The sequence below is a fragment of the Colossoma macropomum genome, unplaced genomic scaffold (assembly GCF_904425465.1).
Source record: "Colossoma macropomum unplaced genomic scaffold, Colossoma_macropomum, whole genome shotgun sequence".
In the NCBI taxonomy this organism is placed as follows: domain Eukaryota; kingdom Metazoa; phylum Chordata; class Actinopteri; order Characiformes; family Serrasalmidae; genus Colossoma; species Colossoma macropomum.
In genome coordinates, this window is record NW_023494784.1 from 14,725,073 (window position 1) to 14,869,251 (window position 144,179).

Here is a 144,179-nt window from a genome sequence, read left to right on the forward strand (position 1 = left end):
TTGGACTCATACAGCCATACATGTTTGAACCACCAGGACCAGAATACAATTCAGAGCCAGAGAACACTCACCTACCTGAGAATCAATCTCATTCATCTCAGTCTGTAACAGAATGGTCATTTTTTCTCCCATTTATTCATGGCTTAGCTAGCATAAGCTAACAGAGAAGTAGTAACCTGTAGACTTTAGGCTGGTTCCATAAGCAGCTGTTCCAGCTAGCGTATTGCCTGATGACACAAAGTGCTTATCTCGCTTGGTCTTCAAGTCAAATAGGCTTGGCTACTCAAAGTACCATGTAGATGATAGCCCCATTAGCCTAGCTGAAGTCAGTGAAGCAGGCACTGTGTTAGGAGTGCTGGCAAGCCTTAACAGGAATGTAAATGTAGCCACAGGGCACTGACCTAGGTCAAACAGCCTGATGGGGCTAGAGTAGGCCGGCTGGCTGATAGCGCCTTTAGCTTAACTGAAGTTAGCAAGGCTAGCGCTGTTTTTATAATCTTATAATGTTGGGGGAGGGGTCGTGCTAAGTATGGCTCCAGTGCATCATAAAGCCATAATATTAGGTCCACCTAAAAAATCCTGAAAATAAAAATGATGACAGTTTAACAGTCTAACTCCACAATTCAGTATGAGGATCTGAAACCATTTACTGTGAAAATATGCAAAAATAGAGGAAATCAGGGGGGCACTGTATCTATCTAGGTCTAAACAAGTAAAATGATGGAAAAAAAACTGTTGGAGTTAAAATATTATTCATAAGTTGAAAAAAAAAATGAAATTTATTAAAAGTTTTAAATCTTAGATTCCTAATATGATCATGAAAAAAGTAAGGAAACCTCCTTCATATAACTGACAATAAATCATAGATACTTTTTCATTTTTGTCATTACTGTTCCTGTACACATGATTTTTTCCAATAAATACAATATGTATGAGCAATAATATTCCAGAATAATAATGGTGGCATGCTTTACACCACTCCAGCCGACTCTTGGCATTGCACATAGTGATCTTAGCTTGGCCATGAAAACCCATTTCATGAAGCTTCTGAGGCACAGTTCTCATGCTGATGTTGCTTCCACAGGCAGTTTGAGACTCTGTAGTGAGTGATTTTTATGTGCTAGGCACGTGTTGGCCTTGCTCTGTGAGTTTGCGTAATCTGCAGGGCAGAAATTTCACAAACTGATATGTGGCAAAGGTAGCTTCATATGAAGTTGCCATGTCTGAAGTCACTGAGCTCTTCTGTACAACTCATTCTATTGCCAGTGTTGCATGGCTATGTGCTTGATTTTGTATGCCTGTTAGTAGTGGCTGTGGCTGAAACACCTGAACTTATTAATTAGGAAGGACTTTGACACACTTTTGGCCATATAATGCAGATGCTGCTTTGGCTCTTGTTCTCAGTGTGGCAATACATCTGTGTGTTAGCCATATTAGAGTGGTCAAGATCTGTGTGTAAATAAATACACATGGATTGTGAGATTCTCATGTTTAAAAGTTTGTTAAAAGTTTAAGCCGTGCATTTTTATAATTTTGGCATCAGTAGATAGTCTATAGGGGGCTGTCAAAATAAAGTGAGACCTTAAATTTGTAGTTTTATTAGGGAACAGTGTATTGGTTGTTAAGATGCTTGTGCACCCCAGTTAAAGCTGGGCAATATGGCAATATTTATTGTTATCATGATAAATTACATCAAAATATGCTTTTGTGAGCATATTGTAGATATCGTGAGTACTTAAAAAACAATTACCAACATGTTTGATTACCAAGACTGCATAGTTGGTCCTGTTTAATTGGATTTAGTGCAGCACAGTGTGTGAAATGTAACTGATTTCATAATTTATTGCAAATGTGTCTCTGTCGGTTCTAACTGATTAGATGTCAGAAAAAAAACTTTCTGAAGTATTGTGATATTACATTTTGCCAAATAATCCTCCCCTAAAATGATGAACACTGCAAAGAGTCCTGTATGGAATACATTTTAGTTGTTTCCTAACAAGTGACTGAACAAGTGGCTGAAATATTCAGATAGTTATCACCTGTGTAACCAGCTGTGCTGGTTTTTTTTAACAGGATGTGTATGGAGCTGGGGAAGCAGTTGACGTCTTACAAAATATAATGAATATCTACATTACATTATCTACATTATCAAAAGAGGGTGCAGTAGAGGATGACAATAGATTAAATATTTTATGTTTATTTTGGTTTAAACATAGTAAATTTAGTAATTAGTAAAGGATTGAATGGCATATGCATTTTTGCAGCTTGTTAAGTTTTCTCAATCTCAATAAATGTGGCAGATGTGACACCTAAAGTCTGAAAATGTATTTATTTGAGTAGTAAGTAAGTGGGCTTATATTTTAAGAAATTAGAAAACCAAAAAATTAAGGCAATAGTTTGTGTAGATATTTCTATGTTGGTAGAACTTTTGAATTCTTGCTCCTTTATGTAGACTTAATTTAGTTGTTTTTACTACAAAATGTGAGTCAATTCCAACTAAATATTTTGAATTGATGGTAAAAGAAAATTAAGTACACAGTACAACTAAAATCAACTTAATTTTCATAATCAAAAAAATAAAGCAACAGTTGCATGGATCTTTTTGAGCTGATTCAACTTTCTGTTATTTTAAATATAATTAGCCTATTGCCTGTTTTAAAGTAATTTTAACACCTTATTTTTTTACAGTGTAAAACAAAATTGACATTTTTGAAAATCACTGCTGTTGCATCGTGTGCCCCATGAAAAATGCCCCAAGGCCAGTGCATTTTGTCCTACGTACATGTCTTCACTGGATGTGTCTCTGGATCCTCTGAATTTCGAGGTCGTTCAGCAGTCAGATTACAAAGAACGCTACGTAACTTTACATTCTACAAGCAAGTTTAAGGTTCCTGCGCACTGAAGTGAGGCTGCATGAAAGTGGGCCAACCTTTAAATTTAACACCATTATATACCAACATTGGCTACTCAAACTGCAACCTAAAACTGCCAAAGCTTCTGAAATACCACTCTGGACACAGCCTGCTGATTTGTGTCAGCTATATTGATGAGGTTGCCAGTCTTATTATGTCAGTTCACTGAGAGTGCAGTGTTAGCGTGCAGCAATAGTCGTGTTTTAGCTTCTTGACGACACGTCATTCAGAAGATTTTGCGAAGTTTGGAGGAAACATGATCGAACGGCAAAATGTATCGGCTTTGGGGCATTTAGTTTACCACAGGATGCGACAGCTACGATTTTCCAAAATGTCATTGATTTCTGTAGAGACATCTAGCGAAAACCTGGAGTTTCTAACGTAGGCACGATGCTGACTACAGAATGACGACACGATTTTAACGTTCTATGAAGTAAAAATTATCTACAAAAATACAGAATTTTTGTTAGGTCTGGTCTTAAAGGCCTAGAAGGCTCTGAGGGTTTCGCTCCTATGCCCTTGTGCATTAGTGACGAAAGCACATCTTATCCAAAACTATAAATGCGGTGGCGAATAAGTACCACGATAAAAAAGTGTATTGACTGATTGGTTTCCTTAACAATATGAACGCCGGCTGCGCTAGAATAAAAACGAGCTGAACCAACGTTACAGAAGCAAATGTCCTAGTTCTTATGCATAACAGACGATTTATGAAAGCTAAAGCAAACAGAAAAATTATTGAATGCTCAGACCCCCAGATTAAGGTTCTTGTGTAGCAACGATAAGAATACCTGTTTGTGTGACAAGTGTGTGCACTATAAGAGAAAGCAGAGATGATATAAACGAATTAATGATGGCTCTTACCTGTTATGGCAGAACCAGATCATGTTTTCCTTTCAAAATGAAAACTGCTGAACTTCAGATTTATGTTTGAATGCATCACCACTACTTTTTTAGAGGAAGTAGGGTGAATTCACAACACAGTGATGCTAGTACAAAATGAAAGAATTAAAAGGCTCTTTGTGAGGGATGTTACTCAGAGAGAAGATGGATGAGGGAGGGGAATAGTGTAACTCCATGACTGACCATGTAACTCATGACTGACTCATCCAAGAGGAAAACACACACACACACACACACACACACACACACACAGTGTTCACCCTATCGGCTACCTTCTCCTGCACTTAACTCCTTCCCCCATCACACTCAATCAGAGTGAGTCATTGATGCTTCCTATACTAAACACTTCACCCTTTCGGTTCACTCACATTTCGTCTAACAGGGTCCATGTTTTCATGTACACATCATGTTGGTTTTAATAGATCATGGTCATTTGTGCAAGGCCAGTTGCCAACAATTCTTTAAAACAGCATCCGTCAAGTGCCAACTAGAGGCTATGCTGTTATCCTCACCCACATTTTCCACATGGCTCTTATGGAACTGAAGGATCTACAAAATTACAGGTTACATACAGTCTCTGTTTCAGTTGTTATTACTTCCCTGAAGGTTTCTGGATCCCAAGCAATTTCACTATGCAAATAAGTGGACTGAAATCACAGCCCAAGCACTACACATGATCAGTGCAGTGATGGTGTCCAGGTTAAAGGCCATCATGCATGGCAGCTTTCTTGGGCAACTTGACTGCAGCAGTGATGTGGCTGGGTAACCGGGTTGAAGTGCAAAATATGGAAGAAATGACACATAAGTACCAAACACAGGAACCAGAAATATGTGGGTGTGTATATAAAAGACTTACTACTGCAACCCCATTCAAATGGCAGAAAACCTGTTTTAACTCACTGGTAGCAATGTAAAAGGGAACCAGACATCAGAATCATCCAGTGCGTCTAAAAGCAACCTCTCAGAAAGATTTTACATGAAATGGCTATAAATATGCTGCCTGATGCTGGGGACTTTTATTTTACGGTAGTTCTGAGATTTGTAAAGTATAGTAATAAGGCATTGTAAGAGAAAAAAACAAATTTTCTTGTCACTACTATCTCCATCTCCATATCCATCCAGACGTGTAGGTTCACGCTAATCATTTTGGACAGCAAATTAAATGGCAATATATGCACTGTAGACATCGAGACCCCTGGTTCCTATGGCCATCTCTGTAAAGAAATCAGTCAGTCAGTTAAGAAAGACCTGACTAAGACCACAGCACCATATCCTGAAGACAATATTCTACTTGATAGAACTAAAGACTTCCCTACAAAGACCACCTAATGTATCTTTTAACAGGGTGTCTAATCCTTTCAACAATTTGCCCCCTGCAGTGACACCCCTGATGAATCATCGAGCTGTGTTTTTTTTTGTGGAAAACTGTCTCAGTCTTTCAGAACAATTATAGTAGGATACAAAGTTTTAATACTAATATGCTGAAAACATTTTTTTAAAACACAAAACTTGCAAAAGGGGTGACAACTTCATTTTATCCCTGCATTTAAAACTGCAGCTGTGCAGAAAATTGTACCAAATCACAATATATGACTGTCTCATACAGGCCAATTAACAGAGCTCCATTTTCTTACAGGTTTTATCCATTCTGAAAGCAACACACAACATAGACCAGTCTCAATTCCAAAGCCTGCTCTGTACACTCAACCTTCAACTCAGAGATGGATGACATTTTGTTTGAAATTGATGAGACACTGGTTTGGTTCTAGTGTTGAGAGGTAACAGAACAGGCTTGTACCTTGCAAGAAGTGAGAATGTGCACCAGGAAACACTCCACAGCAGTGATACTGGAAATCAGGGCACTTTCCACATAAATATACCGAAAAGCATGGACACCAGAAAGGCATGGTTCCCAATGCTACTGAAAAAGCACTTCCATGTACATTTGAAATAACCTTCTGTTCATCCACTCTTATTCTCAAGGTTAATATTCACAAATAACAAAACTGGCAGATAATTATCAGATTTTGGTCTAGTTCACTCACTAACCACCAAATGATAATTTGCTATCTTGAACACACTGAATCCTGCTAAGCAGTGTAATGTTCAAATCCCACAAAAGAATGAGCGTCATTTTCAAATTTTTATAGAAGCCACCATTATTCTTCTTTCCAGAAACAGACTGACCAAACACACGCACAGGGACACAGCTTCTTAGTCTTAATGTGAAAGGAAGAGTGCTAATTTCAACTTACATGGGCTTATTTTGTGCTTTTTTGGATTCCTGTGGCTTAAGTTAGATTGTGATTTACTGTCTCAGATAAACTTAAATACTAAATAACTTCTGTAATTAGAACCTGAAAGCTCAAGTACAAAAAGTTCATTTAATTGTTAATCCTGTTCATGGCTAAATCTAACTAGACCATTATGAAACCTGCATACTTCCACTTTGTTCCCTTCTATGGTTTGCTTGGCCCCACAGTCCCAGCATGTGTTTCTCTCTGTTCACTTTCGGTACAGCATTTTCTCACGAATTATAATAGTTTAGTTGGTGGCACCAACAAGGGCTATAAACAGGGCAGAGAAATAACCGAAGACAACCATCTTTAAGCTGTGAGCACATGGTTGAAACAGGCTAATCAAGGAATTCCAGGCAAAATCTTGTCCATCTCAGTGAACTGTACTTTGAAATTAACCAGAAACAGTTCAGTGCCAAAGTTGGCCCTATTAGCACATTTTACAGAATGTCTTTCAAACAGTAATACATAATCTGTTTAAGAAGCTTGGGGAAAAAAAAACAAAAAAACAAAAAAACAAAAAAAAACAAGCAGATGATCTTTGATGACATGTTTTGCATATGTCTTTTATGGGCATTAGAACACTGGTGAGTGAATCTGAAATTTATGTCCAACTTCATGCATCTGCAGGAGCTTACGCACGTACACTTCGTGCTAGTTTACAGAACTTCTTGGACATGCTTGGATGTTAAGCAAAGGGAAGCCTTGTTGCTGCTCCATGTTTCTTAAGGATCCGTGGGCTTGCTTCTAGACTCCATGCCCACTGAGGGCTCACTGCTTTGGACAGAGGTGCTGGTGCTATCAGTGTGGACTGGAGTTTCATTGGTCTTGGGACGCTTGGATTCAGGAGGCTTGCACACTGGGTCGTTGGGAGGAGATGGTCTCTCTACATCAAAACAGAAAGATTATGAAAGTATACAACACCATAACCAAAAACATAAGGTTCATTCAATAATGTCTTGCCAAAAGTATACAGTTTGTTAAAGTACACAATAAAAATGAAAATACTGTAAATATCAGACTGACACCGGAGCTAATGTTTAGTGGGTTTAGTAACTATGTCGAGGCAACTATAAGCAGGCTTAAATCACCACTAACCATGTTTGGCTTTCTCAGTGGAGGATGGAGTGATGGGGAGAACTGGCGTCAGAGAAATTCGTCTGTAAGAAAGAAACAGAAAAACCAAACTTTAAAATTTACTGCTATACAAATACCGACATATCTTCCATTCAGCCTCTGCCTGTCTCCCAAAATAAGGTGTTTTTCTCTGTACTGTGAAACATCAAAGGCTAATGGCAGTGATATCCAATTTTATTACCCAAGAAGCATCTGAGGATAATTTTCAAAAGTAAAAATACCTAGACACGTTAGGTCTGGTATCTGGACACATCAAGTATCTGGACAATGTGGATTCCACCTATAGCATCCACCGCCATCCTCGTTGCTAAACAATATGCGACAAACCTTTACTACAATTTCAACTATATTACACACTACTATGAGAATTTTCTACAAATGCTGAGAATCTAATCCTGAAACAGCAGTGAACTGTAAATCACTCAAGAAAGCTGACATTAAATACAGAAACCCAACAACACATAACCTGAATGAAAACACAGTGCCCACTCAAGCAGTACAGAGACTCAAAGGTGAAGTAAAGAAAACCTGGCCATAAAACATGACCACTTTTGATTTTAAAAACAGGAACTGTGTTTAAAGCCTGCCCAAATTACATTAACACCTGCACACAGCAGAGAGAGAAGCTACACGCACAGGATATAACTCGAATAAAATCCAGGACCGTAACATGGATGTTCTACAGTTTCATTGCACTGAACCAGCCAGACACATTTACAAACAGAAAAAACAAGTTTAACATGGGCACTAGAGATGACAACGATATCATCTTAACACACACACAAAAAAAGAACAACTCAAAACAAATGGTGATACTGTTTACAGATGTTCCCTCCAGTGCCAGTTTCCTGCTATCATCACAAGAGTTACATATAAAAGCTTTACACATGGAGGTATTGGGCTGTGAAAATAATTGTCCTTCTAATATTCTTCCATACTCAAGGAACACTTCGGCCAGTGGTGCCACAGTAGTCTTTACAAGGTCTTAAAAACATGGAAGAACCCCTTCTGATGATGCATCTTGATTTAAAAACTACAACTGCATTGAATATATAAAAGAATATCTAAAATTGTGAACTTTGCCAAACTAATGAGGCTGAGAGATAATGCTACGCTACAAAATACTGCATGACAAGAAATAAACTCCAGTTTTAGGCCACAATGCCCTTTTAACTACAACGGCAGCAAACAACTGTCAATAAGCAACTCTTCTGTTGGTTACTTTTTGATCAAACTTGTATGTTAGTAGTAACCTGTATTTGAAAATTACTTTTATTTAGAAGTATTTAATTAAAAACAATATTTGGGCAGCACCCCAGGTATACTGACAGCCACCCAAGTATCCAATTTCACAATTTCCAAATGCTTCTTTATCCAATGTTTCTTTATTTTAATAATTGAGTATTTTTAAGTAGCAAGTATGTATAAACAAGGCCACACCTCATGTAACATTAGCTGCAACGTCAGCTGCTTGCATTTCAACATTTCTGTGGTTCAATGCTGCACACTCAAACTTACAAATTACAAAAATAAAAAATACGTTTGAACATGTGTATATATTAGAATGTGCTATATATTCACTGCAATTTTCTGCCATACACTGTGTGCCAGCTAAGTACATGAGCACTGTATTTTTGTAATGTAAGCTACAGTTAATAAATGAGTCCAACATTGCAAAGCCCAATACTGATAACAATTAGTAAGCAATGAATATCTAGCTAACTTGATGTTAAGCAGTCAAAATTATGTTAATTCTAATAAATTTAACAATGATGGACTTTGAATAGGTGAATAGGAGTATGCCTTTTCTGAAGTATGTTTAATTCAACTGACTGACTCAAGAGATTCCACATTTAAGGTCGCTGAATTCAAAGTGAGGTGCCCTTAACATGCTGCTTCTGGTAAGAGAGCAATCCATCAGGCACATTCTATTCTGTAGTTGTGTAGCAATCAACTAGTGGTTCACCTGACAACCAAAACACATATGAATCCCTGTTTGTAACCCTGGATTTTTGGATCACACCACATGTGGCTGTGATTTGATAGAAAATAATAAACAATGTCTCTCAGAAATGAGAGCAGATTCCTCTGTGAAAAGTTTAAGGATCCATTTAATCATGTCCATTCAAATCAATACATTCAAAACTAAACTGTTTTTGTCATCAACAATTTTGAGGCTGACCAACTGTTGCAGGCTTTATGTTACACTACAGTGTTAATGTACAATTTGCTCTCCTACCTGGGAGTGGGTCCCTTAGGCGTTGTGGTGTTTTTGACATTGACTGGTCCAAGGGGGGTGCTAGGGGCTGTTTTGGGTGTGGTAGGTCCCTGACTGGACAGAGGGGTGGAGGGTGCAGATTTGGGCATACTGGGGCTGCTGGTAGGAGCTGCTGTGGGGACTGCAGGAGATTTTGGAGTGCTGGGTTTGCTCCAGCCCTCCAGAGTATTGAGAGTAATTCGTCTGGGCTGATGTTTGGCCTTGAGGCCTAGCGGAGTACGCTTCTCTTCTGGGACAGGAGCTCCAGGAGTCTTTGATGGGACAGAGGCTGATGAAGCCTCTTTTTCCTTCTCCTGAGTGACAGGCATGGGGGTGGGGCGAGGCACGGGTGAAGAGGTTCGTCCGGTACCTGGGGTTCTCTTGCCCCTCTTCTCACTGGCACTAACCGGGGTGATGATATCCAGTGGAGGCCGCTCCTTTAGAGGGGTACCAAGCTCCAGCTCCTCAAAGGACACAAAAGAGCAGTAGCCGTCCGTGGACGACACAGCCAGGAAAGAGCCATCGCGAGACCTGAGACAGAAACAACACAGAATGAGCAGAGTATTTGGAAAATATAACACGTATAACACATACAGTATAGAAAGGCACCTTTCCCTAATTCTTGTCTGCACAACCTTTGGCTATGACAGTCTTCAAATATTTTTTGTACCCTTGTTTATACATTTTGGAGCTTTCAGTTCTGTCTAAAGACTTTTAAAATCAGATTAAGACCAACATAGTCCAGGTTTTCCTACTGAACGATTATTTTGTGCTTTTGAATGCGTCACTGTCCTGTTGGAGGACGCATGATCTTTGACCCATACTTAGATTTCATGATTCCATCATGTTAAAGGCATCCAGTAGCAGAGGTAGAAAAGTAGCCCCACAACTTTGTGGAATGTCTACCATATTTAGATGTAGGTAGGGTGATCCTTTATTTATAAGTTTCATTTCATTCATTCACCTATATACAGCATTGCCAAATTCTATTTTGGTTAATCCATCCACAGAACTTTGAGCCTCATTCACCAATATCTTCCTAAGTTTTTTCTTAACTTTGCTCTTGAGAAATGTCTACATCAGATACGTGACATAAACTGCAGAACTGCTAGCATCTTTCTGCTCTTTATGTTTGCCTTTCAATGCCCATGAAATCCTTCTTAAGTCAGTTTGTGGCATTTGGTACCGGTTGAAACAACCACTCTGTGTGTATTATATGTGTAGCCTTTCCATCCTCAAAGTTCATAGCAGCCTTCGAACAGAGTTTTCTGGCCAGTTTTTTCTTCCCCACACATTTTTGGAGATTCTTGAAACTTTTTATTAAAACATCGAGAACTGTGGAACCAGGATTGCCAAGATCTCTCTAGATGGTCTTGTGTAAAACTGATTTTTCAAATCACCCCAGATTTCTTGTGTTCACCAGGGTCAAAAAAAGGAACAGGAAAGGAGAATGTCCTTTTTAAAGGCTTAAAGCCATCATTCATTGGTTACTTTATGTCATGTGGCTACTGCTAGTTTTTCAAAAGTGAGTTTAAATTCACAGCAAATAAGAGCAAATGTGTGTGTTCGTACCAGCTGAGGTCACTGAGGGTGTGATAGTGGATATTGGACACATAACCAAACGGCAGTGTCTGCTGGGTGTCGTAGAAAAAGATGGAGTCTTCAGATGCCACAGCAAACACCAGCCGGTAGGGCAGCTGGAACGTGTTGGGCAGTGTCTGCAGTGATCCATCTGAAAGAATGCATCAAAGAGGGAGAGAAGGGTGTTAATGTTTAAAGCATACTGAGAAAACTTGAAAAATAATGAATGACAAGCTCATGTGGTGGTGGGGAGTCTCACCTTCTGCTTTCTTGGTCCTAAGTTCAAAGTAGACAGGGCAGCAACGTACAGCTAGGGTGGCTTTAGCAGGGCAAGGCAAATGAGCTATGGGTCTGACAACAAACACAAAGATAACATTTAAAAAAAAAAAAAAAAAAACAAAAAACAAAAAAAAAGCCTGAATGTACAGCTGCAAAATGAAACCGACCTAATGTTAACAATGAAAATATAAAAACACAGGTCACCTAGGAATTAATATTATTAATATAATTAATATAATAATATTGTTAGTATTATTTTTCCCCACCCACTGGTGCACAATGATGTAAATCAAAACACAGATGTCAAAAGTCATAATACTTCAATAATTAAGGGAAAACATAAAACACTCATTTGTCTCATACATGCTCCCTGTACAATCATGCCTCTGACCATCAAACATTAGTCATTCATGTGTGCAGCTGACTGAATTAGACAGATTCTTAGGTGGTACAAACAGAAGCATGGCAATCGCTCTGGTGTCCGCCTAGGAGTATTTCCAACCCCAAAAGACTGATCGTTCCTTTACGTTCGCTGCCTCAAAAACAAAGCAGACTGCTTCAGATGCAACTAACTAGACATCACGGGCCTGCTGTATTTTCATTTGAAACATGACAAACACCCATGACTCAGGCAGTCAGCTAAAGAGGCTAGCATTAGCATGGTCTGCATCATTTATGCCCCAGCAGAGCCTGAGGTCATCTTACTCACGCTGTAGGCCTTTTTTTGGCATGTGTGCATTATCTGCGCTTATTTGTGGCATATCAGTACAACGTTATGACAAACTCATACCTGACGAAGGATTTGCAACCAGTATACCAGATGAAGCAGTTTACCACCCACTACTACCATTAACTAACAAGGTCAAATGGTTTTGATTTCTGACTGACTTCACAAATGGGCATATATAACATCACTACTATACCTTTTGAAGCTCTTTCTGGAAAAAACATAGGTGGTGTTTGTGACGTTTTCTCCTGCCTCCACACACCCAGCTGAAAATCAAACAAAATAGCATCATAACATGGGAACTTGGCTCTTCAATCTCACCTACAGTCAATGCAGCAAAACAAACAGCTTCCCTTACATCAAGGGAGCAATTCAAAAAGCCTACCAGGTGCAAGAAGGAAGGATCCATCAGGTGTAAAAGTGAGACGCCTGAAGAAGGATCTCATACTGTCATCATGGAACATCCTGTAGTTTTTCACCTGTAACAATGTTAAGGAAAAGAAAAGAAAACAAAAAAATGCACATCAGAATGTAAAAAATTAAAGTTTATTTTATTTCACTAAGCATTTAAATTATAACAATACTAAATGATACGTTCTCTGGTGCAGCTACACAACTACTGCAGTTTTTGTTACACTCCGAGTGCTGACGTTTACACTTCCGCAGCCACTGTTTTATGTTCCAATGACCATGTCAGAGAGATTTTTAGTCATTGTCTTTTTTGACAACCACCCTGCGACTCCCAGGCTGAGAATTATTGCTTTATAACAGTGTAAGCTTTTGAGAATGACTCATTTGTGAATTTAAAATTCAAATGTATTAAAATATCTGAGAAAGGAAAAATCGAATTTATGATCCCAGTTGACAGTCCTAAACACACAACTATAAGTTGCAGATGAAATTAGCATGAAGTCATGAAGCTCCCAATATAACATAGTGGAGAAAGAGAACAATGATTTGTAGAGAAGTCCTTTCCCGTCAGTAAAGTTTTGTAACTTGACAAAAGCACTGAAGCATAGGGAAGATGCGGACAGACTAAAATGATGTTCACATGTGCCCAAAAGTATCTTAGTAGCATTATGAACATCTTAACTGTTAGAGAGAGTATTGAGTATGATGCTCACTTTACCATATAAGAATCATGTATTCCAGGTATTCGTTGAGTCAAGAGCTGACATCAAAGCTTTGGACTTGATTATACACAGTGAAGTCTGCCAGCACTCACATGCACACAGAGAGTGACTTCACTGAATCCCGTCATTTGTAATCAGAACCGAAGCCGACCTTAAAATGTATGGCACCAAACGACCCTAGCTGGCAAACATTTAGCGGTATAAGGACAGTCACACTGACCTCTCCTTCCCCAGCAGAGCCTGAGGTCATCTTACTCACGCTGTAGGCCTTTTTTTTGGCATGTGTGCTGTACACACGCATTACCCTGGGGAAGAAGAGGGAAACGTCCACAATGAAACCGAATACTATGATTAGGTGCTCAGTTTGTGTAAAGTCAAACTTTTACATCACACACGCTTTACCTATCACAGCTTAGCGTACTGATGTATTGGCCAAGTGGGTCCCAGGCCACACCCTGCACATAGCTCTTATGGTCGTTGAAGATGCACATCTTCTGACCTGCACAACAACACCGCAACAAAACATTCAATACACTCAAACCTTGCCAGATGAAAAAACAGATGAGAACACTTGTGATGACATTATGATTCACACCTTTTTGGACGTCCCACATGATGGCAGTGTTGTCCACAGAACCAGAAACAAGAAAATTCCCATCGCTGGTCCATGAGATGTCATAGACATCCTCAATGTGTCCCCTGCAAAACACAAACAAGCATTTCTCAAGGTTTTCTACAATAAATAAACTAAGAACTGTAAATTAAAAGAAAGTTTGTGTAAGAAGATAACCTGAGAGTCTTCACTACATTCCAGCTTTCCTTATTAAGCTGAGCATCCTCATCCTCCTGGAAAGCTGGGGCCTGTTCAGGCTCTTTACTGTCATTCAGCTTCCACAGTAAGATAGCTGCATCTGAATAAAAAAAAACAATGCCAAGTGTTAGTACTAGAAATCTTTACACGTAAAAGCTTAGAAGAACTATAATATATTGATATCAGTGGCCTTTCTGTAAGAAAGTATTCATTAATTAGTTTCATCCTTCATTCTGTTTGCTCTTAGATCAACTAACTGCCTGAACAAGGGGTGCCTAGCTGTTCTTAAGTGAGGTATTGTTCTGCACTGCAGAGTTTAGCAAATACATCTGGCATCGATGTTCAAATGCCCTGCTTTGATCATGTGTTAGGAGCACTACAATGGAATTGTATAAATAAACTCTGCAGGCTGGCAGATCTCCAGAAGCAGGTCTGGTCATTAGAGGACACTCACCATCTCCTCCTGAGGCCAGGAGGTCTGAGGCAGGGGAGAAGCGCACTACGTTCACTGCTTTCGTGTGTCTCGCCAAATTCGACAGGAACTCTACAACAGCTTTTCCATCTGGCCCTCTGTCTACACACCACATCTACATAAACGGACAAGTGAATTGAAGCATGTGATGGTAATACAGATCCAATACAAGGCATACATAAAAAAAAAAAAGTTTGTCAGTGAAGCGTACTTACTCGCACAGTGGTGTCCACTCCAGCAGTGGCCAAGCGGTCAATCTTGCCCTCTGCGTTCTGCTGGAAATCCAGACTGTATACTGGCTCCTTGTTGTGCCAGGCAATCTCACACGTTATCACCTTCATCCTGTTACTAAGAGTCAGAACAGAAGAGGAGAGACAGTGAAGCGAGTTTTATAACATGAAAGGGCAGACGCCTTGCGTGGACTAAAACATTGTAGTGAACCACTCAGATCACTTAAAACTGATTTAGTTTCAGAAGCTTGAAACATCAAATCTGTTATTTAGCAGTGGGAAGAATACATCAGTGCATACGTCACACTTTGATTACGGATGGCTGCATTACTCGCTATTCAGCGATTTCCAAATAAATAAATAAATAAATACTCAGTATGTACCATGCATTGAACTAGCCGGCTAAAGTTACAGAAAATAACACTTTAGGGTCCAGTTTCCCAAAAGCAGTGTTAGCTAAAATAATCGTAACTGGTAGAGGGAGTGTTGTGTGATACTAGCTCTATCTTTTAAGAATCATTTTGTCCTAAAATACTTTTGGGAAACCCAAACGAAATGATTTAAGGTTAACTGTTACTTCTTTTTATGCACACTGAAATGCACACAGCGGTGTCGTTACAACTCACATACACAAGAAATACTGAGGTTAGTCAAAAACTGTAGGTTAAGCAGTTTAAAGTAAGACATGTTTAAAGTAAGATGTTTATATGCTACTTCACATCTGTAAAACATGAATACTGCCACTACAAGTCCTGCTTCGTAGCTAACCATCAACTTCAGGTAAGACTGCGTATGAAAACTCCAGCTTTAGCTTTAGCGGATAGACGGTTACTCGGTTTCTCGGCTGGTTATTGTTACTTACTTACTTCTCTGTAGTTCATATACAGAGCCGCGCTGTAAGGTACTTACTATATTTTTTTTTAAAAAGATGACACAGTAGTTTTATTTAAAGAAATAAACACAACATACCTCACAACAAAAAGATCTCTCAGTGAACGACGCGCTTTCTTTTCACTCTCCCACCAAAACACCGTTTCCCGCGCTGTTTTTGGACTTACCAGTTCCGGCTTCCTAGGTTGCCAGATCAGTAAACTAGGTAGGAGGCGACAGACCAACAAGTGCGTTTTCAATAATGCATTAAAAGACATCTATATCCCTTTAGAATTGAGAAAATATGCTGCTCTAGTGTTAATTCCCAGCAGAATTGTTTGCAATATGCAATTTGCAGCATCTCTCCAAGACTGCTTTCAGATGATCTTATCTTAATGGCGAGAGTTCTTATGCGAAATAAATAACCTCTGAGTCTGATTAAATGAACCCTCACTAATACGCATGATATTTTTAAATAAAAAAGGGCTATTCTCTGACTTTACGTTATGTTTTTTTTTTCCTTTTTAATGTAAGCGTGTATGTCTTTCTTTTCTTTCAATCACTACTGTTGCTCGGCAAGAGAGCCATTCTCAGTAAAGGATCGCTTGAACTAAGGATTTTACAAGCCCTTATTTTACGGATTAATTTTGCCGGGAACTGGCAACCTCCACAAACGTCACAGAATGTGTACCCAGAAGAGTTAAGACACTCTGTATGGCTTCTGATGCGGGGGTGCAAAGTTGTTATTTAGCAGATATAAATGTTGCTAATATGCTGGGAGCAGAATGCGTTAACTTAAGTGTAATAAAAGTGATTATTTAAAAATGTCCGTACACGTGCTGAACAGTGTTACGCGTATTACGCTTATAATTGTATCACCTCTATGACGAAATGGTTTTCCCCAAAAGAAAGCGGCAGAAGGAAAGGAAGGACCAGAGAACTTGTAGAGAGGAGATTTACCACTCTGTAATGTCTTCCAGGTTTCTTAAACGCTAGAGGGCGCTCCCGAGCGAGTCCAAAATGAATGGGATAAGATGGAGCATTTGAACAAAATCATAGCTTATAAATGCTTAAATATTTTAAATGCACAACAATACAACCATTTCCTGAACACAGAACAGCATAAAACATTTTAACACCGCTGTTATATTTTTAAGAGCTTTTAAACATGAGTTATAGGAGTTCAAAACGGCACCTCATGTACATCCATGACGTCTGTGAGCGCGAACAGCCAATGAGCTGCTCCGCTCGCCAGCCAATTAGCACTCAGTAGCAGTAATGCAAGCGTTCTGCTGCCCAAAACCCGTTTGCTGTAGAAAAAATTAAATATATAGATACATTTTCTGTGCTTTTTTTAGTAAAATACATCCTTCTACTTTCTAAAATTAAAGGAAAGTTCTGGGCAAGCGATCAGAAGCTATTTTGACTTTTCGTTTTGAACCATTGAGCTCCATTTCCTCCCATTCATTGAGGACTCACTCGCGGGCGCCCTCTGCTGTTTTGCAGTCATGTTGTGGATACTAAAAATCCACATGCAAAATATTAAGTATCAAAATGTCCAAAATATGTTGCACAAATAACGAAAATTTTTTTTTTTTATTTTCTCTAATTCTGATGGAAATATTTAGCTTATTTTGCCAATTTTATTTTATTTGCTGATTTTGCTGATATATTTTTTCCTTCTAAAATTTTTCTTTTGCTTCTGACTTTTGGTACTTTTTAACAGGGAGCGGGTCTTAGAAGTGGGCGTTCACCTGCACTTTCTAAAGGTCAACTGATTTGGAGTGAGAGGTCTTCTGACCACGTAGTCACGCCCATTTGGTGAGCATGCAACATTAGAAAAGAAACAACCATGAACATGGAGGAGTGCGTCGTACTGAGTGTAGAATTACCAGAAAGGATTGTGCTGGCATGCCCAACATTATGATTAATGTTTGTCATATTTATTAATGTAACACACGCTCAGTGTCCTGTGTTGACCTGTGTAAAATACTTTGGAACTATTTTAGGTTCAACTGTTCAGCTGTTGAACGAAGCTGTAACATCTTTCGTGGTTTGGAACTGGTAGCGTTAACTAGATTAGCTGTGTCCACTAAAGGGTTAACTAGACAAGCTTTGCAGCTGTTTAAATCAGTGTTTGTTAACTCTTGTTCTGGAGACCTGCAGTTTAGAATCTGAAGGCAATCATTTGGCCACTGAACAGGAAAAAAAATCCTAGAACCGCCAGTGCTGCAGCTCCACATGGTTTTAACTGTTCTTTACCTTAAAACACATGATCCAGCACATCAACTGATTACTGAGCTGTTCAAGAGCTGGTCAGGTGTGTTGGTCAGGAAATCACTGAATCTGCATTGCTGTGTGTCTGGGGAAATAATGTAGTTAGCACTTGCTAAACACAGTAATGAGTGGAAAAAAATCACTGATTGCTGCTAGCTATGAGTCGCTGATGCCAACAGACTGATCTTTTGTAATCACTACAAAGGGAATAAACGTCACATGTCATGGTTGGCCATTACATTCTGGGGTTTATAAAGGCTCTTATGTCAGTCTTTTCTTGTTTCTACTCACAATGTGCCTCTGCGTCAGTCACTGAAACCGGCTTCCTGTTTCAGCACGCCAGTTTATAGAATGCCGCTGCTCCAAGTCACTGTTTTCACATTAATACAGTGAACTAACTTTAGACATTGAAGCAGTTTAGGTTCATTACCAGTATGGTTCTCCTAATTAACCCTAGAGGACACTGTTAGGCTTAACCTTGATAGCATCCGAAAACTCGAAAAGGTGGTACAGCTTCATTCATTCATAAACAACTGAGTATATGTTTGTCAGTGCCCAAATGAACAGTTATATCATTTTAGACAGGTCAACACAGGACCCATAAACATGTGCTACATTAATAATTTAAACACAATATGACACACATTGCTCATAACGTCAGATATGCCAGTACAGCGCCACTTTGCCGACGGGGTGGGTCATGCTGAGTAGTTATGTGTTCAGAAGACCTGTCACTCCAAATCAGTTTACGAATAGAGTGGAGGTAAACACCCTCTTCTAAGACCTGCTTCCTGTTAAAAAGTGCCAAAAGTAAAATTTCAGAAGCAAAAATATATCAGCAAAATCTGCAAATAGAAGCAAAGCAAAAATTGGCAAATTAAGTGGTAAATATATATCAGAATGAGAGAAAATTAGTAATCATTTTGAAAAAATAAGTTTGCTTTAACTCATTATTTGTATTTGCAACATATTCTGGACATTCTGATAATCAATATTTTGCTTGTGTATTTTAGTATTTTATTTGAAACGTTTGGCACAATATTAACCCCATAAACCGTTGCATTATTCACTGACACATTTTTTGGCAAGCCTTGAACTATCCTTGCTGATAAAGGACTAGGCCTTCTATGGATGTTCCTTTAATACCCAAGCATGATTGCATCACCTGTTTAAGGTGTTTCTTTTAACACAATGTTCCTAGTCTTAAATTGCCCCTGTCCCAACATGTTGATAAGGTGAAACATTAAATATCAATGCCTTTGTACTGTTTTGGGAGGAACTGACTTAACCGACAAATAAGCCCACTAAAAAATATACTGGCAATTTTAAAGCAGATTGATGACAAGCTTATTAAGCAGAACATTTGAATATTTATTGCAGGGAGCAGTTAGAAAAATGACACAAGCTTGCACTTTAACAATAAAAAAGAATGATCAATTACAATAAACAGCATTTTGTGCAATGATGTTTTCTCACAAATTAAAACATTAATTTAACTAAACAAGAATACTTTCCCCAAATTATATGCACAACAAGAACATACCAAACATGAAAAAAGTATTATACTGTATTAAAATATATTTTTAAGAAGTCTCTGTAAGGATAATATTTATATTACTTAAAAAAAATTTCAACAGCAAAAGCTACAACGATGAAGTTCAATTCATGCAGTACTTTCATGTAGTCAATTTACACAATGTTGTCTTAAAGCTTAATAATGAATAGAACCCCTTTTTATTACCATTGATATGATCTTTCCACACTAATGAATATAAAAATGGAAGACTCAGTTTTAGCGTAGAACATATTTACAGACGGTAAATCAGTACACCACACTGTATAGTCTTAACACTGTAGAAAATGTACAAACTGTACACAGAACACATTCAGTGCAGTAAAGATGCACTCTAAATCAGCGCCTGCCACACATGACTCAACTCATCAGGTACAAGGTCAAACCCATTAGCTAAATCATATATGTTAGAGCACTGAAAACACAAAAATAGGAGTACAGTTGATCCCCAGAATCCTTTAAAATCAAAGACATTTCTGACAATGTCAGATTACAATGATTCAAACTATAATACCAAAAAATAACAACAGCATAAATTTGCATATCAAAACTATTAATGCATATGCACAATTATACACTGTTAATATGTTCCCTAATACAAGAATCCTAAAACTCTGCATTTTAGCATTACTCCACTCTGTTTCAGTCTGCTCAACGCAGTGAGCAGTATCATCCTTTACCAATGCATAAACTTGACTGGAAAAAAAGAATGACAACAAAAATACTGCTGTGGAAGCTTAAAACCTGTATGCCAAAAACAACAGTAAGCAGTAGAGGCCGAACTAAATGTAGCAAACCATCACAAAAAGTTTTAGGATTGTTGTATAGGTACATAAACATACATTCAGTAGTCATTTTTAAACATTCTGGAAAGGGAAAAAAAACAATAAAGCAGGGTAAATGTACTTGAAATAAAGTCAGGTCCCATCTACATATACCTTCCCATAGGGGCATAACACAAGGCTGGATTTGTGGCATGATTATTTTGGGTTCAACTTGAGACAGTGCCGAGTTGAGCTGAACAACATTATCTTAAATTAAACCTTCTAGCTCAGTTGTGTGTTTAAGTGTCAAATTGGCACTAGTTTTCTAAGCTGCAAAAAGCTGACCTGCATGCAAACCAATGAGGTATCTTGTCAAGTATGACAGACATTCAATCACAAGGTAAGAACTTGGCATAATAAGAACCTGTGTTTGCACTTGAATCTCTCAGCATTAACAAACCAAGCCAAGAATGTGCTTTAGGAGATCTGCTTTGCTGGAAATGCGTGTTCTATGAAATGGCTGCCTTGGGGCAGGAGATTTCGTCTATAACTTGACCAAGAATCTCATCAATGACCTCGCAATCGTAGTTCACCTGCTCAAGGTCCAGAGCAGGAACGAAGGTGACCAGAAGACGACCGACCCTTTGTCTGAGTTCCCTTAACCTAAGGGTGAAAAGGAAAAAAGAGTCAGTCTATATCCATTATTCCACTACATATTGAAGTTAATGTACTTAAAAATAAAGTCAGGTCCCATCTATATGTACAGTGCTTGTGTGTTTTGCATCATCACAATACTTTTAATATTAGACAAAGATAAGTCAATGCTGTTCAGCCGGTGGCGCAGTGGGTAGCGCTGTCGCCTCACAGCAAGAAGGGCCTGGGTTCGATTCCCGGCTGGGTGACCAGGGTCGTTTCTGTGTGGAGTTTGCCTGTTCTCCCCGTGTCTGCGTGGGTTTCCTCCGGGTACTCTGGTTTCCTCCCACAGTCCAAAAACATGCAGTCAGGCTAACTGGATGTGCTAAATTGCCCCTAGGTGTGAATGTGTATGTCTGCCCTGCGATGGACTGGCGACCTGTCCAGGGTGTATCCTGCCTTCCGCCCAATGACAGCTGGGATAAGCTCCAGAAGGATGAGTGGTTTAGATGATGGATGGATGGATGTTCAGCCCTACCTGGCCCTATGTGAACAGGTAACTGCCCACTTAACTACTAAATCAACCAGTTAACCAAATTCAATTGACTTTAGGGTTCAATTTCACTAGCCACACCCAGGCATGATTACTGGCTAGACCTGTTGAATCTAAACATCACTTAAATAGAACCTGTCTGCCACTGTGAAGCAGGCTAGAAGTTCTAACAAAGCAGCACATGATGCCACATTCTTAAGAGATTCAATTACAAATGCGAAACAAAGTTAACTGAAATCTATCAGTGAGGAAAGCCATTGTTAAGGCTCTGGGACTCCAGCGAACCACAGTGAGAGCCATTATCCACAAATGGAGCAAACTTGGAACAGTGGTGAATCTTCCCAGGTGTGGTCACCCTACCAAAATTTAACCAAGAGCACATTGACGACTCATCCAGGAGGTCACAAAATAAATCTGAAAAACTACAGGCCTTACTTGCCTCAGTTAAGGTCAGTGTACATGATTCCACAATAAGCAAGACATTGACGAGTCAAACGTGGAACTTTTTGGCAGACACTGGTCCCATTACATCTGGTACAAAGCTAACACCACATTTCACCATAAGAACATCATACCAACATTCAAACATGGTGGTAGTGCGATGGTCAGTGGCTACTTTGCTTCTGCAGGACCTGGACGACTTGTCATAATTGATGGAACTGATTAATTCTGCTCTCTAGCAGAAAATCCTGAAGGAGAAAGTCTGCCCATCAGTTTGTGACCTAAAGATCAAGTGCAGTTGGGTTATGCAGCAGAATAATGATCTGAAGCACACAAGCAAGTCCACCTCTGAATGGCTCAAAAGAAACAAAATTAAGGTTTTGGAGTGGCTGAGTCAAAGTCTGACTTGAATCCCAATGAGATGCTGTGGCAAGACCTTAAATGGGCAGTTCATGCTCAAAACCCTCCAATGTAGTCAAATTAAAACAATTCTGCAAAGAAGAGTGGGCTAAAATTCCTCCACAGCAACGTTAAAGACTCCTCACAAGTTATCACAAACATTTGATTGCAGTTGTTACTGCCAAAGGTAGCACAACCAGTTATTAGGTTTATGAGGGTAATTACTTTTTCACATGGATGATACAGGTTTTGAATAAATGTTTATCTGAACAACATTACTCTTGATTCAGTACAATATTAAGTTAAATTAAGATAATATTGGAAAATATACATTGGTACATGTGCACCATTTGCCATTGCGGTCAGGTACATGTGCACCATTTACTTAGGGAAGTGATGGCACTAGGATGCACTGTTGAAAAGCCAGTGGATGGAATAAGATGCTCTGGGCAATTTTCTGCTGAGAAATCTGGGAATTCATGTGAGCATCAATTTGGCACGTGCCACCAACCTAAACATTATTGCAGACCAGGTACAACCCTTCATGGCAATGGTATTTCCCGATGGCAGCGGCCCTTTCATGAGGATAAGGCACTCTTGCCACATTTCACACATTGTGTTGGAATGGTTTGAGGAACATGACGAAGAGTTCAAAGCATTTCCCTGGCCTTCAAATGCCCCAGATTTCAACAGGGCTCAATGTTAACTTATTTCCCAATTGCCCAGTCGGGCAAGCGACCTGAAAGATCAGTCTTGAACCAAATTTCTACTGTTCCGAACAAATCATTGTATTTTAAAGTGTTATTTAAATATAAATCACTACATATAAGCTAATATATTTAGTTAAGACAATGTATTCTTGAAATAAGAGCACATCCTCACAATATACTTTCACTTATTTTCTTTTTGCAGTAAATAAGCAAAGGTTTCTTAACAGCAGTACTGTGCTACAGCTCCTCTGCAGCCACACGTGTTTATTATTGGGTCTCCATCCTTTAAGAACCTCACTATCACTCCTTTAAGGTCTCTTGTGCTGGCATCAGTAGTGGCATCAGCCAGAGCGCTAATAAAAGCTGAATGACTGGAGCTCTTCCAGATGAGATTCCCATAAAACATTGTATATCACCATGGTAAACCTAATGAGTGACACAATGCTTTTAACAAAACTGCTCAAATTCCTACCTCTGAATTGTGTTTCTATTTTATTATCAATACATAACATAAATCATTGCATGCATAAATTAGTGAATATTACCTTACCCTCTGCAAGCCATGTCAGTGCAATACTGGCTATCAAGTTCCAGTCCACTTTTAATTTGAAGGTCTATCTCATGTGGATAGTCAGGAAAAAGTTTCTCTTTTGACCGTGTGATGTATTGTTGTGACTAACCTGGATTCTGCTTTACTGTTCATCCACTGTATGCACGTCAAGCGGCCCAGGTGCGCTAGCAGCTTTTTTTTTGCTGCTATACATGCATGCGACCGTTTTCTAAAAGTTGTGTACTACCGATAAAAAAGAACCACTTTTATCTGCCTGTTAGGATATTTCCAACAAAGTTTACAGAACATCTCAGAAAAGAGGAGTCAAAATCGATGAAGTTTTCCATGCGGGAATGAAACTGTGGACTTGCTTCCCTTCATATTCACGCTACGCCAACATTTTCCAGCACCCCTCGCTCTGATGTTTTTCGTCAAGAAATAATACAATCAGCTTGTTTTGACTGTATATGCAAAATGGATAAGACCATTTTTTGCATGCCGAGGGGTTATGTATTTTTTGTGCTGCTGTCCCGATGTCATGTTTTACCTGCTCAGGTAATTGTTATTGTTGAACCCTGCTCAATACGATCAAGAATCTGTGGGATGTGCAGGAACAAGAAGTCTGATCCACAGCAGCTCACGCAACTTACAGGACTTAAAGGATCTGATGTCTAATGTTTCGGTGCCAGACACCACAGGGCACCTTGAGAGGTCTTGTAGAGTCTATGTCTAGTTGAACTAGAGCTGTTTTACCAGCATGCAGATGACCAACAGCATATTAGGCAGATGGTCATGATGTTTTGGCTTATCAGTGTGTGTACGTATATATATATTTATTAAACTGCCATGTGAATTATACAAGCAATATCATCATATGGAAATATCACACAGATTGCCATGGCACTTGAACTCTCTGTAACAGATCACAAAGATTACAAGTATTACCTGCATGTCAGTGTGTCCGTGTCTTCTTGGCCCGGCTCTCTCTTTGGTCTTTCCTGTGTCTCATTTTGATTGGTCCCACATGTTGAGACCCTTCTTGGGTTGGAGGATCCTGCTGAGCCTGCTTCACTCTCCTCTGGTGGTGGATTAGGGAATTCTGTCTGTGCCCCTCGCTCTTCCACGCTTACCTCTGCCTCTTCACTTTCTTTTTTTATGTCCTTCCTTAGGTTTTCACAGCAAGTCAACAACGTGTTCTTCTCGTCCTCTAGCCTGTCCAGCTGTGTAAGAGTGAACAAAGAAGGAAGGACAAGATTAGATTTGCAGTACTAGTATATTTGTATACTTGTAAGCTGTATTTTCAAGATGGCAAATTAACAGTAACAGGAAAGAAGTTCTTGTAAATTAATTCAACATACACTGATGTAACAAGATTTTATTCTGGTTTTATTTTGGACCATTTTTAGCGGTCTATTCTTCATGAAATACTCACACAATGTAAACACCAGATCGTGTTTTCAAAACAAAAATAAGTTACTATGATCCAAATTACTATAATGGATATAATCCAGTGGAATTAAGGCCGGGGCCCTATCTTGGTTGAGCAATTGTAAAAGCGGACTGTAACATGATTGCCCTCAGATTGCTCATACCGAAAGGACACAAGGATATATCTGAAAGTCACTTAAAAGTTTCACTTATATAAGCTCAGGAGTATCTATGCACTCTAGGTTCAAAAGCACTGGGTGAAGTAGGATATAAATAAAAAGGTGTGGCTTTTTTCAATTAAGCATATTACAAAGGAATGCACTGGGTGTAGATATGGTCCTTCAGGTGTTTTTTCACAATTACTTAGTCCCAGGGAACATAGTGCAAAATGTTTGTATGGCACTAAAATTGAGTGTTTATACTAAAAACCCAGCGGTTTGAATGAAAAAAGATAGAAATAAAACACGTCTTAAAAACTGCTTATCAGATCTTTCTGAGGACTGTCTGGGTGTGGTCCTACTTTTCTGATAAGCATGCGTTATTGACAGAGAAATTGCTAGGTTAGCTTTTGTTTGGCATCAATAGTGTTTCAGTTAGTCTTTCGGTAAGTTTCTCTGACTCAAACTCAGAGAGGTGTCCTTTGTAAATGTATATTGTGTGCCCACCAGAACAAGATTAATCAACATACAAAGAAAACACAGGCCCCGTTCCACTAATTCTTTAACACGCCTTCACCCCCTTTGACCCACCACTCGGAAGTCCACGCTTGCATTCACTCGATCTCTCGGCCCTTCATCTAACTGCCATCACTAGTGTAGTAAACAGTGTAAACTGTTGGGTTTCAAAGGTTAATTTAAAAAGACTGCTGAGCAAACAGCACAGAGCAAGTTACTTGTTTTCAGTTCCCATGCACATGAAGCTTAGCACTAGGTATTCAGTGCTGCATTTTCGTTTCTGTTTATCCTCAGTGTTTTCAGTCTGAGATACGGTGCCAGCTTCACTTGTAGATGGCCCAGCTTCAGGATCTTTCCTTCTGAAAGAACCTTTTAACCCTAATCCACGATGGATTTCCATCCGAAAAGCGAAACATTTTACATTGACTTGCACAGCATAAACATAAGTAGCTAGCATTTTGCCTGATATACATCTCATGTTTTATTTTTACAAAAACTAACAATATTTGTCACATTTAAAATTATGGTTAAGTGTCTGTTAAATGTCTATATTGTAACATTGTAATGTACACATCATCTGAGGGCAAACTGGCTATGTTTTCATTTAATAAAAACAATGGATGTGTTGTTTGGTTTAAATTCAGTTGACTTTAGGTGGTTGTTCTGTTTACGTTTTAGAGAAGAAAAAGAAGAAGAATACTCTCATCTTCATTTGCTTCCAAAAGTTACAATGCAAAATTGGACTAAGACTATAACAATAACAATGAAATAATTAATAATGTTTTGAAGATATATTATTTAATATTATATTTTACAAAATGTATTATAAAACACAATATTATGCACATATATAATGAATCATCATGAATTTACAATGAACTACAAACAAATTTCAGTTTCTTTTTTTTAATGTTTTTAAAATGTTTATATACTAATACAATTTTAATCTGGTCTCGGCCTTGTCTCTGATTTAATGTGTCCTGGTCTTGGTCTTGACATACACTTGACTACTAAAAGTCTTGAATTTGACTTGGCCATGTTCAAAACTGTGCCTTATTCCACAATGCACCACGATAAGTAGTGTACAATATATGACCTACCCTAGGGAATATGGGATACCCATAATTCACTGCATTTTTTGGAATGAATATTCACGCACAACAAAACCAAATTTGGGTGTGCAAGGTGCACAAGTTGCAAAAAACCAAAATGCACATTACAAGGTCACAAATATTTTAGCTTTATATAATTTCAATTTTAGTCTTATTTAGATAATTTATTTTTAGATTTTTTTTGTTTTGTTCTCTTTCTAATAACATGCATGGCTGGGGACTTAACCTTAAAAACAAGGTTTTAGGCTTGCTACGTGACATCATTCACTCACCTTCTTCTTTAGCTCTTCTCGTTCTTTGTTTCTGTCATCCAGTTCCCTCAGTAGAAGGTCCATCTGACAAGCCAGCTCATCGTCCACATTGTCAAACATGCCCGATCTTGCTACACCTTCTTTGCTTTGCGCTCTGTTCTCCACTCCACTCTGGGCTTCTGCCTTCTTGGCCACTTCCGCCTGGGCCTCATACTCTGCTCTCTCCCTCTTCAGTTGGTCCAGTTCGCGTTGCAGCTGCATCGTCTCCTCCTTGGCCTGCAGATAAAGTGCCTTGTAGTCCTGCTCCTCTTCTGCTACGGACGTTTGCGTGCCCTGCTGGCACTGCTCCTTCTTCAGCGTTTTCTCGGTGATCTCCAGCAGACTGCTCTGGAGCTCTTCCACCTGGGAGGTAAGGAGCTGCGCACGCGTCCGGCTCTCATCCCGTTCCCGGGAGGCAACTTCAAGGAGCTCCAGCAGTTTGTCCTGCTGCTGCTGGGCTTCCAGCACTGAGAGATGATCTCTGTCTAAGGGGATCAGATATGGGTCCTTAAGTGTCGCTGACTTCTCCCCTGCCTCCACTTCTGGCTCTGTGCTTAATTCCCCACCATCTGGCTCACCCTCTGACTTCACCAGCATCTGCTCAGTTGTAACACACTTACTTTCGCTTTTGTTACTTTCACTTGTTACACTCTTTGATTGGGCACTTAATGATACCTGCATAGACTCTATTTCCTCTGGTTCTTGATTGTTTATTCTCTCCAAAGTTGAGAGCCCTTGTTCTATTTCTGACACCTTTTCATCTCTCTCTCCTCTCTTACTCTTCTCTGATTCTTTCTTTCCTCTGGAATCCTCTACTTCCTCTTTCACTGCTCGTATTTGCTCAGTCTGGGTTGTGATATTAACATGTTTGGTATGAGTGGAAGAAGTAGTCGCTGTAGGATTCTCCATGGCCACTGAAGTTTCCATGGCAATGCTGTCATTATGCTCCATGTGTGTTTGCATGTCCAAACTCGACCTGCGCTCTGACTTCACCTTAGAGAGGTCAAACGTTGACGGATTAGGCCTAGGTGTGCTGCAGCTCTCAAGGATGACAATGTCATCATTTTCATCATTCTTTGGTACTTCTTTACCCTCATCATTTATGGTCGGTGATGAACAGGCCTGTGGTGAGGCTGTCCTCGTTGAAGGGCTGTCTGGTGTGTTGCTGCATAGACCGTTCCTCATTCTTGGCTTTTTCACTACATTCTCCCTGCAAGGGCCCAAGCCTCTCTTAATCCTTAGAGAAGAATAAATCAAGAAGCATCTCAAACATAGTACAGCTTATTAACAGAAGAGCTCACAGCAGCTTATCACTGTGAAAGAGCTAAAGACAGTGTAAGTTCAAATAGAAAGGATGTGTAAATTTGAGTTAGACAAATCGAGTGGTCTACCTTGTTGGAGTAGTTGAGAGAGAAATTACATTAGAGATGATAGGCATGTTATCAGAAGGTCTGGAGCCTGCAGAGTTAATATAAAACATGGGACTCTGTCAACACTGGTAATGCTTATAACAATACACACACACACACAAATGTCTGCATGGGTATGAAATTGGGAAATGATTTTTAAGTACTGAGGATATCCACAATATACTCAAAAAAGCATACTGTAACATATTGTGATGTATTTTAACACATTAATGATAAATATAAGTATTTATTATCAGCATATTTTGTGGAATTGCTGATTGTCCTTGGCAGAGAACAGCATAATTCAATCTTTGAGATGTAAACAAAGTCATTCAGAGTGGTTTGATAAGAAATGCTTCCTTCTAATGTTCCCTCCCTTCTATATCTTTACAGTTTTGTAATTTTCTTCACATGGACATTGTGACCCCTTGTTCCTATCATCAACACTGTGATGTCAATGTTAATTTTATGTACTATCCAAAAACACCAGTGAACCTTTAGACTATATACATTTAGTGCGGACCATGGAAATATTGCGTTAAAGCTAAAAAAAGAAATTTATTTGGGTAATGTTTTGCCTTACAAAACCCTGTGTGAGCCTCTCTGTCATGAATGGATTTTAAACATGATGTTTTAGCACATCAGGCAAAGTACATTTTCTGTGAGGGAACTCTTAGAGGCATTAAATTCTTCAGACGTCTGGTTTCTATCACCACCACTGTGAACAATTCTGCTTTGGAAAGTTTCTTTAGAATAGAGAAAGATCTGCTGTGACTTTTCCACAAATTCAACACATCCCTCTCATCTTCAGTGGTTTTATTCATGGGCTTGTTCCCCAACTCTTACAAAATCAGAGCTATTCAGAATGCAGCTAACATTACCAGAGAGAGAAAGAGCGAGAGAAAATGCTTGAGACTGCATGAAATCTACTACGCAAGCCCAATGTTGCATGTGAAAAATCAAATCTGATATTTTGTCAGGCTCCATCAGGCAGCAGACCTTTAACACTGACACATACACACAGACAAAACAGGAACTCACCTGCACGTGTGGAAGGACTGGCATTACGTGAGGAGCTGGGAGTGGCCTGTGCAGGTGATTTGGGTGAAGAAGGGGCCTGATGAGAAGAGAGATGAGAGAACTCGACTTTTTGGCTATACAAGCAGTTCCCAAGATGTGGTGCAGATCTTTTGTTTTTATTGGGGATATATATATGATTATTTGTCGATATGGAAAGCGTTAATTAATACTATGTGTCCAATACTGAAATTCTGGCCAATAATTAAAATTATCATTTTGCATCCTATTTTTTTCCCTTGTGCACACACTGAAGCATGTGTAGTAGAATGTGTAGTCACCAGTGTTGGGAATTTTCCTTCTTCTACAAAATGTGTGTCAGGCTCCAGTCCTCATGGGACAAAACACTGCAGACTTCAGCACACTGCCTCATTAAACACACCTGATTCAGCTCTTTAGCCAATTAGCAAAGCATTCATGAACTAAATTCAGAGCAGTAGATGAGGGCAAATATTAATTTCTATAGCTTCTTGGCCTAGAAGATCCCCAGTTTGACATGCCTGTTCTAAACCTCACAGTGGCCTGCTAGCAGTTTCCATGTAACAGCAGCCGACAGCAATAAAGTGTAATCTACTGATGTGAATTCTAACAGAAAACCTAATTTTAAACTATATTTTGGTTGATTAGATATTTAGTATTTTAGTAGTATTTCTGTAGTATTTTTATTTGCAACAAATAGTGTTAGATAGTTATACATCCCTTTTTATGACCCTTAGTGCTTCAAAAAGGCAGAGACATACAGCATTCAAGAGTGTTTCGATATATATTAATTACAATATATTATATCTTAAACGGAAACAGATGAGTGACAATATTTCTGTTGACCTAGACAGCAACTGTGCTGATGATATCAAGGTACGTTTAATGTGTGAATATTTACATATTTTTACTTTATTAGTGCATTTGCTTGTTTTTTGTAGTTTCATTGTCTAAGCTCTTAATAACAACTATTTGAGATGATCTCAGTTATTTAAGACTACAATAACTGTTCACAGTTGTTAGATTCCTGCAACAAGCAAAATGTGAATTGGTGCACTGGGTTGGGGCAAATAAATTTAAATATAAGAAAATAGTAAATGCATTCATTGAGACATCACAGGGCTTATGAATACAAAAAACTTCTAACTTGTTGCTCTAATATGTTTAGAGGGCAACGTTGGTGTATTTGTTAGCTATGTAGCTAATTCTACCATTTTTAGCATGTATTCTAGCAGAATGAGTGTTTTTTTGCTTGTATTTTCACTCTTGTATAACTTTGCTTGACTACACATGGTTCTGCAGTGTGAGTATTTGGGTGTACACATGCTAGTACAGTGTAACTGTAAGACAGTACAAGGAAAATTAGCTACAAATCAAACACAGCAACATGGCTAATCAGCCAATTTGGCCACCTCATGCTTATACTGTAAAAGCTGCATTCAACAAACAATGGGCTATTCCCTTTTGTCTAAACTCCTTGGAAGTGGCCTGGAAGTAATCTAGTTTGACCCCTGAGGCTGAAATGTTATTTTATCTTTTTAGCCACCATGGTAACTTTAGTTAGGACTGAATTTACAACAATACATATACAATGTATAACTTTAGGACAACTCAACTGGTGTCCTAACTTCTACAAACGCCATTTCTGGAAAAACTGGGACATTTTATTAAATGCAATAAAAACAAGAACATGTGATTTGTTAATTTTCTTAAACCTTAACTTAACTGACAGAAATACAAAGAATGACTTTCAATGTTTCGGTTGACCGACTTCATTGTATTTTGTAAATATGAACACAATTTGAATTTGATGTCCGCAAAACAATCAAAAAAAGTTGAAAAAAAAAGTGTGAAAAGTTCATAGAATATTCTATGATTCTATCAAAAATCCACAATAAGCAACTGGTAACTGTTGAGGGTATCATGACTGGGTATAAAAGGAGCATGCACCAATGGCTTGGTCTTTGCAAGTAAAGACAGTTTGTGGCTCATTACTTTGTGCCACACTTTGCGTTTCAGCTTGTTTTTAGGAAAAACGGACGTTGAATTCTCCATGCCAAAAACAAAAGGGACCATCCTGACTTTTACCGGCAAAAGGTGCAAAAGCCAACATCTGTCATGGCATAGAGCTGCATCAGTGGCCACAGCATGGGTGACTTGCATATGTGCAAAAGTACCACTGACATGGGGGTGCACTCTGGGATTTTAGAGACATATTCTGCCACAGCTTTTTTTAAGTGTGATGCATGCATCAAATTCTATATTTGTTTATATTTACAAAATACAATTAAGTTGCACAGTGAAAACATTGAGAATATTTTCTTTGTATTTTTGTCACAAATTTTTGTTTTTGTTGCATTTTACAAAATGTCCCAACTTTTCCAGAAGTGTAAAATGTATTTTAAACATTTCATTTCTATTGCTTGACATTCTACTGAAAATATAGTGATACGTTTTTTAGGCAGATGTGACAGGCAGTATTTCAAGTTCACTATAACTGACAGAAAGGTTTTTTACTTTCATATTGCAAAATGGTGGTTTCACAAATGGGAGTGATGTTTTTTTCCCTAAATCTGAAGTTATATGAAACTCAGACACTGAAGACATTCTCCACCATTCTTCCATATTACCTGTGTGTGCTAATGAAAATGAATACTTGTCAAATAAAACACTGCAGCGATGGCGGTTAATGAAGAGATTGACTTGAATGTGTGATTATTCAGCGGAATAACGTTAGCACAGCTCACACGCTGGCTAAAGCTTTGGGAAATGGAAACTGACACTGGCGAGTTACAGCGTCCCATTAAACAGAATGGAATGCTATCACAATAATAACCTTTTCTTAACCTTTAGGAACTTCTTCCAATTAACAGTTAATCGCTCTTTACTTTTCTTTATTGACCTTGATCGAGTAGTTTCGTGTTTCATAACTTGAGATAAGATGCTGTCAAATAAGATTTGTTTATATTTGTTATTATATTTTTCAAAATCTTATCTTGACCTTGTCAGATCTTAACTTGGGACAAAAGGTAGGAAGTTTCTGTAATATGGTCCCTGGTCTAAAACGTGTAATTTTCTCATAGCATATAAACTGCCCACAGTCACATCTCCCCTTTCTTAAACATATATTTAATTCTAGGTCTAGACCTTGACAGCTTCGTACAGTAAATGACAGTATGTATTTTCACATACATACTTCCTCAGAAACACTGGCCTATAAATCCTAGACTCACTGCATTGAGAAGATTCTTAAATATTAGCAATGTGAAGTTTTGGATATACAGAAATAGATCATTAGCTTGAAAAGAAATTACTCACTGAGAATCTGAGCTGGTGTTCTAGGGCCTGCTGTTTCCTCATCAATGCGGCATTCTGCTCTTTTAGTGCCAAGATCTTCTTCTCCTCTGTCCTTTTCTTTTCCTCTTCCAACTGAAACACAAAGATACAAACATTCATTTTATTATTAAATAAACAATCACAGCCAATAAACAGAAAATACATCTTGCGCCTTCAACAACCAGAAAAATGGAAAGCAGTGATTTAATGGAAATATGCTATGCTGATAAACCATTAAAAACTTCACAAACTTCACATTAAGAAAGAGCATTACCTGCTGTCTGTTCTTCTCTTGCTGCAACCTCTTATTTCTTTCACTAAGTCAAAACACATACACACACAGACACACAAATACACACATATATATTATTTATATCTGTCAAACAATTAAAATTACTTGTGATTAATACATTCTCTTGTGTAATTAATCACCGTCAATTACATTTGTTCACTTGATCAAGACTTTACCCTTAAGACTGTTCACAGTGCATTTTGTTATAGCTACGTAAGTGGAAAAAATAAGCTTCATGAAAATGTGTTTTCAGTAATTCAATAACATTATTTTATCATAATGCAAATGCAGAGTTCATATGAACCTGAACATGAAAGTCACATGAACACAAGCTGAACGCAATTTTCTACTTTCATCACTGACAACCAGTGAGAGCAACAGCAACTGCATGTTTCAACTCCTCTGTGACTGTAGCCTCTCTGTCTCATACCCTACTTTACATCTTGGGAAAGGGAACTGTTATTGACAAAATAGGGTTAAATCTGAAAAAAAAAGTTTTTTTTGGGAATTATTTTGTCTTTTAACAATTGCCTTACATTTGACTTAAAAAAAAGATACACTGTAGGCCAAAAGCTCCTCAAAACGAATCAGAAATCAGGTAATAACAATTTATAATAACTTTCTAAGAGGTAACTTTAAGAGGCATTAACCTCCTCAAACGCCTGGTTCCTATCACCACCGCTGTATAACAATTAATCTGTATTTTACAATTAGTCTGTAATTTTCTCCAGAATGGCAAATTCCACATCAAACCACTCTGTGTGAGTGATAACATCTTCAACATTTAAAGACGAAAGTTTTGAAAATCTATGGAATTCAGGGGCTTCAGGGGCTGTAGTCCAGGGGGTTTGTTATTTAGTTGATTTGCTGAATGAGGGGCTACTTCCAGCAAGATATTTCACCATGTTGCAAAGCAAAGTTTTCTGAAATCGGTTTCATGAAAATGACAATGAGTTCAGTGCTCTTCAGTGGCCTTCCCACACACCGGATCTGAATCCAATAGAACATGTTTAGGATTTGTTAGACCAGGAGATTCTCAGCAATGAAAGTGCATCTAAAAAATCAGCAGGAACTGCATGATGCAACCATGTCAACATGGACTAGAATATCAAAGGAATTTTTCCAACATCTTGCGGAATCCATGCCACGGTAAATAAACTAAAGCTGTTTAGAGAGCAGAGGGAGGCCCTACCCAGTGCTAGTATAGTGTTCCCAATAAAGTCCTCCTTGGTGGGTGGGTGTGTGTGTGTGTGTGTGTGTGTGTGTGTGTGTGTGTGTGTCTGTGTGTATATATACATTTCTTTACTCACTGCTGTTTGTAGGTCTTTTGATATCTGGGTTGCTCATCATCAGAGTCTTCGCGCTCTTCCTCAGCTGTACAACTCCTAACAAACCCCGGAACACAAATGTGATAATTAAGACATGGTCAGTCACCGAGGTCGGTACACTTTCCACTCAGTGGAACCCCATACTTCATTGTTTTGAGACTTTACAAACCCAATTCCAAAAAATTGGGACAGTATGTGAAATGGTAATAAAAACAAAAAGCAGGGATCAGTAAATTCTTTTTCACCTGTATTAAACTGAAAATGGTAATTTTATGTTGAACCTTATGAATCTCATTGATTTTCATAAATACATGTTCATTTCAAATTTCATCCCTGAAACACAGGCCTGTCTAGGACCTGTACTCTCTGTTTACGCATCCATACTTTAGTTACACATACAGAATGTGGCTTGGCGTTATGTTGAAACAGGTTAAATGTCTAAAATGCATCATATGTTGTTCCAAAATGTGTTCAACATTATTGGTGCTTTCACAGATGTGTAAGTTACCCACTAATATGCACCCCCCCTCATACCATGACAGACCCTAGTTTTGGAAATTTAGACTGGAAACAAGCCGGATGGTACTTTTCTTCTTTGCTCCAGCGAACAAAATGTCAATTTTTTCCATAAATAATCTGAAAGGTTGACTCAGCAGACCACACTACACGCTTTCACTGTGCATCAATACATTTCAGATGAGCTCAAGCCCAGAGAAGTCAGCTGCGTTTCTGGATGCAGTTGACATATGACTTTTGCTGTGCAGTCTTAACTTTTTTGTGGATGTAGCGATAACACTATGTATTGACAACGACTTATCAAGGTATTCTCACCCCATGTGGTGATATCCATCACAGAAACATGTTTGTTTTTAATAAGTGCCATCTGAGGGCTCAAAGATCATGGGTATTCTTTTGTGTTTTTTGTGGTCCCTTATGAACAGAGATTTCTCTGAACTCCCCAAAATCTTTTGATGATATTATGCATTGATGAGGTTGAAATACCTAAAATTCTCGCAATCCCTGGCTGAGGAACATTGCTTTTAGCTGATTGATTTTGCTGATGCATTTTTTTTCCAAAGTGGCAGGCCTGGACCCATCCTTCCACCTTAAAGACTAGGCCTTTCCTGGATGGTCCTTTTATACCCAAGAACAACTGCAACACCAGATGTTTTTTGAACATTTCACAAAATTCCTAGTCTTCAATTGCCCCATCCCAAGTTTTTGTGTTGCAGGCATCAATTTCAGAATGAGCGTTGTTACGACCCCTGGTCATAATATACCTTTTGTGTGCCTTGTGCTGGCATTTTGTGTTTTCCCTGTTGTGCGTCCCCTTATGTGCAGGTGCATGACTGGCCACTCAGGGGCGCCTGGCAGTACAAAAGGTCACCGAACCACCATCTTGGGAGACATTCAGGGCTCTTTCCCCTTTGATATGACCTGGAAAAACACCTGTCCAGACCAGCCTGGCACTCTTTACTTCTTTCTGCTTTGCTTTGCTGCTATCGTTAAAAATGCGACTGTTTGATTACACTTTGAGAGCTTGGGGAAAGTAGGGGACGGGTGCCATGTTGTTTTGATTACCTTTTCTCCTGTTTAAGGTAGGGAGTTAGGGTAGCCTATATGTCTTTTGTTTCTTTTGTTTTTAGTTTAGTTAAGTTTGAAATCATTAGTTGTTTTGTTTGTTATTTTGGCTAATGCTTGTCCCTGAAGCCATCAACCCAGCTTGTTTGAGCTTCTGAAGAAAATAAACCTGTCATTTTCTGGTTTAAATGGTGTTCAGTGTCTGGTCTGGCAACAGGTCTGGGGAGAGAGCCCACTCTCATTCTCTGTTACGGCCTGACCCTAGACCGGGTCATAAAGTTGATCAGGAAAAACATTAAGTATCTCATCTTTGTACAGTTTTTGTTCAAATACAGATCAAAGTAGTTTTATAAATCACTGCTTTCTGTTTTTCATTTGCATTTTACCTACTGTCCCAATGTTTTTGGAATTAGGATTGTAAATTCTTTAAAAATTACACATCTCAACACAGCTAGAAAGTCATTAAAAATAAAATAACTGCCACTTCCAATTTTTTGTTGTACAGCATTTAAAAAAAATGTTTTATACAAATGTATGTATTTGTAGGCTACATACCTGAGCACGAAAGATAGACTGGTTTATTTATAATACTGATTATATTGCAAATGAACTAGTGCAAAAAGGATAAAGATAGAAGTTAAAGCTCAAAAAGCTAAAGCTAAAGATCACAGGCCAAAAGTGAAAAGCCTCATCAAGCAGCAATCCATGAAGATGACATGGAACTAAAAGGGCAGCACTGTTTCTGTACTGCTTGGTAGGTAAACTGTACTATTATAAGCAATTTAAGGAAAGTATTTACTGTGTGTGTCCCATTCTGTTGTTAAATAGTGTTAGCTAATTAGCAAACAGTAATTAGGCCCTCATCATTCTTTATTTCATTATTTCATTATTGTTTTAGCTATATGTGATACTACATTCAACAAGTTAACAATAGGAACAAAAGACTCTATTAGCTAGCTGGACTTGCAAGCTAACATAGCCACATACCTTGTAGCAAATGTGTTTTATTTGGCTTTTAAATTTCACTCGGATATCAGAAGTACTACACACACAATACTGCGGCATGTGCTCATTGTTTCAAATGTCAAATAATCAGATGAGCAAACCATAAAAATTCATTGGAATGAATTCACAGACTTTTTATAGCATTTATAATTTTTCAAAACTTTTTCTAGGCCTTTCTAGGATTTTCACATTAACCCTGAGACTTACAGACAGACGCAGATAGAGTGGCATACACAAGCACACACAAAAGGTACACAAAAACACACCTGAACTGGGGGTCAGGGTTCAAGTGGCAGAACCATTTGTCAGGCAGCTTGTCAGTATCTATGCCATCTGGAAGTTTCCTCCACTTCAGACAGCCGTCACACTGCGCCCAGTTTTGGTCCGGTCGCTTCCTGCAGGGCCATACAAACACATACATTTTCTTATACAGCAAGCAACAAAGACAAAGTAATAATAAAAGGAATCATCACATTCTATCATTTAGGCAGAGCTCAGCAGTGTTCCACCTAGAAAATCTGTATTAAAGGGCAGTACTGGTTGTTGACAAAGAGGATAACTGATTTTATACTGCTTGATAAATGGTGAGAAACTCATTTTAGACCAGACGAGGCAACAGCACTGCTTCTGCACCACACCACACCAGTAGTCCTGGGAGGGTTATGATGCCAGCAACACATTTCAAAAAAGTTGGGACAGGGGCATGTTTACCACTGTGTTCCATAACTACTTTTTTTAAAAACACTCTGTAAGTGTTTGGGAACTGAGGAGACCAACTGCTATAGTTTTGAAAGTGAAATTTTCCCCCATTCTTGCTTGATTTCTCATACATAGGATTTCTGCTGCTCAACAGTTTGGGGTCTCTTGTCACATTTTTTTCATTTCATTATGCGGCAAGTGTTTTCAATGGTGACTGATTCCAAAAGCTGCAGGCAGGGCAGTTTAGCAGTTAGACTCTTTTACAATGGAGCCATGCTGTGGTAATACATGCAGAATGTGGTTTAGCATTGTCTTGCTGAAATAAGCAAGGCCTTCCCTAAAAAAGACATCATCTGGATGGTAGCATATGTTGCTTTAAAACTTGTATGTATTGTTCAGCATTAATGGTGCCTTCACAGATGTGCAAATCATCCATGCCATGTGCACTAATGCACCCCCATACCATCACTCTGCCTGAGGCCCAAAGATCACAGCCATCCAATGTTGGTTTTCAGCACTGTGTCTTGCATACAGAGATTTCTCTGGATTCTCTGAATCTTGACATCTTGAATCTCTTATGATATTTTTAGAGATGGATCTATCAGTGTTTTTGGGGCCGATACCTATCCCCTTTCAGCACAACTGGCTGACAGCCAATAACAATCGAGGATGGGGCTGGACTCCACATTTAAAGGCGCAGTCAGTGCTTCTTCAGAAGCTCTGCACCTCCAGACTCATGGACACACATTACCAAGGAAAATGACACTTTTTTTTAGATCTTCATGGCCATAAAATCCTCCACAAATGTTGTATGGACAAATACAATATTACAATGACAGCAAGTAATATAACTAACGTTAGGCAGGTTGTGGGTTAGCAAACTACTGCTACAATTGCTGCTGTGAAGCTAACCAGTTGGGATTAGCCATCAAAAATATTACTGACCTATGGGATCTGTGAAACAGCAAAAAAATTTAGTGATACCCACTCATCAAACAGAAACAGAGCAACCTCCTCATCCATTTCAGCTCTTGATGAAGTTGAAGTCAGCTTCTTTTTTGCCAACTTTCTGTTTGAATTTTCTCATTCCAACATAAATGGTGCAGCAGTTACATTCTGGTGCCTCAGACTCGCGCAGCAAGTGAAATAACCAGAGGCTATGCACCTGGCACAACAAATCAATAGAACAAAAGAGTCCTCCTGCTTCACGGATGGATTTTTAAATATGCGATCAATCTCAGGATCGCCAAGTTAGAGAAATATCAGCCGATCACATATTTGGGCTGAAAATTGACTGATACTGATACACAGCCAATCAATACTTCCATCTCTAGATATTATGTACTGTAGATGATGAAATCCCCAAGTTATTTGCTATTTTATGTTCAGAAATGTTATCCTTAAATTGTTGCACTATTTGCCCATGCAGTCTTTTTACACCCAATCATGTTACTTGTTGCCAATTAACCACCAGATGTTTCTTGTTATCATCACACAATTTTCCTAGTCGTTTCTTGCCTCGTCCCAACTTTTTTTGAATGTGTTGTTGGCATCAAATTCAAAATGGGTATATATTTTTCAAAAAAATATTTGATATGTTGCCTTTGTACATAGATTGTATATATTTCACTTTTTAAGTCCACCTGACTGTTCAGGACCTATTAAGTGGACACTGCAGATTTACAAAAGATAGTATTATGCTGGAGTCACCAAGTTTCCAAAAAACGAGACCAAAAGGAACGTCTTGGAAACAAACACACCCACAAGGTGGATTTGGCATAAAAAAAGGATGGTTAAACAGAAAACAAAGTCATCCCACTGTTACGTATGGTGGAAGATCAGTGATGTTTTGGGGCTGTTTTTCCTCCAAAAGTTCTGAGAACATTGTTACGACACAAAGCATCATGGGCTCTGTGAAGTAGTAGTAGATTTTAAGTAAAAATCTGGCTGCCTCTGCCACAAAAACTAGAATGTGTTTGGTTCTTCCAGCAGGACAATGATCCAAAACATACATCCACAACAATGGTTTAATGGCCTCAAATCAATCTTTGGACATGGCTATCCCATTCCCCTGTCTTAAACCCCCTTGAAAAACTGTGGAATGACCTAAAGAGGAGAGTCTAAGAGAGGACCTGGAATACGAGAGGATCTGGAGAGATTCTGTATTGAGGAGTGGTCTCAGTTTCCTTACTCTGCATTCTATAATCTTGCCAAAAATTATGGAGCTGACAGTATTTTATAGCAAAAACAAGTGCTTTAAATTCATGTCTTCTATGATTCTACCTCATTATAATAAGCTATAACAATATAATAAGCTAAGACAGTTGTTGGCGAACAAAAACAGAAGCTACTTTGTAAAAAAGAAATAGAAAATTTAGCTTCTTAGTTAAACCTTTTTTAATGATACTGTTTATATTGTTTGTGTGTGTGTGTGTGTCTTTTAGAAAATCTTTAAACTCACACAATATCCTCAACAGGGACAGTGCTTTTGAGTCTATGACGGACCTCTTTCCAGTATTCTTCAAGCTTAACACCGACATTGTACATAGTTTTCCTGCACAGACAGAAAATGACACACATTCATATATATAGAGAGCAAGAGATTACAGCAAATATCAAACCTGTATTTATAGCTAATAGATCACTATAGACTTTTACTGGAAGTATCAAAGCATCCAGCAGCCTCTCTTAAACATACCTGTACTCATCTGTGGAGTCAAAGTCTTGTTTATTGTGAGTTGGCTGGAGAAAGTCACACACTATCACCCCAATGACTCCCACACCAATGCTGTTGGCCTAATATTAAGGTGAGAAGACATAAAAATTACATGGATCACAGTGTAAACATACATATTATATATATATATATATATATATATACACATATGAAGCTGCTTAAAATGATAACAGGTTAAAAGTGCAGGATACAATTTCAATCCAATATACTTTTTGTCAAATTCAGCAAATATCTCCTCTCAGTCCACTAGCTCTCCGTTCTGAAAAAAATCCGGTATTTGTACACAATAAACAAAGTGTCTCAGGCTGAGACATAAAACACAATTCCAGCCAATCAGCAACAGCGGGCATTCAAACTCTTGCACAGGACATGGGGGAGAGGAGGGCCTAATGCAACGCATCGTCGAGAAGGAGAAATGGCAGAGAAACAGGCAAAGAAGCGACAAAAGAGAACAAAGATTGAGCAAGAACTTCTTAGATCAAGCAAGAGAGACTTCCAACAGTTGACAAGGCCGAAGTTGGCTCCAGTTGGCAGCAGTTCCATGTAACTGCTACACCACTTAACTCCTTAAATGGCCAGGGTTTTTTTTTTTTACAAAATTTTATAACACACTTCTATAACCCAAGAACAGCTTAGCTAGTTCACATTGAAATCCCTGTAGTTACTAAACATTAAGCCTCAGTATGTTAAAAGCCTGGGATTTTAAGGGATTAAGGTAGAATGAAAAAATTTGAAAAAGAAGCTGAGGCACTAGAATGTAACTGCTACACCATTTAAGGTGGAACAGGAAAATTAGAACAAGAAGCTGGTGAAAAAGAAGCGACTTCAGCTTCATCGAGAGTTGAAAGGTATGAAAACGGATGAGAAGGCTGTTCCTGCTAGACAAGCGCGTTACATTAACTTCATTTTGCTGCTTCACAGAACCACTAGGTCAGTATTGTTTTGTTCCATTTGCTAATATTTGTGAAAGCAACTAGTTAGCTTCGCAGCAGCAACTGTAGCAACAGTTTGCTAACCCAGAACCTGGCTAACATTAGTTACATTACTTACCGGGTGGTTGTTTGTTCTGAACTCAACAGTAAAACAATTTTTACATTTTATGTTATATCATGGCATTTGTCCATCTAATGTTATATCATGGTATTTGTCCATATAACTTTTGTGAAGAGTTTTATGGCCACAAAGAGTTGCTAGCCCAGTGCGCATCAATAAATGAAAGGGGCGAAGGTTCTGAAGGAGAACTAAAGGGAGGGGTGTGTTTGTTTTTCTGTTGAGTTCAAATGTCAACAATCACTCTCCAGAATTGTGTACTGCTCTTTTAATAGTCACTTCTATTTATTATCTTGAATACTCTTATACAATTATTCCATAAAATCTCTCAAAAGCTCAAGTGCAGTGGGCGCTGTTTGAAAATGTATCTATCCATCAATAAAATCATTTCTGTTGATTTAAATCATTTTTTAATTTTCAACTTTCTTTTTATCCTTCTTACTTAAAGTTGAATAAAAGCACAAAACCCACACCGATCACTACATTAAAAAAATTGAATAAATAAATAAACAATCATTTCTCTCTCAAAAAAAAAAAAAATTCCAGAGATTCTGGTGATTGTGCTTGCTTCTGAAATCTTGGCAATAGAGGCTGCCATTTCAAAGTACCATAGCGTTATGAGAGCCTTGACCAAAGACTCTTTGGTTTAGAAGTGGACCAAAGGCCATTTTGTTTTAAAAAATCAACACTGAAAACAGATAATGGGTCAGTTCTTGTTTTTCGCTTTATTAATCTTACTCTAAAAATGTCAAACTGTATTTGGGCCCACTTATAATAAAATCTAATAAACAAATGAAAGTTGCTATTTTATTCTACCCCTGAAATAATTTTCTGCATGCTGCGTGAATCTACATCACTGCCTGCTAACACAAATCAGGCATTCACGACCAAACTGTATCATCTAGAATCCCCAGTTTCTCATTTGTAAATACGACTTTTTCAACTGTTCAAGTGCAAATTACAAGTATGAAAATTGGTATTTCCCAGTTTCTGACACCACTTAAATGCAGCAAAATGCTACTTCTAGATCAAATTAAAAGGTTTCTGCATTGCACACTGCTGTGTAATGACATGCATGGCTAGCATGTCTGCCGCTCGGTGTAAGCATAACAGAGTTACTAAATTTCTTGAATATTCAGTGCGTTATGTTCAACAGTTTATTTTGGATATTCGACCAAACACTGAAAATGGACTTAACTGAACAATAACACAAGTCATTTAATAAAGTCACTTTTAAAATATTTTAAGAAATCTTTAATGCTGCTTGTAGCCAGTCATTTCATATTTCTGCACATATCATTATATAGCACCTAGGCCAGCTGTAGACTTGTAACAATCAAGCAGTATATTCTTTACTTTTTGTGTTTTACAATGAATCATTTTGTAAAGCCTAACTCTGAATATTGATGGAGAAGTGTTTACTGTCTGCTGACCTGGTCAGCCTCAACTTCATTGAACAAAATCTTTCACTTTTTATATACACAAAGTATTTATTTTACATTATATACATGAAATTTGCAATTACAAACACACATGTATTTATGATGTCCTGCTGGTTTGGATTGTATTGCAGCAATATGAATGAAATTCATCCAACATTATGCCAGGTAATGCTGTCAAAGAAGCAATAATGTCATGACACTCTTCATCCTTGGCCTTACTTACTTCCTCATCTGTGAAACTTTCGCAATCACATGAATATTCAACAGAGAATACCAATTTAAAAAGTGCATTAGAAAGTGCAGTTAGGAGGCATTTACTTTTATACTATAAGTATTTTATATATTTTAGATAAGTCATTTATTATATTTTAGATGAGTATTTGCACATATGAGTTTCAAAATTAGTGTGTGTTCTGTCACCTCTGCTACAGATAGAGTATAACTCTATACTGAGATGCATTTGGAAAAAAGCAAGCTGGGGTACTCAGACATCAAACAAGCAGGTTCAAACTTATGAAACACCAAACAAACACCCACCTTGAGCTGGCAGCCAACGCGCTCGTATGCTTTGATGAGTCGGTTTTTGTGGTACATCATGATGCCGTACTGCTCTTTGCTCTTGGTGTTGTAGCCAAAGGTGATTGAAATGTGCTTACTCTGAGAGAAAACTTAAGGATAAAAAAGTAGTTTAAAATATTTGAACCATGTTTGACAATTAGTTTTTATTCATTAATCACTTTTTATTTATTACATTTTCTTCCTTCTTTCTTTTTGCTCTCTGTCTTTTTCTCACTCTAGTACTTGGTAGAAGGATACAAGGAATTGGGGTTTGTATGAGTCTTTAACTATGTGTGCTAGACTTTTGGAGATGAGCTGAGTCTTGACCTTCTGTCCTCGAATGATAATCTGCATTCTGGGCTTCAGATAGAGGATGCTGCAGTACGCCTGAATCAAGAAAAATAAACACACGCAGACACACACAATTCTTTAATCTTGCACTTACCATTACTGATATCTCAGTGAAATAAGCCACTAAATTTGGCAAAATATGGAATTACAACATTCAATACGAAAAACTCACTCGTAGAGAGCAGGTACTCTCAGGTGCCGACTGTATGCCACATTCCAGCCGTTTGTTTTGCTCCTTCGTGCTTTCATATACTTCAGCTGGAATCCTGATGTCATATCGGTCATGCTCAAAGTCAAATTCTGATGTATTCAACGGTGTTCTGTAATGAAAAACATAACTGTCAGATCTACAGTGTTAATTTTTTCCTTCTTCCTATCACATATCCGTTCCTAAATTCTTTAAATTTCCATACCACACCGTTCAAAAGTTTGTAATCAATGTTTCCAAAAATCTAAAACCAATTTGGTTGCAAATGCAAATTTGTAAGAAGCTATAAAATAAAACAGAATAATGAACATAGTTATATATGATTAGACAATGAGCAAGAAAGCTGTAAAACATCAGCTAGTTATAATGAAATTACAATTAATGGCTCAATTAATGGCTCAAAATATTGCATATTGAATAAATATTTAAAATTGAAAAATACTGAAGAAAACACTTTTTGGTATCATGTTTATAGTATTTAAATATATGCTGCATGTGCTTATTGTATATAAAATAACCAAAATGATTAATATGTGAAGTGATTACAAACTTTTGAATGAAATCTATCTATTGATTCTTTCTTTCTTTCAAATCCTGCTCACTTGCGGAGGCTCCAAATGATGATGCGGGTTCCTGTGGAGCTGGCAGAGCAGTTGTCGATGGCTTTGAGCTCAGAATGAAGCTCATCCTCAGTCTGAAACAGGGAGTGGCGCAAGATATCCTGCAGACTCGCCACATGCTCAGGCTCAGGACAGAGTGAGGAGCAAGGTCAAGGGCCAAGAGGTAAAAGTGACAAACAGCACAGTGAAACTCTTGTATTCTTTAGATTAACTTGCCATTTACATTTGTTTGCTGTTAGCAGCTATGCTTTGTTTTGTATTCCTTAAGCCATATCACTTAGTGATAAACATGGAACTAGTTAAACATCTGTCCACCCATTCACTCAACTGTTTGTCCGCCTGTCTCTAGTTAAGGATATTGGTCTGGCCAACAGACTTGAATCTCACGATAGGCACTATGACGTTCTCTGCTCCTATTTTCTGCAGGTATGTCTGTGACAGCATCCCCACACACATGGTGCCAGCTTTCTTCGAGAACACGATGGCATCCTTCCCCAAGCGCATGGAGCCAGACTTAAAACCGTTACCGTAGAGACCCACAGGAACATGGCCATTTATTGTCTGCTTATCACTGAAGCCAAAACTGAAAGTGACAGTGAAAGAGAGAGACAGAGATTGTTGTACTGTTGTAAATCACACTTAAAAAACTGATTATTAATTGAATTAATTACTTACTAATTAAATACTTAATTTATTAAATTACTGGTTACTGCAATCGTTTTCAGCCACAACAAGGTGTTCATTATCAATATTCTATATTGATGCATCTCTAAAAATGAGAGGTATGAAAAAGGCTTGTAGATGAACTGCATTATTAATTTGGGATGTCTAAACTTCCTCTAACAGCCACCGAAGCCTCCACCAATACTTTCCCTACCTGAGCATTTTGTGCATTTTGTCATACTCCATGCCTGCTCCATTATCCATGAAGATGAGGCAGTCCTCTCCTTTTATTATTGTTTTATCAATCCAGAACTGCCTGGCCTTGACATCTGGGTCATAAGCATTGTCTAAGAAACAGAACAACAAAGAGCATCTGATATCCAGTGTAAAAGACACATGACCTGTTGAATGAGTTTCCTGGAGTGTTTGGAACCCTATGTATCTCTGAAAAAACATGTGAAATGCAAGCAAACCTAGGCCCAAAAGTGTCTTGAAAAGCATGCATCCTGGCCACTGGACAATAGACCCAGACATTCAGAGTAATTAAAATGATTAAGCTTGAATACTGTCAACATAATTTATAAATGAATTATTGTAGATTTGTGTAAGTGATTGTGAGCTGCCCTGCAACAAACACCTAGCTTCTGTGAATGAAATGGTAATAAAGTTTCTGAATCTACTGAATACTTTCTATTTATTGTCTCACTACCTGCACAAATTAGGGCATTTCATATAAACGTTAAGTATATGAGGGCAAACTGGGGAGTGTTATTTGCAAATAATACATAAGTCTATGGAGCCCAAATAGACTACTGTGAAATATAAAATAATAAATATAAATATATAAATATAATAAAATAAAACTTTAAATTATGAACGGCGTATCAAAAATTATACAATTTAGGAAGAGTCATAAGCCAAGAAAAAGAGGTAAGTCCTAAGGCAAGATTTAAATTCATCAATGGTTGACGCAGATCTCATTGAGAGGAAAACTATTTTATAACCTAAGGGCAACAAACAGAAAACGCAAGATCACCCTTAAAATTCAATCGAGGCATATGACAGTGAGCAGTAATTTATTGGTTGATTGGAGGGACCTGGCAGAGGAGTATGGACTAGTCATAGTGCTAATGCACTGTAGGGACAGACCATGTAATGCCTTAAAAACAAACAGTAAAATTTTAAAATCAATTCTGTACTTGACAGGACGCTAATGTAGAGAAGCAGAGTTTGCATCAGGTAAGACACTGTCTCTTTTTCTTGTGCCAGTAAGAAGTCTAGCGGCAGTGGACAAGTTGCAGACAGAACAGTAAGGACTGACTCACTCCAATATAGAGAAAATTACATTAGTTAACCTGAGTTGATAAAAGCACGTAAAACTCTCCACTAATCTCCAGATCATGAAATGAAAGGACAGATTTCAAATAAAGAAATATGCATCAACTGAAAAAATACTCTTTATGACTGAATATGACTGAATTTGTTGTCAAATTTAAAAGATCAGATCTGAGTGACATTAGGGCAAAAAAACGGATGTGCGCTACTTCAACCTGGTAATCTGAATGTAGACTAAGAAAAACAGCACAAGACTTCTGTGCTTTAGAGTACCTTCACATTACAGGTTGAAGTGGCACAAATCCATTTTTTTTGCCCTAAAGTGACTCAGATCTGATGTTTTCAGGGCTGTGTGGACATGCAAATCTGATCTTTTCAAATCTGACCTGAACGCTCAGATCGAAATTCACGTACTTTTTTTTCACTTTGCGTACGCCAGCATTCAGCGTTACCATGGCTGCTGCGCCAAACAGACATTAAAACTTGTAAACGGTGCAAAAGCAACCATCTCACCTCAAGGTTCGACACGGAACGCTTACAAATAAGCTCAGCACGTTTTTTTCACCATGGTTAGCTAACCATGCTTGGGGCCACAGAACCAGAGCCATGTAATTAATTAATGCCTTGGGTTTAAATAGATGATAACATTATTTTTGAAAAACCCAGAATAAGTAATCATTTTCTTAAATACTTGCTGTGGGACTGTAGTTTGAACTAATTCAGTAGAATGGCCCATTAAGAAGATCGAGAATGATTAGAAAGTTCCTAAACAAGGCTCAGAAATCAGTAAATGTAACTAGGCAATGCGCAGGTCAGTAATGTCAAGATAGCTGTGCAACAATAAAAACTAGTGACAAAGGCATGTACGTAGGCCTAGTTAACAAAGTAGTAAAACAAGCAGAAGGCGTGCTGACTCACCAATCAGTTCAGCAACAGCGCTGAAGGGCCATGTGTGGCTGGTGGAGTTTGTGTGCAGGAACTTTGGGCAAAGCTTTAAGAGAGAAACATAACAGAAGAATAAAGTGGTGTTATTTAAACATCCTATAACAGTGTTTCTTAATCCTGCTCCTGGCAACCCACAGCACTGCATTATTTAAAGCATTCCCTGCCTCATCACACCCAAGCCAGCTCATCAACTGATTATGAAGTCCTTCACGAAACTACTAGTGGATGATATACTGGTTAACCTTGGAAGACTGGTTGAAATTCTTTTTAAGGTATTAGATTTGTCATTACTGTTATACTGGTATGCAAATAAATGCAGACAATGTGACGGTCAAACAGTGCAAAACATGCTGATTCCCAGCTTGAGCTAAGTTAGTCTAGTTTATTGTCAAAGTAGCAGACATCAAATTGTAATGAGTTAATGGGGGGACAAAGAGAATGGAAGAAAACGTCTCTCAGGATTAGCCATTTGCTACTAGCCTAGCATGAAGACTAGCCAGCTTCGGCAGCAGTCCTCGCTCAGCCAGGTGCTTCAGGTGATGCCGTGGTTTGTGGCTTGTAGGCCGAGAGGCTCTGCCGCTTCTCAGCTAAAACAAATAGCATGAACAGCCTGTAATATTGACTAAATTCCAGCAGTGTCTGACTGTCATAGATTAAAGCTTGAGTGTAAGAGACACACATGATACAAATGACTTTAAGACATTTAGCAGTGTTTTTACAAGGCTAAGTTGGATTCCTTTTCACCAGCTTCATTTTTTAAGCCGGTTTTTCCCGTTCTACCTTAAATGGTGCAGCGGTTACATTCTGGTGCCTCAGTTTACTATCAAAGGAGCAGACATCAGTTTGTAAAGAGTTAATTAAGCAGCCGATCTTAGTTTCGTATCGTTTTTGCCGCACTCAGAGATGCCGCTGTGGGCCAAAAAGGAAGAAAGAATTATTTTTTAATTTATTTGTCTTTTTATTACACATGTTGTCTATTGTCAGTGTGCTTTTCAGCATTCTGGGGGAAATGACCTTCAGCATCAGACTCTCACACCCATCCCATTCATGCATCAGTATAACCAAAGAATATACACTTGCACTGTAGACATGCTCAGTACTCCGATATGATACCAGTGAGGGCCTAAATGTTCCGTTCTCACTGTTGTCAGCTGAGTCAATGACATGATGTCTTTTATGTGCTGCATTTTTGTGGTGGTGTGACCGGCTAACTACATATGCGTATTAGGAAAACTATTTAAAAAATAACTTTGTTACTTAAAATTCTAAATAAAATAGTTTGGCATGATTTTATGTTTGAAACGTTTAAAGTTATAACGTGTTTTAAAATAGTGCAACTTAAAAGTCACATGGCACAAAGAACAACAAAGACATTTTAGTAATACCATTATATATCATTATAAAAGCTATGAAACAAATATCAACCCATTGAATATATCTTTGCAGATCCAAAAATGCAAATCGTTTGATTACATTTTCAATTCATTCTTAATACTTTTTATTTATAATTGTTTGAAATTGTCATTTTAATATAAAAAAAATATTTATCACTGACTCAGCTACTAAGCTCTTCACCTTAGATCTATTTCTAATAATCTTATTAGGGGAGCACAATATATCGGCAGACAATTTATTATTCACTAATAAATAAGGATGGCGCCCACGTTTTATACGTAGTGACTAGTGCTGCCATTTTTTTCTATTCAACTCACTGAAATGGAGTGGATAAAGTGGATAAAACCACCATCCTACATACAGAAGACTGAAGGTTCAATTCTCAGTTCAGGCCACTGACACACCAGTAAGACACACAGCTACACTAATAAGAGTGCTTGGGCAAGACCCTTAATGCTTAAAGTCACTTGTCATTGTAAGGGACAATGGTCAACATTAGGGCTGCCAAAATAACATTAGAATATTTGTCAAACCCAAAAATGCACATTCAAATGTAGGAAGTGTCCATTTGAATGCTTAAAACCACCTCTGCTGCAGCTCCTAGTATCTTTCAGTGCAGTTAGCTACCAATGATGGCTACTAAAGACAGGGCATTGCTGAGCATAAATAAAACAATCTATTTTGGCTTTAATTATGTAGTATCTATTGATTTAATTAGGAAATAATGGAAACTGATATAAATAATGGAAACTCAGCCACTCTAAATAAGGTGATATGTCTACTTTTAATGGAAATAAGCAGAAATATGATTGCTGCTTCTCTCTATGGCCTGCTTCTACTTCTTCAACGCTCCAAATGCAGGTAGTAAGCTGCTAGTTTAGTTGCTTAGCTAAGAAATGTTGAACACTGCAGCAATGCCTCCTATCTTCACAGGGCCCATTATTTGATCACTGGAAGTTTCAGGATCCCTATGCCCCCAAGTCCTGTGCTCTGTCTTTGTTATTTTGGAAAGCCCTATATTCCCAGGCACTATGTTACCCTACTAAAATCTTCTAGGAAGCAACTGTATGTTCCCATGGCCCATGTCAGCCCCAAGTTGCCCTGATCATGTTTCCATAACATAAAAACAGGACTAACATCCATATAACATCTGGCTAAATAGCGAGCTAAGGTGTACACAACTAGCTATAAGAAAAAAAAAGGGCAGTGCACCACACTTAAACCAGAAAAAGTTCATGTATGCTATATCAGCAAAAAAACAGTCTGCATCATAAAGATTGCTTAGCTAGCTCATTAGTTCAGTGAGGATGACCAAAACACAGGCAAGTGCATTTCTCATCAAAACTGTGTAAAAATAAGCCTATTTGTCTTATTTTCAGCAACCATCTTATGGCTCCAAGCTGGGAACCAATGGTTTATAACACTGTCAGCTATCAGGATGTTTGATATGCTTGATTGCCCACTTATGGATTTTGGGACACACCGTCTTACAAAAATGGCTTTTACTGATAGGACTGAAAGTTCAATTGTTTTTATTTTAATTGCAATTTCATACAGCACAATATTCAAATAACACAAGATGCAATTTTTCATTACAGCCTACAGTTTCAGCACGTTTTAAGAGGGGGAATTTAACCTAGTAACGCAGAACTTGTGAACTGCCTGTAGATGAGTTAGAATCAGAAATAACCAGACGCCCATATACTGTGAACACAACACTGTCTGGACCACTATGTTCACTGTTAAAGCGTCAAGCCAGGAAAGCTGGTCTTCGTAGCCTAAGAAAACAGGACTGAACCTCAGAAAAAAAATGCAATTATATGTCTTCTCCAAATCATTATCTTCTTGACCAAACAATGTATTAAGAATATGGATGTATGCTCCCGAGTGGCGCAACCATCTAAGCGTTGGCCCTATCATCAGGAGATCGCGAGTTCGATCCCTGGTGATGCTACAGCCATCCGTAGCCGGAGTCCAAGAGAGCACAATTGGCCTTGCTCTCTCTGGGTGGGTAGGATGGCCCCTCCTTCTCCCCCCATCACTCAGCGCAGGCGTCTGTTAGCTGACGTAACAGATCTGGCGGTTGGCGCTTTCCTCCGAGCGCGTTCGGCTGTCCAGTGACGTTGCGTGAGCGGCAGTTCGAAAAGAAGCGGTGGCTGGCTTCACAGGTCTCGGAGGAAGCCTGTGTTAGCCTTCACCCTCCTAGCGTTGATAGCATCGTGTGATTGGGGGAGTCCTAACTAGCGGGTGGAATTGGAAACGACTAAATTGGGGAGATAACTGGGTAAAAATCCCCCCCCAAAAAAGAATATGGATGTATTTTAATATTTGACAAACAAACAAAAGGAAAATTCTAATGTGATTGCTGAGCCCTGCTAAAAGCCCTAGTCCACATAGGGCCTGTTTACACTTTGCGTTAACATCTGTTTTGGATTTCACTTGACTGCCTGAAAAACCAGGTGTAAACACCCCAAGGACAAACTGTGATCAGATTATGATCGGATCACTCAAACTACATTTAGAGGTGGTCAGAGACGAATTCTGATCACATTTAACACTGGTGTAAGTGGAATGTGTTTTCCTTATCCGTACACAATTACCTGAGTGGAAATGCAACTGCTGAGTGCTGACTAGCAGGTATGGGAATAAACAGCAAAGAAAAAGAAGGAGGATACACAATGCTGGAGTTACCCTCAAACTAACAGCCTTCTTGCAGATTAAAATGACCAAGACAAGCTTGTCGATGTAATGGGTAAAACAAGTAAACAAAAAAAAAAAAGAAATGCCTTAGGCATTGATGTGCTTTTTTACTCTGATCTCACCTGTTCAGACTAGGAACACATTTTAGTGAAAAGTGTATTGAAATCCAGCCAGTTTCTTCAGATATGATCCAGACACGAAACACATGTTGATTCAAGGTGTAAACAAGCTCATACATTCACACTACAATTAACCTTTTTTAATATAGATTTAAAAAACGTGTTTTAGCCATAAACAAACTAGTGAATTGTCACTCATGAGTAGGTAATTTTGTTGTTTTTTTTTTCTCTTGATGTCACTTGCTGAAATTTAACCAATTTTCTGCAGACCCAACACTCTTAAATCACATTCAGTGCAGTTTTGATTGAAATATACCAGTGAAAGTTCTCCATCCCCTTCCAGGCAGGAATGCCACTACTATACCAATAAAAGCACACGTGCACACTCACACACACAACTATACCAACATACCGAGTGCTTAAGCAACATTTCAGACTCTATATTCACCCATCATTGTAAGTGGCTCCGGATAAGAGCATCTGCTAGCAATGTAAAACACTTACACTGTGAAAGTTTACAATTATTGTTGTGTGTATTTAGCTCAGAGCTATGTAAAATTAATCAGTGATTCATTTCTAGAGTTTTAACCTATCATACATACATGGATTACGTGGATTACAGTGGATCTGGTTTTAAAATGTTATACAAAAGCAAATTATCAGTACTGGTATCGGTCACAACAAAGTGTTAATTATTGCATTTTGGATCATTAAAGAGAGCTTTCAGCATTCTCTTACGAAATACAAAGACGAAATGTAGTTCCTCTTTAAAGACTGAAAATTAGTAAACGTTATAAGCAAGCAAGAAAACCTTGCTTCGTCATATAAGACAAAACGTGGGCGACTTATTTAACATAGCTAGGTTAACTAGCTAGAAAGGTAACCTAGTCACATAGCTAGCGAACTCAACTCGCCAGTCTCAACTCCCACATAGCAGCGAGAGTGAAACGAAACTGAAAGTTAGCAATCGAAATTACACCAAACGAAAGCGGGAAAACCACCCTTTTGAATGCTCGGGCAGACAGTTCCATTCAGAGTTTCTGTCTAAACGTTTGTCATTTAAACACTGCCCTGCTATAAACAGCGCTACCTCTAACACTTACCACGTCTGACAATAACACTAATGTTAGTTTAAATAAGTTGGCACTGTGAAATGCTGCGGAAATGTTTTATATATCAACCTTTCATCACACAACTGTACATAAATACATACTCAATATCATGTTTTTCAAAAAAGTCTGCCTACAAAAACAAAGTTAGATAAGTTAACTGAGCTACGTACCGCACTTAAAGGAATTCCTCTGTCTGTTTGGGCCGCCATCTTTGTAGAGCAGCGGAGGGATGAGCATGCGCAGTAGGCCCACCCACGGTCACCAAAGATGTTTTAAAAGAAACGAGATGGCTTAAATCGCGGAAGATCGTTTTAAAAGGGAAGCTGCTAAAGTCACTGTTTCATTAAAAACAGTGTTAAAGCGCGTATGAAACGAAAGCAATACATATGATAACGTGATTTAATATTAATGTTAGTAACACTATTGTCATCTGATTTATATACTTCTTCTTAATATTGTTTGTGCCAGTCCCGCAGTCGAGATATCTATATCAAACCAACTCCAGAATGTTGAATGTCCAGAACTATTAAGGATCCCAAAGTAACCACCTGATCAACATCCTATCACCAGAGCTGGTTTATGAGGAGCCTGGCCTCTTCCTATTCCTGTATACATATATGAGGCGCTGTTTTAAACCCCTATAACTCGAGTTTAAAAGCTCTTAAAAATATAACAATGGTGTTAAAATGTTTTATGCTATTCAGTGTTTAGAAATAATTGCATTCCTTTACATTAAAAGTGTTTAAGCATTTATAAACTATGATTTTGCTCAAATGCTCAATGTTATACCATTCATTTTGGACTCGCTCGGGGGCGCCATCTAGCGTTTGAGAAACCCGGACGACATTACAGATTGGTAATTCTCCTCTCCAGAAGTTCTCTGCTATCACCTCCGATATCACAGGAACCACATAGCTTTTTCACTCTGCATCTTCATCAGGAAAATAAACTTTTCTAGTTAATAATACACTGTTTGCCCCTTTATTTTTAAAAATAAGTATGCATATGTGACCCTACTGTTTGCATAGAAATGTTTTGGATGCTGGTATGCTGGTTAACCAGTATGATTGTACTGGGTGACAAGCTAAACCAGCACCAGACCAGCACTAGACCAGCACATACCTACATAAACCAACTTACATCAGTATGAAATCCATGTTGGTCTGTGCTGTTTTTTCTGCAGGGATGACACTGATTATGTCACAGCACAATAACATGGTAATCTTATCATCGTGTTAGGCTTGTTATTAATTCAACATTGATCATAACTGATTAAAACTGCTTAGACATTTGGTGAAAGAAAATATGTAAGTTTAATTTGTAGTCTCAGTACATCAGAGACAATGAACTTTTTAAAACTCAACACTCCTGTGTGTGATCCACTCTGTGCAGCACACACACATGCTACCATGTCAGCATTACTGCAGTGTTGAGATCCCCCACCCAAACAATACCTGCTTAGCAGTGGTCCTGCAGGGCCCTCCTGACCATTGACAAACAGGGTAACGGCTAACAAATAATGAAACAGATGGACTACAGTATATAATTGCAGAACTACACAGTGTACCATCATGGCAAGTTATAAAATGGACAACAGGTATAGTACCAAACAAAGAAGCCAGTGAGTGCATTTCTCCAATACCACCACTTTTTACTGTATGAAAGAGTGTCCACCCCTATAAAATGCAAGCATATGAAGAAATGGCAGTCAATCATCACTGTTTCCTGTTAACAAGCTTTACCGTATAATTGTGTTAAAATCTTTGCTAGAAAAAATAAAAAATAAATAAACAGCATGACTGGCCACCAGCAAAACCAGCAAATGTTTTGTTTTGGATACTGATATGCTGGTCAGGAGAAACAGAAAATAATATGCTCACCCAGAGGTGTAGTAATAACTTTTAGAATGGGGTGGTCAGGAAAGATTCAGAGATTTTAATGGGGTGGTAAACTGCTAAAAAAAAAAAAATAAATAAATATATAAAACAGCGTTACTATATTAAGATGACACAAAACTTGTTGCATTGTTTTTTTCTCTGTGCATAACTAACTCATCATCTCTACATGAATAAAATATCACATCAATACAACTATTGCTGAAAGTTAACTGAAAGACAGAACTGTGTTAATGTAACATACTTTAGTCATTCATAAGAAAATTATGTATTTGAATAAATGCATCACTTTTTTCAGTGCACAGTGTTATCTTTAAGAAAAAAACATTTCATATAGACAGGCCATAGAAGTTATCCATTTCGGCTGCCCTCACTACAGATACATGAGTAATTATTAAAATGCGAGCCAGACAGCACTGTATGTATGTATGCATGTATTTAAATGTGAAAGATAAATAGTCACCACGATAAATGATTATAGCTTACTTATTTTTGATCGTTAACTCATCTTACCATCAAACAGGGTAAATGGGACCCAGTGCACATCCACTCACATACTTTGCTAAGTAAATTAGCCTATCACAGCAGGATATGCTAATTATTAAATGCAACCCAAACCAGGATATGTTGTGTTTTAGATGCTGATATGATGGTCAATCAGCATGTTTAGGCTGGGTGACCTGCTAAACCAGCACCCGACCAACTTAAACCATCTTAGATCAGCATGGAATTAATGCTGGTCTGCACTGGTGTTTTCAGGAGGGAAAGCCTGAAGATAGCTAATAGGCTAACAGGTTGCTTGAATAATATTCACAAACTGGTTTCAAATTCACACCTTTACAGAAGGAGGCACAATAAAACAGCAGAGAGATTTAAGAAAATGTTCCTTGTATGTCTTTCACAAGCTTCACATACTCATGTGTAATTTAGAATTGGCATCAAAAGTGAAATAATACTGCTAGATTGGCACCAACAACACCGCAAATTTCCAGAGGCACTAGTGGAAATTGGTATTATGCTACTGGCTAATCAGACAATGTGTTAACTATTGCTACATACATTCACAAGTTGCAGATCTTCTTGTTTTTACAGTTGTATCTGCTTTTCAGCATAAACAAAATTATAATGTTCATGTAATGACTGGATTAGCCATGCTTTACTTTACTTTCACCTGAACTTCGCACTTCGAAAGCTCAAACATTTTTCAAAAATTTATATAATCTTGATATGTGGTAGCCATTTCTCCAGGATTTAGGATATTGCCTTCTTTATGATTTATGAACATTAAAATATTCCTCACCTCAGGCTGAATTGCACAGAACGCACCTTCACATCTGTTTAAAAAAATTTGAATGATGTCATGCATCAATCAGTTTACACTAGAGCTTCTATAAAATGTGAATATTAACGATTAAAGATCTTTTTTCCCACCTCCTGAACGCTGCACAACATCAGGTTAGTTTCAATCTAGCTGTACTGTAGATTTGCAGTGGAAACCATGAGTGAAAGCAAGGCCTCTGAAAGTTCTTGAGAGATCAGGGAAGAATGGCACAACCCGTTAACAAGACTAACAAGTACAATCAGCCCTTGTCAACTGAGCCCCTCCAACAAAATTTTGTTTTCTAAATTATTTGGTACAACCTTTTATATCAAAAAGCCAAACTATGTGTTATTTACATTTTACTGACCCCTTTTTTTTAGACACAGGGCATCAAACAATACCATAACATGCTTATATTATATGTCACATATACTGTTTTTTCTGGAAAAAGCACAATTACAAACTGTTAATGCTGACCTTTGTCTTATTGGTCATCATTTTTAATGTGAAAACTACATTCAGTTGGCATGTATTTTATTACTGGATTTAGTATTATTTTTGTTTCTTTCTAGTCCCAGATGAAATGATGTAGGTAGACCTGTGTGCTGTCTCTTAATATTTTATATGCTATGAGATAAACATGAAAAGTTTGCTTATTATCTATCACACTCCACTATACTATGGAATTTTGATGTCCTCGTGTGAAAAATACTAATATCGTCATTCAAATTTTGACAGTGAGTCCTGCGTTCTGATGTAGTAGAGCAGGAAAATTTCTATTATGATTTGAGAGCCAAAGGCCTAGCATTTATTTTTTAGCCCCTTTATGTTTTGTTTGAAATGGTACTCAAAAGCAATGAGAAACAAGGTAGCTTACATTTTAAATTAGACTTTAATATATGTTGTAGAACTGCCACGTCAGATGGGGTTAGTTTGAAATTAATGACAATGTAAAGATGCCCTTGATTGATTTTTCACATCTGATTTTTTTGTAAAAAAAATTCCCTTATGTGCATTAAAACAAAAGGTATCTTAATTTTCCTTTGCTGTTCCAAGTGCATTTGCTCTGTAGATAGAAGTAAAACATTCAGTATTCAATGTTCATATTAACCACAGTAACTGGGCATTGCAGCTTAGTTTATTACAATGGGACAGAAAAAGTCATAATAAATAATATGGGAGCTATAGGTATGGGGGAAACTAGAGAAAGCAGTACTGTACCATGCATCTGCTACCAGAGATAAGAAATAACCAAATGTTTCCCGGCAAAATAAAACCATGAAGTTGCAAAGCATTATGCAACTACAAATACAAAGATTTTTCAGTTTAGAATATTGTAGCAGAGATATAACTCTGGACTTTATGATTATGGTTTGGATTTCAGTTTTCAACATTTTTTAACCAGAAGTGTATTTTCTTAGAATAACATAGAATAACATTCACTATTTGCTGATCATTGTTTTTTTCAACCCTGTTTCTGCGGTAATATTTACAATGAAATGCAGATAATTATAAAATGCAAAAAAAACAAAAACAAAATAAAACATGGGCATCAAAATGGAACGTACTGTGCTTTCCATTCTGGAATAAGAGCGGATGGTAGGCATACCTGTTCAAATTCAATAAGAAGACATAGTTATAGAATATTAGAAGAGAAAAACAGTGTTCCCATAATGGCACCAAGATTTAAGTTACATTCATGCTTCAAATGGCCAATGTTGCATGCTGTGCAAAATGAAGCCTTGTCACCAAACAGTGACACTGAAATTTGCCTTAAAATTGGTCAATTCTAAATGCTGCTTGACTTTTTTAATTTCTCTGAGACTAAACTTTGAATTTAGGGGCAAATTTGGCTGAAATAAAACTTTTATAGCGCACAATATTAAACCTATATCATTTTTATCTTTATTAAATTAAATAGTATTCACATTAAAAGCAATTACTCAGTCTTTACAACAACAGAATTTTCCTGATTCCCTCAGAGTTCACTATGCCTACAAAAATAAACAGACACCACTGCACGGAATGTGACATACTGTTTACGATCATGCTACAACGTTCTGGACGTTCACCACACTTCACACTCAATCGAGTAATGAAGAATTAAAACATCAAGTGCTAAAACAGAGCACTCGTTTCAGGAGTTTTTAGGGGGAAAGTCCAGGCCGTCAGATTTCTGCCAAGTCCCTATGAGTCTAAACCATCCAGAAACTCTCCCTCAGTAATGAGCTCCAGCTGCTGCAGCACCCTGCTGGAGCTGGGTGGGGGGTAATCAGCGGTGGGCTGAGGGGAGCGGTCTGAGCAACTGAAGGAGCAGCAGAGAGTCTGGAAGAAGGGCACCAGCTGAGTGATGGATGAAAGCGAACGCAGAGTAAGCAGTGGGAACTCCACACACTCTGATATGGATTCCCCCACCGTTCCATTCAGCTCCTGAAACATGGAAACATGGGGGCTTTAAAGTGCACATTTTGAGTAATATAGTGGCAGCCAAATCTCCAACAACATTCAGCACATTACTTTTACAACGGCATGTACAAACTGAATAATGCAGTCATTCATTTCCTAAGATGCAGCGGTGTGAAAATATCTTAGGCTACCTGATAAAACTGTTTGTGCAGTAGTTTTGTTTATAAATAACTGTATAACAATAAATAAATACTAATAAATATGCAATAAAAAAAATTCTTCAATTCTTCAAAACGTTATTGTAAGAGGAACACCTGTTTGGTTCCTCTTCTCCTTGATGCAAGAGGGAACATATTACAACCAATGATATCACACAGCAAAAAATTACACCTTGGCAAATCATCTTCAATCTAGCAGATATCTAATATTCCTCATTATGAAATAGTAATAAGAATATTATCATTTGTTGTATTTGGTTAAAGAAATTTAACTCGAGATACTGTCGTATTCTATTGGCAGACAATTTTGCTTCCTTCAAGTACTGTTTCTAAAAACAAAACAATTAAATCTGCATTATGTCTTGAACGTAGCAAAATTATTTGCCAATAGAATAAAACAATTTCCCTTGATAAAATGTCATGTAAAATGAGTAATGTAAAGAGCATCAGAGTTAAACAAGTAACACAAAATTACGTATATGTTAAACATGGTTCTAAAACTCATCTAACATCTCATAAATTAGAGATATTCTTATAACAGTCTCATAAGTTAATCTACACTGTTAGAAATAAAGGTTCTGTGCAGGTACATTTTCCATTCATGAAGCTACAAACCATGTAAATGTACTTCAAAGGTACAACAGTGGTGTTAAGGTCCAATTGTGTACCTTAAGTACGTTTTTCCCAGGTAAGGTTTGTACCTTTTCATAACCTAATGTTTTAAAACAGAACAATAAAATAAAAAGCCTGGAGATGAGACAGGGTATGTGGAGTCAATACAACTTAGAAAATCATTTCAATGGATTATGGTACAACTATGTTCCCTTACTAAAGGTACTGAGATGTACCCTAGGGTTCCACCCTAGTGACAAGAGGGGTACTGCCCCAGTGACAGTTTACTACCTCTATTTCTGAGAGTGTATAAAGTATAAAGAAGCAGGCAACTGATGGCAAGTGTAAATAGTGTAAATTGCCTCAAGGAGAAGTTTGGAAATGGTTAGCCTAACACTGACATACAAAAATGACTATTTACTGAATTTAAATTTATCAGTATTTATTTTGCATGCTGTTAAATTCATACATTTCTCAGTTGGCCAAATACTTCTGTACAGGACTTTATGTCTGTGGTGACACAGGAAAAGTAAAGGCTGCAATAATTTAATGACAAAAAATGTAATACTCATACACTACCACTTCAAAGTTTGGAAGCCATTTTAAATAAATATTATTTTATATTCAATAATATCTTATAAAATGTAGATTTACTCAAAAGGGAACAATAAGAAATTCCAAATTAATCAAACAATTTAGTGTAATTATCTTTTAAGAATTATTTACGGAAAAATTATTTTCTTTTTTGAGAACTGCTTTTGACACACAAGGCATTCTGGATATTGATTTATAATAATTTCATTCTTAATGTAATTTCAGACAAATCTAACACTGGCTTTCCTCTTTTTTCAGATTTTCAGATTCTTTCAGATTCTTTCCTACTCATTTAAATCCTGTGGATGTGCATAAGACTAGCAAGAATTTTATATATTTATCTGCAACCAAATGGATTTTATTCTAGTGCAACTGAATAAACTTTTGAATGCAAACTATTTTTCTAGGTATTGATCTACAATAAGGCTGACATTAGCAACGTCTGCCTGCTACATTAAAAAGCAGCTGTAGCTGCTGAATAACACCAGACACATTACACGCTTACAAACTTTACCAAGCGATGTACTGGTAAGAGTTAACTAAGCAAATTAAAGAACTGACTGAACTCAGAACTCTGTATTTACAATTAATTATTCACAGTGTTTTCCAGATAGCGACTGGAAAAGACTAAAAACAGCTGTGAGCTTTATAGAGCCAGCGGTGCCAATGCTAGTTTTTGAATTTATCACTATTTTTAGTTTGAGAAGACGTCAAGCAGGCACATTACAGTGTCTCTGTTGGCAGTTTGTTGCCAGCCCTGTCCAGGGGGGACAGAAACTACATTACACTACATTACAGACAATTTTCACAGGCAAAAAGCACTTGCGATAGCCTCACTGACTCCCAGTGAAGCACAGTGTCCAGACGGGTCCCAAAACGACACTGTAAAAGCCTGTTGTCCAATAAGTATTGATCTTCAAACACATTAATGCAGACTGTACTATCAAATGTAGCTCACATTAAAATAAACAGCGCCTGACTGCAGTGATATAAAGTACATATTTCACACTTCTTAATCATCAAAAAATACTGAACAGCAGTGAGTTATGAGCAATACAGACGTGTTGTCAACCATTTCATTACCATGGTATGATGAAATTTTAGGGGAAGCTGTATTCTTAAATCCCCCTCTACTGCTGTATTTACCATTCAGCACTCACCTGCACTTTCAAATGTTTTTAAATAGGTCTGCATGTGTTTACCCCATAACGGTGATGAAGTCCTTCCAGTATTCTGACCACATGAGGTTTACACTCCTGTTCTCCCTCCAAAAGAGTGGTCCCAGGCCCCTCATAACTCTCCACATCTACTTCTGGCACAAATGCCCAGCGATACCTGCAGCACACATAAACATCCATAAACCTACAAACACAGGGCACTAGCCAAGACACAAAACCTAAAACTTCATCAAACGGGCTCACACTTGTGCATACACACACACACACACACACACACAGAGTGGTACAGTTCCGGCTGTGTAGTCACTCACAACTGGAAGAGAGGCATGCGCTCAGGGGGGAAGGACACAGCAGTGTCCAGGAACTTGCAGGCCGAAAGATACATGTCCAGCTCCGCTTGCGGAAACATCAGGAGACCATTCTTCTCTTGACTGCCCCGTTTATTCCTGAGAGAGAGAGAGAGAGAGAGAGGTTTTTTACAGTGTGTAAAGCTTTCAGTCAATCAATCAATCAATCAATCAACCTTTATTTAACCTCGAAGAACATTGAAACACAAAAAAAGAACTTTTTTTCACCAAAAGAATTTTTATGTTTTAAATGTTTTAATGCATCAAATGTTTGCCGACGTAAGCTAAAGAAACAGAAATTTGTGCTAGTTTTTAGGTCCATTCAAATTTAGTGGATCAATTATTTGTCAACACCTGAAATGATGTGAAAACCTACACTGGAAATGACATCATTGTAAAGGATGTAAAGCATGTCAATGGGTGAAAGGGAAACAAGCTGCCAGGCAGCAAAAACTGTTATATTGTTATGCATTTTCCATTTAGCACTTGCAATTTGCACAGAAACTCAGAGCAAATGTAGCTAAGGGTTGTATTCAGTGCTCTGTTGGATGTTCTGTTGGTTTGTTATCAATCCAATCAGCATGGATTATTAACATTTTAAACAATCATTTAAGAGATTCAGAAGACCATTTACTGAAGTTGTCACTCTTGTTAGATTTAGTTTAGTTGGGGAACGTTTTAGTGTCAGGTAAAACTAAAATGTGTACAGTACAGATGTGAGACACTTGTTTTTTATATGCAGAAGTTAAAAACCATTGTTCTATTCACATTTCATTCATGTTTCCATAATTATATCTGTAGATGAATGCAAGCTTACAACATCCTTGTAAATTATTTTCTAACCATATCATGTACTAATTCTAATATATGCTGTGATTGTTTTTATTTCTACAACTAAAACTATTAATCTGATTTAAATAAACGGTACAGTTTTTTCTGGTTGCTTTTATATAGTAATAGTGACATTTTCATGCAGGTTCTATCTGGATGCCATGTAATGTAGATAATCAAAAATCATATATTAGTAATAGGCTCTACAAATCTACAGATACAGGGAAAATGAGCAAATCTGGTCAATGTTAAAGTGACTGATTTCTTCTGGAAAAAGATATTTAGATGTACAGTCCTTTGCAAAAGATTTCACACCCTAGGTTAAGCTGCATTCTGTTGATTTTCTCAGGACTCACTTGGAAGTTTCTTTGTCCTCCAGCAGAGTCTTCTCAAGCCTGGTATAAATACGAATCTACAAGTGGGAAACATAAAAATCATCAGTGACTATTTTTTGCTTAAATAAGACAAAAACAGAACTTGTGAAGTGATCAAATAAACAGAGACTAAAACAAATACAGGAGAGGACATCATAATCTGACATCACAAAGTATAGAGGATGTGGGTGTCTCACCAGTTCAGTGACCATGATTGGCCAAAGGGAGGTGAGGTGCTGTGGAGAAATCCTCAGCAGCAGAACACGGAACATCAGGAACATCTGGGCCACCATTGCTGGAGTCTGCCCCACCCGCAGGTTCTCAGTCAGACGCTCTGGTGTGTGTGTGCGCGTGTGTGTGAGTGTGAAGAAATGGAGAGAAAATGAATCTGATTAAACTTAGCTTAAAATTTGGTGTCCTATAGATATACACAGTGCTGTGCCAATTTCTCAGGCATATGAGAAAATGATATGCAGAAGTAATGAATCTGTGCAGAAAGTGTTTATTTGTTCTAAAAACAAAAACATTAGAATATACACAAATAAAAAAACGTATATAATGTGATTTGATGCATGTGAGTGTGTTTATTTCTAGACCTCTCCTCAAAGAAGTCCAGTAATTACAGTTACCACCCATTAAGTAGTGTATATAATCAATCTCTAATTAAATTAATTAGATGAAGTGCTGATTGATTTTAACAAATACATGCAATGACTAGAGTGCAGCCAGAAATCAGGAAACACAAACCTGTGTTCTTGTAATTGAACACTTCTATCCAATATACACTATATTGCCAAAAGTATTCACTCACCCATCCAAATCATTGAATTCAGGTATTCCAATCACTTCCATGGCCACAGGTGTATAAAACCAAGCACCTAGGCCTGCAGACTGCTTCTACAAACATTTGTGAAAGGATGGGTCGCTCTCAGGAGCTCAGTGAATTCCAGCGTGGTACCGTGATAGGATGCCACCTGTGCAACAAGTCCAGTTGTGAAATGTCCTCGCTACTAAATATTCCACAGTCAACTGTCAGTGGTATTATAACAAAGTGGAAGCGATTAGGAACGACAGCAACTCAGCCACGAAATGGTAGACCACGTAAAATGACAGAGCGGGGTCAGCGGATGCTGAGGCACATAGTGCGCAGAGGTCGCCAACTTTCTGCAGAGTCAATCGCTACATACCTCCAAACTTCATGTGGCCTTCAGATTAGCTCAAGAACAGCGCGCAGAGAGCTTCATGGAATGGGTTTCCATGGCCAAGCAGCTGCATCCAAGCCTTACTTGTCCGACTGCATTGTGCCAAGTGTGGGGTTGTTTTTCAGGAGTTGGGCTCGGACCCTTCGTTCCAGTGAAAGGAACTCGTAATGCTTCAGCATACCAAGAGATTTTGGACAATTTCATGCTCCCAACTTTGTGGGAACAGTTTGGGGATGGCCCCTTCCTGTTCCAACATGACTGCGCACCAGTGCACAAAGCAAGGTCCATAAAGACATGGATGAGCGAGTTTGGTGTGGAAGAACTTGACTGGCCTGCACAGATCCTGACCTCAACCCGACAGAACACCTTTGGGATGAATTAGAGCGGAGACTGCGAGCCAGGCCTTCTCGTCCAACATCATTGTCTGACCTCACAAAAGCACTTCTGGAAGAATGGTCACAAATTCCCATAAACACACTCCTAAACCTTGTGGAAAGCCTTCCCAGAAGAGTTGAAGCTGTTATAGCTGCAAAGGGTGGGCTGACATCATATTAAACCCTACGGATTAAGAATGGGATGTCACTCAAGTTCATATGCGTGTGAAGGCAGACAAGCGAATACTTTTGGCAATATAGTGTATTAATAACTTCATCAGAAACAAGAAGTTCTTTTTTTTTGCTGTGTTTGTTTATCGATTCTAAAATGATAGTTATAATTCTATATATACATACATACACTATAATTATATAGTGTTTTTTCATACAAAAACAAACACTGCCAAGATACATTTTTTAAACCTTTTTCATGGCTGCCTAAAACTTTTTCACAGTACTGTGCTGCCGTCTTCAGGTAATGTACACCATTCCACATTAAACACTGGTATTCACAGTAAAGACTGATACTAGAGATGATGTCACCATGTTCATTTTTTTTTTCTGAAATTTGGTAAGAACAAATAGTGTCATGTTTAAAAATAGGATAAAAAACTCTGAATACAAAGATTTGTATTCAACACTGTGCATACCATGCTGTGCTAAATATAACTGAAGTAAGTACTGATATCTGTGATATGCTCAGAAAAGGATACTGTGAAATATTGTAATATGATTGATCACAATAAGAATATATTTTGCCCACCTTTATATTTCTCACAATAACAATATACATTGCCCATCTTTCTATTTTCATAGAACAGTACCTACCTTTTACCTATAACTTATTATTATAATTTTATTCAGAGCAACTTTGTACTATACCTACTGGTCCATTCATCATGAAATGTTCAACATTTGATAAAGATCCTACTGATTGTGTTTGACAGACATAAGACAACTCTATGCAGAGTCAATGTCAAGACACTTGCAATGTCAGGACAAGTCAACACACTTGCAAAACATACCCACACTAACAGGAACTCTCCTGGAAGCAAATCCTCACAGTAGTACCTTGTATAAGAGGCAGGTAGAGGTGGTACTGGTCTGTCTCTCCACTGAACATGGCGAAGGCCTGGCGCTTAAGCAACATGGGCTTCTGCTCAGCACTGTTAAACAGCTTCAGAGAACTGCTCTGCATGCCTGTAGAAATACAGAATTACCTACGTATACAGGGAGGATGCGAATACGCAAACACAAATAAAATCAGTACGTACAAACATATTGTACTCACTCATCAAATCCTTGAACATGGTCTTCTCATGAGTAAGCAGATGATCTATGATGGACTTCCAGCTAAAAAGGTAAAAATATATATTTATGAGAAAATTGCGATTTCTGTTTGAGTGCATTCTAAAACACATACTGGCATAAAACATGAAAAATCTGATTCCTTAAATTTATGAAATTCATAATCAAGATCTGGATATTTAACCCCTTAAAATTCAGGCTTATCATACAGTTATTAATCTTTAGCCTTATTATACCGTAACTTAATGCAAAATAATGCAACATTCAGCAACTGCTTGAATCTAACAAGTAATATATGGAATGAGTCTTACTGGCAGGTGCAAGATGATTCCATGGTGAAGAACAGAGGGTCCATAAAGAGCTCCAGTACTTCTTTCTTCCAGGCGCGTTTAGTGTACGCATACCCACTGAGACTGCTCAATAACTGTGCCCCCGCACTAAAACTGGGCATGTTATAGGCACTGAGAGTAGGCGGGTGAGGGGGTAGGGGTGGACAGAAACAGACAAACGGACAGACAGATACATTCACACAACGAGGAGAATTTCATTAGCAACACACAAATAAGAAATTCTTCATTATTCAATTATTAGGTACATCTCTGCATTTCTTCATATGACTGCAGAGTTGTCTTCTATCAAGAGTGCTGATAATTAACTGTGCCACACTGTCTAATCACAGCCCTCTGCTGGTTATAATCAGTAAGAGCTGCTTTTCTTTTATTAAATCTCCTATCAAAAAGGCCATTAGGTACAAGTTCATTCTGAGGAAATCAGATATAACAGACAGTCAATTTGTATAAAGAAAGTCAAAATAAAGTAAGTAGAAAAAACAGGAGTTTCCAAAACTGGTGTTCAAAAACTTATAACTACCTCCAACCATGACAGACCACCAAAACTTTCACCATCATATAAATAGTACTTAAATCTTTCATCTTTGAGAGAGAGGAAAAGGTGAAGGTCCACTCTTGCTTTAGATCTGAAAAAGTCCACAGGTGTTTCTTCCACTGTGAGAAGACAACCCAACACTATGGGTCTGAATGGATGTGAAGCTGTCAAGAAGTCATTACTGAGATAGGGAAAAGACAAAAAAAGTAGAGAAGAAGAAGAAAACGGCACTAGAACACTGAAACTCAATGTGGAGTAAGCTTTTGTGGAATGAAGAGTCTAAATTTGTTATTGAGCTTATTGTGAGAAGTCGAAAATGTAACGAACTTCTAAGACTTTGGAAGTGTCCAAAAACATCCCTGTAGATTTCTTTGAGAAACTGAAAGCAATTGTCCCGAAAAGAATGGAAGCTGTAATAAAGACCAAGGCCAGATGCTTTAAATACTGAAAATTTTGATTTAATGTTTAGTGGCTGAGGCTTCTGTCTAATTTTCTGTTAAATATGTTACCTGCCTTTTTCCTGACGCTGAAAAATGAGCTTGTACATAATGGTCGTTTTGACTGGAAATGAAAAAAACGGAGAGTGGTCTCCTCTCCTCTGTGACTTTGCACAGGACTGTACTTAGTAATTAGTTGTACAACGTTAAAAGCACCTCACAGTAAATTTCTTCTGACACAATGCAGTCTTTAATCGAATTCAGTACTAAATGCTCAATGTTGTTCAAAAAAGAGATCAAGTAATATCAAAACAAAGGTTTTGCTCTTCAGTTTCACACATGTTCACACATCACTAATGAAAGTAAGGTCATCTGTGTACTGCATTTCATTTTTTAAGCTCTGACAAGGAATCTTCTCCACGGTTATAGTTACCTGTGGTTTTTCAGGTAAGGAAAGACATAATACATGAGGCGAGAGATGAGAGGAACAGCTTTCTCCTTCTCATCACTGCGATACACCATATCCAGCAGAGGGGCCAGTACCTGGAGCAGGACAAACACATTTGCTGTTACTGGTGTGTTTCTGGTGTTCGTCTGTGCTTGTGTTTCTCGTGTATGTGTGTGTATTGGACTCCCACCTCAGCCAGCAGGGCCAGTGCTTGTACACTAAACACAGATGGAGCTGAGGATGACACCATAGCACTGCCCTGGCCAACTGACTCTGAAAGGAAACGAGGAAGAGGGAGACAGACAACATTCATAGAGTGGGGTGAAACAAGTATTTAGACATGTTTGTTTTTGTAAATAATAAACTTCCAGTGCAAATATTCACTTCAAATTTACACACATAAAGGGCCAGATTCATAAAACTCTGCACTAACAGCACAATAAACGAGAACTACGAGAACTGTAATCACTGTGGCAGTGATTACAACGCCGGTGTCTTTAATGCGGTGGTCTTTTCACTTGTGTCCCAAGCAAGAGCCAATCAAAGTCAAAATGTAAATAAGATCATACATATTAAAGACTCGCCAAGCGAAGCTTTGGTTGGCTGCCAAAAGAAACGAAAACACAGAAACAAAGCACACCGAAATTCTCCGAAACGGATACGAATTTTAAGGGAAGAAATGGAGACAAACAATATGACATTATTTGGTATAGATGCTTGTAACTTTTCATTAAAAAAAATAATAATAAAAAAATAAAAATAAATAAATATTATTTATATATAAATATATATTAAATATTTTATATATATCTCTGTATTCCTACATCAGCAGTTAGAAGTGATAGTCCAAACAGATCATAGCATGTCTTTTTTTATCAGTTAATCAGTGTTTTGTATGTTTGATTTGTGGCATGTGAGACCAAACATGTTTGGAAACATTGTAGAAAATATTATTTAATCCAGCAATTTCTTACTGGAAAAATTACAGTCAGTGCAGTTCAAGTATTATTTTTTGCAGCAGTGTGCTGTGTTATGAATTGTAAACACCATATTTAAATTAAGGAAACGTGCAGCCGCAACTCATGTCATGCAAACGGTAAAACTCGCCGGTAATCTTCGTTTGTGAATTAACAAATGTGTTACGGCCGCGTTATTTGATCTTCATGCCACTTTTATGAACCTGGCTCAAACTCTTTTGACTTACAAATGTGAACAAAAAAACTACGAATTCACAAGCATAAATAAAGATGGGTTTAAATGTTAACCTTCTAGATATTAATGCTGAAGGTTCTACTGCACATTGCACACAGCGTCATTATAAAATACATTTGACCTTGTATTAGTTCAGAGGGACCCTCGTAACCTTGGGGGACTGAAGATGGCTTGCCAAGAGGAACAGGCCAAAATTGAACCCACAACGCTGCAAAAAGCGAGCTGCTTTTCACCACAGATGTCTTAAAGCTATAATGGCCAACAACTGTTTTGTAACAAAGTTCTAATAATAATAATAATAATAATTTTCGGTCTTTGAATAATTTTTCCCCCAATCAGTGTTTTATGTTTATGTTTATGCTAAATTTGGAGTGGATATGATTAGCATACCAGCAGAAAGTGCTACTTTTGCTTTCTATAATGTTCATAATGAGGTCTTTAGGACAAAACATGACTTGTACAGTATGTGTATGTGTGCATTTATACCATAGAAGTCATTGCCTTCAGGCTCCTCTTCATCCTCCTGCAGGCTGACCTGAGGCTGAGCTTTCACTTCCAGGTTACGGCTCAGCCAGCTGGTCTGCTCCAGAGATGAGCCAGCCACACCTCCTACTGCCTCCAGGATACGCTGGGTCACTTCCTGTTTGGGGCAAATTGCCAAAGAAACAACCATGTTGAAGAATAACAGCCCTTGGCAGTTTCTATAATGTCAACAATGCATTTACAGTGATGAAAAATAATTCAAACTGTTAGTAGGAATAAGGTTTTTAATAATAGTCATTCTCAGTATCTCTTTGCATCAGCATTTACCTGCAGGTCTCTACAATCTCTTTTGTTGTCCATGTTAGGGAGCCTATTAACAAAGTCATTCAGGATTCTGTGTGGAAAAAAGACAGAATAGAATTCCATGACTGCATAGACAAAATCTGAGAACGATGACTGAAAACTCTTTAAGCTGTAGTGTAAATCAAGCTACATTCATGGACAATGATGCAAAATTTATGGTTGGACCAGATACCTGCGTGGACCAGCAGACAATACCTATAGAGGACACTACGACTGACACCAAATATAGAGCATTATCATCCATGTAAAAATTAGGGACCCCCCTTTATTTATTTAACTTCCTGACCATGAAGTATAACTTCTACATTTTTCAGCATTAGAAAAAAGCAGCATACGAATATTTTACAGGAAATTACACATCATTTTATATAGTATCAAATATGGTGTCATTTATCAGTATTAAGTGTGTCCACCCTTTACTTCTATTCTGTTCAGGAGACTTAATGAAGAATGGCCAGAAAAGCCTGTGGACTTTTTCAAATCTGAAGCAACAGTTGAGGTTTTATCAGGACTTGCATGGTTGAATCCCATTTTTGATACACCTTTTACTAAATTTTTGTTTTGACTTTCCTCTTCCTTATCGAAGTAAGAACAAAACTGAACAAAATGAACAACCTGCTTTATTAGCATTTTGAATGGAAATTAAAATAGAAGAGTGGTCTTTGACTTCTGGACAGTATTGGATGGTAAACAGGATACGGCTACACAAACAGCTAGCTTTTGACAGGAAGGTAATCTGTCAATATGGAGACTCACCCCAGGAGCAGGAAGTGCCCAGGTGGGGCAAGGTTGAGCTGCACAGACTCTCTGAGCAGAAAGAGGAGAGGCATGATGTTCTCCTGAAGGGCCTGAGCGGGAAGACTATGAACAGAGCACAGAAGACATCAACAGAACATGTATAATACCGGAGAGAACACTCCTAACTGAAACATGAATCATGAGGATTAGGTTAAGTATAGCTAGATAGACCACATGGCAATAGTTATGACAGTTAAGATGGCGAAAGAGGCTGACAGATGGAAGAGGGCTGGGTGGGGGCTACCTCTGAACGTAGGCATAACAGAACTGCAGCATAGGAACATCCACTAAAGTTGGCTTTTGCTGTAGGGAGAGAAAAATGAACAAATGCAGTTTGAAATTGTCCATTCAATGACAGTGATGTTTGTGCATTAGTGCAATGCAAAAGAAAGAACAGCAGAGTAAATGTTCCTCAGGTGAGTGTCAATGCAGGACGTTATCAGGCTGGGTCAGCAAGAATAGTTTGTCCACAAATACATAGAGAGGGATATTATAGTAGGGTTGCAGTGCATCATTACAAAGATGAATTCATATTTGAGAGTTCAGTGGTGTAAAAAACTATAGATACTGGTCTTGTGTAACACAGCGATATGGTTAGACGAAGCATCCTTCACCATATTCTATACAAGTGGGTGAGTGCATGCGTGGCACACCCCAAGAGAACAGTATAGGCCTGAATGATTGGCCTCTATAATGAGAAACCCAGTGTTATGCTGTGGGGGCATTTTTCTGGCACTGCTCGTGCCCACTTGTCCCCTTAGAGGGAAGACTGCAAATCAGTACAAAGTTATCGAACTGCATTCTTCAAGATCCGTTTCAGCCAGGCTCATCTTAGCTTCGCCCCTTCATCCCTCTTTAGCGCCCCTTCTGGTCAAGTACAAGAGCCTGTGGAGATTTCCCCTCAGTAACACAGGCACGGATGCATGCTAGATATTCCGTCAGTAAAGCACACAGCGTGGTTATTTTGAACATTAACCAAACAAATGGCGATTAGGGGCGCTTGCTAAACCAAGTCTTTATTTGATTGTTATCACAAAACACACAAATTTATGCTTCTGTGAAACATGGACTCATGGAAATTTTAAACACAGATGTAATGCTGCAGTTTATGGCTCTTAACACACTCCATGTTAACCAAATTGCTTCCTGGAAAATTGTGGTTTAAAGCTCTGCACAACCACGAAAGCTTGTGTTACTGGCTGCCATCTTAACACTACTTTCGGCTTCTTCTTAAACATGATTACACAGTCTCTATCAATTAGAGTTCTATCAATATGCATTAAATTAAAAGTTAAATACACACTGACCTTGCCCTTTTTCCCCCTTGGGACCCTGTCCCTGAGAATGTATGGCTAAGCCCTTCACAGTCATCAGATCTCAATCTATGAACACCTACGGAAGATTCTAGACACCATGCTTGACAGTGTTCTCCAAGACCATTATCAAAACAACAGTTGAGGGATCTTTTGGAAGAACGCTGTTCCGTTTCTCCAATAGAGTAAGTACAATATGTTTTTTTTCCAGGGCTGATACAGATACAGATACAGATTATTAGTAATCGGGACACCAACAACCAATATTAGGGGCCAATAAACTTCATGTTTGTAGTGTGAAATTTGAAAGAAATTCCTACGCACAGCTTTCATTATATTATTTCATTATAATGAATATTAGAACATTCTAAAAATAAAGTGCCAATTGACAGAAAAGGGTACAAAAAAAGTAATTTGAAAATTCTAAAGTTATCTTTAAACAGATAAAAATTTAACTTAATGACAATGTCATTTACTAGTAAATGACGTTTGTAGAAAAATGGAGGGCTCAAAAACTTTAAATTAAAAAATATATAAGTATATTATATTTACTTTTTTATCTTTAATACATAGTACGAGTCATGAGTGTAAGAATACGAGTGTGTTAAAATGGCACACATCAGGAGCAGAGCTTGCCTTTTCAGTGTATGTATTTTTTTTTATCATGATTGTATCAGATATGTGCATAAACAACAAAAAGCACTTTTATCTTTGGGGAAGCAAGTTCAAATGCCGACTCTGATAATCAGAAAAATGTTGAATATTGGCTCAGATTATCGCTCGACCCCCAGTAAATATGTGTGTTTGTATACCTGGTCTCCTTTGATCTGGTGGGGCTTCTTCACCACTTCCTTGATTAGATGTAAAATAGCGTCAGTGTGGAGTGTATTCAGTGACTTCACCAAGTCCACTATGGTCATCTGGGAATCACTGGCAACTGGCAGGATCTACCCAGAGACACAGAAAAAAGCTTATTTACTCCAGTGTCTGCCACAGAATGTTTGGAACAAACCTCACTCTAAAAAGGTCACCAAACTCATTAATTTTACAGGTATGATCTCAATAGACCACTAAAGTCATGTTGTCATTTTGTGGTCAACGTCATGCCCATATTAAAATCACTGCTATCTTGGAACTAAATGGTTTCAAACCTGTTTTACCTGTTGTACATTTTCCCAGTGAATGTTACCGGATCCTAGAGTTATGAGGTAAAAACACCCCAAACAAACCACCAAGTGTGGTAATTTACGTAGGACAAAAACATATCAGGTTTGGAACCTTTTTGTGCGCCACAGGATGCAATAATGGCAATTACAATTTTAAAAATCACATTCATTTTTGCCATAGAGAAATCCAGCTTAGACCCAGAGCTGCTGATATAGAAATGACCCTGACTACAGAATAACACGACTTCATAGGTCTATAGGCATGTCAATCAGTATAGAGTTTTTTACCTTGTTTTTTGAGCGTTTCTTTCGGCTTCGCCTACTGTTCCACACAGCAGCCACAGATGCCATGACCTGCGGTCCGTACTGCTGAGTCAGTGGAGTCAGAAACGCCAAAACCTTCTGCTTCAGGATCTGCACAGCATACAACACAGTGTGAGCAGGTTACAACAGTTCCAGAAATCTTAATCAAAACTCAAGTACAGGACGTGATTAAATTCAAGAGCAATTTAAAGAAGCAACTTTTTTTTACCAGGTTTTTTATAAAACTATTCAGTAGGACAAACAGTTTAGCACATACTAAAAACTCACTTGGAAAACTGAACTTGCCTTTGTGCTTTTGAAATAGACAGAGGTGGGGGATGATCTGCTGCTGTGGCTGGAGTCTGCACCCTTCACTACACCCCATAGCATAGCCATGGTGCTGATCATATGTGGGAACTCCTCCAGAATGGCACTGCATGCATTTCGCATGTCTGTAGCATCACAGCCTGCAGACTACATAAAGAGAGACCAATCACCTTTTATATAACAGACTTTAGGTGAGCTATGTAGTCCTGTGCTCATGTAAAAGTATTGTTACTTCATCATTCATCATTTATTATTTACATCATCATTCATCATTTATTATTTACAGCCGAATATAAGGTACCATTTTTATGGCATTGTATTTATTGGTAGGCGTACTGTTAATTATATTTATTTAGTTCTGAACATGAAATTACTGTAATTTACATATAGACTGCATGCACAAATGTGTATATGTATACACACACACACACAGACACACACACACTTATATAGGTTTTCTCAAAATAGCGCACCCTAATATTAAAGAAAAAAGGAAAAACAAAAAACAAAGAAATTAAGCACTGCAGCACTGGATGCAGCCAACGCATTTAAAATTGTGAATTACACTGTAATTAGACTTCTTTTAAGCTGCTTAACAACTGCATAACACTGTGCTGGACCCTCACCAGTTTCCTGGCTTTTGATTGGGCCATTGTTTCACACCTATACCTCTGAAAAAAGCCTAATAGATTTTTGTTAAATAACAGCCATAAATGATATAATTCAGAAATTATACACTGAAGTGTGTAGCATGTAGTGTCTTGACCATACGTTCAATGTTTGAAATACATATTATGAGATTGAATTGAATGGAATGGATGAAGCTGGTTTTCTCTGGTGTGTGAGTAAGGAGCAGGAAATAGAAAACCTGGAGCAGTGTCTGAAAGCTGAAAGTCTGAAAATGCCTGCTGCTCCACTCCATTCACATACTCCAGTCAGCAGTAATCATTTTGTAATTTATGTAAAGTGAATAACATTAAATGTTTTAAAATGTACTTCTTTTAGTGCTACTAGACTTTAGTCTGTTAATGGAAACTTGTCCCTGTCATAGTGCTTAATTTGAACACCAGCCTCTATTAATATATGCATGGTTTACCTTCTTATGTTCCAGGAGGCAGTAATGTGTGATAGTGGTCAGCCCCTCCAGTATAGTGAGTGGATAGTCAGGTGCAATATTCTCCCTTTTCAGGTTACTGCTGCACACACAATCGACACACTGTTAAAACAAGTCTTTAAAACTGTAGCTACTAACCCAATTAAGATCAGGTTCAGATTAAGATTCAGTTTTAACATACAAAAACACCAGACCCAGCAAATCGATGTCTCATGAAGAAATTCAATTTCTGAGTCAAACATGTTATATTAGGTTCCTTAGCAGATTATAGCACTGCACTGGATTGACTGCCACAACTCAGTTATGGATAAAAAAACACGTTTAAAATTAAAGATATTGCTGTATCGGGACAGATTTATCCAGAAACACATTTTCAGTAGGGCCCACAGATTTCATTTGGCTGATAAAATCTGACAATATTATGGTTTCATAGATATACTGACAGGCATAAATCTTGCTGTTAATATTGATAATGTGGCTTTAAATGTTATATTAGAAAACCACACTCAGGAATGTGATGCTATTTTGAACAACATGATGTATGGCAAGGGCATTTTTGTTCGAGAGTTCAGCATTGTAAACGTCCATGCTATTTTGACTGTTTTAATGTCAAGTTTGAAGTCATTAAATTATTTATAAATGGCTTGTATTCTATTTATATTAAGACCTGCATGTCTTGTTTAGTTCTCACATTATTAACAACTCCAACATCTGAAAACTGATAATTGATAGTCATGAGTCAATAAAGCATTGTCCAATTAAAACTACTGAAACCTCTAACTGATATCAATTTTAACATAAGGAGATAATCATATTAGATTGTAAAAATTACACTAGTGGAGATTATATTTGTGCCCAAATAAGAGTTTATTGCTTACATAGAAATTAATTAATTCAGTACCTGTGAGTACCCTTGATGCCATCATGCTCATGCTGCTTAACCAGCTCATCCAGGTTCCTGCAAATCTGAGCGATGATAGGGGCCACAATGATGGCCAGCGAGCGGCCCAGGAATGGCAGCACCCCGCAGAGCAGTGCCACCCAGGCTGGATGCATAGCAAAGCCGTACTGCGGGCACAGTGCTCGGGCTGCGGCTGACACAAACATGCCCTGCGCCGTGATGGGCTGGCTGGCCACATAGCGAACGGCCTTGATGGACTGCTGGAACATCATGGCTGTCTGCCACTCTCGGGCCAGGGCTGAGGATGGGGCGTCCCCTCTGGACTGGAGGATGTGGTTGTTGTCCCCTTGGGTTTTGGACAGTGGAAGAGACACACAGTGCTCCAGCACAATAAGAACCTTGAGGAGCTTCAGCAGGGCGATCTGGAGCGGGTGTTCAGCCCAGCTTCCATCTTTTCCAAAATGGACCAGGCTCTCCTCTGATATTTCCCCACCATCATCCCCATGCTCTTCCTCATGGGCTGTGTTTCGGTCAGGTGCCTCCGCACGCTGGCAGGTGTACATCGAGGCAGAGAGTGAGAGGAGGACATACTTCTGCACCTTACATCCCCACAAAAGGTTCCGGATGGTCTCTAGACTGCCCATGCCACCTGTTTCACCAGCCTGGGCCTGCTGAGCCACCGTCACCAGCTGTGTCACCAGTGCAGTCATCACCTCCACACTCTTCACCTTAAGGGTGAGCAAGAAAGTAAAGATACAGCATCATGACATTTGAAGGGCTTTTCATGACAAACAGAATGCGCCAGAAATAGACGAGCCACATTTAAAAGGGCTATGAAAACATGCAAGTACTATGGATGCACTGATATAGGAATTCTAGGCTGATTCTAATATTTAACATTTTTTATGTACATACAGACTGTGCAAAAGTCTTAGGCACATAAGCACATTGTTTTAACCACTTATTCATTAAAATTATTTATATTGTTTTTTTTTATATTTATTGTATCAATATTATTTCTGTTTATTTTAGAACATTATTTAGAACATTTAAAACATTACTGCTTATGTCTGAGTAAATAAATACTAACCAGAAAACCAGCTTTTGTCTAAACACATAAAAGTGTCTAAACACATAAAAATGAAGAAACAGGAACTAAATCTTCCTGGTAAGCATTACACAGAAACATTCACTTGTAGACGGTTACAAATGCAGTAAAAGTAATAAAAGACATTTTATCGGGCTAGCCTAGCATCACCTAAATGTTCTGCTTTTCAAAAATATAAAAAAAAGTGTCATCAGCTTCTTCAGTTACTATGCACTGTTTTTTTTTTGTTTACGAGAGATCTCTATAATTGGTCTATAAAAAAATATATATCACCCCTAATAGAACCTTAGTGTTCTACAAGTACTGCCATTATGCTCAAAAACAGTAAAAAGGGAGATTTATAATAATAACAATAACAACAATAATAATAATAATAATGTCATACTGCCCACTAGGCCTGTTGACCAGGCTAAGAAATTAAAGTAGAATCTTCCCCTTGTTTCTTTGTCAAATATTCTACCAATTGTAGAACTAAGTGACCTGGAACATACTAGGAGCAATGAATGGACATTTTCTATGTCCAACTGTGTGTTTTTCTATTTAAATTTGAGGAAAATTCAAATGTTATTTTGACAGCCTAATGCCCACTCTTACTTTACCTGCACTTCTCGGTTCGCCTGTAGTTGACGGGCATTTATGGTAGCATAAGATGGGAAGTGGGATCGCAAGAAGCGGAGGCAGAGGGATGTGAGTAGCTCAAGGAGGTACATTGTAGAAGAGGAGAAGGGGGTGGAGAAGGGTGAAGAAAGAGGAGAGGTGGGTGGCTGGTCTGGGCCGGTGGTCTTGGGTTCTGGAGGAGTGGAGGTTTGGAGAGGGCCATAGAATCCGCTCCCCTCCTGGGCCTGCCGATGTCTCTGTAGAAGATTCTGGATGAGGTTGAGGTGGGCAGTGGAGCTGCAGTCCAGAGCTGTGCTGGACAGCGCCTCCACAAATGGTGTCGATCCACTACTGACCAGCGTCTCCACCACGGAGAAAGCGTACAGGACTCTGCTGAACTCGTACGGCTGTCGGTAGAGCAGGACGTGGCGGAACAACGAATCAATCGCTTCTTGTTTCTCGCGTTGCCGCTTTAAGAGGCGGGACTTGGCCAGGGCTTCCAGCTGCCCATCATCCTCATCACTGGATAATGAATCAGAGGCCTGGGTGCGGTCTGAGTCCACCCTCAGCAAGCCATTGGCTACACCCACCTCCCCTATGTTGCCATTGACAACGCCCACTTGTAGGTAAGAGGCAGAGCCTGAACTGGAGTTTTCTGTTGAGTTCTGGGCACCACTGGCATCAGCTGACTCTGTGTGCTCGCTTTCTTCTTCCTCTACCACATCTGGCTCCTCGTCCTCTCCTTCAGTCTCCTCACTCTCGCTACGGGACAAGGCAGGGGAGTTTGACGGTGTTTCACGAAGTTCCGGGTCACGCTCCAGGTCGAGCCACAGGGCTTCTCGGTCTACGACAATGAAGTGACTCAGCAGGCTGACCTCCGGCATTGCCATGCTATCTCCACTGCTCTTTGTGCCAGACCGGTCTCTGCAGCTTAATGCACTAAAATTGCCTGTGAAAACATGGACACACATGTTAATAATGCAAAGCACCATTGTCTACAACAAAGCTGAAGTGTTGTTACTCTGATCAATTGCACATTTCCCATATCAATTGACAGTGGTCGTCATACAGCAACTGCAGCTGCATCAAATCTTTCTGAACTTCCAAAAAGAGACAGAACAACCCCCACAGAACTACCCCCAACACCCCCAAACCCCAGACATACTGAGCATTAATCATATTTTCCCCAATCATGGACATCTGGGGCTGATGACACACCACAGTGTATAATACATAATACATATTCAGTCTTGGAGTATTTGACAACATACCAACTGAAAGGTTGTGCTTGACACTCTGAATGGCTGTTCTCTGAGTCTTTGGGTCCAGTAGCAGGAGCAGAACGGGTTCCAGAATGCGAACTACGTCACTGAGAGAGAGAGCCCGCACCAGCCAGCTCTGCCCTGCTGCACTCACACTGCCATCCTGGCTATTTAGACTGTCTAACACCACAAACAGAGACCTGACAGAGAGAGCATGGAGTTAAATAGCAAGTATCACAATTATTACCACAAGCCACTAGTCATTATTATAGTGGAAGCACTCAAACATTCAGCAATTCATAACAACTCATCTAAACCATGACACACAGTCTTTGATACCCACAGCAGAAACAAAATGAAATTTGCTTTACAATATCACAATAACTTATTGATGCTCTGTGACATTCTATCAGATTATCAATCCTTTGTAAGTAAACTAAATGTGGCTAATCTTGTTCTCCATGAATTCCATTAAGGATTACTGCCCATGAGTCTGGCTTTATACGGTGAAACTTACATGCAACTTCAATTTAGGTTTTGGTAAAATATCTAATTAATTGTGAATGTAGTCCATAAATTGAGATACAGGCAATTTGTTTGGGCCAATAACATCAAAATCTCTACTTTTCATGGCTCAACATGGTTGTGGTTGTGATGTCACAGCACATGGGTGTTTGGTTGTTCCATAACGTAAAGGATCCGGCAACTCATTTGAAACTCTCAACCATCTCAACCAGGAACAAGTTTCATATTACAGCCAATCTAAATGCCAATAACGCATCACGTGATCACATTTAACAACAAACATGCAAACCACTGATTTCACAGAATTTGTTATCCTGCTGTTATCTTGATCTATAAAGCATTTTTGACTTTTGTGCTTCTAGGACAGAATTAGTGAGACATCAAGTAGTCTATTACTGCAAAGAACCCTAGATAGATAGATAAAAGACAGATATGTAGATATGGGAAAAAAAAGACTGGCAATGACAGCCAGAAAAAACATCTCAAGATGATAAAAAGACGCCGCAAATATGTAAAGCATACCTTGCGGTTGACTTTATAGAGAATATGTTACAGTATATCAAAAAATATAAGCTGCTAATTTGACTAGTGGAATAATTGAATGTATTGTGTGCAGCTTTGTTTATGAAACTACTTTGTTTAACTGTCAAGTGACTATGGTGCAGGCAATTCACATCATCACCTAGTTGCATGAAGTTTCATTGGGTAAAGCCAGCCTAAAGATCAGCATTGGGTTATTGCTCATGACCAAATACAAGGTGATTCAAAAAGATTCATCCGATTTCAAAATGATTTATTTCACTTGTAAATCATTACAGAACAATGCAGGAAATTGTAAAAGGTTTAAGTGAGCATAAAGATTATTATGTTATTTTACAAGCGCTCAATATGACCTTGTCCAGCTGTACAGAAAACATCAACGTGATAGTCAAATTCACCCCATACTCAATTGAGCTTGTCGAGTGTCACTGTATTCACAGCTCTTTCAATGCGATTTTGGAGATCATCCAATGTTGTGAAACCAATGACGAATGCTCTGAGCTGTTAGAGGTTCACTGCCAACGAAAATCATGTTATGTTATCACAGTTATGATGGATTCACTCTTATTGAAGTGGAGAACACAAAATGCTTTCTGCTCAGGGGTCGCCATCTCCTCGCAGACTGAAGGGAGCCATCCTCCAGTGACAGTCAGAAACTGTATGACCCCCTCTTTTAATTGATATGTGATTTGTTCCTAGGTGCCTCACGGGTGTAAAAATATAGCACTTTGAAATTGGATGAATCTTTTTTGAATCTCCCTGTACACTGGACTATTGGCGAGACCTTGTTAATACAGCATAATGTACTGACTGATCTCTGGTCCAGAGCGCTAGTTTGAAGAAACATGTCTGACCTGTCAAAGGAGCGGTTCAGAGAAGTGCTGCGATTTGTCTGGACTTCTCGTGTCAGGTGCCACAAAACAGAGAATCTGTGGAGAGCTTCCAGACGCACAACCTGTGGGTAAAATGTACGCACACTGTCAGGGTAAAGCAAAAAGAAACTGTGTTCTTTTAATGTGTGAGGGTATGTGTGTGTGTGTGATGTGAGCAGTACTGCACCTTGTCTCTGCTGAGTAAAGCCATGCAGATGATGTCTTCACAGATGGAGGCAGATGGAGCCAGACAGTGCAGTCGATAGAAGAGCTCCACACAGGAGATGTGATGCTCCCTGCGCTCAGTGTCCAACTGAGCCCACAGCACCTGAGCTACACGCTGAGAGACATAAGAATATTGGAAGCCAAAAGAAGGATGAATGTATAATTACTGCATCAACAAATAGAAGGGAGAAATAAAAACAGAAACAGAACATTTTTTTATATTTTAATATTGTTCACATTTGAAAAAATGTAACATTTTTGATTAATTACAATTTACATACAGTCACCTGAGGAATAAAAAACACTTAAAATGTGAATAAATTGTGCAGGTGTTTAAGAGAGATACAAGAGCTTGTTTATGTTTCTGACAAATATGAATGGCATCCTCAGCCACCTCTATGTTGGATACACACAGTTTCCTCAACATTACTATCATCACTATGAAATCTTCTGATTTATTTGGCAAATATTGTTCATTTCAATTCATGTTAGTAAAGACATTTGAGTTTGATCAACAGAGAAGGAGACAAACCTAGACAGAACTTTACAGTGAGTAAGGATTTCTTACTTCAGTCTCCTTTCCAGCATAATGCAGAAAGCTCACCTGATAGAAGTCTGTGCACAGCTCCATGGTTTTCAGCACTGATGGGTAAATGGGGGGCAGAGTGACCATCTGCAGCTGTCCACTCAGAGGGTTGGCCTCAGAGCTCTTATAGCGCTGGTTCTTGTCTTGGATGACTAGCGCTAGAGACTGAGAGTGGTTTATCAGCTCAAGAAGGGAGGAAATCGCCACATGCTGAACCTACAGAAGCACAAAAGCAAAAACATTTTCAAAATGCTAATTAAATGTTAATCACAAGAGCACGGTCATGCCATACACGCACTGTACCATAACTAAATAATTTGTACATAACTATATCATTAAGATTTAAAATTTAGAGTGTTTTGATGTAAACTATTCATAGTGGTGGTGATAGGAACCAGATGTCCAAACCGTTTAATGGCTCTGAAAGGTACCTCACAGAAAGCCATTATATGAAATGGTTACAAATGCACTGTTTGTTGCCTAAAACATTTCGATAGTTCTGGCCTACTGTGTGTGTTTTTTTTTTTTTAAGATTTGGTGGTGAAGGGTTACATGAAGGGCGTTGTAGGACAAAATAATACCCAAAGAAAACCTTTTTTTTTCGTTCTACCACTATCTTCCCATTATTACAAATAAAACTCAGGTTCACTAGTCATTTTTGACACTAAGTAAAATAAAAAATCTATTTGTGCTGTAGACGTTACAACCCCTGGTTCCATACAGCACCACTGTAAAGAAATCCAAGTCTGTAAATTTCTCTATAAAATACCAACTCACATTAAACCACTCTGAATGACAAGATTGAACTACATGGAAAACTTGAAAGATTGGTGCAATTCCCTTTCACATAACAGTATTGAAACTACAGTGTACATGCTAGTATTCAAGCATGCACAAATTCACCTGCAGTTTCACGTAGAGAGAAGTAATTATGATTAAAGTGACAACAATTCTCTTCAGTCATCACTGATATTAACTTAACAATAATTAACAATAATGCTCTCGCCTTTCCTCGTTTAGGTGTACCTGGTAGTCTTTAGAAATGCAACATAACGTCATTAAGGATCTCAGCCACTCAGGAAGGGTGCTTTCTTCACTGCCTGAGAAGAAAACCAGTTTTACAATTCAATAATTTCCATAAATTTTTGTTTTAGTTTTTGTGTTAAATAGCTGAATGCTGTATACTGCTAAAAACACATAATTGTTAAAGTTTGTAACCACCAATAATCAACAAAAAAAAAAAACAAACAATGCACACAAATGTATAAAAACCTCTAATATAATGCTAGTATTGAGCACATTGATAAAAATACTTTAAACAGATTACTACAGTATACTATTTATCATATAATAATTGCCACCCCCCCAAAAAAAACAACTAGTACAAAACATTTAGTAATATCGTTTTGGTGTGTAATGTATAACACACTATATATCCAGAAGTATTCAGACACCCCTTCTATTTAGCATAATTTCCATAGAAAAGCATTGTCAATAGAGTGGGATGCTCTGGAGCAGCCACACGGGTCTAAGGTCACCATGCCCAATGCCAAGTTTTGACCAGAGAGGTAATAAAGCATTTGGCTATGGAGTAGTGGATCTGTGTTCTCTGGAGTGATAGACCTGTAACCAATATCTTCAGGATGAGCTTTAGCATTGTTTGTGATCCAGAACTAATCATCCAACATCAGTACCTGACCTCACTCATGCTCTTGTGGCTGAATAAATGAATGAATCAAATTTTCACAGCAATGATCCAATATCTAGTGAAATGCCTTCCCAGAAGAGCAGAAGCTGTTGCTGCAGCAAAGAGGGACAAACTCCTTATTAGGACCCTTGATTTCAGAAGAAGCGTTGAATGAGCAGGTTCCTACAAACTTTTGGACACGTAGTGTATTTAAATCTACAGAGTATAAGTTATTTTTAGATATACAATAACCAGAAATATTAATATGGCAAGTGATTCTATGGTGTGCAAATACTTGTGGTGCTGTTGAACATGCTGCTGTGGAGCTCTTGGCTCTCCTCCTCTGTGTAGTAGACAGGGAAAGTGGTGCACTCCAGTAGCAAATGGCATGCAGCTGTAAAGGCTTGTCGGCAGGCCTCAGTGATCTCAGCTTTTCCTCGTGACTGAAACCCCGACAGCCACTGTAGCCCTGCAGCCCCAGCACCTCTCTCCACAACCTCCACACAACCCTCCTGGGGCTGCATTCGCAGCTTGCTGGGGGTGAAGAACTCTGCCAGTCTGTCTTTGATCAGGCCCAACTCTCGGCTGCCCTTGCTCCCAGACGGAGAGCGCTTCCTGCCCCGCGGAGACTCAGGCTGAGTGGTCTCCTCCTGGCCTTTCTCCTTCTCTGGATCCATCACCATCAACAGGTGCCTACAGAAGAGGAAGGAGGGTTAAATGTTAAATGTTAAATGTCTATAGGATATACTCTACCAATAGTAGTGGAACATAATATAAAGAACATTTAACTTATACTGCAGTTAAAGCTGCAGTAAGTCACTCTAATTCAGGCCGTTCAGGTTGCAGGTGATGCGCTGGTTACACTGCAAACATTTTTGACACCCTGGTATTTAACACTGAAAATCTCTTTCAATATGACCCATTCCATTTATTTTTAGTCAGCAAATGAAGTATGGTTAAATTAAATACTTCACAACTAATAGCATTCAATGTACACTACATGGCCAAAAGTATGCAGACACCTGACAATCACACCTATATGAGCTTGTTGGAAATCCCATTCCAAAACCAGGGGCATTACTATGGAGTTTGTCCCCTTTGTGGTTATAATACCCTCCACTATTCTTGGATGGCTTTCCATAGGGTTTTGAGGGAGTTTCGAAATACTGCTAATGTTTGTTTATGGAGATTGCATGACTATAGGCTTGATTTTATTCACCCGTTGGCAATGAATTTAATAACTAGGAGGAGTGTCCACATACTTTTATCCCAATAGTGTAGCTTTAAAGTGATTAGTTGGCAACTAGAGATGGTATATTTCAGGATAAATTTGTAACAGGATACAGATATCTGGTATCAGATTGGAAAAAGAATAAATCTGATAAAATCCTTTAACAAATTTATCCTAAAATACAGTTGCATGCAAAAGTCAAACTCCTGGTCAAATTTGTTTTGTTAAAAAATTAACAGTAAAAATAATTTAACATTCTCTACAGGGGAACAAATGCAAATACGGCAATTGTAGGCAAATTTTAGTGCATAATTTCTATTTTTAAGTGAGTTTAACATGTTAAAAGTTTTTTTTTTAATTAATAAATTAATTCAGTTAAACGACTGGATTTTGTTAAATTCCAATCAATCTACATAGAAAACCCACTTCTGCTGATTTTAATGCAAAGGTATTGTTAATCTACAGAATTTAACAAAATCCAGTAGATTAATTGGGATTTTGTTAAATTCCAATTAATCTACTGGATTTTGTTAAATTCCGTAGATTAACAATACCTTTGCATTAAAATGAGCAGAAGTGTGTTCTCTATAGAGAACGTGTATTTATTCTAGAAAATCAACAAAACATGTAATTTGACCAGGGGCTTCCAAATTTGCCTACGACTGTATGTGAAAGGGTAGTGTTGCACCTTGTGATGAGAGATGCCAGTATGTCCTGTACGCATTTGGACATATTTTCCACGTTCCCTGCTTTCCTCCAGATGTTCTCTGCATCTGTACACACGCCTGAATTTGATGAATTATGGCCAGGAAGGAGCTGCTGTTCAGAGGGTGAGGCACTAAGGCCCAATCCACTGTCTTCAGAGCGCAGGGGCGGAAACACGGCCGGTTCAGGTCCTGCCTCATCTGCAGCCTGTTCATTCATACTCACTTCCTCTTCTGCCAGCCTATCGTCATTATTAACACCAGCCTGCTCAGCAGCATCCTCTTTTTTGGTCTCTGCCATCACCTGCTAGTGAAGAATTAGTATGCAGACAAACAAGTGCTATAATAAGTGATAGTGTAAGAATGTGGTATTACACTACATGAGGGCTGATTTCTTTGTAGAAAAAAAATACATTTTTCTAATTAAATCTACTAATGTATTTACTATTGCATTCAAAAAGGATCATGGCTTTTCTGGAGTTATATTTTATTGTATTTATTTTTCAGTCTCTGTATTAATCTTTTTGTGTCTTTGATTTTTGTTAAAAAAAAGTATGCTTAAAGAAATATGCTTTAACATTTGCATGGTTCTCAAGCCAAAAATAATTCCTTCTTACGTGACCATTTTCCAGCTTCTTTTTATTCCCTGAAAATTAAACAGGCTGTTTCCGTTACTGTGCCTTTAAGACTGATATATGTAAACAAGCACTGTTCTGACTACTTGGTTTTTGTGACATCACATAAACAATGGTTTCATAAGAGGCTGTTTTAGCCACATAGTTTCCATATGGACCATATAGACAGGACAGTGAATGGTATGTTTTGAAATGTTAACAATGTTTACAGATTACTTCTAACTACATTATTTCAGAACTCTGACTTACGTTTGCCAAATTCTGCCAGATGTCTTAGTGATTGTTTCCTTTGTATTTTATTTGTACCTCAACCTATTATTATTACAACCCTAGTTCTTAAAAAGGTGGGATGCTGTGCAGAAATGTAAATAAAAACAGAATGCAATGATATGTACATCATGTAAACCATATTTTTAAAGGAAAATACTACAAAGACAACATATTGAATGTTGAAACTGAGAAATTACATTGTTTTTTGAAAAATATATGCCCATTTTGAATTTATTGCCAAAACCATGTTAAAAACATGTTAAACTTCTTCTTTTATCAACACTCTGTAAGCGTTTGGGAAGTGAGGAGACCAATTGCTGTAGTTGTGAAAGTGAAATGTTTTCCCATTCTTGTTTGATATAGGATTTTAGCTGCTCAACAGTTCGGGGTCTCCTTTGTTTTCAAATGGGCTTTAGCCCAGAGAAGTCGGTGACATTTCTGGATGTGGTTGGTATACAGGTTCAGCATTTTAACTTGCATTTGTGTATGCAGTAACTGATGGTGTTTACTGAAAAATGTGTTCTGAAGTATTCCTGAGGCCACATTTATTACCGAAGCATCTTTTTAACGAATGCTGCGGTCTTGCTCTTGTTTTTTGGAACATTTTACAACATTTCTTAAACTTTTTCTAAAAAAAAACGCTTTCTATTTTAATTTGCATTTTACCTTCTGTCACAACTTTTTTTGTAATTGGCTTTGTAGTAGTAGTTGTACTAGTAGTGGAAAATAACAAAATATACCTGCATTTTCTCCATGTTCTGTGTCTTTGACTCCACCTCCATGTCCATATAAGTCACTGGCATCTGGATCTTACTGAGCACTTTAAAACATGCTCTCAGAGCCTGTGTGAGCTCTGGCAAGCTGAGAGAGGCCATAGAGGCGCATATAGACTGTAGCATGCTGCCCAGCATCTGTGGCAGGTACTGCGTCTGGATCTCAGCATAAAGCTCCTTTTGGACAAATGACAGGAAAAAGGAGACAAAAAAAAGACAAAAAACAAAAGAGAATCAATATGAAAGCAGAGCAAAAAAGCAGAAGGAACTGCCTCCACTCAAGGTTCAAATAATATGCCCTTACAATTTTCAACATTTAATTCCTAATACAGTAGAAAAATATGGTGTAAAAATGAAATGTTTTAATTATCATCAAATATGTTGTTGAACAGAAGTGTAAGAAACAAAGAGACATGACCAAGCAACAGCATATCACACAGAGTGAGTCATGCACACGTAGTAATAATTACCAAAGGAATAACATCCAGGAGGAAAATGATGAGGGTGGAGAGCTCCATTACAGATGGAGGAGGACTCCAGGCTTTAGAGCGAGGCATCCCCGCTGGGTCATTTAATACACTGAAAAATAGGAGTTTATGGTAATCATTTTCATTATTTTTTATGACGGTTACAACCTCAACAATGTCTCCCCATATTTTTTTTCAGCCTGAGTGGTACACTCTTCAAACCAAGAGTTGCGCCTTCATATCATGTTGTAGTATCTTCAAACATGTGCAGGGCTGAAGTATTATCATCACACATTGTGTTTCTATACCTTTATTTTCAAGGTGTACAATTATGTGATCAGGAAATCAATTATAGTCTGTTTTTATTAGAAAAATTCTTGTTTAACTGAAAGCTTTACTGTTCAAGGCCAAATAATAATTTACATACATTTCATTGGCATAGAAATATGTGAGAGTTGTGTTAATAGTTCCTTAAGCTATAAGTATATACTGTTTGACAAGTCAAGAAGACAGCCCAAACAGATCTGATTTCAACTCTTAGAGCTTGAAGAAGGCTGATGCTGCTCCTCCAACACAAACCAGCTCTCAGCTCTGCCATACACTGCTATTTCAATTACTGGATATACACTGGACTTAGGATCTGAACTTCAGATGCATCTTAACTTTCGGCAGTTTTTTTTTTACTTTGGACAGAAAACAACAGCATGTTGAATAGTACAAAAGATATTTACTGCTTACTGCTGCTATGTGCTACTGCTAATACTGCTGCAACTACTACTACTGCTACTGTTACTACAGCTGCTGCTGACACTGCTACTTATACAGCTACTACTGCTGCTACTACTACTGCTACTTCTACAACTGCTAATACTGCTGTTCCTATTGTTAAAAGGTGTTGCTGCTACTGCAACTAGTACTACTACTAATAATGGCCATTAATAATTAATATAAATATAATCATCATCATCATCTCTCTATCTCTATAGACATATATAGACACAAAGAAAATAGATGTATAACGCAACAGAAGAGAGAGCGTTTGGCCTTTTGTTCAAACATAGCTGTTTGATACACCGTGGGTTGGTTTCCTAGACAGGCATTAAGCCAAGTCTTGGACAACGTTTGTCTTTCAAAGGAGACTCTCCATACAGAATGCTTAATCCTTGTCTGGGAAATCAAAGCTTTTGTGTGTGTGTACCTGAGGCATGTCTGGAAGCGTCTGGTCACGTAGTCCCACAGATATTCACTGCTTATGGCCCCCACCAACATATTGACTGTCTTTATAATCTCAGAAGCGTTTTTGTTCTCTTTGATTTTACTGCACAAACCAAGACACAGAGAATAATAAAGACACAATACAATCATAAATGTGCTTATTTCACAATACTGGCACCCATCACGGTTCTATTCACACAGAGACATTCATCACTGTTTTATAATATGAACACTATGGTGTGAGTGTATCATCTTTAACTGAAGTTACTTAATTTGCCTATCATTCATTCAGTCGCTCATCTGACCTGCTGAGCTGGTTGCCGGAGAGACTGGAGTTAAGAGAGTCCTCCCCCAGCATCTCTCTGCAGTAACTGTAAAATGCCCTGATCACCTCTAACAGCACATCAGACAGCACTAACGGACCTGAGAGAGAGAGAGAGAGAGAGAGAGAGAGAGAGAGAGAGAGAGAGAGAGATGAGAGGTAGAGAGAGATAGAGATAGAGAGAGATAGATAGAGAGAGATAGAGAGAGAGAGAGAGAGAGAGAATGTCCAAGAACAAGTGCAAGAGATGGCACTGGCTGTTATTTGTGCATGTGTGCATGTGTGCATGTGTGCATGGCTTTACCAATCTCTGATTTGTCCAGTAAACTTATGATGATGCGGAATGGTCTGAGGTAGTCTGAAATGTTGTCAAGATCTTTCTCAATGTCCTTCTGCTGCAGGATATTAACTAGGGCCTGCACAGAGAGAGTACATAATGTAGACTGAACCACAAGAGAAGAATTCTCTGCAAACCATGCAGGAGTCAAAGTTGCACTGAGTCTATAAAAGAGTGTGAATTCTATCATAACAGAATTCAGGAGAAGTTTTAGGTGATCCAGCCATACCACACACACACACACACACACACACACACACACAATTTTCTATATGTACATACACACACATACCAAAAAAGAGAGAGGGAGAGAGTACCTGCACCAGTTGTTCTCTGGAGTGTGTGTTGAAGTAGTATGCTGTATGCTCTTCTACTGTCGTATACAGGCTCATATCTGGAGCCACCATGCCCCCTTTAATGTCTAGGCCTTACAACACGCACAAGCAGAAATGTGTTTTTAACAGAAAATCACACAGAAGAACAACTAAATATACAATTAAATGTTTTAACATTTATTCAGTTCACCCTTTGCCTGGGAGATCTGCTTTAAGTTTTTCAAAGTAATCTGCAGGGATATTCCAAAACTTCAGATATTCAAAAGTTCAGTCTTAGAAGTGGGTTGCATTTTCTGTTTCTCAGGATCCAAAGCAAAAATTCCCATCACACTGAATGAGGCTTCTTTATGTAATTTGTAAAATGTCCCATTTTCTCTATATCTATGAACAAATTTTTCAGCTCCAGTTTTGGAAATCTGTTCTTTTTACTTATTTTCTTTTGACTTCCCCCTTCATTATGCAAGTGGATTATTTTATATCTAATATCTCCTGAAAAATTATTAATGTGTACTTAACGGACATGAACTGGATATGGAAATGACATGTAATAGATGTCATCCATTTACCCTTAAACCATTAAACTGCAGACTTATTATTCAGTTATAAATCTAAAGGCTTTATATTGTAAATAAGGATGTCAGTGACTGCTACAAAACTAATTTGTAAAATGTGCACATGTAAGAATCAATATGAAGTCCTGCACTGTGTTTTCTTTAATTCGTGTGTACAGCATTTGTGTGCTTTTGGTACCTAGAAGCCATGCATAGAGGCGGCGGTTGAGTGACATGTCCCTCCTGAGCAGAGTAAGAGAGGCAGCAGACACCACTGTGATCATCTCTTCTCGTTTCAGGGGGATAGCACTCTTCTCAGGATCCTACAGGAACCGCAAGTAAAACTAGGAATCAAGCAACAGCTTCAGTAACACCTTCAGGAGGTTAGTTTAAGTCACATGTGTCAAATGTACTGACCAGACATGTTGCAAAGGGAAAGAAGTAGAGAAGAATCTCCAGCATGTTTCTCTGGACCAGTACATTAGTGTCCTGCAAAGAGAGACACATCGCCTTCACCTAAAACAGAGACGGATAGAGATATTGCACAAAATGTCTGTAATAGAGAAGTTTGTGAAGCATTTGGGTCAGGAACCCCCAAAATACACTATGATGTGTTCTGAAGTGTCCAAACACACCTTCTAATTAGTGATTTTAGCTAAATTTAAGGCGCATTCATTTCTGAGACCTGAGTTTAATTGTGCACACAGAGTATGTATAATGCAGAATTGTACAAAAGCAACAGGTTGGGTTTCCTCTCTTTCAATGATGCAAACAAAAGCTAACTGCTCTGACTGAGTGAGTTAGTTAGAAGCCTGGACCATGAGGTGCTTTCCATCTAAAATACCAAAAAACTTTACCAGGTGTGGTGTGATGGTATATACAATACTACAAACAAGCGCACATAAACTCACAGTTAGTCTATGGTCAGTGCCCAGCATGTATTTCTGCTCGCAGCTGGAGGCCATGCGGTCGAAGTGTGTGACTATGAAAAGAGAAGCTGGGAGGCGCACGAGTGGAGACACGAGCACAGACCCCCACAGAGCTCCATAAAACACTGACTGACCCACCAACATTGACAACTTCAACAACAGAGCATCCGTTCTAAAGGAAAGACAGAGAAAGAGAGACATAAGTGATGAGGACTGTTAGCCTTAAACCCTATTGTTTAGATTTTACTTGTGATTGCTCAATGAGAAAATGCCTGCCAGTCTACACCATTGGCCACTTCAAAAATAAATGCTGTTCATAACGAGAAGCTGAATGTGTACCTGTCATAAACCTCAAGGCCCTCCTCTAGGCCGGGCAGCAAACCCATGATGAAGGCCTGCAGGCTGGGCAGCAGAGCTTTCTGCAGGGGCAGGAAGTAACGCTCATACAGAGTCAACAGAGCCGGCTTCACTGACATGGATGCATGAGCCAGCAGAGGGAACAGTCCTGAACTGCACATACAAATAAACACACACAGAGTTTTCCCATAGCATAACACAAACAAGGATCAAATTAATGTATGCAGGGAACTTTACGGCTTTCTCCTCCCAATACAGTCAATTAATCAGAAAACCCAAAAAGTTGTTGACCCTAAAGGTTTCTACCAAGCACTGCAGCACAAAGGTCATTGCAAGATGGAAAAGAAAATCAGTTCAAATCAAATTCATTTTGAAGACCATTTCCATTTAAGCTGGGTACTGGTGATGGATTTTCATTTCAGCCTTAAATGTATATTTTTTAAAGCCTAGTCATGGTGGAGGGGTGCACGCAGGGTGTTCAGAGGCAAAATCCCCAAAGAAAACTTTTTTTTTTTCAGATTTTATGACACATCAAGCTAATTCTGTATTAATGTGACAAGTTCCAAAAAACTATAAAAAAGTTAAGAATTGTGTGTCATGTTATTGTTTTTTACTAATAACTTCAACACTGTAAAACAACGGAAATTGAAATTCTATAAACTACACAGCAAAACAAACTGATACTTTATCCACAATTTCAGAGATTCTAAAAACAATGAGAAGTTATGAAATTGCACAGGAAATACTAAAGGTTATTAAATAATAAACTGTAATTATCTATTTTTTTTAATAATTTACTATTTGGTCACTGCTTTTCAAATATGTTTTTTTTCATGACGTTATACAGCTTTTCTTTCTTTTATGGTATCATCTACACCTCTGTTCATCATCAAAAGTTTGTTCATTTATACAGCTTCCTATAAATTATTTGAAACCTGTAAAATATTAGCATCAAATTACACTCATTTTATGCATGCACCTGCAGCAAAGCCAGTTTCATATTTCAAACACTTGGACAGTACTGTATGTAGGTAATTTTATGTTGCTTGGCAAACGCAGCGCATTGTGATTGAACTCCACTGCTTGACTGAAGAACTTGGACATTGTATTTTGTTGCGATTAAAATAAACAAGAAAGTCCCAACAGGCTGTTCCTTACAGTGATTATTTTAAACCCAACAGCACCTCTTTCTCAGGGTAAAATCACTGTAATGCACAGCCTCTCTCTTATTGTTTTATAAGATAATGATTTAAAAATGTCTTTTGATAAATACAGTAGGTGCAGTGAGAAGTACCCTGGTCATCTGTCTGTTTATCTAGACCAACCTGTAAATGAAGAGGTCTTTGGCCAACCATTTTGTGCCGATGATTTTGAAGATGACCTCATAGGTCTCCAGCGCTTTAAGATGGACGCCACTGGGCAAGGCAGGGTGCAGGCACTGTGCCAACCGTTTCCCAATGATCAGCCGCCGAGGCAGCAGAGAGTACTTCAGATTACTCTGGAGAGCCTGAGATAGAGGCAGGGGTGGAACGATAACAAGATCAAATACAACTCGGACAGAAAAGAACAGAAACAATTTCAATTTAGATGCACACTTCAGCCACAGCCTCTTGGAGAACTGCAGAACACACACACACACAGTTTTGTAGGTCACATCCGTGTTGTTTCATTAAGTCAACAAGAAAATCAGTATATCATAAAGAGCAGTTGACAGAGAGAGAGAGAGAGAGAGAGAGAGAGAGAGAGAGAGAGAGAGGTAGAGAGAGAGAGAGAGAGAGAGAGAGAGAAACAAAAAGTGAGAGAGACAGACAACATGAAGGATGGAGAAAGAGGGAAGAACAAAAAGTGAGAGGGGGCACTTTCCATGAAAACAGTTGAATTTATGTCCCATTACAATTTTAAGAGCAATAAAGTGACAGTTGTAATTCTGTGGAAGTGAAGGGATCTGTATTTTTATTTAAAATAAAATTATTAAAATTAGCATTAAAATGATCACAAAAACACATAAAACGTCTGTATGCAAGAGGTGGGAACAAGTCACTAAGATGCAAGTAACGAGTAAGTCTCAAGTCTTGACACTTGAGTCCTGAGTCAAGTCTCAAGTCAAGACAGTCAAGTCTCAAGTCTACTCCCAAGTCCTAGTCTTCACATCCTACACACATCAATATGCATTCTACAGCTAATTTAAGACTGTTTCAACACTGAATAACGGTAACAGTATTACAGCCTGATAACAACAGCATGTTAGTAGTGTTTGTATATTAAATTTATATATCTTTTTCACCCTTCCAAATAAAATACAAAATCCATGGTACACAGATAACCATGATAGGCATACTAATGCACACAAAAGAGTAGTGCACTACACATGAAGAGTTTTCAAAGTACTAATTTAACTTACATGGGGCACCTAGGATTAAAATAAACACTAGATGAGCACTAAAACTAGAACAGCCAATAAAAAACAACCACTAGTTTGAATTAAATTTAGAGAGCGGAAAACAAAATGACCAAGCTGAACAAAGTTTACAGAAAAGACAGGAAAAGGATGGTGAACGTAAAAAGCTGAAGTTGACTTTTGTTTTTTGACAGCAGATTCTTATTTGAATTTTCCATTCCATCTTAAATTGTGTAGCAGTTAAAATCCGGCACAAAACTGCTGCACCATAGGTGGAGCGGCAAATTCCAATATGAAGCTGGTGAATAACTTCAGCCTCATGGTGCATGCTGCGCTTGTTTTTCCTGCAGAAGCTGTAAAAATCGTTTAGCCAGAGAGAACTGTATATCTTTTGTTGTGCTACCATGAGGAAAACGGTCTGCCTGATAAGTTTCTCCAGTAAGGCTGGAGCTTAAGCACTGAGCGAGGGCTTACTGCTGTTGGTGCTTCGCTCATCTCTAGCTTATTGAGGCAAACCTGAATTCTAACACAAGTCGTCAAATTCACGATTCGAGTCGGACTCGAGTCCAAGTCATATGACTTGAGTCCACACCTCTGCTATATTCACCTTAATTATGGTGATTTTGGGCTGTCCCATCTCACTGCCATTGAACTTCTCTATGAAATATATTCATTAAAATCTTTCAGTAACACCATAAATACAATGGGCCTCATTCACCAACCATTCTTCTTAAAACCCACTTAAGCAGTTTCCACAGAGATTCTGACATTCACCAATGTTATTCGGGATTTGTTTCTCAGGTATTTCCATACACGCTCAAGAGTACAAAGGTGCGAACAACTCTGCAGTCTAAGAATACATCATGAATGTGATGTAGACTTTTTGGCTAGTGCTTCTCAAGAACAAATTTAAATATAAAAAATAAGGATGACATTGTGGAATGATGCCAAATGTTATTTGGTTTATTTACAAGCAATTTAAAGTCAAAAGAATTACTTCCCTTATTAATTTATTTAACAAAAAAAAAAAAGTAATTTTAAACCGTGTCCCACATTTTAAGGACAGCCCTGTTGCTCAAACCTGATCTCTCTCATAAAAACAGAACATTTGCATCATCTTGTCTGATGGTCATTCTGCAGAAAACAACAAGTCAGTATTCTTAGACTGTTTACACACAAAATATGATTTGGCTACATGGGTAAAGTTTGATCGTTTTACCTTGTTACCAAAGATGTTGTTAGAAATAATAACATATATTTTTATTTATGTAAACTATATGCTTATTAGTACACAACACGTGCACTCTGTCAAGCTAACCACTTCACGTGCCTTCATTGTATTTTAAGATGGATTGCGTTCAATTTTGACAAAAATTCAGCATTTCAGCACATCCTCATGTATCGTTTTTTCAGTACAGAGGTCAAACACTGTGAATGCAATGCAACAGAGACTTTGTTTTTCACTTTGGCACCTATTCTGCATGTCACAATGGAATAGTAATGCCATGTGTGCCTTGCATTTCATATTTTTCCACTGTCATGATTGCTTTTCAATTTGGCACAAATTCCTCTCCATGAGAAAGAACAAAGAGAGAGAGACAAAAGAGAGTGAGTGCGTGAGTGAGATATGAAAGTGAAAAAGAGACAGAGTAAAAAAAAAAGAAAAGAAAGATTCAGAAAAAGAAAGATGTGAAGAGAGAGATGTAGAGAGAGAGATGTAGCAATAGATGTAAAAAAGAGAAGTAGAAAGAACAGAGAAACGTGTGCATAGAAAAAGAGAGAGAAAGAACAGAGAGAGACATGTAGAGAGAGAGAGAAAGAGAGAGAAAAGTAAAAGAAAGAGAGGGAAAGAGAGAAAGACAAAAGAAAGTGAGAGTGAGAGTGACACCTTATGAAGATAGTTCACAGTGGTGGTGATAGGAACCAGACATCTGAAGAGCTTAAAGCCTCTAAAACTACCTCACAGAAAGTCTTCACACAAAATAGTTACAAATATGTGATATCTGACTTTCTTTAACAGCTGCAAGACAAAATAGTCTCCAAAGAAAACTTCTATTTTCAGATTTACCACTATTTTTCCATTATTAACTTTACAATTAAAAACTCAGAAGACATGTGTAGGTTCACTGTTGGCATGTCTGTGTGCATAAAGTCAAAGATTACATTGTGTTTATTAAAGCTGTAGCTTGTGAATGGGCCATATAGTCCATGGACCTTTCACCTCTCTGTAGGAACTGTACGTTGACCAAACTTCCTCCTGCAAGAGTACTGTTAACTAACACCACACCAGAACAGTTTTAACGAGAAGTATCATTGTTCAAATTTGGTCTCTAACTGAATGAAGATAAGTTCACAGAGGAAAGTGAAAGTTAGAAGTGAATGAGGTCCATTTTTACAACTCATGTTCTTTTACAGAAGACATGTCAGAGTGAATAGTCAAGGTAAAAGCATTGTTTGGGGTCTCATGCACAAGTGAACAAAGCATGAAGAACAAAAGTACAAAGAATTAAAACATCCAGTAATGTCCATCTTCTTTTTAGATGTACAATGGATGATGTACAAACTGCATGCAGTGCTTCTCAAGCCTGGCCCTGGAGGCTCACTGCCCAGCACTTTTTGGTGTTTTACCTGCTCCCAACACACCTGATCCAACAAATTAGCTCATTAACTACCCATTACTGAGTTGAGGTGGGTGTGTTGGAGCAAGGAAAATGTTAAAATGCGCAGGGCAGTGGGCCTTCAGGACCAGGCTTGAGAAACACCGCACTAAGCTAGCAGTGTAATATGGACTGGTAGCTACACTCATCGGTCATTTTGTCGGGTGCACAGTCCGTTTAGGTGCCCTTTGTAGTAGGGCTGTCATGACACGCATATTAATAGACAGTTTTTTTTTTTAGATGGGGTTACAAGTATTGGAAAGCAATCATTGTAGTGAAAAAACATGAAATGCAATGCAAATGCATGACATTACATTTCCACAGTGACATGCAGAATAAGTGCCAAAATGGAAAAAACAAAACTTGTTTTCACATCACTTGACCTCTTTACTGAAAAGCGAAACATAAGGATTTGCACTTTAAAAACTAAATGCTGAATTTGTGTCAAAACTGAATACACTGTCCCTTGAAATGTAGTAAATGCATGGTTATATTGCTTTCCACCGTACAGTGCTTCAAACAACGTTAATTAAATGTAAGGGATCTTTTATTTTTCATTTTTGGTGCGTTTTGCGAATGTTACTGTTTAAACGCAATCTTGTGCGTGCGTTGCATTTTACTATCGTGGTTCCATTTCAATGAGGAAATACATTTGAAGTACAAAAAAAGAGGTCTAGCGAAGTAAAAACACTGTAGTAGAGATTTTGCTTTTTATTTTGGCACAAATTCACATAGTCACCTATGTCATGTGGACTTCACAGTTTTCATTGTTATGAGTGCATTTCAATGAGGCCAATCCATTTAAAGTACTGTACAGTGGAAAGCAGTATAGCTGCACCTTCAAGGCAGAATGCATTTCAAGGCAGACTGTGTTCAATTTTGACATTAATTCAGCACTTTGTTTGTAAAATGCAATCCTCATGCATTTTTTTGGTAAAGAGGTCAAGCGATGTGAAAGCAATATAGTAGAGGTTTTCCACTGTAGTGACTGCTTTTCAAACTAGCAAAATGTCTCTTCATATGTGAGACAACACACGCTGTGAACCAAATACAGTTACATTTATGCTATTAAATATGTGATTACAGGAATGGTTTGTATAGTTCTATTTAATAAAATTTATGATAAAATGACGAGTAATTACCACAAACGTAAAAAAAGAACTCTACTGTAACTCTACTGTAACAAAACTGTTATTTTGTCATGAGGCTGTGCACACTAGATAAGGCACAAAATCCACAAATTCCCAGATCTCCCCTGTTATCACATGATACAAACAAAGCTAAACGGACATGTCTGTGCTTTTATGCACATACAAGAAGCGTAGTAGAAACACAACCGGGGATGAATATGCGGTTGAAGCCCAGATATTACAGTCAGAGCTGGAGAAAAATTTTACTACAAACAGGCTACTGATTTAAAATTTGTAAAGAGAGTGATTATCTGTCTGAACTTGAATGCATGCATCTCTCTCTTCACCTTTTCCCCCCTCTACTAGCTCTCTGCTAGCCTAAATCACTCGTTCAATTACATCACTGACCATCTTACACTCAATGACTTATGAACATTTGGAGTTGTAAAAAGCAAACATGTTTGAAAATACCGGAGGGCCACTCCGAGCTCGATCGGAAAGCTAAAGAGTTTCTTCTCTCACATTATCAGATCATCTGTGCTGACAATCACTTCCAATCACGCTCTCAGCTTGGAATACTGCTTCAGATTTGTTGGAAGGGGGTTGCAAATGGTCCACAGTTTGCTGTAAGTGATTGAGCCACATTAAAAATTCCCTTTCACTCATTTCAGCCAGAAGGTAAGAGCCACACTTTATACACAAACAGAAGGTTAAATTGTAAATGAACTAATATTGAGATGTAGCCATAAAATGTACTTTTTGCTGACACAGATATTGTACTTTTGTTTATGGTATTTATGTTGTCTAAGAAAATGACTTATGAAAAAATATATATTATTTTGGGAATTACCAGAAAATAAATAAATATATAAACAAATGTTGTACAACATCTTTTCCAAAAAAAAAGTTGAGATGTTGTGCAAAAATGTAAATAAAAACAGAATGCTATGATGTGCAAATCATATAAACCTTATACTTATTTGAAAATAGTACAAATGTTGAAATGGAGTAATTTAATTGTTTTTTGAAAAATATATGCCCATTTTGAATTTGATGGCAACGACACGTTTCAACAAAGTTGGTAAAAGTAGGGCATTTTACCACTGTGTTGCATCATTTCTTCTTTCACAAGTGTTTGGGAACTGAGAAGACCATTTGCTGTAGCTTTGAAAGTGAAATGTTTTCCTGTTCTTGCTTCACATTGGATTTCAGCTGCTCAACAGTTCAGGATCTCCTTTGTCATATTTTTCATTTTTGAATGTGCCAAATGTTTTCAATGGTTGACATCTCTCTGGATTCTCTGAATCTTAAAAGATATTATGTACCACAGCTGATGAAATCCCCAAGGTCTTTGCTATTTTACACTGAGAAACATTAGTTTTGCATTGTTTCACAATTGCCTATGCGGTTTTCAGAGTGGTCAGCCCCTCCTCATCTTTACTAAAAGACTCAGCCTCTCTGGGATGCTCTTTTCATACTCAGTTATGTTACTGACCTGTTGTGAATAAACCTAATTAGCTGTAAGATGTTCTACCAGGAGTTTTGTGTTAGCATAACACAACTTTACCAGCTTGTGCTGCCCCTTGTTCCAATTGTTTTAAATGTGTTGCTGGCATCAAAATTAAAATGGGCATATGTTTTTGAATAAACAACAAAATTTCTCAGTTTCAACATGTGATATGTTGTCTTTGTACTATCTTCAGTTAAATATAGGTTGGTTTGCACATCACTGCATTTTATTTACATTTTGCACAATGTTCCAACTTTGTGTAGTTATGTTAGCATTTCTCTTCTGATTATGGATTCAAAATGTATAGTATCATTATGCATCCAAACACTGTAAGATTGATGGGGGTTTTAAACACTTCATTGTCACTGCTTGGCTGAGAATAATCTATAAACTAAAAATATTCAACCAACGGTGGTGATGATGGTCTACAGGTCAACACAAACTGTGTTAAAAAAATCTTGAGCTATAGATTCTAACACCTGCAAGCAGTGGGGAACATTTAGGGCCTTCTGAGCCGTTCATACCGTTTAACACACTCACAGTCATTAGATTCACACTTTCAGAGGCGTCTAAAGCACAACTGCGTTATTAAATGTTCTTCCGCACATTGCATACAATTACAAATTTCTACCAAATGGGTCTCCAAATCCCCAAAGCTTACATAGTGTCACTTACATAGTAAATTTTGGTTGGAACTAAAGGGTTAAATGAACAATGGAAAATTAATCATGGTTTTTTTCCCCCTCTGTGGTTTCCAGGTAGATAAACCCAAGCTAGCACTCCCATTGGTTAGGGCTTGAAGAGCTGAAGGCCTAAAGTGTCAGATTAACCACAAACATAATTAGGAGCTGACCACAGAATCAACCCATCACTTTTTGATTTACAACCATTTACAACATTTCTAAAAAAACGTTATGACAAGATGTGAAATGCTAATAAAAACAGAAAGCAGTGATTAGTAAATTCTGTTTGGCCTGGATTAAATTAAAGAAATTATAAAACACACAACATATGATGTTTTACCTTATGTATTTCACTGTTGTTTTGTACATATATACTCATTTCAAATTTGATGTCTGCGACATGTTCCAAAAAAATTGAGGCATGAGCATGTTTACCACTGTGTTACATCACATTTCATTTTAACAACACTTATTAATGGTTTAGCGACTGAAGATAGTAATTGATTCAGTTTTAAAAGCGTAATTCTCTGACAGTCTTTCGTTGTACAAGTCTTCAGCTGTGCAAACGTATGGGGCCTTTCCAGATTTTGAGCTTAATAAGACACGTTTTCAATAGGAGACAGATTTGGACTGCAGGCAGGCCAGTCTAGCACCCGCAGTCTCTGATTACGCAGACATGCTGTTGTAACCTGCAAATTGTGGCTTGGTGTTGTCATGTTGTCATTGTGTCATAAACATCCCTGAAAAATATAGCATCTAAAAGGCATATGTTGCTCCAAAATGTGTTCAACATTAATTGTACTTCCACAGAAGTGCAAGTTACCCACGAATATTCCATCATGCCAGGACAGACCGTGGATTTTGACCTTTACGTTAGTAACAATCTGGATAGACTGTTTCTTCTTGGGCCCAGAGAACACAACATCCATTATTTCCAAAAAAACAATCTGAAAGGTGGACTCAGACCACAATACACCTCCATTCCTTTTATCAGTCCATTTCACATGAGCTTGAGCCCAGAGAAGTCAGCAGCATTTCTGAACAATAATGAAAAAAAAAAATAATAATAATAATAATAATAAGTTGATGATATAAAATATCTTGTCTTTTTACTTTTTTTGTTCAAAAAAAGGTCTTGAAGAATTAGAAATCACTGCTTTCTGTTTTTATTAGTATTTTACTTACTGTCCCAACTTTTCTTTTTTTGAAACATCATTCTAGGCCTGGATAGAAGTGACTCCTTCAGAGCTCTATGCCAGGGTTCTGAAGGAGTTACTGTAAAACTGTTACTATGTAAAATATATGTTAATATGCCTTTTGCAAGCTATAAATAAAACATCAAATGTCTCTATTAAGTTTTAAATGTCTCTATTTAATCTAGAATGGCCAAAATGTTAATGTGAATCACTGTTAGCACTATCATGTTACTAGAATCTCATAGGGGTGCAAACAGAAATTAGCATTATGATAGATCTTCCTTGTTTATGACCGAGTTGTGACATTTATGGCCCAAACTGAAGGTCCAGCTCTAATAGTTATGGTTCACCACTACCTACAAATTTCTAGCCAAGGTAGCTCATTCAAAAATAATGGCCACTATAAGTTATATGTATGACAATAGTGGTTTATTCTTCTTCTTCTTCTACAACTTCTACAGTAAAAAGCTATCTTTGATCATGACCTTTGACTCAAGATACCCTCAAGATACCTTATTGAGTTTTCCGAGAGAAGAGATGAGGTCGGCCCACTCGCTCGAAGACTCAAAGTTGCGCAGCGCCTTTTCGATGACAGCTGCATAACTACGGTAGCGGTAGTCATTCTGGAGCTCTGCCTCCTCAGGATCCATCATGCTTCAGTCCTTTCCCAGCATACTCAGCATCCGTTCTGGTGAGAAGACAGAGGACACTAATGCATTTTTGTCTATTAAAAAATAATACTGGTAGACAGCACACAGTCCATAAATGAACTAAAAGTCAATCAACTGATCTTAACCCCTTATTCAGAGTAGCTGTAAAATGCTATTGGAGGTTCCTCAGTTGAAATATTTTATGATATTAAATGATAGCATTTTTTTCTTGAAGAACATTGATGGAATATATTTAGATGGAAATGTCTATCAAAACAGGAAGCAAGCTGGATTTTGTCTTTGTAGGTGAGCAATTAAATCAACATTTATTAACAAGCTTTCATAGTGAAGAGGTGTGAATTGTTTTCTCAGCAGCAGGCCTCTACTCCTTTTCACACCTAATAGCTCACTAGCAACATGAGTTACAACATTTCACATACAGAACGCCAACAGCGTCCCAGTTTATCTAATAACAGAGTTACAGGGGAAAATATCTGATTTTATTATAGTAGTTTAAAAAACATTGGGAGTCTTTTTTCTTTTTCGCCAGTGGATCAACCTGCAGAAAGTACATATGAATCAAAAATCAAAACTGGGCATACCGTGAAAATACAGTACTAGGGAGAGTCTTTGACCTAGCTGAAAGATAGGTGGGAGTGATGGAAAGTAGGCATGAAACATGATTTTATTGGTTAATATTAATTTTCTCCACCTGCTGGTGCACGGTGAAAAGCCAGAGGATGTTTTAGAGGTAGGCAAAAGTCATTACATTTCAATTAAAGAATATTGGGGGGGTTAAGGAAAAAAAAATAAGAGAGTCTTAGTGATAGCCTAATTACAGTCAAAGTCTTAAGGATAGCCTAATGACAGCCAAGTATCTGAAGACTATTTGCATGATATTTCAATGCTTATGCACAAAGTACATGTGTATGCGCTTTTCACACTACTGCTGTGACTTAACTCTGTTAACTGTGTTAACTCTGAGGCATGGGATATTACCTATCAAGTGTAAGTTGAATAGTGGTGATTCTAAGATAGTTTTAGATGGGGTTGTAATGCAGCAACAAGTCCTGTTCAGGAGCCAAATAAATGTGCAGAAATTAATAGACATCCAAACAAGTTCAAACCCCAGAACTGACAGGACATTCCTGGTTGTGCCCTTGGGCAAGGCACTTAACCCCCAGTGTGCCAGGTGGCACTGCTCTTATGGCAATGCTGTGCTGCTCGTAGACTTGGAATAGCTAGAAAGCAAAATGACAAATTTCTCTTTTTATACATTATTGATCACACACAATAGACCATTCACTGTGTTGTACAGTCAGTTGCAGACATGATAAAATACAGAATCATAAAGCTAATAATTTCACAGCTACCAAACGATCTATTACCTAATCACTTGAATGCAATTATTTAAGCTGATCTCCATTATTTAAGATGACCGCAATTATTTTCCAGTCAGATGTTTACCCGCAGCAAAAAGATTGTGAACTTATCACAAAAACAACTTCTGCCTGCTGCTATCACACCTTTACAGGGCAGAGGTGAGTAACGTTTGTTTGTTTATTTGAGCTTGAGCTGTTTCCGACATGCATTAAGTATCCACATAGGGCAGCTTCATAGGCTGATTTTGCCACTTTAAGCCGTGGTGACTTTAAAAAATAAAACTAGTTAACCAGCTAACATTTACCAAACGTTTACCAAACTATACATTCCCTCCAAAACCACATCACATCAGGCCTGACAGTACCACCTGGGCAAAGAAAATAGCGAGAAAACACTTCAGTGTGACCGCGGCTTTAGCCTTGTAATTTGCACACAATGAACAAAACAAAAAAAAGGACAAACTGCTGCTTGCAGTTTGTGTGGAGATGATGGTGACAGACCTAAATCAATCAATGACATGTTTATAGGTGGTGAGAAACATGAAAAGATCCTGCTATTGAACCAGCACAGCAGTGTTTATCTTGGTTTAGCCCTTTGGCCTGTGATGTTAAACTGCAGGTATCTTAATGAAAAAGATACTCTATTATCCCCCCAAAGCTTACACTCAGATAAACCCAGAGCTGGTGACAGACACGTGACCACACCATGGTTCAAGACGGACACACACACACAGATTACAGTGCAGTGTAATTAAGCAGTCATTACCCCCACCAACCAGGACATGCATGTGCGCGCACGCACGCACGCGCGGACACAGCCCACATGAACAAAGATTAGTGTTTGCTTAGAAAAGTGGACATCTGCTCAGTCACCATGATAAAAGCCATGAGGAAGTCCACCCTCTCCAACACTTACACACACACACACACACACATGCTCCCCACATGCACAAACTCTGACGTGAGCCAAAAATGCACATCAACAGATTTAGAGGATTTATCACAAGTAAACTCAAAAACACGTGCCACCCTTACCATCACACACACAAATACACACTTCTGAACAAGGACAACATAGCCTGACAGGAATGATATTAGCTTACCGCATAGGAATTGCTTCGAAATCATAACAGCCAGTGATAACAAATGCATGGTTCCTGTTTTATATTAAACATTTCTCACTAATAACTTATCAAAACAAGAGGAGACATTCTGTCAAATGTGCACTTGATACTGCATTTGTGTAAACGTTAGCTTAATACTAATTTTGTGTTTGTAAGTAGAAGAGGTGATATTCTTGTTATGATGTAAAAGGGGACTCCACAGTGGTTCCAAGTGGTTAATGTGAAAAACACATCATTCTAAAGAAACAAATATGTTATCTGAGGCCTGATACATTCAAAGGGCAAGATAGCAAAAAAAATGATACCCAAAGAAACCACTGGGCCTCATTCACCAGCACTCATCACCACCATTGTAAAGCAATCTTAGTAGGTTTTCCTCGGTCTGAGTCATGTAAACAGTTTCCAGGATCAATTTTTAATTTAAATTAACCAACATACAATTTATCAGTTCTCCAACATGCATGTCTCCAGTGAACACCTTGCAAAGCCATTTTATTTTTCGAATAACAAAATGTATTTTACCCATTTGCCATTAAATATTGTTTGCTGACTAACTATGTCAGACACTACAGGACAAAATGTGCTCATAGAGTGAATAAATGGAAGAGAAAGTGAGAGACAAAAAGAGAGTGAGACAGAATCCATGTCTCAAAGCCAAGGATGCAGCTGATGTGGGCTGTATTTCTCAGTTGTTGCATCACTGAAGGCTCCCTTTTTATCCTTTAAATGTGGATGATAAATGGGTCCTTCCTTTTTTTCAGCTGTTGTACGCTTTGAAACATACAATCCTTCACATGCAACACAAAACTGTTTCAAAATGACTGTTGAGACACTGTAGCAACCATGAAAACAAACAGAGAGTGAAATTTCTAAACCAATCCAACACTTTATAAAGCAGATATCAAAGCAGTGCACTCATTAATGTTGTCTGACTGACAACAAGCCTGCTGTTAGCCCATGAATGTAATGCTAAAGTTAGTATGGCTGAAAAGTCCCCCAAATCTCCAATTACGTACATAGATGTGTGTCAGGTGTGCAGAGAACACATAACATGGTAAAAATAAACATTACCTCTTGCAAGGGAAAAACATTAGCTTATGAATACAACAGGTAGACTACAACAGTACTACAAATTAGCTTTAGAAGACGTCCTTGGGCAGGTCATAAAAGTTGACGATGGGTTACTAGCAGCTGTATGGGGCCCTTTTTATTCAGAGTTGTGGCATCTTTCTTGGCTGCCAATTATTTCTGGTGTTCCAAATACAATGCTGAAATTGCCTGAAGCTATGTTCTATATTTTTATGCTGTGACCTGTGTATGAATCCCCTTTGCATTTAAAAACAACCTTGCTTTTTTATTAGGAACAACAATTAACACAAACCAAGAACATTACAGAATTTGGGCATTTCAAACATCAAGATGTAAACAGCAGGCCAGGCTTGGTAAACTAACCTTTTATCATATCCTGTTGGCAAACAAGCCAAGACATCTATTTTGTATGTGAAGTGGTTTTACCGAAACAATTCTGTGCATCCAGCATGTGATTTTGTTATGAGATCATGTCTGGCCCTGTAAAAGTAGTATAGTTGTATAAGAGAAGTCTCTCCTGTCTCATCTGCAGCCTAACTCTGAGACACACCTAGCGGTGGGCTAATCTTTAACATTAACACATTAAGAGAACTGATAAAGCTGACACTGTGTGTTAAGCAAAGGCAGTAAGCCAACAAGCACTTTTCAGTACACAGACATACACAAACATATTCAGGGCTTGACATATTTATTATTGCAGCTCCAAAGCCAAACCCACCTGCAGTCTCACATTACAAGTTGTAATAATGTAATGTGCAAATTTACACTGGGTGCTGCTGTATTCTTATGAACCTAGAATTATATAAAACTGCCTATCACCTCAAAACAGCCATGTCCTTCCTAATTACCTGGTGAGTTGAATCAGGTCTGTTCAATTATGCTGGAAGGAACCCAGTTCAAACAAAATAGCCCTTCACTTACTGCATGGATCAATATGCAAGAACCACAGCTTATCCTAAGATCAAGTTACTCAAAAACATTATTGTAGAGCTGTGTTTCAAGTTTGCTATTTGACCTTGGCCCAGTGATGGTTTACACAGACAAGGCAAGAGTTAAAGGTATGTAGAAAATGAATGATGTAATCTGACTACAAAATGTATAAAAACACATATTGACTATGTTTGAATGATTTCAGTATTGTTGGTAGAGGTATACTCTATTGTATGGCCCAACATAAGTTACAATTGGAGGTGTACATTGAAGTAGCATTTTGTTTTGGCCAGAGACAGCTAATTTAGGCCAGCTGTAACAAAAGTTACCACCTACCTAAAGGCAAACTAATAAGAGATCAAGAAAGCCTAGAAAATTAACTTATAGTTAATTTGAGGTAAATCCATAGAGATATGGATTATTTGGGTGACTGTGTGGAAAATATTCATAGTACGTGTTTAGACCAGGTTGGAGGATGTTTTATATAATATGGAGTAAAGAGACTGTACATCACTGCTTGGTTTAGGTTTCAGCGCACAGTGTGGCATAAGTTAGCAAAGCTGCTGCAGCACAGTTTCTGATCGGTACTCAGACACACAGGGGCTGTATTTTGTGTGCAGAGCGAACACTCATGTTGCAGCGTGTCAATCAGACCATATTTTTGTACAGTGTGAGCATGTAAATTGTAGGCTGGTCTGTTCAAACATCCAGTGCAAGTTGTCAATAAAAAAAAACAAGATTTTATAAAATCACACAGTGCATGTCTGACTTTAGAGGATATTCCACTACAGCTCAACCAGCCAAAAAGATTCCAACAAGATGTAAAACTTAACACGTGAGCTCCTCGAATAAGCCTCAGATGTCACTCCTCCTATTGCTTTGCTACAGAGACTGTGGTTGAAAGAGACAGATGAGGAGCACAGCATCAAAACAATAAAACATACTTTACTTACACGTGTACAGAAGCACTTTTCTGACACGGAACAAAACCAGCTCTTCTCCACCGAAATGCTACTTAAACAAAGGTAACTAATGCACATCATAATTCTTACTTAAGACTTAGATTTAAGTAGGTCTCTCATTACGGTACTGATAGCCGTGTTGGCAAGTGCTAAAAAAGTAAGTGCTGAAAAATAAGGTATCGGTTATGGCTGCACAATAAATCATATTTTTATCGTTATCGCAATATTAGTTTCTGAGATAAACAAATCGACAGAGTGGAGATGACAGAACAGATATAATGACCTCATTCATGCAGTGCCAGAAATACATTATTACATTACCAGCACAAATCATTACAACCCTGCTCTCCCATGCGGAAGATGAGTAATTTAACCATTTGGCCAAACGGTGAACACAAAAAAAAAAACACACAGCTGGATATAAATATTGGCCCAGCTTTAATGGAGATTCAACTCAAAACAGCATGCGGCAAATGGAGATAACATGCAGCACACAGGCTAGCTCAGGCTCTACTGTTTTTCTGCTGGCCAGATGGGCTACTGAAGCTTGCTACCTTATGCCCCCAAAGTCCTTCAAAATAAGAGTCCCAGAAAAACTAAGAACACAGCGCCTAACAACACTCAACCAAAAGTATGAACATTATTTTTAAACAAAATACAACCCTACATGTCTGATGCCCCAATAACTAATATATATATATATATATATATATATATATATATATATATATATATATATATATATATATATATATATATATATATATATATATATGTGTGTGTATTTGTTCTTCTGTGCCTTTTCATAAAAAATACCTTCAGTGCACAAAAATACATAAATGCACATGCAGTTCTCAATGTTTAATGTTTAAAAGCTCAATGTATAGAAATTATGTTCATGAGTGGGAATATTAGCTTCTTGCTTTGGTTTGCATGAAAAATTAAGACACTAATATCAATGAATATTTTTTAAAAAACGGTACCGAAATTTGTAACAAGGGGAACTGTCACTCTGTTGTAACTCAGTTACCAACACAAGGCACAAGCCTAGTGATACGTACTATTTGCACTTTGCTATCCTGCTGTTACATTTTACATATAATTTGCACAGTTAATGTACTCAGCACTGCAATCTTTGTACAACCCACATTCTCATACATCTTATCTGCCTCATATTGTCTTGTCCTGCATATTGTTGGGCTTTGAGCCTAGTTTTGCACTATCATGTATTTAAAGTATTGTAAGCTAGTATGGGACTGTACTGTCTTGTGTAGGAAATTGAAGGATAAAGTTCTGACACGACTTCTAAATACTGCTAATTATCAGTTGACGTACACTGATTAGGCATAACATTATGACCAAAAAAAAAAAAAAAAAAATGGACAATGAGCGTAGAAACAAGGAGGTGGTCATAATGTTATGCCTGATCGGTGTATGAGAGACATATGACGTATGAGGGGGACATTGAGTGAGAGAAGGTGGAGGAAGAGAGTGAGTTCATTTAACCATGAGACTGAAGTAAATTAGTAGCACAAAGACAGCAAGACAATTTAGTCAGATGACAGCACAAAATGACATGCAAACAGATGATGTACAGCACATGCAAACACAGTTCACACATCAACCACTGTTTTTCATGCACCACGTGTGTGTATGAACATGTATGCGTTTACAACACTATACACCATACACTGTACAGAAGTGCACTGCGCATTCAGACGGGTTTGGTGTGATTAAAACGAACCCCAGCGCAATTGCTTTGTTAGTGCAGTTAGTTAGAACAAGTGAAAATGCTGTCATCCAAACTCAGGTGCGGACCAAATAAGTGGACTAAGACCCCCTAAGCAGGCTGATCTTGGTTCACTTCGAAACAAACTCTGGTGTGGTTCATCTGAGGTATGAAGACAATACAGACCAAACACGAAATAAACCTTTGTCTCCTCCTGCATAGCTTCTTTGGTACATTGAAAAAATAAGTTTCTGATGCAGTTCTCTTTTCATAACCTTTGGTTTTAAAACGAGGCTGAGGCACGTTTGAAGCCATTGTAAAATACTCAACATACACAGCTGACTGCACACATAAATTACCTTATTTATTAACGTGCCAAGATTTCTCCATTTTCTAAAAGCAGTAAGCCACTTGAGGCTGTGTTACAGGGATTCCACCCTGTCGCTCTGTGTTGAACAAAACGATTATAACACAGGGACTTTTGAGGCTTATTGCTTTAATATAAGACAGATAAATCAAGACATAAATAAAAAAGAAAATGAACTCAGATAGAACAGAGAACAGAACATCATGATTCAGAAAATTCTGTGGACCTTATCACAGTTATTGTATGTCATAAAAACAGCCTAATTAGTTACGACCTTTTACTTGTATGACTTTTGTTTACATCTTTTGCTTCAATGTTAAATATGTCAGTGTGAACGTTAAGTAAACCAAAACTAAAATGCAACGTGTCATTTTCTGCTTTAGTCTGGACCAAGGAAACAAAACTTGCTATAGGATAAACTGAGAGAGTCACTGAACTAGCTGAGAGTTTTGCTTGATAGGTGGGGGTGGTGAGAAAAAGAAGTAAAACATCAAATGATTTGGTTAATATTATTCTGCACACTGTCCCCCTGAAACTGAATACGTTTATTTGGTTGGAATGACCAAGTTCTTAATCTAATTTCTTGATCTTAAAATTGTCTAATCTTCATATTTTGTTTTGCCATTAACTGTTTGGTGTTTTCCATTGCGGGAAACTGAGAAGACACTTTCAAGGAGGCCAAAAGTCACAACTGTCATGATGAGTCCACCCCAAAAAAAAACCACCAAAACAACAACCAAGAATTAGAAACTTTTAAATGGAATGGACTGTGGAATGATAAGTCATGTTTAATATGACCAGGGACATGTATGGTCTTTTTTCAGGTTGACTTTAAGAGATATAGGACTGCATGCTTCATAGTAGGCTTCTGATATTATGTGCAATATACCGTCATCCGACCGTGTCCCATAGCAATCGGTGATTCAGGTCGCTTTCCCGTACCACCAGCACACCATCTAACCGTGTTTTCAGTGCACACAGAAAGAAGAGCAATAAATATCAATTGCAGAGTGTTCCTTACACTGGCAGACCAAAAATCGACTGAAATCCGTGGCTCCTTTCTCCAGCAAACCATTTCAATACAGCAGGTTTTTGTGGTAACACCACACTACCTGCTGTCCCTATTTAAACCAGAGAAAACAAGCATGTTTTCTGGAACAACAAAGAACTTTGTTCTTGCTATGGTTTGGTATTTTTTGGTATGGTTTGGAAGTTTTTGCTGTAGATTTAATAAATCACTTGTTCACAGCCAATAACTCACTTCTTGTTAAAATAATAAAACGGCTAAAACTTAAAAGCCTAAAGGCTGCTGTTATTGTAGCAATAAGTTGTCTTTGTTTTTAATAACTGATGTAATCACAACATAAAAATCCCCATTTATGTTTCGTGAGAAGCCACTGTGTGCGTGGAAGGCTGCAGCACAGCTTTATCAGTTTAACAAGCATGACAAAGGTTAAGAAGAAAAAAAAGATCTACCTCGCACTGCTACTGAATGTTCTGAAGCCAGACAACATGTCAGAGCTGATTCAGGACATGGACTAATGTTAGAACTTAAAAGAAATACTGTGGATAGGATATTTTCAGATATTTAAATTACCCAACTTAATTAACGATTGTGATAGATGGAAACTATCAGTGATTGAGATGGAAGGAATGATCGGCTTTGTAACAAGAAGCCGCCGAATAGAAGGCAAACTTTAGCCTCATTATCTCTATTTCACTAGTGGAAAACATGAAGCATAATATAATTATTATTATTTTAATAATATATAATGTAAGATAATCCTGAAGTATATTACATATTTGGTTCCTATTTGACTGTAAACTCACTGTGCGAACATGCAGAGCTGTATTTAACACAGTTTCTTGTCAAAGCTTTGAGGATTCATTTCTGTTAGCATGTTAACATCCGAACAGTAATTTTAGCTTAGCTTACACTGCACTAGCTTTATGACCTCTGGATATGGCAGCAGCTGAAAAAATAAATTTATGTGCAGAACTGCAAAAGCAATTTTTTTTATCATATATTTACAAATTTCTCTGTGAAGCAGGAGGACTGTTTTATCCTGTTAGCTCCGCATGGTTATGCTAGTCTGAATGTGTATGTGACTGCTGCACCATTTAAAATGCAACAGAAAAATTCAAACAAAAAAGCGGACTTCAGTTTCTTGGAGAGTTGAAGGCATGATAAGTAATGAGGGTTGCTGTGTTCCTGCATGACATGTGGGTAACGTTAACTTATTTTTGCTGTTTCACAGAACCAATGGGTTTATGATCGCTAATCCCAAATGGCTAGCTTTGCAGGAGCAATTGTAGTGAAAGTTTGCCAACTGATTTTTTTGTCCATACAACATTTGTTAAGGGTTTTATGGCCATGAAGATCTAAAAAAGTGTCTTTCGCTTTGGCAATGTGCACCCATGAGTTTGGGGGGTGGAGCATCTGAAGGGACACCGAAGGAAGGGGTGTATTTGTTTTGTTGTTGAGTTCAAATACCAATCATTCTCCAGAATCATTTACTGCGCCTTTAAATGTGGCATCCAGCCCCGCCCTCCATCGGTTTCAGCAATCAGCCAATCGTGCTGCATGGCAATCGATATCGACCCCAAAAAACACTGATCTGTCCTTCTCTAATCACTGATTGATGATACTATTGTCAGCTCAAGCCTACTTCATAGACTATTCTGCAAAACCAATTCACCACTCACTGGTGCGAGATACAGCCATCTAGGCCTCTTCCACATGCATATCCACACCAAATCGCTTGATTTTCATATTCCATTAGAATTCACTTTAGAAAAAGTCAAAATAATAAATAGTTTTTGTGCACAGCTGGAAGTGGTCAGATACTTCACAATATATAATCACCATACAGGGGCTGTGATACAAGACCTTACTATTACACTACATTAATAGTACATCTTGCACAAGTACACAACGATTTTATATAAAACACATCAGATTTCATCTTACAAGAAAATGTCTAAAAAAGGCTTAAAACATACATTTTCAGGAAAGCCAAGACTATCAGCAGGAAACACACACAAACTCTGCAGCACTTTCAGGCCTAGCAGAACATTAGAAAACCACAAAATGACATCACTTTATCATAAACTGAAAAATGTTTGGTGAGATCACCTGTTGGGGCCACTGGCCAGTGTTAAAGGGCCCATATCCTATATTTTTATGTATATTACCTTTTACCCCTGCGCTCCACTTAAGGCATGTGTGGGATTATGTACCAAAAAAGTCGTAATTCATTTTTACATAACAATTTTCCAATCTTTCTTTATCCCTTAGAAACAGGCTGTTTTTGTTACAGTGTCTTTAAGACCGCCATATGTAAATGACCTCTGTTCTAATTGGCTGCCCTGTGTTGTGCCTCATTCAAAGAGCAGCCGGGACTGAAACACTCCTTATAACTTCAGTGTGAATGGGCGGGGCTAAACCAATGTTGGCTGAACAGGTAGATAATTTTAAAAAATGTTGTATTTTGTGACATTAGGAAAATAGTTTCCATTGATGGACTGGATGGGCTAGAGAGTGAAAAATGTGTGTTGAAAATATAACAGTGTTGGCGTACTCCATTAAAGGAAGCAAGAAAAATCCAGTTTTCCATAACATGTCCATTCTGGACATTATAGAAGTTAGCATGCATGTCAACACCGCCTTACAGACGACTGACATGCACGTCTTATGCTACCCATTACTGTCTAGTATAAATGATGGTGCTGGGAGAACTTGAGCTCAGCAAAGGAACACCAATCGGCACATAAACAACAAATAAGCTCGTGATTAGTCTTCAGCCCCATTAGTCCAGTTTGGAAGGCGTCATGATTTCAGCTCCATCACTAACCAGTTACAATGACACTGTTCGAAAATTAGTCTGTGACACATGAATCTGCTAATCCAGACCATTTCAGGTAATTCAGATAGTGTGACATTCAAAGACTCATGGAGATGATAACGTAATCTAACGTACATTCACATTAAGATGAGGCTTAAGTCAGCTTATTTTTCGGCAGCTTCTTGTTGGAATTGTCCCGTTCCCGCTTAAATGGTGCAGCAGTTACATTCTGAGGCATTTAAGGTGGAACGGAAAAAAAAAACAAGAAGCTGGCGAATAAGAAGCGAACTTGAGCCTCGTCCATTAGGTCAGGTTACTGACAATTTAGCATTAGTCACTGTTCTCTGCATAAAGCTGAAGTTAGCTTCCTAATCGATTTTTCCGTTCAACCTTAAATAGTACAGCAAGTACGTTCTACTGCCACACTGTAAGCACATATACAACCTATATATTTTGCCTAGGTATTAAAAACAATCGAATCTAAAATGTCAAACTCAACGACTCACCCAATGAAGGAAAAACAGGAATGTGATCTCAGATCGATCACAGAGCGGGTCAGACCTCAAACTATTCCAAATGAACGAAGGAGATAATGAAAATAAAAATAAACCTAGGATTCAGGCTACAATAACAGGAATATTAACAGTGAGCGGAGCCCATGATGAGCAGGAATCTGCACTCAGCTGATTGCAGCCAACGGTGCTGATGTATATACACTTCCTGGTGGGCGGCGGGGGGGACGAACCAACCAGAGAGAACAGGGGATGTTCAACCTGGCTTTTTTGTTGTGTAGAGTTTTATCCTGCTATGCACACATTTGCGCTGTTAAAGAAGCATTCGTAGTATCTTGTAAAAGCAATATAGACAAAAATATCTGTCATAGTGGACACAATACGTGGACTGGATCTCTACAGATCTGTGTGTTTTTACCCCCACTCTTTAGTTTTGTCCAGGATGTTGTGTTTGCCCAGCTCGCACCAGGCTGTCACATTACTGCAGCTCCTCAACACCGTCAGCGTCATTCTCGAACAGCACTAACGTTTTATTACCATCCACTCCGCAGACTGGCTGTATTTTACATACTGTCCACGTCTGAAACTATAGATATCTAATTTCTTGACAGAAATTTAATTTGACCAAGTAAAATGTTAACAATAATAGGGGAATTTCACCAATTGTTCAACATTTCTTCATAATTAAACTGTTAAAGTGTAAACAAAGTTATTCTAAGTGAGTATTTGATGTGAAATGCTCCATTTTAAAGAAACCTATAGTCACAGTTGTTCACAGCAGTGGTGATAGGAACCAGACGTCTTAAGTATTTAACTCTTAAAACTACATCTCCAAAAGTTATTACATTAAATGGTTATGAATACACTTGTCCAGGTTACGAATACTTTAGCTGATTCTTGAGCCATTGTTTTACAATAGTTTTGAGACAAGGTTTTGCTCTGAAACATATTTTAAAAACCACAAAACAGTCCCCAAAAAATATTATTTTTTTACCATTATCAAATCCTGCCTTCCGCCCAATGACAGCTGGGATAGGCTCCAGCGCCCCACCGCGACCCAGAAGGATAAGCGGTTTAGATGATGTATGTATGTATGTATGTACCATTATCAACATTACACATAAAAACTCAGAAAACACATGTAGGTTCACCGGTGGTTTTGAATGGTAAATAAAATGGCTACATTTGTGTTGTTGATTCCTATCACCACCACTGTAAGAAATGAGTACAGTACAGAGTCAATGTATTTCTATAGAACGGAGAATTTTACATCAAAACACTCTGAATAACTCTTTACATCTCAGTGACTGAATTCTGCAAAAACCTTTGGAAAATCAGAATTCCCCTTTAATTTGTTTTCCTTAATGTATACACCTGTATTTTTTATTTTAATTAGATCAAATTGTGTTATGGCACTTATCTCTTTATATATAGATTTTTGCATTATCTTTAGGTACTTTGCATCACTTTGGCTTCTGCTGTTTGCACATTTTGTAATTCACTCTGGGTAAGAGCGTCTGCTAAGTGACAAAATGTAAGGTAAATGTTATGGGAGGAAAAAAATACTGGTGTAAATTAAATTTCAACATTTGTCTCTGTCTCAATAAGAAGGTCTGGCTTAATGTTTTGGTCTCAAATGAAAAATCAACATTATGAAGGTATGATGACAATAGCAGATAAATCCTCAGAAGGCATGTCATTCACCATGTTTTGACTGAGTTACCTGTGAATGCTATTTCAATGCACTCACAAACATCAGATTCATTCAGCTAGGGAAGTGGTCCAAAGCACAACCGAGTCTCCAAATCCCCCAAAAATACAAAGTGTAGTTTTACAATTGTTCTGTTAATTTTCTCACCCAAAAGTAGACTGAAGATCTTCCAAAACACTACAATATATTTGTTTTTTGTAGTTCTGGCACCTTGACTTGTATGTGACAATCTGGGGCTAATTTACTGCAGTTTATCTGGCCACTATTTTACTGCCACAGATTTAGTCACTTTACAGTTTTTTTTGTTAATGTGGATACGTTGATCATGTTGGTAATTGAGACCACTATGTGTGAGAGGCAACATATTGATGACTCCAATCGTCTCAGCCATTCTTTTAATGTAGCATGATGGCAATAGTTTAAAGAACCTTAAGAAACTTCCACAAACATTGCTACCACCCTGTCATGAACTTTCTGCCTTTTCTTGAGCTGATTCCCCAGCTTTCCATTTTTTTTTTGTGAAAATATTTAAATACCCTTCAAATAGCCAGCTAATTTCTAACAGTATACAGAAACTCATTGTACATGCAAAAAGGAGCACATGATTTTAACATTTGGTAAGATATTTATGCTGTGACTGAGATGGATTTCCTTGATATTTATACTAACCAGCCACTTCATTAAGTACACTTCCTTGTTTCTACACCCATTGTCTATTTTATCAGGTCAATTGGCCATATAGGTGCACTTTGTAGTTCTACAAAAAAGTGGTGGATCCTTCTCAGCAGCTGGAAGAATAGTCCACCAACCAAAACTATCCAGCCAACAGCATCCTGAAGGCAGCATCCTGTGACTTAAAAACTCCAGCAGCACTGCCGTATCTGATCCACTCAACACACACTAACACGCCACCAGTGTCATGCAGTGGTGAGAATGATCCACCACTCAAATAACACCAGTGTCTTGACCATCAAAGAATAGTGTAAGAGGGGTCCAACAGAGAAACAGATGGACTACAGTCTGTATTTGTAGAACTACAAAGTGCTCCTGTATGGTAAGTGGAGCTGATAAATTGAACAATGAGAGTAGAAACAAGGTAAGTGTACTTAATGAAGTAAAGATTGGGGTATGTGTTGACACAAATCCAGCTAGTCTTGTGACTCACAAGCAGTAGTATTTCTGTGAGAGGTCATGGGATCAAGTGGCTTCAAAGATGGCACCAGTATGGCAACAAGATACAGGAGGTCATTTAAAATAACGAATTTACTTTGCAGTGGACTTTCTATTTAAACATAGTAAAGAAGGCTTGTAATCCAGTTCAACATCTTAGGCAATGAAGTGACCTGATTTCATTAATTAGGTTCTCTATAGAAGAATCATTAATTGAATTGGTCTCTGCAGGGATGGAACAAAAACCTACAGTGTAGCAAAGATCCACAACAAAGCACTTCTTTAATCCCATGATGGTGGCCTTACTTTTTCATGCATGATACTAGTAACCGATTGTTCATTTCAGACAAAGCTAATTCCTATGATTGTTTACGGGCAGACGTTATATTGAGATATTTTGCATAGTGCAGTATCTATAGCCATTCTATGAAACCATACAGCTTTTGAAATAAATGTTCTGATGCATGGCAACTTTAAAGACAAGAAAGTGATGTTGCATTTGAGCCTTCTTTTCTGGTGTCAAATGCTATTGCTTAACTCTTTAGACGGTCAGTTTGACCCAGTTTTTTGTGATTGTGTTAGTTTGCCTCCAGCAAGCATTCAGTGGTTGAGTGATGTCCAATGCTGGAATTGAATCAGGCTAAATGTCTTACTAAAATTGTTCCTCATTTTATTTTCCCCATCAGCAGGTGCATGGTGACGTACCCAAAACTCAAAATAAGCTTTTGTGGTAGGCCAAACTCACGATGCTTCGATCAAGAATTATGCTGAAAACAAGAATTTTATCTTTTTATGATAAGATATGAGGAATCTTGCTTAATATGACCAGGCATATGAAATAACATGGTAAAAAAGTACAATTTTGATTTCAGGTTGAACTTTATTTGATCCTATTGTGTGTCCTTATCTTTTCAGCATCCTCATCTTACCTAATTCTCTTTGCTGTTCAGAATTGTGCATTGCTGTCTAAGAAAGACCAAGGGTTTGTCCAAACAAATCCATGCTTTTGCATAACTTTACTGTGCAAAGTTCAGACTGTGACCACTGTTTCTGAATACTACACAGGCTGTAGGTCACTGTCCCCTGACCCCTCAGTTAGTTTCCCCTAAAAGCTACTGAAACTCTTTTACAGAAGGGAAGGTTTTGTTGGATTTTTTGCTTGGAATCCTAACAATGGAGGACTGTGTCACCACTAGGAATTGAACCCATGATCACCTGAGGATCAAGCATTTATAGTTGTACAAGCCATAAAGCCAAAAACAATGTCCAAAAAAAGAATATATATATATTTTTTTTTGCTCAAATAGATGTTACGAAACATTTTAATGTTAAACACTATAATTCTAGTTTCTGCTAGTGCTCCTATGAAATTGTAGTAGTACATTAGTGCTATGGTAAGGGCAATTCACATTAACATTTTTTTTGGCTGATCTAGATTAAACATGGACATTTGAAAGTTGTAAAGACATTCTATGTTTTATTTTACTTGTCTGGGACTGAGAAGACCTAGAGAGACATTCTTCTCACAAAATTGGTAAATCAAAACATATATGGTTGATTCTGTTGTCAGTTTCTTATTATGATGGAGGTTAATCTGATGCATTAGGCCTTCGGTAGTCTCAGCCTCAAATGCTCTGCCCACACATAAACAGACCGTCTGATATCTATTGTAGGTTAAGCCGGCCAATTATCAGGATTTTGTTGCATTCTGATTGTGTCTTACTGAGATTTATTATTCTGATGGGAAATATATAGTCAATGGATTGAAAAAAAGTTTAAGTTCACAGCATTACACATTTAAATGTTATCAAGAATTTCATTTGACGCATTTCATAGCTTTTAAGGGAGATGTCTTTTTGAGTTTGCTCACATATTTGTTTCTGTTGTAGCTGTGTTTTTGAAAAGATTCTGCCCCATACGTCACTTTTAAACAGTGGTCTGTGGTTGGTTGCATGTCAGTCAAATAGCCTTTCCTGACAAAGTTCAGACACAGTTCTTGGCCATGTTAAGTGGCAAAATGCAACAGACTCTCTGACGATAGGCAGAAGCCTGGCTTGCAAGACCAAGCCTTCAGTCCAGTTCCTGTAGTCCTAGCTAATGGAGAGCTTGTTTGGCTCTATCTAACTGGATGACCTGGGGGGGGAAATCCTAATTGGACAATTTTCCATGGTGTGTAACCCTTTTGTTTATTTTTCAAAAAAAAAAAATCATTGGAGGAACTTTGGTGGTTCCCCCTGCAAACAACTAATGCTAATATGTTTGTGTGATGCAGTGCAGTTTTTGCCCTTTCACCTATTCTAATGTTGTGAGTGATGAGTTAGAGGACATGTAAAGGCATGTTTGCTGAATGAATTATGTGAATATCCAGATTGACCTGTCACAGTTTAGATTCCAGCAGTGAAATGACAGTACCTGCCCTCACTCTTAATGGAGTTTAAAAGAACAAAAAACTTGTCACAAAAAAAAAACAAAAAAAAAAAAACACATTGGATCTTGTTTCCTCATATTGTAATCATAACACGACAGCCATAAAGACAGCCTTCTTAGATTTGTTGGATTTCTATTTACTGTAGTTATTATCCGTCTTAAAGAAGATATAATATGAATGAGGGAATTTATTTTCATTTTGATCAGATCTATATAATCTAATAAGAAACACTTATGTGAGTTTTATTGAAATGGTTCACTTTGCATTTATTTGTTGCAGCTACAGGTGATACCTGTTAGTCACAGGTAGTCCTCTCAAGTTTTCTTCATGATTGGCTTGTTACAATCTATTAACATTAGTTCCATTCAAATATAAAGACAGCTCTGTATTATATATTATATATGCTCTATTTAATTGAACTATATAGACCTGTATTTTCTAATCCTGCAGTTTCAACTATTCCCTGCTCCAAAACACCTGAAGGTACAGCTCATGAAGGGCTAAAGAACCAGTAAAGGAGCTGAATCAGGACTGTTGGGACAGCGAACAGTCAAAACTATGCACAGCAATTGGTCCCCAGCATTAAGAGCACAGATATAGATGGACCAGAACTGATCCAAGATCTCCAGAACTAGTTTATTCCATTCCAATTGGACAACTTCCCAGCACCAGACATATTCCAGAACTTCACCTAGTTATAATCAGAACTCTCTGATTCTTATACTAATGTAGTCTGAGCAAAAATCAGGTGTAGGACTCTTTCACACCACATGAAAACATCATCTCCCTTCTGAATCATTTATTAGACATTACTCAAAACCTGGGCCATAATTATTGCTTCAGAACTACTGGTCATGCTACACCAACCGCCTGCATTCAGCCAGAAGGAAATGGCAAGGGCTTAACTTTGCCATGCCACTTCAATGTAAATATGCTGGACTGTATTATATACTACAAAGATGTCAGCTAGATCCATAATTCATAATCTAGGCTAAACAAAGACCCATTTAACTATGAAATTACCAGACCAAGAACTGTATGTCAACTAAAATATATAATTGAGAAACTTTTTGCTTTGCTCTTTAAAGGTGCACTTAATTTTTATTTCAAATATCAGGACGTGATCCTACTCAATCAGCTGCAGTTATTAAAGTATGTGAAGTTCAAAGAAATGCATCAAAAGGTGCATTACTATTTTTTCCATTCTGTTATGGCCCAAAACAAATTTCCCAACACTACAACTAAATTTAGTCTTTTAATTTTTCTTGTTCTTTGCATGATTATTGTTCACTGGTCCTCCCTTCCACCCCAACCGCACCCCCCCCAACAAAAAAACAACAACAAAAAAAAAAACAAACAAAACAATTTTAACGTGACAGAATATTTATTATCATCAACACAAGAGGACAGAATACTACAATAGGAAGTAGGGCAGTAGTATCTCCATCTACCCTTTTAAACGATTGGGTCTGGTCAGTCCACAGGACTTAAGTCTCCCTGATTAGCTTGGTGAGCTTCTGGATCTTTGATTTGGTGGACATGTCCACATACTTATCACCGATACTGACGATCATACCACCGAGGATGGAAGGATCAGTCTGTGAACACAAAGAGGCAAGTAGAAAAAAGCTTTACTTCATATGTTGCCAAGAGACTTTTTAAATTTATATATGTTCTGGTAGACTTTACTGAGCCCACAAGACAAATTTGTCATTTTGTTATCTAAGTATGTCCAGTCTGGAAGCAGCACAGTGTCATCAGCAGAGCAGTGCTGCCTGGGGCAGTGGGAGGGGGGGGGGTTAAGTGCCTTACCCAGAGGCACAACCATGTATACCTAGTTAATCCTGGGATTAAGATATTTAGATTTTATTAGATATTAAGATTAGGGGTCAACAGTTATGTTTTTCAGGACCGATTGTGACTGTTAATCAGGGACACCAATAACAGATATCTGTTGCTCAAAAATCCAAGAACGACACTCACATTATTTGTATATTAGAACATTGTAAAAAATAAAATGCTTAAAACTTTAGACAGTTATGTTGTAAAAAACAGTAACAAACATTTCAGTTATGTTTAAACAGCTAAAAATAAATCACAAATAGCACTCAATAACATTTAACAGCGATATTAGTAACAAAAACAGAGCTCAAAAAAGGGGCTCAAGGACTTTAAATTAAAAACAATTATACAAATATACATGAACACATTTTTATACAAAACAGATACATAGTACGAGTTACAGACAGTGTTGAAAAGACACACATCGGGGTGGGGCTTGCCTTTCCAGAATATGGGTGGAAGCAAGGAAGCCTAGATACAGGCTACAAACTTGCTTGAAGCCTAGCTATTCAAATACACAGAACTGTAAAAGTAACCCTAGGAATAATGTCACAGTACATCATCTGAGCATTCATGCAGCAAAAAATGCCAACTTTGTAAAATGCAACAACAATGAGGGTGCTTATTTCATTTTGATGTTCAACCAAAAACGTATTTTACATGATAGCAAGCAGTAGTTGGACGTGTTAAATGAATAAGATGTGTTCTGGGGCCAATCATTTCATTTACTAGATGAAGGAGTGCAAATGTCTTTGCTTATGGTTACCGAACATAACTTGATGGTTATGATTTGCTAGTTAAGAAGAGACAGATATCCCTCAAGAAAGACGGCCGATTCCACAGCAGTACATAAATGAATCCAAGTACTAATATAATGGCTTAAAATTTAGGGCTAACATTTAGGACAACAAGTCGCATCCCGCAAAAGCACTGCTTAGCAGCGCAGAGGTGCTCTATAGTACTGTTATTTAGGTTTGAGTTTTAGCAGTGGTGGACCAAACTGGTTATTAATAGGAGAAGAATACAGAAAGGGTAACCCCTCTTTATAGTATGTCTGCATTGTTGAGCAACCCAGCCCTTCACTCTCCCCTCTGACAGAGCAGAGCGAAACATTTTCGAGGCTCAATTACACGGATTTGATTTTACATTAATATTTGAAAGAAATATCACTTGTGCTGTACACACACTTGGCAACCACTTATTCTGTGTTTGTATTTTTATTGTATTGTGTAAGCAGCACCATTCACCTTTGAGGTAGAAGTGCTTCTTAGCCACTGAGAAAAATAACTAAGCTAAATAACTACACATCTAAAAATACTGTGAACTTTTTTGCTCTTCAGCTTGATTATGCTAAGAAACTGCCCTTGGCACAACTTTTTTCTCACCAAAGTTTTCCAACCATAAAATGTAAATAAGTCTTCAATACCAACCTTGGCCTCCAGCTTAATTGTTTCTCCTTTTGCCAAAAACCCATTTAGTGCCACCTTCAGATCTGCAAGGTTTGCCTCATCTAGGGCCTGCATTTACCAAACACAATAGGAAAAACATAAGATGCTGGAAGCAAGCAGTTTATAATGGTAAAATGCAAATGTCAATAGCAAATTTGAAAGGATGCGTTTTACCTGAGCAGTGGTGACTGTGCAGGTGACCTCTCCCCTGTGGGCGCTCATCATTTTTCCAAAAGCAGTAATGACATCAGGGGTCAAAGTTAGCCTGCCATTTTCAGCCAGCACATCTGTAACGGAAAAATTCCATATCAGGTCACAAACCTTACAGTACAATAAAAAGTAATTGGGGGGGGGGTCAATTCTCAGATGTATCGCGATGCGGATGATGTGGATGATTCTGAATCGATTTACAAATGTCAAAAATCGATTTTCTAAAATTTATTTGAAGGAACTTGGAAGTGTGGAAGTGCAGCGCCTGGACAGTCTGTGGCATGCACATAACAAAAACACAAATGGATGAGCGAGAAATCCGACCGGCACCCTCTGCATTAAAAGCTAGGTTAGGTCAGGAGTCGACAACCCAAATGTTAAGAAGAGCCATTTTGTCCTTTCAACAAAAACCAAACCACCCCTACAACATTAAATGTCCAATATGTCTCAGTAAAAAATATAAACGAAAAATATAAACAAAAACTCTACTGTGGAGCCGCACCAGGGCAATAAAAGAGCTGCATGTTGCCGACCCCTGAGCTAGCGTGTGGAAGCACTTTCGCTTCTATGAAGTTGAAGGGAAAAAGGACCTGGATGGGAGCCATACTACATTCAGGTTGTGTCACGCTAAACTATTTTGGTAACAATAAACATGAGAAACCATATTACACATTTGCACCCGTTTCCCATCCAGTTGTACTTGCTGCCAACCAGAGGACCATCAAGCAAACGATGTCAAAGCTTCCACCCAACTCGGTAAGGGCAAAGCAAATTACAAAGTATATCGCAACTTTTATTTCCAAGGATTTGCGTCCGTACTCAGTCGTTGAGAACCAGGGCTTACGCGCTATGCACATGGAGCAGAGATACAGCGTCCCGTCTCGAAGATATTTTACTGACACAGCGACCCCCCACTCACTACAGTGAGACCAAAACCGTAGTTATAAAATCACTGAAGAAAACGAGTAGGACAGCTGTAACATGTGCTGCGTGGACATCTATTGCCACAGAATCTTATGTTACCGTAACTGTGCATTTTATCACAGACGCAGCCTGCATCTCACTGCTCCAAACAAGAGCAGTGAATGAGAGCCTTCCAGTTCACTTGCCACATCATTTCCATTTGTTTTATCAATTCATTATGGTTAATTACAAACACTTTGCTTTAAAAGTACCAGGTCATCACATGGTGAGAAAAAAGAAATCCTGTATAGAAAAAAGGATGCATCATGATGCATCGATAATCGTTTTATAATCGTATTGCAGCCCTCTGAATCGTAATTGAATCGTGAGGTGCCTAGAGATTCCCACCTCTACAAGTAATGTTTACTGTTGCAGGCAAATTCAAACATTTGTTACTCCAATTACACTTTCCAAGCTCATAAAATCACACTGGTCTTGACTGTATATGCCACATGTACGTTTTCAATTTAATCATGCAGTTAAATATCTTGACGTTTTGCTCCAATTTAATGACACTCACTGATGAGGTTTACTGTGATTGGGGAGAGCTTGGCCTTGCTCAAAGCATCATTGAAGGTCTTCTGTTTGATGCTTCGCTTGACATGAGGGTTCATCACAATGCTTGACAATTTAGGGTCCTTAATAAGACTCTGCAAACAAAAATTAAGCAGTGTAAGTAACACAGAAATAAACATAAATAGTCCTGAGGGTAAGGAGCCTCATAAGGAGACAGCACATTCAAGACACACAGATGTGGAAGTAAGGAGATCAACTCACAGCCACACGGCCCAGCTCCTGCTCCACCTTGTCCAGACTCTTCTGCTTGCTGGCAGCAGAAAATAGAGCAGTGGCATAACGGCCCTCTACTCCATACACCTGGATGGGGGGCTGAGGGCACAGAATTAGAGTTGTACCTTTTAAAAGAAGTGCACTCAGTGCTAAACCATATAAGCTCATTGACATAACTACCAATAGGGCAGGTGGGGGCTGCAGCATGGGGGGCCCAATAGCTCCCAAATGCTTTTTTGAATTCTATATGCTACTTATGTATTTTACCTTCATCTACAAGTAACTATGATGTCAACCATTATCTGTCATTAGAACACCAACTTCGATACAGACACACAGCAACAGTGAGTAAATTAACAAACTTTTTTTTAAATAACTGAAGGTATTCTTTGTACCAGGACCCAATGTATTTTGCACTGAGACCACAAAAGACTCGCAATTCTAACAATTTAAATAAATTAAAGAATGTCACCATTACTGGAGTAAAAAAACAATAAAATAAAGCAAAAGACATCTAAGAAACTCAGAGAATAAGCAAAAAAAAAGCCTGTGTGCCAGTTATAGAAACAGTCAGTTAAAACAGACACACGTCTACTAAAAAGGTGTAAACACTGCCTTGCAGAAAAGTGGCTGAGAACGTTCAATGACAGAGCCTGGCAGCAGACAGTTCAATTAAACTCAACGACTTCATACATCAGAAACATGCTTAAATTTGAAAAACATGGGTAAAATCCAATGTTCATAAACAATAAAAAAAAACAAAACAAAACAACAAAAACAGATGCCATGATAATGTGGGCAGATGAGGTGACGCTTACTGAGGTGTCTTGTGGGACATTTTAGTGATATCTACATATCTTGGTGTTCCCACAGCCTAAATAATCTAAAACATTACAGTATAAACATTTAACTGAAGAATAAACGGTACAACATTCTTTTCCACATTACCTTGATCAGCTTTGCTGCCGGTCGGACCACCGACGTGCTGAACCGACGCACCTGATGGGGCAGAGAGAGAAAACTGGATTAGGTAGGGAGATCAGATGTTGCAGTTTTACTGTGAGAGTCTCAATTTTAAGCCAAACACCCTCATGTCCCAGAAGACATTTTCACAATGGCAAAACATAAAGATTTTTTGACGTGTGACAAAGACAACTCTAAAGCTCTTCGGTGCCCATCATTTCTTTTCAATTCTAAGGTCAACTGATGTTTTCTACAAGCCATAAAAAAATTCTGACACTCAGCACTACTAAACCTATAATATGTAAATCACTTTTCAGAACTTTGTTCAAACTAGAATTTTACTTTTTTTCTTATCTATTGACATACTGTGAAGCATCTACTTTAATAGAAGAACATGGCTGACAGCAAAGAAGTTTCTTTGGTGTTAATGTTTATGTTTGCTGTCGCTTTGACATTGCATAGGCCAGGGGTTCCCAACCCTAGTCCTGGAGTACCACCTGCCCTGCACATTTTAGTGTTTTCCCTGCTCCCAACACACCTGATCCAACTCGCTAGCAAGCCCTGCATGACTTATGTGGGTTTATTAGAGCAAAGAAAACACTAAAATGTGCAGGACAACGGGTACTTCAGAATCAGGGTCGGGAACCTGTGGTCCTTTGGCCTAACTTTTAATAGTAGGTTAGCAAGACAATGTAGTGAAGAAAATAAGTGAAGATTGCAATTCCGTGCGATGCCGCTTTAATGTGGAAATTCCGCTGCTATTTTCTCCTGTATCCATGAAATACTCCTAGATTCTGAGAAAAGTGTAACTTATCCAGGAGTCCTTGTTGCATAGGCTATGGCTCATCATCTGCCCCAGATTAGCCAAAGTTACAGAGAAATGTTCAAGTAAAACCACATGAGACGGAGGATTCTGAAATCACTGTTTTGTGAAGGTTAACTTTAAGCACCACTGTGCAGAACAACACTTCAGCTTCGTGAAAATAGATGCAGCTCCTTTGCTGTTTCACGAAAACGAAGTCTGTTTTGTTACTTTAAAAAACCTGTTAATTCTAGTATCACTGAATGCTACACTGGGTTAACACGGACTATGACATTAAGACGGTCACTATTTACCACAAACACAAATCTGTGTGTCAAACGGTCAGCTAACGTTAGCTAACGCGCTAATAAACTCGCCAGCTACGTAACCTTCAACTCACAGAGTGTCTCGCCATACTGTCATTACAGAGCTAGCACAGCTGTCAACACGCGCGGTCTAAATATGTATGTATAGAAAACACGAAATAGGCGTTAATAACAGTGGGAAATCATTAAAAATCTGTTCTCTCTGAAGCCTTGATGGAGATTTGTTGCTACGTGGTTAATCCGCAGAAAACTAAAGCTAAGTTAGCCGGTTAGCTTGCTGGATAAAAAGGCCGAGACTTAAGATTCGTTTAAAAATGCATGCTGTATGGTCGCTCGCAGGTCCATGTTGTTGAAACCTTCGTAAAACGTAATAACAGGTTCACAGTGTACAGTACTTATTTTTTAAAATTAAAAAATATAAAGTTTTTCATAATTTCAGACCTGCAGCCCCAGTCCTGCCGCTGCCATTTTCTCCTGCCTCTGTATAGGTCAAAGCAGCTGCGCATGCGCACGAAAGGCGCATGAAAAAAGGCAGACACTGCTGTAGTGCATTGTGGGAAACATAGTTTGGTCCTGTTTTCAGTTTGTGGAAAATTACTGCCGGAGACCTCAAGGACAGGTTCGACATTGAAGGCCAGAAATGTACAAAAAAATCTGAACATAAATACAGTTCCGAGAAAAAGAAAAGTAAATATTCTTAACCAGAACTCCTTCTTAGCCAGATTCCTTGTTTTTATAACATTTGGACTGTTTTTGTCTTTCTTTTGAGGCCGAATGACACGTCTCATCAGTTCTATGTACAGCACTGGCTTTATTAATACATGTCCAATTCAAGCAGACATTAATGTAGACAATGGACTAAACTGCATTAGGTATCTCAAATTAGGATGTAGACTGTCCAAAGGAAGTAATTAAAAATAATATCTGAAAAGAAGGGCAATGTCACATGCATATCTTACATGACAGTGGTGTGGCAGCCAGCTAGTTGAAAAAACATTTTTCGGTCTATTTTATGCATTATTACATCTCTACTAAAAAGGGGTATTCTTCCTAAATCAAGTGTCAGTAAACACAGCTAACAGCCTGTAATAGCATTCTGCATTTTTCAGCCAGAAAACAGACTATGAGCACATTTCAGTTCTGCTGTTGTGACAGATGTATTGAAAACAGTAAATGCCCATTATGGTTAGAATCCAAGGGCCTTCTTAAATATGGTACATGAATGTTGAGGTTGTAGGATTAGAGCAGCTGTCCTAAAACCAAAGAACATAGGAAGTGTTTTCTGAGGTCTGACTTTTGGAGGATATTATTTTGGTTTTAAAAATCTCATTTATGTTTTCACTTAAAAGCCTCGCTAAAATGATGTTTGTCTTCTTTTTACTGACAGATTTACAGTTTTGGTAGAGGTTGACTGGGAACAGTTGCATATTTAAGGAACGCATAAGAACTAATACAATGGAGCTTGTCTGTATCTGTATCCTCCTTGTTTTGACTATGAGAGCACGTGCAAAAGCTTGATGTCATAGTGAGGCATTGTATGGAGGGCTGGGCAAAAAAACATTAGAAAATACTCTTCAATCACAAAAACATTCTGTGGTGTGAAATTCTTAGAATATGGCTAGAAGTCAAATGTGGTGTAGAGACAGTTGCTTTTTCCTCCTGAGTTTTGACTTTATGTAAAGAGGTGAAAACAGGTACAGGGCAATATATCATGAAAACAATTATTTCTGTATAATAAAAATACTTCCAAGGGTCAGTTCTGCAATTGTTTGGGCTCAAATTTGTTTTATCGGTGGCAAATCATAGGACAAGTGCCATTAGCTGGTGGCATGGAATTACACTGTGTGTTGATATTCGACCTCGGCTTGGCAAAGAGCATTGCTGGAAAAACCCGGAGCTGTGGTAAAATTCCAGACTGTTCTTTTAGTGACTGCAGAGTTTAAGAAGATTACAATTAGCTACTAAGAGAGCTTTTCATTATCCTGGCATGGAAATCAGCAGGCCTCTAGCATTTTCTAATACCGTTAAATAAGGGCTTACAAGAAATCACAAGAAGAAGTAAATACTAATATTATAAACAAAGCAAGTAATTAATAATAATAATCCAAGCGATAAGGGAAATTGTAAAGACATGCTTTCTCTGTTCAGTGAGTTTAACAAACTTGGGTGGGAGTGCCTACACATTTAAAAATTATGGTTCTTCTCCCATATGGTTTAATAATTTTCTTCTGACAGGTTCCAAGCCATTTGTTTTTCCCACTTGGTCTAATAACAACATCCGTATTTTGAATGATATTTTTGGCACCCATGGGCTTTACTCTTTTCAAGAGTTATGTAACCTTTTCTCTATTCCTGGTAATTCCTATTTTCTATACCTGAGACTACGCTCTGCGCTACGTGCATACGGGGTTCCATGGAATACTCAGTTGAAGAACCATATCTTACTGGACCATCTGTGTGATCATGAATCTTCCCAAGGCTTAGTCTCACATTTGTATGATTTGTTTATTCGATTTAAGAATTCTTCTTTAGGTGCAGTAGAGCTCTGGAATAGAGACCTGTGTACATTCAGAATTTCTGCAAATTGGGACGTGGTGTGGCACAACATTTTTCTGTCTTCAAAAAATTTGTCTCATCAGTTAATTCACTTTAAATTAGCTCACAGGATTTACATCACTCCCTGCCGTGCTTTTGTGATGAAACTTTCAAATGACAAAAACTGTAGCAGATGTCAGCTGGGTTTAGTTGGAGATTATGTTCATATGTTTTGGTCATGTTCAGTTGTGAAGGCTTTATGGCTGTATGTCATACAAATCTTGTCTGGTTATTTGTCTGTGAATATTCCCTTGTCTCCAGCCTTACTTTTACTTCTTGATGATTCCAGTTTAATGCTTACTGTACAACAAAGGAAAGTTATGATGGCAGCCCTGACCGCGGCCAAGAAATCAATCTTGAAAGGATGGTTTGAACCTAACCTTTCTTTATCTCAGTTATGGTGTAGATATTTTCTGGATATTCTTATTTTAGAACGGGCAACTGCCAGATTCCACAATGCCAAGGCAGCCACAATTCGCTTTTGGACTGAGGCCATTATGTTAACACTCTATAATCATGGTTGCTTTTGTAGAATGTGTATTAATTTATGATGTACGTGTATGTATGTTTGTACATGTATGTATGTGGATGCCCCCCCCCATCCTTGATATGCATGAGTGTTATTTGTGTATTTGCTATCAAAATTAAAAAAAGTTATTAACAAAAGGTTCTTCAAGGGATCTTTAGTAAAGAAAATGGTTCTATATAGAATATTTTTGAAAAGGGTTCTTCTATTGTTACGATATCAAGCTTGTCACAATAGAAGAACCCTTTTGGTGCTATATAGAACCCTTTTTAAAAAAAGGTTCTATATAGAACCATAAACAGCACAATTTTCATCAATCTGAAGAACACTTTCACGACGCAAAGAACCCTTTAATAATGCAAAATGTTTTTTGAGTGTTCATGGTTCTATATAGAACCGTTTTCTTTACTAAAGAACCCCTGAAAAACCATTATTTTAAGTGCGAGTCTGTACTCCCCCCACATGTACCAACCTAGGGGCGGGACAAAGAGGATTCGTATCTTTAAGAGCGTTCTGGGCTCAGTGCGCATTATTCCTCCACCAGCTGAGGAGGAAGAAGACAGAGAGAGAGAACGAAAGAACGAAGACCAAAAGCTGTTTACAACCCATGTAAATATTCGTCACGTTTTCGACCAGCTCTACGCTGACGGCATCCTGGAAGACGTGGCCAAGTGAGCTCCGCCAGTTGAAGTAAAACACTTCTATGGCGCTTCCGGAGTCGTTAATTCATTCAGTGGGCTCTCTCAGCTAGCAACGTCGTACGGTTTGTAACTCATACCATGTAAATGGTAAGTCGTTCCTCACGGTTGTCATTTCATTTGACAAGCAGTGAGCGAAAAGTGTGTAGTCTGGTGGAGAGAAAAGGGACAAATAATCAGAATAGTAAAAGTTCTGGCTCGTCGGCGGGAGGTGTGTGCTCCTGTTTTTAGATGTCGAGCCTTCTTGGTGGCGCTAACGCGACGTGTAGGTGCTGTTTGTGACGAGGATGTTTTTTTAAAAGTCGTGCCCTGATAGCGTGTTGATTGCTGGGTGGGCAACGGTTGTTCTCTTAGACACAGAACAAAAATGTCATTGTTTCCAACCGATGTTATGGCAGTGACAGCTGTTTGAAAGCGATGGCTGCCAGGTTTATTAGTTAATTTTGTTTGACACCGAAATCAGCGGAGATCTGCGCCTTCAGCCCGCTTACAAATTCTAGAAAATTCCACGCGCTGGATTCACGTTGGTGCCGCTCGTGCTCAAACTCTCGCTTGTGTTCTTCTGTCGGGTGACGTCGCCGAATGTGATTAAAATCTGCCACTCCCCTTCATCACTGCTAAGCGCTTTGTGTTTTTCTGAAATAAGAGACATACATATCATCCAATACGACAAGTTACTTGTGTAGTACTGCTGTTTAGTGGGGTTAAAACACTGGATTAACCACAAAACCCGCTCCTCAGAGTTTTAGTTTTTCGGCGCCTGACTAACAGTAGTTGACAGGGTTTATGGGAAATAATCGTTCGTCATGGTTCATAAGGGTCTCAAGGGTTATTATTGTCATTTCTTAATTGCTTGAATGCGAGGCAGCTGATCTTTTGCCAGGGGTTACCAGAGCACATCCAAGTAATGCATAGACTGTGGCAGTCTGATCCAATATCATGCTGGGCTTTGAGCTACCTGTAAGAGGAGAGAGTTGGCTGGCACGCTCACCTCCTTTTTGGCTGACAGCGAATGCAGTACAAGGGGATTAGCCCAATCAGTCTGCCTGAGCTCACTAACCTTAATGGAGCCCTGAATTTTGGCTTTGGAGCCTGACCTCATCAGCAAGATCTGCCGTAGAATAGATTGTCTGATAACGATTTGCAAGTAGAGGCTGACAGGAAATTACAGTGTAGGCTATCATAGAGGTTTAGTGTCATGTGGTGTTCGGTGTGTGCTCTGAGTCATGTTGGTGTAACCTGTTTCATCTGTGCTCTTGCCAGATGTGCATGTGTCGAGTGGAAGATCACTACAGTACAGAGTAAAAGCAGATAATAGAGGATGTAAGCATACAAACACTAATTTTTGAGCTAAATGGGACAAAAGGAAGGAACTGTAGATGGGGACATACTGAACATCAAGAGAGAAATACTGTTTTTAGTTCGTGCTGCTTTGCAGGTATGATAGAAATTTACTTGGTAGTGCTTGGCACTGGTCACGTCAACAAGCTAGAATTATGTTTTTTATTTTATGTATTGGGTTGGAAGAAGAAAATGAGTTTTTGCATTGAAGGATCAAATGATATCATATTAAATATAGCTTAAAAATGGAGCAGTGTATGTGTGCTATATTAGCATGAGTACCAAGAGAGGGCAGTAGTACAGATGTTTTCTGATTTAACTGGCAAGACGATGCTTTCAGTAGATTCTCTTGCATTGCTGTAGCTTTCGTGAAACATGGTGTTGTAATCACAGTAATTTTCACAGATGCAGACAGCTTCAGTTGAATGAACAGTAATGCTGTGGACAGTCTTAAGTTGTGTTGCCTGCTCATGTAATTGTATCAAAGTGGCATATGTTCTGTTTTGTTATAATAGCTTCAGTCAGCCAAATCCCTTATTAAGAGCTCATATATAGAATAAAAAAAAACATTGGTGTGCTGAGTTCATGATACAAATAAAATAAAAATAACTAAGAACCATGCATGCAGCATTATGTAATAAGCTGACCTCTGATTCTCAGGGATTTCTATCCCTGAGTGTGCTGAAATGGTGGTGCACTGGAGTGAAGTGAAGCGGCACATTTGCATGTGTTTAGATTATGCAAACGTAAGAGCGTGTAAATGATGTGCTTTAGCTCAGAAGACATAGAAAGGTCACCAGTGACTTTGAGCATTCATCCATGCGTTTCTTGAATCTCTTCATTTATTTTCCACTGTAAACACTGTTGGGTGTTTTAAGTATTTGAATTATTACCTTACTATTTACAACCCCATTTCCAAAAAAGTTGGGACACTGTGCAGAATGTAAATAAAAATAGAATACAATGATATGCAAATCATGCCCTGCGATGGACTGGCGACCTGTCCAGGGTGTATCCTGCCTTCCGCCCAATGACAGCTGGGATAGGCTCCAGCACCCCACCGCGACCCAGAAGGATAAGCGGTTTAGATGAGATTGAGTGTGTGAGTGTGTGAGTGTGTGAGTGAGTGAGTGAGTGAGTGATATGCAAATCATGTATACCATATTTGTAAAGGAAAATACTACAAAGACAACATATCAAATGTTGAAACTGAGAAATTTTATTGTTTTTTGAAAAATAAATGCCCCTCTTGAATTTGATGCCAACAACACGTTCCAAAAAAGTTGGGACGGGGGCTTGTTTACCACTGTATTTCGTCACTTCTTTTTTTAAGAACACTCTGCTGAGACATTGTTGCTAAGCAACGACTTTGACAGCAGTAGGAGACGCTAATGCCATTTGAATGTTTTTACTTCTTATTTTGCACACAAACAGAAAATGGATACTTTTAAGATTACATTTCTCAAAAGCCTATTTGGTCAGACTCTTAAGATGACACTACACTAAATTCCCAAATTGTCATTACCACGGAGGAATTTTTACAATCGGCAGCTGTGACAGCACTGTGTTAAACTTGATATTGCAGCAGTTTTATGGCTCAGTCCGTACTTCAAAAGGCGAGGCTCACAGCGAGGCTGTGCAGCGAGTGAGCCGAGTTCGTTACTCTAATGTAGCAACAAGCTGCTTGTTACGGAACTGTAATTTGGCGGAAAGGAACTGCTAACATTAAAACTTATTAAATGCCACGTTCACAGCCAAATTTATTTATTTCTTCTTTTTATTTATTTAACTGTTGTATAAGCAATATAAAAGCAATATAAAAACTCGCCTTCGGCTCGTGCCTGTGACCAAATCACAGCTGTGATGTTATTTCGCAATAACACACTCCCTCTCGTGTTCTATTGCTTAATTTGATCATGCAGTCTTTCACAGAGAGGTGAACCCCTTCTCATCTTTTCTTTTAAAAGACTCAGCCTCTCTGGGATGCTCTTTTCATACCCAATCATGTTACTGACCTGTTGCCAATTAACCACCAGGTGTTTATTTTAGCATTAAACTTTACTTTAAACTTTACCAGTGTTTTGTTGCCCCCGTCCCAACTTTTTTGGAATGTGTTGTTAGCATCAAATTCAAAATGGGCATATATTTTTCAAGAATCAATAAAATGTCTCAGTTTCAACATTTGATATGTTGTCGTTGTACTATTTTCAATGAAATACAGGGTTTAAATGATTTGCACATCATTGCATTTTGTTTTTATTTACATTTTGCACAGCATCCCAACTTTTTTGGAAATGAGGTTGTATTTTAAAAACCAGCTTAAATAAACCTAGCAAATAATAGGCAAACTTAAGCTTGTATAACATTTGCAGATATTAAAAAAAAGTGTTGAAGGAAGTACATCCTAATTAAATTAGCATGCATTCCCCATCAAAACTGGAAGTATACTTCAAACAATGAAAGAACTAAGTAAAATTACTACTGCCGAACATTATTGAAAGTGTAGTTAAAAAAAGGTCTTTTTGACACTTAGCACCCTTTGAAGCCCATTTTGTGCAGTGATGCAAGCAGACATGACATTTAGAGCAAGTTGTATTGACTCCTCACGCTCAGTCTTTTCTCCAGGCATTTTATTAGGTTATGAAAAGATACAAATATAGTTTCAACTAGGAAGAATACTAGGTACACAATTGGACCTCAAAAGCACTGTTGTACCTTTTAGAGTGCATTTTCATTGTTTGCACCTTGATAAATGAAAAATGTTCCTGCACAGTACCTTTATTTTTAACAGTGCACAGTGTTGGCTTTATTTTGCTTTGAAACATCTTTTTTGTTTGAAGTACACTACTGGTTTAAGTGTTTTAACTACACTTGTATAAAATTGGCATGAACAGTAGGAACTCCACTTAGCTTCCAAAATTATACAAGTGAGTAACAGTGAAGAAATATTTTACTTGCTTGGCTTTTGTTCTGAGAAACAATAAGTTAGAATTTGCATTAGAGGGATATGTATGTATATTGTATTTTTGTCTTGTTCATGGACAGTAGTGAACATAGGTGCGAGTGAAAAGAATTATGTCATTACTAGTATGGCTGTCTACACAGAACTTTGTTCTAATGCATGCACCTCTTTCTCTTTCTCTCTCCCTCTCTGTTTCTCTCTGTCTGTCTCCCTCTTTGCTGTCTTGCAGGAATGTAAACTCTAGCCTTTACTAGACCAGAGGCCTGAGACGTCTTCCCCAAAATACCCCCTGTGCTTCACGTTGGATTATCTAAAACTAAATACACAAGCCAAATACAAATTCACCCAACAGATGGTGGATGCATTGTTTCCTTCCAGAAAGACAGCAAACCAAAGGATTAAAAGGTTTCTCGTTTTTGCATAACTTTGCACCTTTGTTCAAGTAAACACCTTTTTTCATAGTTGTACCTTTGTATTGGTTTGAACTGTACCAATAAGCATTTAAACATGGGGCCATCAATGGAGATAGCAGACATTGCAGTCGTTGCACTGTATTTTGTCCTTGTTCTTGGCATTGGATTTTTTGCCATGTGGAAGGCCAACCGAAGTACTGTAAGTGGCTACTTCCTGGCTGGACGAACTATGAACTGGGTGGTGATTGGAGCGTCGCTGTTTGTCAGCAATATTGGCAGCGAGCACTTCATCGGCCTGGCTGGCTCGGGTGCAGCAAGTGGTTTTGCTGTTGGTGCCTGGGAGTTCAATGCTCTCCTCCTCCTTCAGCTCCTGGGCTGGGTGTTCATCCCAGTCTATATCCACTCTGGTGTCTACACCATGCCAGAGTACCTTTCCAAGCGCTACGGGGGTAAAAGGCTAAAAGTTTATTTTGCTGCTCTTTCTCTTTTGCTGTACATCTTCACCAAACTCTCAGTGGACTTGTATGCAGGGGCACTCTTTATCCAAGAGTCCTTAGGCTGGAATCTCTACCTGTCAATCATCCTGCTTATCACCATGACAGCCCTGCTGACAATAACAGGTGGTCTGGTTGCTGTGATCTACACTGACACTCTTCAAGCAGTGCTCATGATCGGTGGAGCTTTGAGCCTCACAGTCATCAGCCTGGTCAAGGTAGGTGGACTGGATGGTGTTCGAGAAAAGTACATGGAAGCCATTCCAAATGTCACTGCCATCCTCGCCAGCCACAACTACAGTTTTCCCTACACAAATTCTTGTCGCATATACCCAAAGTCGGATTCACTTAAACTCTTAAGAGGTCCCCTCGATGAGGACATTCCTTGGCCAGGGTTCCTGTTAGGCCAGACTCCTGCATCCATCTGGTACTGGTGTGCTGACCAGGTCATAGTTCAGAGGGTACTTGCTGCTAAGAACATTGCTCATGCCAAGGGCTCCACTCTTATGGCAGGATTGCTGAAAATTCTGCCTATGTTCATCATTGTCATTCCAGGAATGATCTCACGGATAATGTTTCCAGATGAGCTTGCCTGTATCGGCCCAGAGCACTGCATGGCTGTGTGCGGCAGCCAAGCTGGCTGCTCTAACATTGCCTACCCACGACTGGTCATGAGCATAATGCCAGTGGGCCTGCGGGGACTGATGATGGCTGTTATGATTGCTGCACTTATGAGTGACCTAGACTCTATATTCAACAGTGCCAGCACCATCTTCACTCTGGACATCTACAAAATGGTGCGGACTTGTGCCTCCTCCCGTGAGCTGGTTGTGGTGGGAAGACTCTTTGTGATCTTTATGGTGACCATCAGCATTGCTTGGGTGCCCGTCATCATTGAGATGCAAGGTGGCCAGATGTACTTGTACATCCAGGAAATGGCGGGATATCTGACACCACCCATCGCTGCTCTTTTCCTTCTCGGTGTCTTCTGGAAGCGCTGCAATGAGACCGGTGCCTTCTGGGGTGGCATGACTGGCTTCGTTCTGGGTACGACACGTCTTATTCTTGGTTTCGTCTATCGCGAACCTCGATGCAACCAAACAGATGAGAGGCCAGCTTTCATCGCGCATGTCCACTATATGTACATAGCTGCTGGGCTCTTCTGGGTCTCTGGGCTGGTGGCTGTAGTGGTCAGTCTTTGCACCCCTCCCCCAACTAAGGAGAAGGTTCAGCGCACCACTGTGTGGGGACTACGCAGCGTGGAAAAGCTACCAGTGACAGAACGGGAGGAAACATACAAGTTGACCAGTAAGAGCCCTGTCCACTGCAATGGCAACAGCATGCTCCAGAAAGACCTGCCTCTGGACGTCCAGAAAGAGCGATGTCTTGATGGCGCTGATCTAAAACTCCTCATGCCTTCCCCTTGTGACCAGGATCCTGTGACTCCTAGCACAGTTGCACCCACCCCATTGGAGGCGTATAGCAACGGGCATGCAGAGCTGGTAGGGCGTAAGGATGATGGGAGCAGGCAGTTTGAGAAGGTCGTGTGTCTGCGCCTCTTTAATTGGATCTGTGGGTACAAAGAACAAGCTGCAACTCCTGCACCCAAAGCCACTGAAGAAGATGAACGGATTGTCATGGAGATGCTTTATGAGCCCCCGAAAATCAAGCTTCTGTTGAACTTTGGCCTGATAATAGTCTGTTCTCTTGGTCTCTTCATGTTTGTCTACTTCTCCCTGTAACCTGGTATTCATCATATCTATTGGACAGTGTGAACGGCAGTACGTGTGTATGATCTGTTTGTTATTACAAAATCTACAACCCCATTTCCAAGAAAATTGGGACACTGTGCAAAATGTAAATAAAAACAAAATGCAATGATGTGCAAATCATTTAAACCCTACATTTCATTGAAAACACATTTAATGTTGAAACTGAGAAATCTAATTGTTTTTTGAAAAATATGATGCCACGAACATGTTCCGAAAAAGTTGGGACGGGGGGCAACAAAAGGCTGGTAAAGTTGTGTAATGCTTAAAAAACACATGGTGGTTAATTGGCAACACGTCAGTAACATGATCCACATGATGTCTTTTTCAGGGAAGCCCTTGCTTATTTCAGCAAGACGATGTCAAACCACATTCTGCATGTATTACAAAAGAATTGCTCCGTATTAAATAAGTCCAGGTGCTAAACTAGCCTGCTTGCAGTCCAGACCTGTCACCCACTGATAAAATTTGGCACATTATGAAATGAAAATATGACAAAAGAGACCCTGAACTGATGAGCAGCTGAAATCCTATGTCAAACAATAATGTAAAGGGGGGGCTCCCGACTGGCGCAACCAAAAAAACCAAAGAAGAATGTAAAAACATTTCACTTTCAAAACTACAGCACCTGGACTCCTCAGTTCCCAAACGCTTACAGTGTGTTGTTGTAAGGAGAGGTGATGAAACATAGTCATGAACATGCCCCTGTCCCAGCTTTTTTGGAGTTTGTTGTTGGCATCAAATTCGAAATGGGCATATATATTTTTCAATAAACTATAAAATTTCATAGTTTTTTTTTTAGTATTTTCCTTTTAAAATATGGTTTACATGATTTGCATATCATTGCATTCTTTACATTCTGCACAGCGTCCTGACTTTTTTGGAAATGGTGTTCTGTAAAAACTGGTATTTTTTGTAGCTTCCATAAGATGGGCTCTCAGGACACTCATTCTGCTACAAATGAGCCTTTTCCATTGCCTCCATATCAAATCACTAAATTCTTAAATATATTCCAACTGTTGTTTCTTACGTCATGATGACCAAAAACGCTACTGAAACAGTGGGCATTTATATATATTTCTAGACAAAGATGATTAGTTGTAGAAATCTGTGAATTTTGCCTTATTCAGTGTAAGCACTCCCTTGGCTAGTTTTCTGCCTCAAGCATTTTTTTCTTTAAGGATCACTTATATCAAGAGTAAATACATGAAGCAGGGATGGAGGCTGTATCTTATATATGCAATTGTAGTTTTATTATTCCATTAAGATCTACTGTATTTTTAAATCTTGACAGTAGTCGTAAATTTTCCATCTATATTATTAAAATAGACAGATATTTGTAAAGTCAAATGTTGATGTCTTTTTGGCAAAATGTAAATTGAGAAAAGAGAAAAGGTGGGAAAGTTACATGTCAGAGTTTTATGAACAATCTTAATTATTCTTTGCAGTGCTGTATGCCATAACAAGTGTTGTGAAGTCTGTCTAAACTTACATGTTACCATTATTTTAACAGTACCTTTCTATGTGAGTGTTCAATCAGTCATTGTACTTGTAACAGTCTCCTCTTCCTGGTTACGTATTTTGCTGTATCACGCTGAAAGTACTTTTGTCATCACTCTGTAAGAGCAATGATTAGTGCACAAAGGTGTTTTTTAGGAACCACCAAAATGCCTTCTCTTCAAGTAGGGAGACTTAGTTCAAAAAACACCTTCTTGTCCCCATTTTGAGGATTTCAGTGAAGTTGTAGGTGAAATCTGGGTGACCAGTGTCTCAGAACTCACATATTCAACGCTGAAACACAAACTATACAAGCACAGCCTGTTTTTCCTGAGGATGTCAAGTGGATTGGCCTCCACGGGACAAACACCAGCCAGAAAACATCAGTTAAAATCACAGTGTTGTCTGAATTTGTGTAATATGTGAAAGCATATGATGCTATCCCAAAACGGGTCAGCTAAGACTGGGATGTCCAGTTTTGATTGCTGTGCAAAATAGTATTTAGTTCTTCTAGAGGAAGAATTTCAATTGTAGTTGCAGGAACAGGCATTGTCTGTTGTAGTGCTTTTGAATGCACTGTTTGTTTAGTGAAGGAGGAAGTTAGTGGCTGGGGTTCAGGCAAACGCAGACATGAATGGTTGTTCACCAAAGATGACTGTTTTGAAGTCAGAATTTGGTATCATATCGCCCGCTAGAAGCTTTTCAGACACGTTGCCCAGTAGGTTATCTTGATGGAGGTTAAATATCCCTGGCTAGTGATAGTGCATGTCGAGTTAGTAAGTAGTATTGTGTATGTTGAATAATAGCTCCACTTGGAATGCTGTTGTTTGGAAAATAAACATCATGTGCTACTGGGAATGAGTGGGATTCTAATCTGGTTTTGCAGTGGGTGTCTTCAGTATTCCCCCATCAGCTACAATGAATTGCCTGATAAAAGGGCTGCGATAGTAACCAGCAAAGATCCTAGTCCTGAAGGTTTTTACAGGGCACCGCCTGGGTAATTGAGGATTCAGAGTAGCCTTGTTCGTATATTAGTGAATTAAGAAAATGTGACTGGTTTCTATCAATGATTCCAATATGTATCAAAACAGAAAATAAAAAAAGACATCAGACTGAATTACTTTCTTGTGTTTTTATTATTGCACAGTGCTCTCAATCAGTTGTCTGATCAGTTGGTGTCAGTCTTCAAATAGCCCCTGTTTCTTGCATCGATTTATCCAGTCATTTAAATGCTCATATTTCTTATTGATAATGTGGTGGATTTCAGCCCTCATTCAGGAATGCACTACATCATTAAGAGCTGGTTCTGTCTGGGTTTCTGCAAGACCAAAACCAAAGGTGAAGGTATATGCTGCGATAGAATTCATAGACTACGTTTAGGAACTGTTTCCAGAGAAGTCACGTAATGAAGGCAGTTATTTTTATGCTATTCCTTACATGTTGCCTTGTTCAACATGTCTTTTTTTAAAATACGTTTTTAGAACTGCAAAGTAAGGAAACATTTTCAGAGGGTTTGTAAGTGAGTGTCAGATATTTATTTGGTGTGATGTTAACACGTTCTAGTGTTGGAAGATCCGATGACAAAAAGCATTTGAATGTAATGGGTTGTTTGGTGCTGTATTGAGCTTCATCTTTGGATTGGTCAGGTATCTGAATGTGTTTGAGGTCAATGCAGGTCCAGAATCCTGGAGAGGCATAGGGTGTAGAGTGGTGGATACCACCATATGGAAAGTACACAGCAAAGTTCTGTGTGCATGGGAGGTTGTTTGCTTGGTACCCACCAGGTTTCAAAATATGTCAAAATAAGTATTTTTATGTTGTAATTAATTTATAATGCACTCACTGGTTCACTCAGTGTCACTGTCTAAATTTATTGGAAATAATTCACCTACCAGTGAGTCACAATTCACGATGACCAAGTGCTTTCATTACGATTTTTTTGGTGTGTTTTTGCCTTTTTTCTTGTTTTAAGTGACTCCAAGAAGCACTGTAATTTGTGTTTTCATTTTTTGTTTGTATTTCTGATTTCATTTTTTTGTTTGTATTTGTGTTTTCGTTTTTTGTTGAGTGACTTGACCAAATATGTATAAAACCTCTCCTTACCAGATGTGTCTTACTTCGAAATTGGCTGTTCCTTTGAACCTACAATCCAGAGTGATGAACAAGCGATTGTTGTTATGCCCCTTAAGTAGCTTTGCACAAAGAGATCTGGCTGAACACAGTTGCTGTGTTGAAGAACAAGGGTCTCATACAGCTGTAAATTATACAGACATTGTGCTTTGCAGTCATCTGCATTTCTGAAGACCCCCTGTGTTGCTGAAATCTGGAGTTGGCGAAGCTGTTCAGTGTTTGATGCTTTAAATTACTTATTTGTTCAGCTATAAACAAACAGATGTACATATTTGCAAGTTTTTTATGAAAATAAATAAAAGGAAAACATGTTTGAGAAGTACAGTGTGCTAAACGGCCTGCTCATTTGTCTCAGTATTCATTTTTCACCAGAGTTTCCACATGTAGCCAAGCATTTACTAGCATGTAATTTAGTTTATTGAAACTTTAAGGTTTATCCTCCTGCCCTACAATAAATATTAAAGCTTAGTGGTGGAGTTTTGTAATGTTTGTGAATCTGTCTTTTAATGTATGTCATGACATTGTAATGAGGTACAAAAGTACTTTGGCAGGTGTTATGGTTTGAGAATGAGGCTGCACCATTCTGTACAACAACCAAAGAGAGAACAGTGCCAAGAGCGCCAAACACTCTTTTGAATTAAGGTGCCAAAATGGTTTGTCTGTTTGATGCCACAGAAGAACCACTTTGGTTGCCTAAAGAACCTTTCAGTGGATTTTTCTTTAAAGGAATACTGCAATGTCAACCAAACCTCTCATCTGTTTGTCTCATCTCATTGCTTATTGGCTTCTATGATGAATATATTTTTAACAGGTTTTTCATTCTTTTCCAAATGCAGAGAAATTAATGATAGAGGTTAAGTTGAAAAATATTAAAGAAATGTAAGAACATTTAAAGAATAATACACTACAGTTCTTTAAAGTCAGTGTGAATCACGAATCATAATGCATTTCCACTCCAAACATTGTATTAGGGAGGGTCTCTGAGCTAGCTGAGCATTTTCACTCATCTCAGAAGATGTTTTGAGGTAGTGTTGCCGCTTGTCCAGATTTTCCCTGGATTGTCCAGGTTCTTGGGTGCCTGAAAAACTTAATTCCTTAATTCCAGGTATTTTCATATGTTAAAATTTCTTAGGAGGTTTAACCCCTTAACAGGCCAGAGCCCACCGGTGGGCGCAATGTTTCATCACACACATCTATAACCTAAGAATAGGTCAAACAGTTTGCATTGAACTCCCTGTAGTTACTGAATATCAAGGCTGGGATTTTAAGCCATTAAACTACATATGTTTATCCCGTTAAACTGTTTGTATGCAAATACTGGGTGCACTGCTGCTAACATGTTTAGGCACTAGGCAGATTCTGTAGCTGGACTAACATCTATCTAATTTGGACTGCATATTGGACACCAACACACTGAATTTAGTAGAAAGTCAAGCCACTGATTGAGTGACCAGCAATTTTACAGGGCTTAAGGAGCAATCCTATGTGGAAGTCATTACATTTTGATTTTGATTAAAAAATATTTGATATGATGAAGCAGCAAGTTAAAAAGGTCAATTTTGAGCTTGAGATATTACTGAGAAGTCATGCTTCGCAGAATACCCTACAGATAACCATGAGGTTTAATTGACACAACTGCTGAATATTAAAGAAACAACCTCTTTGACTCTTTAAACAAAATGATCTTCTGCTCTGAAAAACCACAAAAGTGTTTGTTAGCAGCATCTCGAACATCCTGATGAAAGAGGAGCCACAAACAGGGAGATATTTTTGATATCAAATATGATTAATGTATCTCTGACATATTAGAAAGTAGAAGACTCATATTATGTGAAAGCATTACATCTTTGTTTTGTCACCTCTATGATTTGTGGGATTCCTGAGAAAGGCATATAAGGGCCTTCACTTCTGGTCTTGCTGGGCTTTAATCCTGTACAGTTTGGTGATTATCCAGCTCAAACCAGATCCTCAAAAGATGCTTAGTACGTGTGTTTAAGCAGGGAAATAATACAACTGCACCGGACTGCAGCTCTGCATTAATGTGGCATTTAGTCTTAGAGAATTTAAACAACTATACTACAGTAGCATATATCAACAACAACCCTAGGCCACAGACCATTTTCTCTGGTATCCACAGCATGGGGTACCCATTTCTGGTCCTAGAAGGCCATAGACAGAGCACAGTGCAGGTGATTTTGTTGTTCTAACACACCTACTATGTCTGGAAAATACTAGATTGAATCAGGTGTGCCTGCAAGGAAATCAGGGAATGATATCACAGATGAGCACCTCTGACCTACAGTACCAAAAAAGATATGGCAAGAGTTCAGAAGATCCCTTCTGAATCAGCATTTCTCTCTACTTTTCTGTTCTCATTCTCTGTCCTTCTCTCACAATAAAGATGCTTAGGTTGACTTGCCCACATGAGTTGTGCAGCTACAAGGTGACAAAAGCATTAGATTAGGTTCAGTGGGTGCAGGTTAATGTATGACCAGTGGAAAACCTTGATGAAATGTGCTCTATTCCCTTTCTGTGCCATGCTAGCTTTGTTGTAGGTCAAGTTTCAGTCAGTTTGGTTAGCTCATCAATTTCTTATATCTGGGTCTGAGTAAATAAAAGCCCACCCAAACATGCACACACTATACTGTTGACAAACAGGGTTCATTCTAGGACAGCAAGTGCTATTACTATTTTTAGAGTGTGAAGTCTGTGAAAGACAGTATCAACTCTAAATTCTTCTTTTTCTCACACACTCTGCCTACCTGCCTCAGCCCATCTCTCCCTGCAGCCTACATTTTTTATGTGCGTCACACCCACTCTCATTCTCAGTCTCTTCCTTTGTTGCTTTCTGCCTGTCAATCTCTCTCACTCTCCCCAGTACTTTTCCACTGATAGCTTGCATACGGCACTATGATAAAAGAGGACAGACTGAGATAGACAAGAGTGGAGGGCCTTGTTTCAAAAGGTTATGGCAATATTTGTAACATTATTGCTCAGAGGGTCCTCTTCATATGTTCAAACATAGACTGTCCCCTTTGGGTTGAGGGTTGGATTCCTCCTAAAATTAAAGGTGCCAGGAAGAGTTTTTTGAATCAATTCCACAGAAGAACTATTTTCGATTTCTTAAAGAGGAATTCTACTGATATTTCAAAAATGACTTCATATATAAATGGTTAAGATGGAAACAAAATAATTCAGAGTGCTCTGCTGTACAATGCTCCTAGTCAGATTTGTTCACAGTGGTAGTGATAGGAACTGGACATCCAAAGCATTTAATGCCTAAAAACTCCCTCAAGGTAAGTTATTACGTTAAATGGTTATGAATACTATGCTGAACACCTTTTTTCTTTGCAATGGTTTTAAGAAGAATTTGGCTCAAAACTTGCTTTTACAATATATTCTTGGTGGTGGAGGCACAGACAGGACGTTGTAAGGCAAAATCATCTGCATCTTTTCAGATTTACCAAAATTTGAACAGTATCAGCATTACATACAAAGTGTGTTTGTTCACTGGTAGTTTTGGATAATAAATAAACCACTACTGTAAAGGAATGTGCTTCTCTACAATGAACCATTCACACCAAACCACTCTAAAAGACTTTGTTTATTTGAATTATGCAGAAATTTTTGAAAAATCAGTGGAATTCTCTTCTAACCTCTTTCTGCAGGTCCTCCAGTCCTCTACTCCACTGGGGGGAAATGGACATTTCTGATGTTTTTATTCATACATACATCATCTAAACCACTTATCCCTCTGGGTTGCGGTGGGGTGCTGGAGCCTATCCCAGCTGTCATTGGGCAGAAGGCAGGATACACGCTGAACAGGTCGCCAGTCCAGACATACATATACAATCACACACACATTCACACCTAGGGGCAATTCAGCATTTCCAATTGGCCTGACTGCATGTCTTTGGACCGTGGGAGGAAACCGGAGTACCCGGAGAAAACCCACGCAGACACAGGGAGAACATGCAAACTCCACACAGAAAGGACCCGGGTCGCCCGGCCGGGAATCGAACCCAGGCCCTTCTTGCTGTGACGCG

The 144,179-nt window shown here is 38.4% G+C and overlaps 5 protein-coding genes across 9 annotated transcripts; 1 reads left to right on the top strand and 4 right to left on the bottom strand.

Moving 5' to 3' along the window:
- Positions 1–6,689: 6,689 nt before the first annotated feature.
- Positions 6,690–15,773, bottom strand: chaf1b (chromatin assembly factor 1, subunit B). The gene is made up of 14 exons (XM_036572153.1): positions 15,709–15,773; positions 14,725–14,857; positions 14,492–14,624; positions 14,017–14,137; positions 13,822–13,925; positions 13,629–13,725; positions 13,447–13,531; positions 12,479–12,572; positions 12,290–12,359; positions 11,347–11,438; positions 11,079–11,238; positions 9,489–10,037; positions 7,211–7,272; positions 6,690–6,998 (listed from the first exon to the last, which is right to left on the bottom strand). The coding sequence occupies exons 2-14, from the start codon at positions 14,848–14,850 to the stop codon at positions 6,838–6,840; spliced, it is 1,854 nt and encodes a 617-aa protein (XP_036428046.1). The 5' UTR covers positions 14,851–14,857; positions 15,709–15,773; the 3' UTR covers positions 6,690–6,837.
- Positions 15,774–19,243: 3,470 nt separating this feature from the next.
- Positions 19,244–53,205, bottom strand: morc3a (MORC family CW-type zinc finger 3a). Its single transcript, XM_036572280.1, has 19 exons — positions 53,125–53,205; positions 47,602–47,674; positions 45,563–45,695; positions 45,045–45,268; positions 44,668–44,821; positions 44,030–44,177; positions 43,765–43,893; positions 43,486–43,605; positions 40,418–40,515; positions 40,181–40,273; positions 37,287–37,415; positions 34,417–34,491; positions 33,089–33,131; positions 32,797–32,907; positions 29,464–29,539; positions 28,405–28,471; positions 26,996–28,250; positions 24,455–24,729; positions 19,244–20,886 (listed from the first exon to the last, which is right to left on the bottom strand). The coding sequence occupies exons 1-19, from the start codon at positions 53,161–53,163 to the stop codon at positions 20,733–20,735; spliced, it is 3,396 nt and encodes a 1,131-aa protein (XP_036428173.1). The 5' UTR covers positions 53,164–53,205; the 3' UTR covers positions 19,244–20,732.
- A 2,286-nt stretch (positions 53,206–55,491) lies between these two features.
- Positions 55,492–113,258, bottom strand: dop1b (DOP1 leucine zipper like protein B). Of its 5 annotated transcripts, XR_005007355.1 has the most exons (41): positions 113,051–113,258; positions 100,979–101,154; positions 92,218–92,399; positions 90,875–91,045; positions 90,518–90,707; positions 90,024–90,122; positions 89,806–89,929; positions 89,038–89,147; positions 88,688–88,799; positions 88,367–88,484; positions 88,045–88,164; positions 86,850–86,958; positions 86,347–86,556; positions 84,686–85,008; positions 83,062–83,459; positions 82,106–82,179; positions 81,098–81,295; positions 80,456–80,608; positions 80,251–80,351; positions 78,341–78,531; positions 77,072–78,018; positions 75,365–76,092; positions 74,446–74,545; positions 73,329–73,496; positions 73,008–73,133; positions 72,366–72,500; positions 70,485–70,543; positions 70,199–70,303; positions 69,407–69,473; positions 69,083–69,236; positions 67,575–67,657; positions 67,370–67,479; positions 65,926–66,075; positions 65,598–65,659; positions 65,378–65,506; positions 62,928–63,064; positions 62,713–62,768; positions 61,490–61,624; positions 61,203–61,335; positions 57,739–58,600; positions 55,492–56,375 (listed from the first exon to the last, which is right to left on the bottom strand). XR_005007355.1 is itself a non-coding variant. In XM_036572620.1 (40 exons), exons 2-40 carry the CDS (start codon positions 101,117–101,119, stop codon positions 58,358–58,360), a joined length of 6,948 nt encoding a protein of 2,315 aa, XP_036428513.1. In that variant the 5' UTR covers positions 101,120–101,154; positions 113,051–113,258; the 3' UTR covers positions 57,044–58,357. The 5 variants fall into 5 exon arrangements, 3 of the variants coding, with proteins under 3 accessions (XP_036428513.1, XP_036428427.1, XP_036428299.1); XM_036572620.1 differs by lacking the exon at positions 55,492–56,375 and having other exon boundaries at positions 57,044–58,600; positions 84,686–85,005; XM_036572534.1 differs by lacking the exon at positions 55,492–56,375 and having other exon boundaries at positions 57,044–58,600; positions 74,446–74,542.
- A 6,472-nt stretch (positions 113,259–119,730) lies between these two features.
- On the bottom strand, positions 119,731–126,230 carry atp5po (ATP synthase peripheral stalk subunit OSCP). Its single transcript, XM_036572797.1, has 7 exons — positions 126,150–126,230; positions 124,566–124,616; positions 123,606–123,716; positions 123,349–123,478; positions 121,830–121,942; positions 121,638–121,724; positions 119,731–119,963 (listed from the first exon to the last, which is right to left on the bottom strand). The coding sequence occupies exons 1-7, from the start codon at positions 126,174–126,176 to the stop codon at positions 119,853–119,855; spliced, it is 630 nt and encodes a 209-aa protein (XP_036428690.1). The 5' UTR covers positions 126,177–126,230; the 3' UTR covers positions 119,731–119,852.
- A 3,111-nt stretch (positions 126,231–129,341) lies between these two features.
- slc5a3b (solute carrier family 5 member 3b) lies at positions 129,342–136,650 on the top strand. The gene is made up of 2 exons (XM_036572924.1): positions 129,342–129,617; positions 134,060–136,650. Exon 2 carries the CDS (start codon positions 134,338–134,340, stop codon positions 136,477–136,479), a length of 2,142 nt encoding a protein of 713 aa, XP_036428817.1. The 5' UTR covers positions 129,342–129,617; positions 134,060–134,337; the 3' UTR covers positions 136,480–136,650.
- The last annotated feature ends 7,529 nt before the right edge of the window (positions 136,651–144,179 follow it).

Excerpts from the sequence above, each read along its gene's own strand:
- chaf1b (XM_036572153.1), bottom strand. The coding sequence starts at position 14,850 with ATGAAGGTGATAACGTGTGAGATTGCCTGGCACAACAAGGAGCCAGTA. Across the intron at positions 11,239-11,346 it reads TAGGACCAAGAAAGCAGAAG|ATGGATCACTGCAGACACTG; the intron begins GTGAGACTCCCC and ends GCATTCTTTCAG. Across the intron at positions 6,999-7,210 it reads CACTGAGAAAGCCAAACATG|AGAGACCATCTCCTCCCAAC; the intron begins GTTAGTGGTGAT and ends GTTTTGATGTAG.
- morc3a (XM_036572280.1), bottom strand. The coding sequence starts at position 53,163 with ATGGCGGCCCAAACAGACAGAGGAATTCCTTTAAGTGCG. Across the intron at positions 44,178-44,667 it reads ATCATTTGGAGCCTCCGCAA|AACACCGTTGAATACATCAG; the intron begins GTGAGCAGGATT and ends TTTTCATTACAG. Across the intron at positions 32,908-33,088 it reads AAGAGAAGAACAGACAGCAG|TTGGAAGAGGAAAAGAAAAG; the intron begins GTAATGCTCTTT and ends TTTGTGTTTCAG.
- dop1b (XM_036572406.1), bottom strand. The coding sequence starts at position 101,119 with ATGATGGATCCTGAGGAGGCAGAGCTCCAGAATGACTACCGCTACCGT. Across the intron at positions 67,658-69,082 it reads TGAAGGCAATGACTTCTATG|AGTCAGTTGGCCAGGGCAGT; the intron begins GTATAAATGCAC and ends GTTTCCTTTCAG. Across the intron at positions 66,076-67,369 it reads CCTTACCTGAAAAACCACAG|TGCCTATAACATGCCCAGTT; the intron begins GTAACTATAACC and ends GCCTACTCTCAG.
- atp5po (XM_036572797.1), bottom strand. The coding sequence starts at position 126,176 with ATGGCAGCGGCAGGACTGGGGCTGCAG. Across the intron at positions 123,717-124,565 it reads CGGCAGCAAAGCTGATCAAG|CCCCCCATCCAGGTGTATGG; the intron begins GTAATGTGGAAA and ends CTGTGCCCTCAG. Across the intron at positions 121,725-121,829 it reads GCACAGTCACCACTGCTCAG|GCCCTAGATGAGGCAAACCT; the intron begins GTAAAACGCATC and ends TGGTAAATGCAG.
- slc5a3b (XM_036572924.1), top strand. The coding sequence starts at position 134,338 with ATGGGGCCATCAATGGAGATAGCAGACATTGCAGTCGTTGCACTGTAT.